General features: G+C 36.4%; 2 protein-coding genes across 3 annotated transcripts; both read right to left on the bottom strand.

Annotated features, from left to right (window-relative positions):
• Positions 1-15,866: 15,866 nt before the first annotated feature.
• On the bottom strand, positions 15,867-93,647 carry PRDM5 (PR/SET domain 5; the record flags this gene model as incomplete). Its single annotated transcript, XM_083367038.1, has 14 exons — positions 93,417-93,647; positions 90,749-90,832; positions 82,480-82,602; positions 79,897-80,092; positions 78,879-79,053; positions 76,216-76,337; positions 64,052-64,131; positions 60,696-60,780; positions 58,749-58,906; positions 50,571-50,664; positions 46,835-46,995; positions 42,789-42,882; positions 29,345-29,430; positions 15,867-16,031 (listed from the first exon to the last, which is right to left on the bottom strand). Exons 1-14 carry the CDS (start codon positions 93,507-93,509, stop codon positions 15,867-15,869), a joined length of 1,716 nt encoding a protein of 571 aa, XP_083223164.1. The 5' UTR covers positions 93,510-93,647.
• A 25,709-nt stretch (positions 93,648-119,356) lies between these two features.
• Positions 119,357-138,661, bottom strand: NDNF (neuron derived neurotrophic factor). 2 transcript variants are annotated; one of them, XM_083366892.1, is made up of 4 exons: positions 138,234-138,661; positions 126,540-126,734; positions 125,180-125,304; positions 119,357-121,381 (listed from the first exon to the last, which is right to left on the bottom strand). In XM_083366892.1, exons 2-4 carry the CDS (start codon positions 126,731-126,733, stop codon positions 119,988-119,990), a joined length of 1,713 nt encoding a protein of 570 aa, XP_083223018.1. In that variant the 5' UTR covers position 126,734; positions 138,234-138,661; the 3' UTR covers positions 119,357-119,987. The 2 variants fall into 2 exon arrangements, with proteins under 2 accessions (XP_083223018.1, XP_083223017.1); XM_083366891.1 differs by lacking the exon at positions 138,234-138,661 and adding an exon at positions 137,276-137,382.
• Positions 138,662-144,179: the final 5,518 nt, after the last annotated feature.

A 144,179-nucleotide genomic window follows, 5' to 3' on the forward strand; every position in this document is an offset into this window, starting at 1 on the left:
TATACAGAAATGCTATTTGCAGATAGCAAAAGGGCCCAGCCTCAGAATGATGAAGAAAAAGAAGTAGAAATAGAACTGGCCATCTTTGAGGAGGAGACCATATGGGCGACGAACCAACTGCCAAACAACAAGACTCCAGGTGTTGACACTGTCCCTGCAGAATTACTGAGACCTGCACCACCCAGAGTCATTAGAGATCTGTGCCATAAAATCTGGGAAATCAATATATGATCACATTATTGGAAATGCTCAGTATTCATTTCACTGTCAAAAAAGGGTGACTCTAAAGATTGCTCCAGTTATTACACAATTGCTTTCATCCCTAACATAAGCAGGATTCTGTTTAAAATTATACAACAACTTCTAGCACCATCAAAAGGGAATTACTAGATATCCAGGCTGGCTGGCTAAGGGGTCATGACATCTGAAACTATATTGCAGATCGGCGCTGGATCATGGAAAACCCTTGTGAATATAAAAACATAAAAAGATCACAAAATGTGGTTCATTGACTACAAGAAAGCCTTCAATTCTGTTGATCATGAGAAGCTATGGAGAGCCCTACAAGACCTGGGGGTACCAGCACATCTGGTCAAGCTGGTGCAATCACTGTACACAAATCAGGAAGCTACTGTGCTAAAACCATATATGACTATACCGAATGGTTTAAGATAGAGAAAGGAATGCAACAAGGTTGTATTCTCTCTTTTCTTATTCAACCTGTATGCGAAAATGATCACGACGAAGCTAGATCTTGAAGAATCAAAAATTGGTGGAAGAAACATCAACAGTCTTTGATATACTGACAATATAACACTCCTTTTAGAAACCAAAGAAGGCCAGGAACATTTAGTCAAGAAAATTAAAGAAGAAAGTGAGAATTTTGGTCTATTCCTATACAAAGACCAAGCTCATGAACACTGCAAGTTTCTGACACTGTTTATTCTCCCTCCATCTCTTCCTTTAGTAAACCTTTAGTAATTTGATCCTAATGTTTCACAATGATCTCCATAACAACACTATCTGTGTTTCTATATAGAAATATTGTCTGAATTTGCTTGGTATGATAACCAACGCAACACAGTAAGAAAACTATCTGCCATGATGAAACTACAACCTTATATTCAGGTTCTATGGAGTAAGCTATATTGAGCTCAAGGACCCAAATGCTAAGTGGGTATTTTTGAACTGTATTGTCATGCTTCATTAAAGGGCAGAAGCACAATGAGAATCGCCTGAGGCAGATAAGATGACCACTGTGCTGAATCATATGATGAGCCATCAGTCCAGCATCAAGTTACCACAACTGTTTCTGGAAAGTCTGCAAGCTTTGTTCTTATATCTAGAAACAATTTATATTGCCTATACAGTGGGTCCTGTCATTTGTTTACTACTTACACCATTAAGTAGTACTCAATAACTAATTAAATAGTTTGGGTAGCAATAAAGCAGGTAATAGCCAAATACATATAACTAATTCAGATACAGACTTGTCTCTATCATTCCTTAAAACAGTATAGTTGGGAATGAATTAAACAAGGAATTTATCCATTAATAACTCAGCAATGAATGTATCTCTTCTGGATTCAACACTTCCAGATTGCATCGCAAGAGGCCTATCAATTACTGTCATTTCTTTGTCAGCTGTTTCACATGATAAATTGACAAGATCCACATTTCTATACATCTTACATCATGCACAGTCTTCTCCCATCTGTTTTTATTGGTGCTACAGAACAAACTGTTCCACTTCAGGTATCTTGACAAGAGGGTTATATTAATATCTCACAAGAAAACTCTCTTCACATAATAGCAAAATCCATTAGATTATCTCAATGTGATGAAAATGAAAACATAAAAAGAAGTTGCTGTAGGAATGATTTAGTGGAAATGCAAAAAGAAACACACCACATGTGAAGAATGCTGCAGTTATGGAAGTCTTTTGGCATTGATGGTGCATGTACTGAAAATCTGCCACCCTGTCTTCATACATAGGGATCATAAATTTCTACCTCCATGGACTAGGGTGCATAAGGTGTGAAATGAGTCTAGAGAACTATTGGGAAAATCTGGTGTTTTGAACTTTTATAAAATAAAAAGGTAAAGGTTACCCCGCACATGCGTGCTAGTCGTTTCCAACTCTAGGGGCCGGTGCTCATCTCCGTTTCAAAGCCAAAGAGCCAGCGCTTGTCCGAGGACGTCTCCATGGTCATGTGGCCGGCATGACTAGATGCCAAAGGTGCACGGAACGCTGTTACCTTCCCACCGTAGTGGTCCCTATTTTTCTACTTGCATTTTTACTTGCTTTCGAACTGCTAGGTTGGCAGAAGCTGGGACGAGTAACAGGTGCTCACTCTGTTACACAGCACTCGGGATTCGACCCGCCAAACTGCCGACCTTCTGATTGACAAACTCAGCGTCCTAACCCACTGAGCCACCGCGTCCCTTTTTTTAATAAAATAGTTTGAAGTAAATTGAATTTTACTATAATTCAGTAGCCAAGAAATGTCCTCCTTGAAAAATCTTATAATATAGTTACTTCACTCTATGCACCCATTCTATATATCCTGGTTGTTTTTACTTTCACATCACTCAACTTCATTTCCACAAGTTATTTCTGTATCATATAGGTTATTTTTCTTATCTCATTCCTTTCTCAGTTGATAGACATATCCATCTTTCATGTTTTCCTCTTTTTTTTCCTCCTAACACACTGATTGTAACCACATTTTCATTGGGAATGAGTCCCTTTGAACTCAGTGGAAGTTACTTAAGTCTTTCAGCAGTCACACACTCTTTGACTGATATAAATGAATTAAGCTGTATGGATAACTGACTATAATAGGATTAATAAACAAAAGGCAGTAGAAATATAGTGATTTGCAGATTCTCGCTCTTCCATCCTTACTTTAATTGGATTATGTTAAGTTTTTGATAGTCTTACAGATTTGATAATATGTACAACAATAGAAAGTGGAATTTGTCTAGAAGACAAATTGTCTAGAAGCACTCTTTTTTTTTAAAAAAAGCACACCTTGATGATGGGTGCTATGAGCAAATCAGAATAAAGTTGAGAACCTTGAGAGACAAAAATGATTTTTTTTAATTTTGCAAGGTATAATGGTAATTAATTTCCAGACTATTTTTTTAATACTATGGATGAAATCCCTACATAGTTGGCCTAAATAGTTGGGAAATGCAAGAATATATTTCTGATAAAATAAGAACAATTTTGATGTCCTAGTTAAGGCACTGAGCTAAAAGCCAGGAAGCTGTGAGTTCTTCTTGTTGTTGTTAGTTGCGAAGTAGTGTCCAACCCATCGTGACCCCATGGACAACATTCCTCCATGCCTTCCTGTCCTCTACCGTCTTCTGGAGTCCATTTAGGCTCACACCTACTGCTTCAGTGACTACATCCAGCCACCTCATTCTCTGTCGTCCCCTTCTTCTCTTGCCTTCAACCTTTCCCAGGATTAGGCTCTTCTCCAGTGAGTCCTTCCTTCTCATTAGGTGGCCAAAGTATTTGAGTTTCAACTTCAGGATCTGGCCTTCTAAAGAGCAGTCAGGGTTGATCTCCTCTAGGACTGACCGGTTTGATCGCCTTGCAGTCCAAGGGACTTGCAGGAGTCTTCTCCAGCACCATAGTTCAAAGGCTTCAATTTGTTGTTGCTCAGCCTTTCTTATGGTCCAACTTTCACAGCCATACATTGCAACTGAGAAGACCATAGCCTTGACTATACACACTTTTGTTGGCAGGGTGATGTCTCTGCTTTTTAGTGTGCTGTCTAGATTTGCCATGGCTTTCCTCCCAAGGAGCAAGCGTCTTTTAATTTCTTGGCTACAGTCCCCATTTGCAGTAATCTTGGAGCCCAGGAAAATAAAATCTGTCACTACCTCAATTTCTTCCCCATCTATTTGCCAGGAATTGAGAGAGCCAGATGCCATGATCTTGGTTTTCTTAATGTTTAGTTTCAACCCAACTTTTGCACTCTCCTACTTCACTCGCAACAAGAGACTCTTTAGGTCCTTTTCACTTTCTGCCATTAGAGTGGTATCATCTGCATATCTTAGGTTGTTGATATTTCTCCCGGCAATCTTAATTCCAACTTTTGATTCATCTGGCCCTGCCTTTCTCAAGATGTGCTCTGCATATAAGTTAAATAGGCAGGGTGACAGTATACAGCCTTGCTGGACTCCTTTCCCAATTTTGAACTATTCAGTGGTTCCGTGTCCAGTCCTCACTGTTGATTCTTGACCAGCATATAGATTTCTCAGGAGACAAATAAGATGGTCTGGTACTCCCATCTCTTTAAGAACTTGCCACAGTTTGTTGTGATCCACACAATCAAATGCTTTAGCATAGTCAATGAAGCAGAAGTAGATGTTTTTCTGGAACTCCCTAGCTTTCTTCATGATCCAGCGTATGTTAGCAATTTGATCTCTAGTTCTTCTGCCTCTTCGAAATCCTGCCTGTACTTCTGGTAGTTCTCGATCCACATACTGCCGTAGTCTAGCTTGTAGGATTTTAAGCATAACTTTACTAGCATGTGAAATGAATGCAATGGTGTGATAGTTTGAACATTCTTTGGTGCTGCCTTTCTTTGGAATTGGAATATAAACTGATCTTTTCCAATCCTGTGGCCACTGTTGAGTTTTCCAAATTTGCTGGCAAATTGAGTGTAGCACTTTTACTGCATCGTCTTTTAAGATTTTGAATAGCTCAGCTGGAATACTGTCACCTCCACTGGCTTTGTTGTTGCTCAGCTTTCCTAAGGCCCACTTCACTTCACATTTTAGGATGTCTGGCTCGAGGTCAGTGACCACCTCATTGTGATTATCAGGGACCTTAAGCTCATTCTTGTATAGTTTTTCTGTGTAATTTTGCCACCTCTTCTTAATCTCTTCTGCCTCTGTTAGGTCCCTGCCATTTTAGTTCTTTATCATGCCCATTTTTTCATGAAACATTCCCTTCATCTCTCCAATTTTCTTGAAGAGATCTCTGGTCCTCCCTATTCTATTGTTTTCTTCTATTTCTTTGCACTGTTCATTTAAGAAGGCCTTCTTATCTCTTCTAGCTATTCTCTGGAATTCTGCATTCAATTTGGTGTATCTTTCTTCTTCTCCCTTGCCTTTCGCTTCCCTCCTTTCCTCAGCTATTTGCAAAGCTTCCTCAAACAGCCATTTGGCTTTCTTGCATTTCTTTTTCTTTGGGATGGTTTTAGTTGCTACCTCTTGTACAATGTTGCAAACCTCCGTCCATAGTTCTTCAGGCACTCTGTCTATCAGATCTAATTCCTTAAATCTATTTGTCACCTCTACTGTATATTTGTCAGGGATATAATTAGTTCATACCTGAGTGGCCTAGTGCTTTTCCCTGTGTGAGTGTGAGTTCTAGTCCCACTTTAAGCCCAATGATGACCTTGGGCCAGTCACTCTCCCTCAGTTCTAGGAAAGAAGCAATGGCAAATAATTATGAAAACTAACCAAGAAAACTGCAGACAGTCCATGCAGTCACTGTGAGTCAACAGTGACTCAAAGGCACAGAAAGACATGGTGAAAACAGCAAACAAAAACAAAAAGAGTTTGCATAAATTTAGCAAAGAAGTTTTGTATGGAGAGTCAATTTTCATGTTTTTATTTTCCACATTTGAAGATAAAGATTAGTTGCCTAAACTACATAGAAACTTAGTAGATGGATACAGAATGGAATGAAACAACTCCCTTCACAAATGGATTTATTGGAAGTTCAGTATTAGGTATTAACTTGGAGAAACAAGGGTATTTTCCTTTAAAAATAAAGTTTGTTAAAAAAAATAGTAAGACTATGTAGATATTTATATTCTGCTGTCTTTAATAGCACTGAAGCCATGCTTATCAATTTAGTTCCAAAATCAAGAGCAGCTGTGGATTTACCTACAACAAATCAGAAAGAGAATACAGAAATCGTAAGAGCCATCTGTAATCAATTTTTATTTGGCTTTAAGGGAAAAAATGTGTATATTTGTGACTCTGTTTCTCCTCAAATTGATACAAGGGAGGGCTTCTGAGTGGAGAAAGAATAGCCAAGGCCAGTCACACTAGCTAGGTAGAAATGTTCAGCTTTTGGCAGTAAACAAAGTCTGTTCTTGTAGGCCACTTGGAGCAAGCAAAAAACTCCAGGGCCTGTTCTGAATTTTTCTGGAAAGCATACCCAACTGAAGGGGCTGTTTACCCTTTTCCAATTATTTAACAGAAAGCTTTTGAAGCACTGACATTCTGATGACAACATGAATGACAGCCTTGAAGTCCTGACTGTTGCCCTCATCTTGTCTGGCTAGAATAAATGTCTAATTCAAAACAATGAAAAGGGTGAAAAAACACAGCAGGTCTTGGCCTTGTTGTTATTGAAAAGGACTCTTTTTCATACTTCTCTGGATCTTATTGCTGAAGGTATCACTGGGGATTGTGAGGAAAACAAAAATGTGAGCGTTCCTTTTTTTTTACCTGCAATCCAGATGAGATACTCATTCAAGTATGAATTGTATTAACCTTTCAGCTAGCTTTCACACACTTCAAATCATCAAGAGTAGTTTGTCTTGAACCTTTATTCTTGTTTCACTCCAATACATTGAACTGTTCTCTGCCCCTGGCAGCAATTCAAGTGGAGAAATAATAGGCAATTTCCATCTTGTTCTGTTACTTTAATCTTAGCAAAAAACCTGATGTGTTCAGGACAAATCTAATATAATAAAATATTACTTTAACGATAAATGCTTTATTTCTGAAACCATGTGGCTCCTTCATTATGGCAGAATCATTTAAAATCTGTGAGCTTTACCATTAAAATCCTTTTATAAAGAGTTAGCAGTTTGCATTAGTTTTATATGTATGACTGTTGTGGGAAATAAATAGAAGACAGATCTATGAGCAATAGAACTACATATTGAACTACAGTGGGCTAATGCCTCCTTAAGTAACACCAGCTGCCTGCAATTAGTGCAGGTTCGCATCCCACCAGGCTCAAGGTTGACTCAGCCTTCCATCCTTCCGAGGTAGGTAAAATGAGGACCCAGATTGTTGGGGGCAATAAGCTGACTTTGTAATAATGCCGCTTCGGGGTGTGTGTGAAAGCCCTAATAAGCAGGCATATACATAGAATGAAGGCTACTGCTAAGCTTGTAAGCCGCCCTGAGTCTTCGGAGAAGGGCGGGATATAAATGGAATTAAAATAAATAAAAAATAAATAAATCTTCCACTATTTTACTTTTTACTCTAAGTATTTTTCTCTCATTAAAAGAATGGGCTCACTTAGTTCAACTTTGACCCCATTCTCTACTCAGCCTTTAATTAGAAACCTTCCTGCTTAGAAGAGATAACTGTATCTTGAGCTCTTAAAAGTATCCAAGGTTATCTGCAACTTCTTCCTAGTTGTCAACTTTACTTTATGGCTCTCTGAAGCTTGACTTCAAGTTTCTATACCAACTGGAAGAATCAAATATTTCTGAAAAGAAATATTATGATTACGCTTACTGACTTCATTGGATTTGTGAAGACAAGAACACCATGTGTTGGAAATTGCCATATATTGAATAATTGGTCTGTTTTGTTCAGCAGTGGCTGCTGATTGTTTTTCAGGTTTTCTCAGCATTTTAGATAGGAACCTTCCACTTCTTTATACACTTATTTCATCTCCAGTCCCTCATATTTTGCATCTTCCTAAAAGACCAGGGAACTAGAAAAGTATGGAACTACTCTTTATGGTTGCCATTTTAAAACTTCACTTACAATTTCAATCCACCATTTTTATTAGCATTTACTAATTCATATATCAGTTCAGTATTTCAAAGTTTATCAGACTTGCTTTGTACAAGTTAACTATCATATCATATATGTTTCTTACTTGAAAGGCTGTTTTATTCCTTCCTCAGAAGAATGGTTAAACAAGTTACAGAAGTATACTTTAATACCCAGAATAACTTCATATTTTACAATTATATACAATTCATTTATAACTTTAACTTAATATATTGATTTGTACCTTATCTAGAATTTGAATTTTTCTATGTATAGTCTATATTTTATGGGATTGCCTAGTTGTAATAAATTCTTTTTTTAAAAAAAGAAAAGCTAGAAATTAAATAACTTCTTTTTTAAGAAAAGAAGAAAATCTAGACAGAGCAAAAAATTGTAGTATAATCCTGTGTAAACATAAACTTCCTTAAGACTAAAAATGTTTAGAATTTAATAGTAAACAGCAAAAGACCAAAAAAAAATCAAGTCCATAAAAGGGTTATAAAATAGGTCAGAACTCAACTAATCATAAATCAAGAGACTGTAAAGCTTCAAAAAGTGCAATTAAAACCCAGGTGTGTTTAAGAAAAATGAGCAGCTGAAGGGAAAAGTTGGCATAATTAGATCTCCCGACAACGCCTTATGAAGAATTGCAGGTATCCAGACCCCCTCTTCTCCCTCATCGGTGAAAGATTGTCTGAAGGTCATCCTAAAGATTGTCTGAAGGTCAGTCCCTTCCTAAACTACCCTTCAAAAAACAGGGAGCAAAGCCACCAAATAACCAGCTTTGGTAGCAAAAGCAGCTGTGCGTCAGCAGGATCATTCGTCCATTCAATACACCATCATGGGGAAGGATTTCAGTTCTGACATAGTTAGATTTCTTCTTGATGTCCATATTTTAAGATATTATCTATGATGATGTACCACCAGTTAACTCTTGAATAAATCTTTTCCAAAGTATATATGATTAAAGTAGTTTACTTGGTTTTTTTCATTTATGTTAGCCATTTCTTAAAAAATTCAGTAGCTAATCTATTTTATGCTACCTTAATAGAGAAACTCTAGGTAAAATTCTAGGATTAAAACATAAACCACAGAAGTAATAAAATTCAAAACAGATATAGCTGTCCATTGAGGAACAAAACAATTGGGGGGAAAACCCAGAAATAAATTATAAGGAAGTAAATCACTTCAGGGTGAGAGCCAAATTTTTACAGCTTTGTGAAAGCCCAACAGAATTTGGGCCATACAAACTTTTGTATTCTGCAGTCCTTTTCTCCAGCCTGGCTTGTTGGTCTAAACTAATTAATCTCCTGCCAGATTGAGATCAGGAAGTGTAAGAATGCTTTCTCATCTAGTTGAGAGAGAACTCATGGCAGAACAGGGAGCACCTGGCTGGCCTCTATCATTTTGGATTGCTGGGTTTTCTGCCCAATTTCTTTTGTCACTGGAGGGTGATGATAGAATGCATGTTATGCAAAGGCTGTAATCTTACTGTTGTAACCTAAGTAGTGGCCAGGGGTTAAGCATCACCTTAACTGCCTGAAAGATAGATGTCAAACAAGCAGAACTAACAAGACACAGAGAAAGTGACATTTTATGTCAATTATCATTCATTACCGCTTGACTTACTTGTTTCAGTTTTGCTTTTCTCTGCATGTGAATTCTGAAACATATAATAACTTAGTATTATTAACAGTAATCCTTAGTGTTCCTGGTACAAGACAGATTAAATGTTTTTTATGCCAAAGCATCCTTGGCTTCTCAGACAAATCTGACTGGGTGCAATATTATTAATATCCAGTATTATTTTAAAAAGACAGAGAATGATTAGTGGAATACGTAGTTCCTAACAGTTTACATAATGATAGACTCTGACATTATGAGATCAATCCAAAATGTATTCACTTAAGTTTGTGATTTGAGTTTTTAGTATTTTCAAATTCATAAATCTATGGGAAGATCAACTTTTAAAAAGGAGCAAAGTTCAAGTTGCATTAAAACATCACCTATTGTTTGGTACATGGCTGGCATCCAATTTCAGTTTTGGACTGCCAATCAGAACCAGATCTGCACTGGCTGTGTTGGCTGGGGTCCCGTTCATGGCCATGATGCCAACTCAGGCCCCACCTCCCAATACAGCCATGAGGGGCGATCCTGGAACCCAGCCTCTCCAAACTTCTCCCGCAAAATGTCCATCATATGCCGCCCTGGCACCGTAGAATAGCTCCACTCCCCTTCATCGTTGTCCATTAGGCGCCTCTCCCTCCACTTCATCAATGGGTGGCCTGAAGCACCCAGTGTGTGTATTTGGCCAGCTGCCAGGCCGGTGACAGCCGAACTATGCCACCACTCTCCTGAAGCTCCTGCCTCCTGTGCCATCCCCAGAACTGCCTGTGTGTCGCTCACTAGTTCTGCGGGTCGGACCTAGCCACACCACCAGCTAGGCATTGTCATCCCCGGCATCTGGAGTTGGCGCTGTCACCCCAGCCTCAGCTGGCTCTCTCCCTTCACCCACAGGCACTATCTGTGAGGGAGGTGAAGGAGATGTTGATTGGTGGTAGGCCTGGCTGCAACGGTAAGTGGGTGCAGGGTGCATGGGGAAACTCCACCCCCCACTCCCAAACTTGATTTTTAGGAGTATGCCTAGCTCCAAAACTGGAGTTTATTTTTGGGGTAGCTTATATTAGGCCCACCCTTAAAAATCAAGCTAGGTTTTACTTTTAGGAAAACATGGCACAACTATTTCCAAACCACATTATTTATATATATATATTTATAAGCAAGCTTTTGTATTTGCACAGAAAGTCTGCTTAAGAGGCAATCACAGTCCTTTATGCAGTTTAACACTGAGCCAAACCCTTAACTTCATCTAAAATACAAGTATGTCATCAGTAGATGCAAAGGTGGCAACAGAAAACTCTTGTATACTACAAATTATCTGTAATTTGCCTTCAAAATGCCATGAGCATTTCACCATTGACTTCAAAATGGGTTAATTCCTTGAGAGTGTTCCAAGCAATTCATTGAGGATCAAAGCCATGAACTGTAGCTGGAAAGAACAATTCATCCCAGAGTTTTACAAAGTTTTGAATAGTAAAAACAGGATTGAGAAAATTAATAGTTTGGAATAGGAAAGTAAATGTTAAGGTGGGGATGGGGCTTAAAAACATGAGGTTTTGGTTTATGTTTTTTTTTTATTCTCTAAACAAGATACCATATTGTCTCTGGAAATAGCATGACTTCATTGTCTGTTACTTTTCACTGGGTTATTTTAAAATATTTGCTGATGCTCACTCAAAACAACGTGAATTCACCCAGTGTTCTTTGGGGGGTATGTTTTTTGTTTTTGTTTTTTAAAAAAAATTTGTTACAGACTATAATTCCTTCCTTGCTGTTGCTTTATAATTTGAACAGTCCAATTGGCTTTGTTTATTTCAAAGCCAGAGTCAAGTAATTGACTTATTACTGACATAGTGACAGGTGAAATCTGCTAAATTCAAATGAATTATTCAATGAAGTCAGTTGCTATCAGTTTTTCAAAGTAGTAATCCCATGTGTGCTGGTAAAAGCAATTACCAATTAAATGTTCATTCCTGAATATCTCAAAGCTGGGCTGAAAAAGTAGGGAATCTCAAATTACTTCTATGTATAAACAGTAGCTTTAATATATCTTTGGTCCATTTTATATTGGTGTACTTCACTTACACAAAAAGCTCAAACATTCCATATAATTGGATGAATAATTACAACAATTCATTGATAAACTCCTCCATCATACACAGAGATGAATAAATAGTACACTTCAGTAAGAAGTTATTATGGATAACAGCATTAAGGTATATATTCTAGAGCCAGAAGCTTTACTGAAAGGGATTGTCCTGAAATAATGCCTTATAACATTTTATCAAGATTATGATGGAGTCAGGAAAGAGGAGACAATAGCAGGTCCTCTATTCAAGAACTAGTACTGTTCATACATATGTATCTATATGCATATGTAAAGCACACTTATTAATTACAGATTTCAGTATGAAGGTTCTGCACAGAGATTCTTCAATAAAAATATCAGCTAATAACATTAAATCTTTAGGACACACAATTGGTACAAGAAGAGATGAAAGACCCAAGCAGGAAAAGCAGTACAGAAAGTTTTGTCACACTTTTTCACTAATACAACATACTTCAGTTCACATCTTATACATTATTGTCTTGGGTTCTCCTGATAATTAAGATAAACTTAAAACTCTTGAAAATTCTGAGAAATTTAGAATATATGCAATATATATTCTCCCTTTATTCTTTGTTAGCAAGCCAAAAAAATTTACACAAATATGAGCTGCCACTACTGTGGCTACTGCCTGTAGATGGCCTTGGGTTAGGCTGAAACAGGAAATAAGATTTGTCCCATGTTTGGGACCTAAGCAAGTGCATTCTAAATACTTAACAAACATTTCACACACACACACACACACACATACACACACACACACACACATACAAGTCTATGTAAATTACTCATCTTAAAACAGCCCCATTTTCCTTTCTTTCTCCCTCCAGAAAAACCAAAGTCCAGTTCATTTTCCAAATCAAATATTTTCCCAAAACAGGCTAGATAACACATCAATGCACATTTATGTAAAGCAAATACCAATTACAACAATAACAGCAAAACAAGACTGAATGCTACAACAAATGCATCTATTGGTTATATTATTATGGAAAATTGTTCCATAATGGAGAATTGTTCAGTTTTGATTAGAGTCTGGTTCTGGAAAAGTTTATAGGTATTAGAAGATATGCATCAGAATTTGTGGGCAAATTGCCATATTTCACTGCTCTGGAATATTTCAGATTAGGTTTTGAAGTAAGCCTTCTAGAAATGAGTAAATATCTCTGTTGCAAAGAAAGCTTGGAGTATCAGCTCCATTCTGAAATAATTATTTCGAGTCAGGGACAGCTAAGTGTTTCAGAACAAGCATAGTAGAAATATTTATCCTGCATCAATTTAAATATGGATGTTAATAGAGATTTTTTTCTGTATCTATGGATACAGAAGATTTGCTATAGCCAAGCACTAATATCGTTAATATAGGTATGAAAGAAAACACATGGGTTATATTGTAAAGAATTTAATTTTCCAAAAACAGATTTGTTTTCTTTAGAGAATATAGGTTGGTATCTTTTATTTTCAATCATGAATCATCTTTTCATGCAAACTCTATATTCTTATCCACACATGAGAATTCAAGGAATTACTCTGCTAATTAAGAGGAACTAACGTTAAGAGGTAATAATGTTAACAAATTATTCTTAACTCACTTTTAGTCTTCATAATAGTAGGGGTTTTTTTTTTTACAGTTATGAGAAATTTATTTCACAAGTCTTATTCAAAATTGCACAAATTTATTTAGGCTAAAAATCCTAGCAATATAATTATATATTCCTTTGTTTAATCAAATGTTGGATAATATTCTGAGATTAAGTTTTCATTCCTGCTAAGACTGAGTGGCTGTGCATATCGGCATCTCGGGTTAACCAGACCATTCCACCTTTAACAATGGGGGGTGAGGTGTTACCCCCCCGTTGATAGGGCTCGCAACTTGGGCGTCCTCCTGGATTCACGGCTCAATTTTGAAGATCATATAGGAGCTGTGACCAGGGGGGCTTTTGCCCAGGTTTGCCTGGTGTGCCAGTTGCGACCCTATCTGGACCGAGATGCCCTACGCACAGTCACTCATGCGCTCGTGACCTCCCGTTTAGACTACTGCAACGCTCTCTACATGGGGCTGCCCTTGAGGACCACTCGGAGGCTTCAGCTGGTGCAGAATGCGGCCGCGCGAGTTGTGATGGGGGTTTCCCGATACTCCCATGTAATACCTCTACTCTGCGAGCTGCATTGGCTCCTGGTTGCCCTCCGGGTGAGATTCAAGGTGCTGGTGATGACCTATAAAGCCCTAAATGGCTTGGGTCCAGGATATCTGAGGGAACACCTGCTGCCAGCATCAAGTTCCCTTCGTCCAGTGTGCTCCCAAAGGGAGGGTCTTCTCAGGGTGCCGCTGGTAAAAGATTGCTGGCGGATAACACCCAGGGGGAGGGCCTTCTCAGTGGGTGCGCCTGCCCTCTGGAACCAGCTGCCCATGGAGCTTAGGACTGCCCCCGACCTCCGTTCATTTCGCCGGGACCTGAAGACCTGGCTCTTCGAGCTCTCTGGCCCAGGCTGAGAATTTTAATTTAATTTTAATTGGGGTTTTTAGTTTTTCAGGGATCGATGTAATTTTTTAAATTGCTTTTAACTTTTGTATTCCTTGTTTTAATTACCCTGTAAACTACCCTGAGTCCTTCGGGAAAGGGCGGTATATAAATCGAATAAAATAAATAAAATAAATTTAACATTTACAAATATTGTATTAGCACTAATGCTGCACGTTAAAACAGATCTTTCTTAGGACTGCTTTTGTTTTGCCTTGTTCAGTAACAACCAATATTATAATTCCAATCACATTCGAACAGTGAAGATTTTAAATCTCCCTTAGAATGCTATGATAAGAGAGTGCTGTTTGAAATATATTCTAATTTTGATATAAATTCTGAGTTCATTAACATATAATAGCAAGTGTTGCTTGAAAAATCATGCTGACTAATTGAATAAAAGTCAATTAATCCTAGTCACAATTTTATTAAGAATTTCTTGCATTGTGAAACCAACCTATCAGATGCAAACACAGAATACAATATATCCTCTGTCAGAACTATGCAGTGCTTCAGCATCAGTACCAAAAAACTGCTTCACAGTGTTTGGTGGTACAAATGTTGTCTTCAACTATTTAAACCAGCTGCATCTTTTTCCAGGATTGTATATCTGTCCTTTTCCTGAAACATATGTGTCTGCTCTTAAGAATTTCATACAGTTAGTACTTTTGCACCTAATGCCCAAAGTAAAAAATTTGAAATCAAATTTAAGTGCCTCACAGTTCCAGTTTTATATTTCTGAAATGTCTGCAGAGTCAATCAATCGAGCCCATTTAAAAAACCTTGCTAACAGGAATAGTTGTAATGGGAAAATGTTTAGACAAATCATTCTTAATCTGAATTTTCTGATGTATTAGGCTACAATTCCCAGAATTCATAGTTAACAACATTCCCTACTTTAATCCAACAAATTTGAGAGTGCCAAATTGAGAAAAGCTAGTTTAGGATTTTCCATTGAATTTATACCAGAATCAGGACAAAGAACTGTTATCTATGCCCCGGTTCCCTTAAGCAGACTAAAACAAGAGCAAATAAACAAGAACACTTTGTAGCAGCCAAGAGATACCCTGGAGATACTGCATCTCGGTCTGTTGATCATAATCATCGTGTGATTTTAATCTTTGGTATGGATACTATATGGCCAAAAAGAGAAGGGCTTGCAGAGGTTTCAAATGGGGCATCTGTAAACATAGGTTTGACTTTTGTCCATCACAGCCTTGCCCTTCAAAGAAAGCAGATGCCCAAACAGAGCAGTGCTAACAAATTTTCTAACAGGTATGCATTTGACCAGATCTGTCCTAACCTTAAGTTGTTTGTCTTTTTCCAAAACCATGTCATGCTGAAAATCCTGTGCTTTCAATAAAAGCCTGTTGCTTATTCTACAGAATGAATGTGGAATGGATGAAATAATGGGATATAAGCTTTGCTTTTCTCAAAATAAGAATCAAAGCTATTCCTTCCCTGATGTATAGCTAAAAAATACATTCTACTGAGAAATGTAGCTAAATGCTACATATTGAAAGTAATTGACCTTACCCTAAGCCGTGTGCCTATGACTGAATGAAAGTTTTACTATATTGAAATAAAAAAATTATGATAGAATTATAACATATTTTACTAATAATTTTCCCAATTAAAAATAAAGTTTTGATTCACCATGACATTAATTATTTTTATTCCCACCTCAGCTGAACATATAGTACTTTTACTTTGCATAGAAAGAAGTGTCTACATGAGCACTTTTTTAAATATACAGTCTATATAGTGTATTTACTGATCTGATTGAACTTTGGAGTTAGAAGCATCCAATGAAAACACTACACACTGTCTTGTTTAAGCCAGAATTAGCTGTCAGTTTCCCCATGGACATTTTCCATGTGGACTTTGAGGTAGTCATTTCTTGTAAACTTTTTGTGGCATAGCTGGCATTCAGCCATGGGCCGATTCGGATTGTGAGTCAACTTGTGCCGGATTAGCATTTTCTTGAGGCTGAATGACAAATCGCAAACCTAAAATGCAGAGGTAAAAAAAGGAGCAAAAATCAAAACAAAGTCATTAATTGCTAAAGACCTTTTTAAACAACTCATATATAGGTCTCCTAGTACCTAACATTATGAATAATGTTGAATAAACCAAATGACCATCTTCTATGTCATTTCTGAAATTGAGACATTTTAAATTGTTTTCTTTCCCATAATCATCTAAGGATTGCTAACTAGACTGATGTAAACTGCAACTTTTATATATGCATTTGATTTAATTTATTACATTATACAAGACAGTCCATTACCAAACAAATACACATAAAATAAAAATGAACAATTCACCATTCAAAAAAAAACGAAAAAAAAAACCTGGAACACAACAAATGAAAACACAGAAAAACAAAGAGTCTGTAATTACAAACATACTCCAAGTTCATTTGATTTTATAAATCTCTGAAAAAGAAAGCCTGTTTCACTAAAATCTTACAGCTAGTAATTCAAGTTCATTTACAGTATATTAACCAAAAATTTCATGCAAGGAACTGAAGATAGATGACTTCTCCCATTGCTAAAGAAGGAAGGAAATCTTTTTCCTTGAAAATATAGAAAATATAAACATCACTTGATTTTGGGGGTGCCATCAAAATCTTGTCCTTCTGTCTGAAGGCTTTCAGAGACTGGATGAAAAAAAAAACAAGCTTTGGTTTCACCCCTATGGATTGCCGGGGGGGGGGGGCTCCTGGTTAGGATTTTCTATTTTTTAGTTCTGGATGGGAGAGTACTTCTTAGGGGGGTCTTCTTGGACTCTCAGTTCCTGCTTAAATGAGCAGGCAGCAGCCGTGCCGAAGGACCTTCACACAAATCCATCCTGTGTGCCATTTGTGATCATTCTGGATGAGGAAGCCCCCATTCATGATCAAGAACTGATCTGGGAAACTTTCAAGCATGAAAATAATTAGTTCAGTTAATCGCAGTGATTCTATGATTTAATGTTTAATTCCATACTTTATCCTGCTATCTTTTGAGATTAAAAAGATTTTCACATGGTACTTCTGTAGTGAGGTAGAAGTACTATTAAACATATTGACTGAACCTAAAATTAAGAACTTGATTTTAAAAAAAATTAAAAAGTTGTACCTAACACTAGATGACAAAATATAGATTCTTAAAAATTGTTCCCCTAAAGCCATAAAAGAGAGGCACTTGTTTCCAGCACACAGGTATTCCTCAACACAACGACTGTTCAAAATTATGATGGTGCTGAATGAAAGAAGTTATGGCCTGCATCTAAAGTTAATAGTTGTTGCTGTACTCCCACAGTCACAAGATCACAATTCAAATGCTTGGCAATCAGCCTGTCCTTACGATTGACCAGAGACATGGTAACTGTCCTTCCTTGCCTATCTTTCCTGTCCAACCTGCCCCTCAGAGTCCCTAGGGCCTGATTTCTGCCTGGCTGGGTCCACAGGACTTGGTCCTTCTTCAGCCCAGCGAAGGCAGAGACCCTTGGGCCTCCTCTCTGCCCTGTCATGCCTTTCTTCACTTACCTCTTCCAAAGATTGTTTTTCTGAAAGAGAATCAGCCGAAGTGCTGCACAGCCTTCCTATATAAAATGGTGCCCACTTCCAGGAAGGAAAGGAACAACTTCTGTATAAAAAGGCTACATGGTGCATTAGCTGATTCTTGTTCAAAAAGGCAATTTTCAGAAATCGCCTTTCAAAAAGAAAATCAACCAATATGATGCTTGGCCTTTTATAGAGGCCACCTTGGGCCATTGTGGAGGTGGATATCATTTCCACAATCTCTCAGAATCTCTTTTTTAGGAGATGGTGAGAATGGTGCCCACTTCCTGGATAGCTCGAGGTGACTTCTGCAGAAAGGCTGCATGTTGCATTGGCTGGGTGTTCTTTTGAAAAGGGAATCTTCAAAAGAGGCAAGTAGAGCAAGACCTGATGTTGTGGGGAGGAGACCCAAAATGTGGGAACCAGCAAGGAATAAGCTATGCAAGGGATACCTCAGAGATGTTGCCTGAGCCTGCACCAGGCTTCCCAGGGCCTCCCTCAAGCTCTGAGGCATCCTATGCTCAGCTTAATGATGCACATGTTCATTTAACAATCACAACAAACAGAGCCAGGACTGTGGTCATTAAGTAAGGCAATCATGTGAATGCCTCGCTTAATGAGCACAATGACTTACAACCATAATTATGGGCCCAATTGTGGCTGTAAATAAAGGACTGCCTGTATAAACATAGATGTATGAACATTAAGGCAATTTTACATAATGTAATTTGCTGTTCTATATATGAAACATAAATACAAATACAGATCTGATTTCATTAGCCAAACCTCAAAAGCAATTATTGTGTTCTTTAATTCAATGAGATTCTTCTTGATGATTCTTTTTTTAAAATTGATGATTCTGTAGCACAGGGGTCCCCACGGCCCACTACCAGGCCTTGAGTCTTTCAGAACTGGGCAGCAGAAGTGTGCACGAGATCCATTTGTCCGAGTGGTGTGTGCATGTGCTTGCTGCTCATGCAAATGGAGCTGTGCACACATACACACATGCAGAACCATCCCCTCTTCCCCCCTGCCAGTCTGCAAAGCCAAAAGGTTGAGGAACTCTGCTGTAGTGCTTATAATTTTTAAAGGGACAGATTGTTAGCCCTGAATAAAATCTGATCCTCATCATCTATATCACTGAATCTTAAATTCCCATTTGCTTGCCTCTATAGTGATCCTGACAGCTATTTATGCCAGCAAAACGTGGAAGGCATAAGCAGTATTAACAAGAGACTTGACATCTTTCAACAAAGATACCTTTGCCGAATCCTAAATTTCACTATTTTGATCATATTGTGAACAAAAAGTGCTCCAAAAGAATGTCTGTTGTAAATTGTCACATGTAGAAGAGTCCAACTCACACATCATAATGTCTGCATGGAGAACAGTTGAATTCCCAAGATGGCAATGAATGGAACCCCCCCCCAGATGCCAAAGGACCAAGAAGTTGCCCTTGAAATACATGGCAAAGAAAATTAATGGAAGACTTAAAGACTCTAAACATCACATGTGAAGAGGCTGAAATACCCACTCAAAACCAAAATTGTTGGAGATCCCTTGCTGCCCGATATTCTACATGTGGTATGGGAGGATCTAATGCTAAAAAAATAATTCAGTGATGGATGGCTATTATATAAACAAATACAGACCAATATATATCATCTTCAGCCATGTATACGTTCAGAAACTGGGCATATATTAATCTGTCAAATATTAAGAATGTGTCATCTTCCCAATGTTGATATTCTCAATGTACCATGTACCAATGTACCATGTAGTCGAATGTACCATGTGAACGATTAGACCATACTGATTTCCATACCTAAATGGAAACTCTTAAATTTCCCTTTTATTAAAATCATGAAGCTATAACTCCTACAAATAAATATACAAAATTCAGTAAATATTATAGGCAATCATATTTGCATATTTGAATCAGAAAGTGATACTGATAGAAGAGAATATTTGTAGCTCAGTGTTGAACTGTAAGGTCTTTGGTGCTCTCTTAATTAATTAACTCCTTAATTTTTAACACATGGACAAAATCCACCATAGTGTCAACTGGAAACAGTGAGCATCCCAAATTAAGCCAACTCCAAAAACACCAAAGAATTCCTGGAGGCCTGGCATTCAGACAAAGCAGCCAGACACATAGAGGTAAACAACATCTACATACCATGGAAAAAAGACAATCAAAGGGTTCAAAAGGCCAAAACATCTCCTCACCAACAACACCCAAGTAAGCAGAGATTAACACTAGACCAACAATCAAGAAGCAAACAAAATCCTAATCAAGGAGATATAAACAAAGACAAAAAGCTAGCAATAAAAAAACCCTAATCAAGGAGCCACCAAGAACATTCCCATTAATACTGACAGGGAAGCTATTGGTATATAAAAATAAGAGCAAACCCTACCCACTTCTAGCACTGATCATGTTACCTGGTTTGGCAATGAAATGTCTGCAAGAAAACCACCAAACTCCGAGAACACCAAGGACTCTTCAGAAAATTGATATTGTCCTTGAAATTAGTGCATATATCCTTAAGATTATATTGCAAAAAAATGGTTTGCTTTCTATTTTGGCTTGAGGTGAACTTGAAACCTGAACATGAACAGTCTGTGATCTGTTCCACTGTCAGTCTGTATGGAGCTATTCAGAGAGGTCAGCGAAGATCTCAAAGAAGATATCCTTAAGCCAGTAGGAAAAAACAGATGCTGAATATGTATTAAAGTCAAAGTGAAAAAGGATGAGAAAAGGACTGCCTTCCCCCGACTCCATGTGATATAAGAGGGTGGAAGAGAAGCCATGGATAAGCTTGCAAGATTCTGCCACTATAGCCTCTTAATAAAATATAGTTCTTATCTTCCTGTGAAGCTAGTTTCCTGATTTGGTCTATTTTGCAGGGTTGACACAGCCTTTAGCCATGTCTTTGTTGTCATGACTGAGCTCTTCCACCTCATTGTACCAATATTAAGGTCAGTTTGATATCTATGTACTCGTCGGGTGGTGTATATGTATAGAGATATTGTTTTGGTCACTGAAAGACTGTTTAGCAATGAGGTAATCTTGGATTAGCAAAAAAAAATGATTACTTCATTTTGGTTCCCTAGACTAGGGGTCCCCAACCCCCAGTCCCTGGACCAGTACCGGCCACGGCATGCCAGCAACCAGTCTGCAAAGCCCCATCAGCAGGATGCAGGCAATACACAAAACCACGCATCCTCCGGTCCATGGAAAAACCTCTCTCCACAGAATTGGTCCCTGTGCCCAAAAGGTTGGGGACCCTTATCCTAGACCATCCAATCCAACTACGCTTTCCTCTTTAATATTTCCAACTTCAGCATTCTAGTCTCCAAAACTAAGTAGCTCGTCTTCTTTACATGTTGACTTTATTTGAACTTGATCATAAAAGTGCATCATTTTCAGTACATTTCAACTCATCAATAACTAAGATGTCGGTTCATTTACTCATTCACTGTATTGAGCTTTCCTACACTCATGCTTTGTATGTTCTATCATTATCATTCTGCCTTTGCAGCTATGTATTTTATTTTCATGCAAGGCCACAATCAGCAAATATATGCCCCTAAGGCTTTAATCTAGTCATGTCATTAGAACTCAAAAAAATTCCTCAGCTATTCCTAAGTAGAATGTTGAGTGTCAGCCAATAATTGAGCACCATTATCATCAGTTATTTAGTACTGTCTAGTCATGTGGTTTTCTTAATAAAATACAGGTGAGGGTTATTGTTGCCTTTTCCTGGACAATATGAAATATGCCTTTGCCAATGTCAATAAAGTGGTCATCCACTTGCAATATCTTCCTATATTGCTACTGGTATAACAAAGAATAGAGGCCACATACTTTCTTTCTTTCTTTCCTATTTTTATTCTACTTTTTGTTTTTCTGTGTGTTTCTTTTTGCTTTATTTTAGTTTGTATTAACTTTTACTCTCCTTTTTAAAATGTTCAGTAAAATTATATATTTTTAAAAGCTAAGGCATTTATAACCTGTCTCACGTGTAACTTGTATATGCATAATAAGCCTATCCACCCCCTTTTAAAAAAAATAGTTTTTCTTCACTTTGGGTTTCTGTGTGAGACAACAGTTACTTTGTCACTATTATTATGTTCGATACAAAGTGCAATCTGTTTCAAATAATCTAAAATATCCAAATTCCATTTACTGTGGTGCAAGCAACATTTTAGGGAAGATTGCCATAAAATAAATATATGTAGCAGATTGGCCATAGCGTAACAAAAACAAACAAACCTTGAGCTAACATAATTACCTCTTAATGCTGAATTAGTTGGTCTTAAAGGACTGCAAATCATGAAAGTTTATGGAACAATATCAAATGCTGTAGTTGCAGTGAAATATTTAGCAGAAGAAAATCCTAATGCTTTACAACTAAGAAGTCAATACGTTTGGGATCCCAATTTAAAGGGAAATCTCTCTGGGATTCATTTGTAAATTAAACATAAGTAGATCAAAAGGAAACTTAACCCACATCACATTGGAATGGCTTCTCTCCTGTGTGTGTCCTCATGTGTTCATCCAGGCCACGTTTCTGACTGAAAGCCTTGTTGCACTCAGAACACTGGTAAGGCTTTTCCTGTAACACAGGAAGAAGAGATGGAGTGGAGGTGAGCCAATGCAGAACACAAGCTGTTAACAGAGCAGAATTCCACACAGGATCATGTATCTTTATATCTCAGCTCCAAGAGACATATGTCAGAACAAAGCTAGTTAAAATAATTCCTGAAAGATGAACTAAAAGTGGGTGGGGAAATTGTGGGCTGGCACCTTCTGCTTTAACATAGAGGTATTATTTTTCCCAGCCTTTTAGAAGCAATGTTTTAGCAGTGTTTTGAGGGGAAGGATCTGTGTCTGTTTTTCACAACCCCTGCTACAAACAACTAAATAAAATGACATCTTTGGAAGCTTGATTTACAACATATTACATTTTGATCAAAGCCATATTTAATCTTCTTAGCCATAAGACTAAGTATCACAAATACAATACCTTCCCCAAATACATATTTAAAAGGCAAATATCAGTGCTTGCACAGTGAAAAAGGCATTGTCGAAAGTCTTTCAGATTGCAGATATCCTTATGCAAATAATAATTGAAATATCATGGAGAAAAATCACTCCAAGATGTCTAATGCTGGTTTTAAATTTATCAGGTACACTATAAAAAGGGCTATGGATACAAAGAGCATCAAAATTATACCTTGTGATCTCCAATGAATCTAGCGAGTGGAGCTCTTTCTCATGGTCAGTTTTCCTGTGAAATGTTTATCCCCTTTTGTGCATTTAAAATATTTATTTTATTTTAAGGAACAAACACAATAGAGCTTTTAATCAGAAAACGTGGGGCTCCTGCCTTTTAAATATTCACATCAGTGAGTTCTTTTGTGTATGACTTTGAATTGAAAAAAATATTCCATGTCAGCCCCCTGTAATTTTTACAGAAGTATAGATCTCAGCATATGAAAAACAGGAAATCATCCTTAATTTGTTTTGCATTGTTCTTTATGAAAACCACATTTTGTGAGCCCTCTGAAAATGCATTTTACTATGTGCATGTGATGTTCAGTGGAAAGTTGAAAATAAATCAAAATAGTTCCATATCGTAAATACTGTAAAGGAAATCACAGCTATGTAATTGCTGATCATTACAAATATTTAATTTAGGGATCTTGGGCTGGTAAATCATTAAACACTTAGCGTAAAATTTCTGTGCTGCACAAAATTATTTATTTATTATTTATTACTATTATTTATTGATCTTAGTAGCTCTCAATTTCTACCTTGTGTTTCAATAGAGCATTTGCTCCCAGTCGTAATGTTCTTTAAAATGTTTGATCAAAAACCTGCAACTGCTCTAGAGTCCAGATTGTCCATTTTCTTAAATATTCCTTGTTTTATTATTGGTAGTTACTGATCTGTGAATATACCAATTAGTCTCACAAAAATGACAAAGATTCATCTTAGGTAGCTAGCTGTGTCTAGTGCAGACATGTCAAACACAAGGCCCGGGGGCCGGATCCGGCCCGCAAAGTGGTTTCATGTGGCCCGCAAAACCATCCTGGAAACAGTGAGGGAACGGCCCCCGTTGCCTTGGCACTTGCCCCAGTCCCATCTCCTTCTGCCAGAGACCCTCAGATCTGTCCCACTCCTGCCCAGGCCCCCATAGGCACCCTTGATGCGAACGATGTAGAGCTGGCCATGCCCACCCAGTAGGCCATACGCACTCTAGCCACACCCACCCAGTAGGCCACACCCACCCAGGCCACACCCACCCGGCCCCCTGAGGGCAACCACAATGCTGATGCGGCCCTCAATGAAATTGAGTTTGACACCCCTGGTCTAGTGGTTAAGGCTCCAGGCTAAAAAGCAGGAGACCTTAAGATCAAGTCCTGCCTTAGTCACGAAAGCTGGCTGGGGATTTTGGGCCTGTCACTCTCTCTCAGCCCAACCCACTTCACAGGGTGGTTGTTGTGGGGAAAATAGGAGGAGGAAGTTGCATTGTTTGCCACCTTAAGATATTTTTATAAATAATAAAGATGGGATAAAAAACAAATAAATCTTAGTTTCTTGTGATCATACCTAGCACTGTGTTCAAATATGCAAACTAAATTTGGTAACCTTGAACCAATTATTGTCCCTTTGTGAGAAACAGAAACCATTTCATTATATAACCTATTGTGCAGAAACAATTTCATTAAAATAATCTTCTATTGTGCAAATAAAATAATTGGAAGATTTTTGACAAATAAAATATACAATCAAAATGTGCAATATCAGTAGGTTACAATCAATTCAAGATGTTTAAAGCCCTTCATGGCATGGGACTAGGTTACTGGAGGATCCAATGACATTGACCTGTCCCATTTGGTCAAGCAGTGAAGATAATTCAGCTGTCTAAGCACTAAGAAGAAAGCCTTTTTCATGGTCCACCATGCCCTATGGCAGGGCTTTTCAACCAGTGGTACGGGTACCACCTGTGGTACATTGGCACCTGGCAGGTGGTACATGACCATCCTAGAAAAGTGCTAGTGGGGGAGGGGAAATGAGCTAATCCGGTGGCAGCACCGCACAAGCCTGAGTGAGAGATGGCTGGAGCTGCAGGTCTGTCAGGGCTTAGCGGAAGCACCAGGATCAGTACTGCTTTCCAGCTGATCAGCGCTTCTTCGGGGCTGTCAGGGCTGAGTGGAAGCACTGGAGCTTGGCGCTGATCCTGGCACTTTTGCTAAGCCCAGAAGAAGCACCGATCAGCTGGAATGTTGCAACATCTTCAGGATCTTGTGATTTACATTCAGATGCTTGGCAACTTATTCATATTTATGACGGTCACATTGTCCCAGGGTCATATGAAGTGACCAAAACCTGCTGCAGCCACCTAGGGGGGGAAATAAAAACCAAATACACCCCCCACCCCACCCACACTGCCAATCCTCAACAAAAATGCTCACAACAATGAAAACCTCAGACAGGAAGAAGAGCAACACCGGGCAGGCAGGCAGGTGTCTTGCTTGGCTGTGGCTTGGGAGGCACTTTTTTCAGTGCTACTGTAACTTCAAACAGTCACTAAGCAAACTGTTGTAACTCGAGGACTATCTGTAGTTCATCCCCTTTTTCCCTTCTTTTTTTTGTCAAGTTTTTGGCACCTTCCTAGGCGACTGGTGGTACTCAGATGTTACCATATCCTAAAAGTGGTACAATGGGTGAAAAGGTTGAAAAGTCCTGCCCTATGGAACATCTTGCTCCCAAAGAGCATCAAGAAATGGGGTCTAAGAGTGATATGCAACCCTACAGGTGGTTCGTGACTTAAGAAGACTTCCTGTTCCTCTTTAAGTTTTTAATCTTTAAATTTCTCCCCTCTAATTTTAGGTTCTACCTCTGTTTTTAACTGTGTTTTGAATTTTTTTTACATTGCCATATTTTTTTATTTGCATACCTCCCAGAGTCACTAAGCTGAGATAGACAGTGTATAAATTTGATAAATATATTGACAAGGACAACTACCCATAACCCAACCTCTTTTATGTCTGCATTCAATAAATGTAATTATTATTTTACTTTGGAAGACTGCTACTTCTTTAATTTTATAGATATACCATAAACAAGTTGTCATTTACAAACCCAGGAGCCCTCCAATGCCTGTGAAATATTTTTCCTTAATTTTCCAAGTGACTGTTGATAATTAAACCATTTCCTCCCTTGAATTTATTTTTTCATATTTATTTTGATTCATTCAGTATATTTTCCATCAAAATGGCTTTAGTTGATTCTCAAACTGTTCCTACAGCTTATATGTATCTTTGGTGTATATTTACAATAGCAAGGAACATATAACAACATTTTTATATTATGAATGTTCATTTTCCTGACAGTATCTCCTATTAAACATAGAAGTAGCACTGCTTAATTTTTTTTATTTCCCTGCTTCTGTTTTTCTTCTGTGGAATGGTTTAAGAAAAACCAAACCTGTGCTTACTATGAGAAAGTTAATTTCTATTTTGCATAGTGTATAATCTTCTCAAGGAATCATTACAAATTTCAGTCTTCATGGGTTTACTTGTAAGTATCCCACATCAAAACTGTCCTGTATGGGGAAAATAAAGTTGACATGCTTATAATAAATGAACTGTTCCTGAAGGAAGAGGGAAAGCTGGATAAAGCAGTAGGCAGAACTGACTTTGAAGAATTAAGCTCTAGAATCAGAACATGATAGGATCATACCCTACTGCTCCTACTCATGCATTTGTAGGTTTTCTCTCTGAACTAGATCTTGACTGCTCATCCTCATAGAACATGTATGCTGTTGAGTTGAAAGCAAAAGGCAGAGAAGTGGTCAAGTACCAAGTTGTGTGATAAAGTGCTTCGCATAGCCAGTCAGCTTAGGTAATATTGGTTTGAAACAGGCTAGTATCTGCAAACAACGCTAAGGTGCTAACGCTATGAGCTTTCAGCTATGAAACTCCACCAGAATACTCTTAGCACTGAAACAATTACTCTAATGCCCAGCATACAGTTTCTATGACCTTGTACCACGTGCCAATTTGGGGATAAACCTCAATACAACATAATTTCAGAAAAATATCCCAGGTTTAATCCTAGAATTTCAAATTAGGATTGCAGGATATATACATACCTAGCTAGATTGATCATATATGATTTGCTGTAAAGGCTGCATTTTATTTCTATTTACCATCACAGGAAAGAAGTCACTACATATATCACATATGACTTTCTTTACAATATGAAGATTATATTATGAGGTCACTATTTTTCCCAATGTCAGTTAAAAACGAGCTATAAAAATGATCAAAATATACTGAAATTCTTCCTTGAACTTTAACATTTAGTGGCAATAAAAGATCCAGAAAAAATCCTGGTGAGAGACTGTTTTACTTTTAGTTGGAAAACTGGAAAGTTTAATGATTATTTTAGTAGATGGGAAAAAAAGACTGAACTTTTAATCTGTAAAATTAGACTTCAAAATATATATCTTACAAACCCACAGCATTTCTAAAAGCAGTCACCATAATCTTCCTTTCAGTCAGAAGATATTATAAAATGTTCTCTTTCTTGTCCATGGATTACTATTTAGCTATTAAACTAATGCATTCTGGATGACAAATTTAATCTAACATCATTTGTCTGGTGGTAGTGGGTGGTCTGATCATGTTGATTTCTTCTGTCCAGCAGGGAAAGCAACAGTTTGTTCATTAGAAAACAAAATTCATGCTCTACATAACTTTGGCAATGGCTGTTATGTGATAAATCACTGTGTGCTTCTTGACTCAATATTGGAGAAGCATCATATCATCAGAAGCTCAATTACATTCTGTGTTTTGACTTGGATAGTGTAAAAAAAGGGTTTTCTGGGGGATGCGGCCATAATTCCTTTTTTAAGCTGCTGCTCCAATTTTCAGTGAAGATCCAAATTCGATGTAGAAATGTAACCCACGGCAAATGGTGCTAACAGACACTATCCACCATAAAACATCCTGGTATTATTGGCACTATACATAGTAGAAAATACTATATGTTGTATCTAAGGGCAAAATAATGTACATTGCATGGTATATGAGAAAGGGGAGTATATGCACCTGTGAATGGCTGTATGAATATAAGAGTACATATGTAATTATATTGTGTAGGATACCAGGCCAAATTGTTACTCATTTACAGTTTGCATATTGATATGAATTTGATGACCTAAGTTGATACTTCTTGATGGTTTATTTAAATGTTCTCATTTTAAAAGAATGTAGCAGTAGTAATTTCTACAGACATCAGTTCTGAAGACTGTTACCATGACAGAAAAAGGCCTATATTTAATCTGGATAAAGGTAAAGGTTCCCCCGCACATGTGTGCTAGTTGTTTCCAACTCTAGGGGCTGGTCCTCATCTCCGTTTCAAAGCCAAAGAGCCAGCGCTTGTCCAAGGATGTCTCCGTGGTCATGTGGCCGGCATGACTAGATGCCAAAGGTGCACGGAACGCTGTTACCTTCCCACCATAGTGATCCCTATTTTTCTACTTGCATTTTTATGTGCTTTCGAACTGCTAGGTTGGCAGAAGCTGGGACGAGTAACAGGAGCTCACTCTGCTACGCGGCACTCGGGATTCAACCCGCCAAACTGCCGACCTTCTGATTGACAAGCTCAGCGTCCTAACCCACTGAGCCACCGCGTCCCTTCTTAATCTGGATAATATTAGTTATTATAGCAGTTCTTGTAACTGAAATCATCAGATGTTTTCCAGTCATTATTGTTTGCACAAGTTGTTTCAAGGAAAAAATGAATCTCCCATTAATGGGGATTGATGGCTAGCACAACAAGATATATAGCACAAGCAGACTGCGTTAAAGCCAGACATTTCAAAGCAATAATATTCAAACTTGAAATAGGTAAATTTAAAAGGATGACAACTCTTCAAAGGATTTATAAACAAATTATACTATCAGGAATTGGATTTATACAGCTATGTTGTTGTTGTTTTTTTAAAAAAAACTTGTTTCTTTTTTAAAAGGACTCCCATGAATCAACTGATTGACATTCCACAGGAAACTTCCCATCACCAATCAAGGCTACCACCATTGCCACTCCATTCAGATGTGATGCAGGCGACAGTAGCAGAAGGCAACTTCCCCTTCTGAACTGTTGCACTGAGGAAGCCTTGAGGAGGCAGATGGTGAAACAACTGCATAAGTTGTAGGTATTAGTGCTTAGGTATTAATCTCCCCAAACCTAGAGGACCCAATAGTAAGGTATTAGGGTTCTCTCTATTCCAAGAAATCCATAAAAACTATCTGCTTGTTCCTGCTTGGACAAAGGGAAAAAAAATCCTTTTGTTTTCCCAATGATTGGGAAATAGAAACAATAAACCAGTGAAAATATTGGGCAAAATAGATCACTTGTTCTGATGGAGAACCAAATTACACGTATACGTGAACAAAGTGAAACATCTAATTGGTACATTTCACTTACAATACAAGCTCAACAATACAATATTATAGTTATTCTACATCCAGGATAACAAAACTGAATTAAAATATACATGCTGGTATGCCAACAGTTTCATATTTACCTAAAAAAAGGATCTCACATTTGCTCAACTAGAGCAGCTTTATGAATTTATCCTCAGCTTAGATGTTTCAGTTCTGCCTAGAAACATTATTTTCTTTTTCTTTCCACCAGTTTTTTTTTTAATTTGGCAGATCATAGCAAAATCATTAAGTGATCCTACTTACTCTTGTATGGGTACGGATGTGCATTTTTAATCCATCATTCTTGCTGAAAGCTTTGTCACAGTAGGGACACTGATAAGGGCGTTCACCTGAAAACAAGACCAGTAAAATCACTCTGTTAATATCTTATGGCACACACAGGACTTTTCAAATGATTGCCCAAATAAGCAGTGATGAAGCCCAAAATTGCTTAGCTACAGCATTATTGTTATATGTTTTCAAATCCTTACTTGGGTCTAATGTTGCCTGAAGAAAAAGAACATCAAAGTAGAACAGCATGTGTATTTTCCAAGAGACAGATCTTTCTGTGGGCCACTATTCACACAAAGAAGGTCTTGTTACCGGCACACTGCCAAATGCATGGGAAAGATCCAGCTGACTGGCACTATTTACACATGCACCTTGCATTTCATAACTACATCATATTGAAATGATTTTCATGGGAGAGCTTTTGTATTGCGGGAGACCAGAGACCGAAGAATCACAAGCTTTAAAGAAACTATCCATGTAATCATAAGCAGCACTAAATGTGTTAAGTTGCCCAGAATTATGTTTGCTGCAATATTATTTATTATTTATTTATTAATTCGGTTTATATACCGCCCTACTCCCAAAGGACTCAGGGTGGTTTACAAGGCAAAATTTAAAAACAATACAATATAAAATTAAAATTAAATTAAATTAAGTCTAGCCGCAAAAAATTAAAATTACAATTTAAAAACATTAAACCCCTCAGTCCAGACCAGATAGCTCAAAGAGCCAGGTTTTTAGGTCCCGGCAAAATGAACGAAAGTCGGGGGCAGTCCGGAGTTCCGTTGGCAGTTGATTCCATAGGGCAGGCGCACCCACAGAGAATGCCCTCCCCCTGGGGATAGACTGATGCAATTACTTCCATGGAAAAATAAAACAAAATCAAAAGGACAACAATGCTGTCTTAACAAATTTTGAATAATATACTCCCTATTCTAGCAACAAATTCTCAATTTGTAGCTATTTTTTACACATGCTATTGCTTTTTGATATGCAATGTTTGCTGGGATGGTATATGGAGTACCATAAAAAATATATAAAAGGATACACAGATCTTAACTAAAAGCATGCTTATTTTTGGTGAATATTCAGTGCATTACTAATGATTCCTTTAATGAAAAATCATGCAAGAAACATAACTAATAAAAAGTCATACAACAATTAATAAGATGATATTCCTTCTCAGGCTAGCACTATTGTGTCAAAGATGGGAGTATAATGGTTGGAAGAATGTGACAAATAAGACACATATCACAGTAGCTAAACTACTGATATGTTAGATGATGGTATTATGGAAGGCCAGAATCTGACGATAATGTTCTTGTAAAAATAAAAAAATAACTAGTTCCAATATTTGTCTTCCCCAAAGTGTACAATATTTTAATAATGCTGATTTTAACCAACTTAAAAAGTCTGGTCTAAATATTTTGTTGTTGTTAGTTGCGAAGTCGTGTCCAACCCATCGCGACCCTATGGACAATGTTCCTCCAGGCCTTCCTGTCCTCTACCATCTTCTGGAGTCCATCTAAGCTCACGCCTACTGCTTCAATGACTCCATCCAGCCACCTCATTCTCTGTCTTCCCCTTCTTCTATTGCCCTCAATCTTTCCCAGCATTAGGCTCTTCTCCAGTGAGTCCTTCGCTCTGCTTAATATTACAAAACTTTTCTCCAAAACTGTACCCTAGCTCCCAACATCTTCCCAGCTACTTTCATTTTGAGAATACTGCTGGCCATCTACTGTGCATCTTATTCATTCAAGAAGGGATAAACTGGTAAAGGATCTTATAAATTCTATTTTAATTATTTTTAGTAGAAAGAATTAGGCAGCTTATAAATTTGATTTTTTCTTTATGTGTATAATAACTGAACAATTATTAAGCAAGTGAAAGTAACTACTATACGTTGGGTCCTGTGTATGTGGTGATGAGTGAGATGCATAAGTCAGAGACTGGAATGAGAGTGAATTACAGCCTACAAAGATGAATGAACTATATGAACAAACAAACAAACAAACACACCTCTAGATGGTGGGATCCAAAGAGTCATTTGTCTTAATAAATTAAGTTGGGCTGATGTGAAGATGTGTTTCATATCGCAACTTCTGTTCAGGTATCAGTAAGGGTTTGGTTGACTCTGCAGTATAATGATTCAAAGATAGGAATGGATATTTTGGCCATTTGTCCAGTGGCAAATTAAATGAACTCAAATATTCTGGGAGTAGCAAAATCTGTGAAGAGTTGTTGGCCACTATGCCACAAGCACAGGCTTTACCCAAGGGGGCTTATGTCAGTGTTTCTTCAACTGTGGTCTTAGGAACCCTGGAATCTCCCAAGGACTTCCCAGTGATCTGCAAAATCAAAACCATTTGATACTATATTGTAAAACAATATAGTATTAAAACCTATCAAACAATCATGAGGAGCAGTACGGTAGTGAATGTGTCAATTTTATTTTTTAATGTGGTAAATATCTATAAATATCCCATATAAGCAAATGTCTTTTGGTGCAAGTTAGTATACTCTAGTGTACTCTTGTCCAGCTCAAATGTAGCCCTGGACAGCTAGTAATGTGGCCCCACAATACAATAAAAATATAAAGAAAGAAAGAACATTTGCTATTTATTTATATGCATTAACTATATATATTTTATATGTGCTCCAACATAATTCCTCTTCATTCAGTTCTCCCCAGGCAAGCCAAAATGTTAGACAACCATAGTCTAGAGTCTAACATGATAGTCAGCATTCTGTTTTCCTATCTCAAACCAGCTCATAGCTACAGGTATTCAGGATATGCCATGCTTATGGACAGCCATTAAGTGTTCCCAAAATACATTGTGTACTTCTGGATGCACAGTTCAAGATAATTGCAATTGATGCCCTTATATAATTTAATTACTTCAATCAATTGTATCCAGGTATCTCACTTAACTAAAATAAATCAACTGAATTCTACCACTACTGAATGACATCTAAAAATTCTTTATTGGGCTCTCCCAGATAAATGGAGTCAATCTTACTATATCAAAGCCACAGAAATGTAGATGACCACAAGATGGGAACATCAGTTACAAAAGAAAAAAACTTGAAATGATGGAATATTTGCATTGTACTAAGCTAAGGAGTTTTATAAAGAGAAATAGAGTTAAGAATAGAAGAGAGAAATTGAGGAGGAAGGCCATAAAAAGAAACAAAGCCTACCCTTCTAAAGAGTAAATTATCACCTATAAATAAGCATAGACCTGTGTTGATGTATTTGTAACTTGTCATATTGTGCATGAGATGTGATTGTTAATAAATGTTCTAAATGATTAAAAACAACTGGTTCTCTAAGTAAATAAGTTAGAATTTAATACTCCTTCTCCTGCCAGCCACCTAAAATGCTATGCTGTAAAGCAGAGGTGTCAAACTGCCGGCCCGCGGTCCAGATACATCATAGCAAAACATCCCATTGCCAGCAATGGCAAAAAAAAAATCACGATACATTGCGACATGTCACGTGATGTTGTGAGTTTGATACCCCTGCTGTAAAGGAAAGAACTAGAGAGAAAACAATTACAAAATGGAAGCAGCAAGATTTTAAAATGTATCTGTTTATCTGTTTATCTCCAAAATAAATTTACAGTAGAAGAAATTATTTCATCTGTGGCCAAATAAAATAAGGTCTCTACCATAAAAAGAAGAAGAAAGTAAAAAAAATAACACTTCTCCAAAATTCACATTATACACAGGTAAAGAAGAGCTCAGGGCCTGAAATTCTTTGACCTCTAGAATTCCTCTGTAAGTTCTTACCCAAGAAAAAATATTAAATGTATGAGAGGATAATCATGCTAAATATTTTTTTAAAATTACTTTAATAACAGCAAATTTAGGGTTCTTTTTCTAGTGAGTTGAAGGCAAATAACTCCTAACACATACTCCATTTAGATTTTGAACTAAAAAGAGAGTTGCTCTCCTGATCCAATATGTTACAAAGCATTTAATTCACTCAGAAGTGACAGATGGGGCATAAGCTTCACAGAAAATGGAGGGCCATGGTGGCGCAGTACTGCTTTCTAACCAGTATTGAACTACAGCCAGTAGTTTGATCCTGACCAGGTAAAGGTTGACTCAGCCTTCCATCCTTCCAAGGTGGGTAAAATGAGGACCCATTATGAAGGCAATATGCTGACTCTGTAAACTGCTTACAGAGGGCTGTAAAGCACTATATAATTTAATTTAATTTAATAACATTTATATACCGCCCTTCTCCCTGAGAAGTGGTATTGCTATTGCTATTTTGTAAAATGACTTGAAGAACTCTGCCCTAAACCCATTCTTTCTTCTCAGATGTTTTGCTTTGTTTTTCTTCAAGATAGCTTGACACAAGTACAATCAAGTCAGGAATAGTAATGGCCACATATAGGGTAAGACAAAACCAGTGCTTTTTTGGTAAAAGAAAAAGGTGTCGGAACTCACACATGTCATACAACCCGCCATGCCTACCCTACAAGGTTCCATCCAAAAAAGGTGCCGGAACTCCGTTCTGAGCATTCTATGAGAAAAAAAAGCTCTGGACAAAACAATATAAAAAAACAATTAACCAATAAAGTAAGAGCCTACACTAAAGTTAGCAAAGGAAATATTTTCTATTAAGTCCCTAAATGAATTCAGTTACCAGTTTCATGTTGGTTCTATTCAGCACTTTGGTTTCAAGCGAGTTACTTTGGAGTTTACACTGCCTGTTGGTAACACCTTCACCAAAGACTCTTTATCCAGAATTCTAAGTCCAAGTTTCAGCACAGCTACTTTACAGAGCTACTGACTCTGAGCATGTTTCCCCTCGTTTTCTTCACATTCAAACTGCTACAGGGATCTGTTCTATCTCTCACTTGGAAAAAAAGGTGTCTTGTTATCTTGTTAAATCTTCTGACAATGGTATTCGTCTGGCTTATTTGACAATGTTTCAGCAGTTTATCAAATTTCCCCGCTTATGTTTTCATTCCTCCTTCTCCTTTTCCTCCTCCTTCTCTGTCAATAGACTTTGACCTGTCATCTTGGGCTTTATCATCTATAGATTGAAATACTGAAAGCGACAAGACTTCATGCTGACATGTTTATTTCGTTTTAATTATTCTTTTGCATACCCATTTTCTTTAGTACTTCTCTAGGGGTTCTTAAAACTCAATGTTCAGGTTGTGTGTCAAACATCTTTCTGAGGAAGATGGCATTAAAATCATTTTACTATATAATTTACATACAATATATTTGTTACATCAGTTACTTATTATGTACCTAGACATAAAATAAATAAATAAATAAATAAATATACTGTAAACATGCTATATGGAGCTTCTCAGAAACATTTTAATACTTTGGGAATAGAACAAACAGGATGGTGGAGGGAGGGCAAACTGCAGTATCCTTTGCCAAATGAATTGTTCCTTTCCTCTTACTGATTTAACTCATTAACTCTAAATGTAAAGGTTTAGGCAAGCATTTTAACAAGGTCTGCAAGTTGTTCCAAATGCTCTGATTTATTAATTCCACATCTGTTTGAAATGTGACACTATCTCTCATGACCCCCAATGTCACCAAACCATGCTGTCATCCTTTGGACACTGCAGGAACTATTTGGACTCAAACATTTAATTAATCCAGTTGACATTTTTATGTTGTTTGGTTTTTGCACTTCAAGAAAAATGTTTAGAAATGTTTGGAAACAATGGAGTGCTGACAGCCTAATTCTGAGACCTTCCCCATTCTTTTATTCTTTGTTGATAGATAAAAGCCTTGTTTTAAAGAACTCACTTAGGCTCTTTTTAGCTATTAAAGAATATGGTCTGGACCACAAGCTACTTCTCTGTTTATTTAAGGAAGGACACTTTATTACGTTCCCAACTCTACTTTTGTCTCTCTGAATCAGTCATATACAATTGGAAATAGCTTTTCCATTTCCCAGCAGTAAATTTCCATAGGCTTAAAGAAAAGCAAGAAAGTCCCATCCCCACTGATTTTGTTTTATTCACAGAAGGGAAGTTTATACCCACACCTATATAGCTCTGTAGTTAAGAGATGGTTTGGTAGCTAATTATAAAGTGAGACTTGCTTTAGATTATGAAACAGAAAGCTTCAACTATCACAGTAGGTGGATTTAATTAAATTTCAGTTCTTTTGTCTGAGCAAAAAACTAATTTTTAATTGATGTATGGCTTGCATTTCAAGATTGCTATCTGATATTCGTATACATTTTCCAGAATTGTGAGCCTAGGGCAATACAGAAATTATATTCTAAAGTTAATTAATTAATCATATGGTGGGTGCCATCTATGTTTGTGTTTATTTATATATTTGTTGAGTCATAATTGTTTATTTTTAATCAATGTTATTCTTATTTTTTAAAAAATATGAAATATAAAAAGGGAAAAATTGGTGGGGAAGAGATGAAAAAGGGAGAAAAACATATGCATAAAAATATGGTATACATGTTGTACTACTTGAGGACTATGTTTAAAAGGCCCAGAAAATAGCCACATGTGAAGCATTTTAATGAATTAGCATGATAAGACCAGGAGACTCCATAGGACTGGTTCACCTTTGACAATAAACAGAGCTGTTTCCATTTCATGAATATGTTTGCTACAATTCTGTGACAGTACATTCAAGCCATTGATCTTACAAATACTGCTTCTATATGGCAATGATTCTTCTATTAGTACAATGTTAATTAGCTATGAATTTGTTGATGGCCATTTGTACCCAAAAATATCCGTTTACCTACGGCAACACCTGCGGCCGGCGTCAACTTCCCTCCGTCCAGTGCGCTCCCACAGAGAGGGCCTCCTCAGGGTGCCTCCTATCAAAGAATGCCGATTGGTGGCCCCCAGGGGGAGAGCGTTCTCTGTGGGCATGCCAGACCTATGGAACCTCTTACTGGTTGAGCTCCGGATGGCCCCCGACCTTCTCTCCTTCCGGCGCGATCTCAAAACCTTCTTTTTTGAACAAGGTGGCCTGGTCTGACGGGATGGGGTTGGGTTTTTTATAATTAGTTTTAACTTTTAATATGTATTATTACTACGGGCATAGTTGTTTAATCACTTTTTAATTTTTGTATCCTGTTTTTATTATGTATTGCCCTGTTCACCGCCCTGAGTCCTTCGGGAGAAGGGCGGTATACAAATTAAATTATTAAATTAAATTAAATTTTGAGACAAAGAATAATCTATCATTCTGTTGACTTCTAGAATCAGGAACAGGGACTCAGTTCTTCACCTCATTACTTGGGCTAAACTTTATGGCTAGACCTTATATAGTTTATGAAGGTTACAGTAAAAAGCTTTTTCTAAGTTAAAATATGTAATATTTCAGTTGTTTCAAGCACATTGGATAAAAAGATAGAGCTGGTTTAAAAGATTGATTTACGTTATTTTAGTTTTAAAAAACTTTTAAAATTAATTCACAGCTGTTAAACATTTTTGCAGCTTAATTTATGGTTTTACAACCAGATTGTGTATTTAAATATTTGTCCACACTTTGAAAAACATACAAGTACACAGACATTAATTTAAATAGATTGTCTTTCCTAGTCAACATTTTGGATAATAACTTGAAGCTCATTGCCATCATTAGCACCATGGTGGACCAAAGTGCTTTGCAAGTCTTCTAAACTTTTAAAATTAATATGTGCTTAGCTGTTTCATTTCATCTGAGATGATCCATAGTATAATTTTGATATATAATTAAATAATAGAGACAGTTAAATATATTTTCTATAGGGATTGTTAAACATGGTCTGATATTGCTTCATTTCGTCACTCCCAACATATATTATTGCTGAGAGAAACCACATAATAAAAATCCTCAAATGTCCTAAATCAGATTAAGGCAAAAAGAAACTCTTCAGTACTCTAGTGCTACAAAAAGTCAACAATTCCAACTAGAGTTTGCAAAATCCACCTTATTTGCAAAATCAAGATAATTTTATTGGGCATGAGGTCAGGAGGGGTGAGGCTGTTAAGCCATCTGGATTGCACATTCAATGCTTCCTGCCAGATGATCAATGCAGCAGCTTACAAAAGAAGTTATAAGAGGATTTTTCTAAGCAGAGATAGTGTGATCAATTTACAACAGTGAGTAGCAATCACAACAGGCAGCATGATTACAGGAAAAGCAAATAACATTGTAAACTATGAAGATATATTCAAAGAGATTAGAAAAGTCAATTAAGCTAATGGAGCTTCTGTGACAATCATGAAGAAATTTGCTAAATAACATATGGTATATTTTTTAAAGAGAAAGATAGAAGAAAAATAACAAACAGCTATTGCCATAGTTAAGTTTTTTAAAAAGCATAAAATTGTAAGGTAACCAATGATTATAATCTACTACTGTAGTCTGTGTTATGTGCATTTTAATCATACTATTGCTTAGCCCAGCTATCTAATAATTTCCTTGTTTCCTTGTTTATCGTACAAATATCAAGAGTATAGGTGATGTGGAAATCAAAAGATGAGACATAAAATTTGCTATTATAAAACAGGTCAGTGGAATAACATTCAGATAAGGAATTTGTACCCATTATACAAACAGTGATTATAAAAAGATCAGTGGAAATTATAATAAAATTCAATTAAGACCATTTTTACGAGCCAAATATAAATAATCTAAATCAATTCCAGCTAACTAATGAGTCTTAAATGAATTTTTGCCTTAGAACAGGTTTAAGAAGTGCAGGTATTACAGCTCAAGAATTTGCAGAGTATTGGTATTTTAGATACATTAAAAATAGGCATGTAGTGTGTGGTGTAATTCTGAACACTGGGAATTCAGCAATAAATGATGTAATAAAATCATCTGTAAGGCAATCATGGCCCAATGCAAGACTCACTATTTACTATGGTATAAATCATACCACTTATTGAGAAAGATTTTAAAGAAATATAAAGAGTAACAAAACTTGAAGGAGCTAGGAATACACTTGGCACCTCAGTCAAATGCATATTTGTTTAGATTAAGAGCCAAAGTTGTATTTTGGGGTTTAATCTATACTCAAAACTATTAACTTTAATGGACATAAGCATATTTCTATGATGGTTTGTGCCCTTGTACGTATATTTAAAAGAAAGAAATCAGTTGCACACAGAAAGCTTTAGAATATTTGACCCATATGGAGTGCTAGTTGTTTTTATACTTCCTCCCAATCATCAACCTACTAGGTGTTGTTATTCACTGATCTAAAGAAATCACAGGTAATCAGGCAAGATATTCTTTGAGATTATGAATCTCTCCCATCCACTAGTTGCAAACTAACGGGAGGCTGACAGTTTCCTGAAACTTTACAGGTACTTTTGAAAATTTAACTGTCATGGAGAGAGAAGTTAGACAGTGATAAACAACCTGAATAGATTAGGAATGCAGAAGTCATAAAGTGGTCTGGTTTATTACAATGACAGCATTTTTATAGACAACAGATAAATTCTTCAAAAAATGGAGGAAATATTACCTTTGGGTTTCTTACTAAAGTAATAAGATCAGGAAAATCTATTTTACAGTATATAAAATTGCACTGTGACTAGCTGAACTCAGTAATCAGAATAAATCATGAAAAGAATTCAACATTTTAATATCAACTGATTTTTTTACAATTTTACAATATGAACATAGATTACTATCTGAAATTACCTTCAGAAAAATGCTACCCAGAATTGAAAGCATTAGCTGTAAGCTATATTGAATATATGACAATTGACAAAGTTTGGTTCTAATTAAGTTAAAGATTAACCAATAGATTTTTGCTTATTTTAATTTTTGTTGCTGAAGTTCATTACTTTCTGACAATATAACTGTGTCTATGTATAATTATTAATTAGACTATTCCACCTTTAAAAGGTAAAGGTTCCACCGCACATGCATGCTAGCGTTTCCAACTCTAGGGGCCAGTGCTCATCTTCGTTTCAAAGCTGAAGAGCCAGCGCTTGTCCGAGGACGTCTCCGTGGTCATGTGGCTGGCATGACTAGATGCCAAGGGTGCACGGAACGCTGTTACCTTCCCACCGTAGTGATCCCTATTTTTCTACTTGCATTTTTACATGCTTTCTAACTGCTAGGTTGGCAGAAGCTGGGACGAGTAACAGGCGCTCACTCTGTTACGCGGCACTCAGGATTCGATCCACCAAACTGCCGACCTTCTGATCGACAAGCTCAGCATCTTAACCCACTGAGCCACCGCGTCCCTTTATTCCACCTTTATTACTTTATAATTAACTCAAGGCAGCGAACATACATAATACTTCCCTTCCTATTTTCCTGTGTGGTAGTTGGTCTCAGAATGACTGGCCTAAGGTCATCCAGCCTGATTTTCATACCTAAGATGGGACTAATTTGTTCTACTTTCTGACTGTTTCATCTGTTAATTCATCAATAAGATTGTTGAGTCCCTTTATTGAATCAGATATCATATATAGCTGATATTGTAGCTAATATTTTCTAATTCCATTTTTCAGAAGTTAAGACAATGGAAGTCATTTCTCAGAGTTTCTTTTTAGTGGAGATATTCAAGGAGATGCTAGCTAATCATTTGGGAAGCTTTAATTTTGAGTCTAATGCTAAGCTTTAAACAAGAGATTGAACTCAATGGCTTCTCCAAAATATATGATTCTATAATTCTTTGATTTTATGAAAACTTCAAAGGGAGAGGGAGTGCTGAGAAAGTGAAGAAATGGACCAAAGTTTTGATTGATTGGAGAAGAATTGCTTTTAATTACAATGTTATGTTAGCTTACTTACAATGAGCCTTGGTGATGCAGTGGTTACAATGCTGTTGCTAAGTTAGCATAGTGAACTATCTATTTTAGAAGGATAGTAGTAAAATAAAGGCTATTGCAATAGAGTGTTATAAGCATGGTAGATTGTACCAGCATACAGGGTATACAAATATTTCAGATTTACTTCTCAATAATGTAGATCTAGACAGAATTACAAAAAGGATGAATAAATAAACAGCTTTAATCTTAACAGGTGGTCATGTGAGATGAAACTGATTAAGACTTATCAAACAAATGATTAACTGCACATGTGCTGTCATTTTCCCACAAGCCAAATTTATTTATGAACAGAATGTCATAGAAAGGCTATTTGTTAACAAACACTTTATATGTCATATGCCAATTCTTCCTCTTTTAAGTTGGGAACCAGCACCACTAAAACATTCAGCAGCTTGCCAATTATTAGAATATTTAATTTGTGGTGAATAGAATGCTTTAGAATATGTATTTCACTCTGGAAATATTTCTGTGCTATGTACAGTGACAGCTATGAAGTATTAGTTGTAGGTAGTTATTCCTATTAGGCAACATAGACAAGTATAGTTAGTGGTCTGGGAAGATAATGGTACCAACAACAAGTACTAACAGAAGAAAATCTTTGAGGAACTAGAAAAAATTGGATTGAAACTAGTGACATATTACAAAACATCTTGCAACAACCCTTGATATATTGTACAGGCAGTTCTCAAATTATGACCAAAATTGAACCCAAAATTTATGTTGCTAAGTGAGACATTTGTTAAGTAGGTTTTGCCCCATTTTATGACCTTTCCTGCTACAGTTGTTAAATGAATCACTGAAATTAAGTTAATAATACGGTTGTTAAGTGCCTCTGGCTTCCCCATTGACTTAGCTTGTCAAAAAGTCTGAAAAGGTGATCACATGATCCTGGGACATGTTAGCCATCATAAATATGAGTCAGTTACTAGGTGTCTGAACTTTGATCATGTGACCATGGAGATGCTGCAACAGTCATAAGTGTGAAAAATGGTCATTTTCAGTGCTGTTGTAACTTGGAATGGTCAGTAAACAAATAGTTGTAAGTCAAGGATTATATGTACTTCAATACCCAATAAACCAAACCAAAACTCACATTCTTCCTTTTCCCCCTTATATCAAATTATGTATTGGACCCACTGAATATTTTTATTTTTTTAATCCCATTTATATCCCGCCCTTCTCCGAAGACTCAGGGCGGCTTACAATTTAAGCACAAACCAATGTGCTTAGCAATAGCCTTCATTCTATGTATATGCCTGCTTATTAGGGCTTTCGCCCCTCCCCAAAGCGGCATTATTACAAAGTCAGCTTATTGCCCCCAACAATCTGGGTCCTCATTTTACCTACCTCGGAAGGATGGAAGGCTGAGTCAACCTTGAGCCTGGTGGGATGCGAACCTGCACTAATTGCAGGCAGCTGGTGTTACTTAAGGAGGCATTATATGCTGTATATGCTGTACCCACACTCTGCCTTAAAAACCTGGTTTTTTTTTAGTTTTCTGCATTGAATCTTATTCCCCTGATAATTTCTACCTCCCCCATTAGTATTATTTTCAACTAACTACTCTCCATTTGGTATTTCATGAATGTTTTTCAGTTTTATATTGATATTCCCTCAATGCTCTTTATTAAAATGCTAATTGCCTGACAAATGCTATTTCTCCAACAATGGTATTTTTCCTTCATTACATCTTCCAACCAATATACTTCCATTGTATTATTATAATGTAAAATTCAAGCCCTTTCTGTAAAGCATATATGGACACTATTTTTGAATTTCATATTTGTTCTGGGATGTGACTTTTTTTAAAAATACTTTTAGTTAATAGATCTCTGAGACACAGTTTGGAGAAAAAGTGAAAGAAAAGTACTGCCATCTGAACAAAATGTATAATGAATTAAAATCTTAAACATTTCCTATTTTAATACCTTTATAAAGAATTTTACCTAGTGATTAGTAACTGAACCATCTAGGATATGAAAACAAATTCTTTTTTAAAATCTAATATAATTTTCTAAACTGGCAAATTATTCTTAAAATAGTTTTTGGCATGTGTCCAATAGAAGAATCTTGGTTTTTAGATCACTTTCAGTTCTACTTCTATCAATGGAAGAAACTTCTAATATTGTGTGTGTGTGTGTGTGTGTGTGTGTGTGTGTGTGTGTGTTTATACTTATATTACTATTTAAGTCATTAGGATACAAAGATCTACTACCCAGAACTCTAAAAGAAATTACAATTACCTTGGAATGAGTTTAGTGACTTTATGTATGCCATTTACTTGGCAGGCATACAGAAATGGTCTACCACTGCTTTTTTCTAGCTTGCTGTCTGAGTTTCCAGTCTGGCCAATTGCCCTGACATTTATGGGGTTTCCCATCTGATTCTGCTTGATTTCTAAGTCCAATAAAAGTTGTTTGGGAAAAAGAGTGCTGTGTATTCAAATAATTTTATCTTAAACATCAGCAAAACCTCATATTTGTGCATGAAAGACAGATATGAAGTAAATGCATCATTAACACAAAAGTACAAACCTGGAGTATGGTCTCGTACAAAATAAGGAATAGTTGCAGTTCACACTAGGAAAAGGGTACTAATTTTTGAGCAGCCTGTACCTGTGTGACTTCGAATATGTACTCTCAGAGTTCCATTACTTGCAAACTTCTGCCCACAGTATGGACAAATCTTCTCTTTTTCACCTGTGTGAGTCTATAAAGGAGAAATATAAATAGTTAATTTGCTTGCAAATTTTATTCTTCCAAGTTTTTTTAATCATTCATCTATGTCACATGGTACACTGTGATATTAAATTTAGGTTTTCAAAGCTTTAAAAGTTTTAATAATGTTTCACCTTGCAACAGTAATATAAAAAAATTCTAAACCAACATTCAAACAGCCAGGAAATATGCCTTTTCCAGGGTCCTCTAGTCAAGCTGCTACAACTCCATAACAAAGTCCCAGTGGACACATATATACATTATCTCCACATGACTTGGCCATATTAAAAGGTCAAAGTGCCAACTCACACCATCAGCAAAAGGAGTTGATGTGTAATATGCAAACCCAAGATAAAATCTTTTTAAAACTATTTGATAAATTAATAAAGGTTGCAAAATATGTCAAAATGCAAGTAACTGGAGTTAAATCAGATTCACAAAAGGAATTTGATTTAAAGTAAAAGATTCAGTGAAGGAGACTGAAAGAGATATGAATGTTACAGATTTAGAACTGACTGAGAAAATTAAAATGCCTTCCTGAAGTTCAGGCTTGCATTCCTTTAACAGCAACAGAAAACTGACTGAATGGATAAGTAATACATTGGTTTTCCCTAACAAGATTGAAAAAGATTGGGGAATGGATTTATCATACTGAACTCGAAAACAACTTAAGTGGACTTTTGGGGGAATACAGATCAACTTTGGAGAATGGAGCTATTATATTTAACCCGACAACAATTCATAAGATATGGTATTAAGAAACAATTGTGGATATTTGATCCAAGACGAATCAGAGCTAACTGGTGGGATGATTTGGGATACATAAGCCATGGTAAGCTTTCTATGAATTGAGTATAATAATAGTTTGTTAACAGAAGGTTTAGTTTGTTAACAGAAGGTTTAGGGACCTAACAGAGGCAGAAGAGATTAAGAAGAGGTGGCAAAATTACACAGAAGAACTATACAAGAATGAGCTTAACGTCCCAGATAATCACAATGAGGTGGTCACTAACCTCGAGCCAGACATCCTAGAATGTGAAGTGAAGTGGGCCTTAGAAAAGCTGAGCAACAACAAAGCTAGTGGAGGTGACAGTATTCCAGCTGAGCTATTCAAAATCTTAAAAGACAGTGCAGTAAAAGTGCTACACTCAATTTGCCAGCAAATTTGGAAAACTCAACAGTGGCCACAGGATTGGAAAAGATCAGTTTACATCCCAATTCCAAAGAAAGGCAGTGCCAAAGAATGTTCAAACTATCGCACCATTGCACTCATTTCTCATGCTAGTAAAGTCATGCTCAAAATCCTACAAGCTAGACTTCAGCAGTATGTGGATCGAGAACTACCAGAAGTACAGGCAGGATTTCGAAGAGGCAGAGGAACTAGAGATCAAATTGCCAACATACGCTGGATCATGGAGAAAGCTAGGGAGTTCCAGAAAAACATCTACTTTTGCTTCATTGACTATGCTAAAGCCTTTTATTGTGTGGATCATAACAAACTGTGGCAAGTTCTTAAAGAGATGGGAGTACCAGACCATCTTATTTGTCTCTTGAGAAACCTATATGCGGGTCAAGAAGCAACAGTGAGAACTGGACATGGAACCACTGATTGGTTCAAAATTGGGAAAGGAGTCCGGCAAGGCTGTATACTGTCGCCCTGCCTATTTAACTTATATGCAGAGCACATCATGAGAAAGGCAGGGCTAGATGAATCAAAAGTTGGAATTAAGATTGCCGGAAGAAATATCAACAACCTAAGATACGCAGATGATACCACTCTAATGGCAGAAAGTGAAGAAGAACTAAAGAGCCTCTTGTTGCGGGTGAAGAAGGAGAGTGCAAAACTTGGGTTGAAACTTAACATTAAGAAAACCAAGATCATGGCATCTGGCCCTCTCAATTCCTGGCAAATAGATGGGGAAGAAATGGAGGTAGTGACAGATTTTATTTTCCTGGGCTCCAAGATCACTGCAGATGGGGACTGTAGCCAAGAAATTAAAAGATGCTTGCTCCTGGGGAGGAAAGCCATGGCAAATCTAGACAGCACACTAAAAAGCAGAGACATCACCCTGTCAACAAAAGTGCGTATAGTCAAGGCTATGGTCTTCCCAGTTGCAATGTATGGCAGTGAAAGTTGGACCATAAGAAAGGCTGAGCGCCAAAGAATTGAATCCTTTGAACTTTGGTGCTGGAGAAGACTCCTGCGAGTCCCTTGGACTGCAAGGCAATCAAACCGGTCAGTCCTAGAGGAGATCAATCCTGACTGCTCTTTAGAAGGCCAGATCCTGAAGCTAAAACTCAAATACTTTGGCCACCTAATGAGAAGGAAGGACTCACTGGAGAAGAGCCTAATGCTGGGAAAGATCGAGGGCAATAGAAGAAGGGGACGACAGAGAATGAGGTGGCTGGATGGAGTCACTGAAGCAGCAGGCGTGAGCTTAAATGGACTCCAGAAGATGGTAGAGGACAGGAAGGCCTGGAGGAATGTTGTCCATAGGGTCACGATGGGTCGGACACGACTTTGCAGCTAACAACAACAACAACAATAGTTTGTTAACAGAAGGTTTTGATACTCTACTCTTGCCTTTTGTTTGTTTGATTGATTGTTGTTCTCTTTTGTTTGTTTGATTGATTGTTGTTCTACCTGTTAACTATTTTGCCATTAATATAATAGATGACAGGTTAATAATTTGTAGGCAAATTAGAAATTTGAAACAATTTTCAGGCCTGTTTCGCAAAGAGTGAGAATAATGTTTTTGTAATATGTTTATCAGTATTCAACTAGGTGTATAATATAGGTATATGTGTTTGTGTCTTTTTTTTTTCAATGTACTTTTTCAATGGTTTGGTTTTGTTTCTTGTTTGTTTCTGTGAACTTTTTCTTTATCAGATTTTTGTATTTTATCTTTTTTTGAATAAAAAAAATCATTAGAAAAAAAAGGAGTTGGTGTATGGCCAGCATACATGTGGTGCAGGAAAATTTCCAATTTTATGTAAAACCTTTTAGGGATTAAGCTGTAGTTGATGGTGAAAGAGAACATCAACTAACAAAGCTTTCCAATTTCTACCACCTTTGACTAGAAGCCAGTCAAAATGGAATATATGTTATAGAAATGTTATGAACCTTTTTATTCATTTGAATGAGTATACTCTTTATAGCTGCCCCTAATTCTTTTTATTTATAATTATTGGTTGAAATAAAACGTGAAAGCATTGTCTTCTAATACAGGGGTCCCCAACCCCCAGTCCATGGACCAGTACTGGGCCACGGCATGCCAGCAACCGGTCTGCACAAACAAACAAAGTCCCATCTGTGGGATACAGGCAGCACACAAAATCATGTACCCTCCAGGCCATGGAAAAACCTCTCTCCACAGAACCGGTCCCTGATGCCCAAAAGGTTGGGGACCTCTGTTCTCTGCCGGCATCAACTTCCCTTCGCCCTGTACGTTCCCACAGAGAGGGCCTCCTCAGGGTGCCACCGATCAGAGAATGTCGATTGGTGGCCCCCAGGGGGAGATCCTTCTCTGTGGGCGCCCCGGAGCTATGGAATCAGCTACCGGTTGAGCTCCGGATGGCGCCCGATCTTCGCTCCTTTCGTCGCGATCTAAAGACATTCTTATTCGAACAAGCCGGCCTGGCCTGATGGGGGATTGGTGGGGCTTTTTATTGTGTTTTAATATTTGCATTTACTGTTTTTAGTGGGCATATATTTAATTCCTTTTTTAACTTTTGTAACTTTGTATTTTTTATTCTTGCCCTGTTCACCGCCCTGAGTCCTTCGGGAGAAGGGCGGTATATAAATGTTATTAAATAAATAAATAAATAAATAAATAAATAAATAATTTATACATTACATATGAATTATGTAAAGTAAACTTTGTGCAATAAATAATTATTTTCCTTTTTTAAATTTTTATAAACTTATTTTTTATTATGCTCACTTTTTTATGGCTCTTTAAAACAGATGGTGTTACAAAGGCTTTGTCACAAAGATCACATTTATATTTCTTATGGCCATCATGAACAACTTGTATGTGAACATTCAAAGTATCCTTCCGTTTGAATGTAGCATCACAATGATCACACTTAAATGTTCTTTCACCTAAGAGAAAAAAATACGTTAATATTATCTATTGAACATTATAAATAAATCAATAAATTCTGCTCACTAGGCTGAAAGAAGCCAATCTCTTCTATCTTGGGTAAATAGAAATTTGAATGTACTGTATTTATTGAAAGATATTTTTCCCCCAATCACATTAGGCCACAGAGTAATGGTAGACTTAAGAGACAAAAGTGCTGGTGATTATTATGCAATATGGGTTCTTGTCTTCCATTGCAGCTTCCATTGCTAAAAATTATCACTGCAGAGCTATTACTCTATGAACCAATGTTTGAATGCCTTGTGTTGTTGAGGGATATTTTTTTATTGCCACAAGCTGATCTTTGAACTTGGGCTTATGCATTTGAAATGACTTATGACTGTAACTCTAGGCTCAGTTATGGTCGTAAGTTAAGGACTATCTGTATAATGTCTTGGAACTAGAGAAACAACTACCAAGTAACTATCAATAGAACCTTACTGCCTGTAATGAATTTTATAGTGGAGAAATATAATCAGATATTTGTCAATAAAAATATACTTAAATGTGCTATATTATGCAATATTATGCAATATTTTCATCATAAACATTATTTTCTTTGCAACAAAATTTGTGTCTATGTATGTGTGTGTGTGCATCACCATTCATTATATTAATTCCAGGTTTTTTTTTTTTTTTTTTTTTTTTTTTTTTTTTTATTGAAAAGTTTTATAAAATACAATTTTCCTTTAAAAAAACCCACCTTCCCCCTCCCTCCTCCCCTCCCTACCTCCCCCCTATCTCCCCCCCTCCCCCTCCCCCTCCTCCCTCCCCTACCTCCCCCCCTCCACTTCCCCTCCTCCCCCCTCCCCCCCCCCCCCGACTTCCCAGAGCAAAATACAAGGTATATATCTAAAAGGCAATCATAAACAATCATATACTAACAATTATAAACTCTAAAATCCATCACTCTCTAGCTTGTATATAGTAAACCAATCCTTAATAATACTAAATATATATAAAAAACTAAAATAAAAGAAAACTAGCATCATTCCCATCTATATTCTTCCACAATTCACTATTACCTTAACATATTCTCATTTGCACATTAATAAATAGTTCTTACACAAATTAACCCACATTAACCCACAAAACTTTCTTCCTCTTCCTCTGTAGTAAGTTGTCCATTAATTCCAAATTAAAAAAAAAAATCTATTACCATACATAGCATCCCAAAACTTTTTTTTTTTAAAAAAAAAACACAACTACCACTTAACTATAAATATTTTGTGGAAGTTCCATAGATTTCTACTGATCTTATTTTTTTTCCTTTTTTGAGCGTTTTAAGGCAGCACGCGTCACCCTCTGTTCTCTAAGATCATCCAAAAGAGTTGCAGCTTGAACTCCTCCTGTACCCTTCTCGTCTATCTGTGCATCTTCATCCTCTTGATGTTCTCCTTCTCCAGATCCCTCTGCAGCTTCCAGAAGTGTTGATGGGGTTACTTTCAAGACATTATTATAAAAATCATGCGCTTGCTTCACATTACTCAAACAGTACCTTTTGCCATCATACATGAAGCTCAACCCAGCTGGGATCTCCCATCTGAACCTTATATCTCTTTGCTTGAGCTCTTGCACAAGAAATATAAAATCCTTCCTTCTCTTTAAAATCTTTGGAGGAATTTCTTTTAGAACCAAAACTTGTTGACCAGCAATCACAACTTTGGTATCGTAGGCAGCTTGTATAACTTCATCTCTAATTTCCCTTTTTACAAAATAAACCACCACATCTCTAGGCAACTTTCTCTGTTTAGCAATCCACGAATTCACACGAAACACTTTGTCCATACCTTGTTTTAATTCAGATGCTGGATGGTTCAATACTCCCTCAAAAGCCTCAGAAACCAGCTGCTTTAAATCTTCCTTAATATTCTCTTTTAGGCCTCTAATTCTCACAGCAAACTGCATCTGGTAAAATTGAGCCAAGCTCTGTTCACTGTCGATTTTGTCTTTTAAATCTTCAATTTCCAATACTTTTGCTTCTAATAAAGCATTCTTTTGAATCAAATCTTGCACTTGATCATCCAGCACCTCCACACATTTAGCAACTTTTTGCACTGAGGACAAAATGTCTACCTTCATTTCTCTAAGTTTCTGTTCCATCCTTTCTTCCATTCTCTGCTCCAATTTCTCCAATTTCTCCTCCATCTGTAGAAATTTAACACCCATTGACTCCAAAATTAACTGGGTATGTTTTTCAAGATCCTTCGATGTCAATACATCAGGAGAATGCAACGCCTGCAGCAATGATTGTTGTTGCACCGGAGAATTTCCAGCACTCCGAAAAGTTCTAGGGGGAGGTTTAGCCGCCATCTTTTACTTACAATTGTGACGCACTTTCACTTTAAGTTTTAAGCAAAGTCCATCAAGCTTGAGAGTAAAATAAAATCTTCTTCATCTCTTCATCTTTCCCTCTTGTACTGCTCTGCCTGCTCTTTCCCTTTCATAGTCTCTCCTTCAAGCAGGGATGGTCGCAGACGCCTGGCTCTGCTCCATGAAGTCCGGAGCAGAGACGCTAGCCAGCTGGGAGCAGCCCAGGCTACGGGGGAGTTCAATCCTTCAGCCGCCCAAGCTCCAAGCTCAGGCGGCCCCGGAGAACTCAACCCCCACCTGGGGGCTCACCTCCTCCTCTTCTCCCGAGGAGGGGGCTTCAGATTCGCCCGAACAGCTGATCGGCGCTGTTTCGGGCGAAAAAACACCAGCTGAGCCGCGGGCAGCCCGGGAAGGCTCCCTCCGTCGCCGCGGAGCCACCGGAAGTCTCAATTCCAGGTTTTTAAAAACCTATGCAAGCAACTACAAATAATTTATAGTAAAGGAAGACCACAATTCATCTGTTGAAAGGTTCTACATAATTTGGTCAGAACAGGTATTATTTTACATGGACAACTTATTTTCAGTTGTACAACCTATCAATGTGTTTAGTGATAGAAACTTTAAAGGAACAAACCTTATCATTCTAGTTAAACAGCCAAGAAGCTGACTATTCAGGCTAGATAATTTTGAGCACTAAAAAAATTATTAATAATCTCTGAAGCTTGTCCTATTTTATTTGTTTAATTAATTAAATTTATATGTCACTAAGCTCACTGTTAGGTGACTCTGGACACTTTATAGCATCATTAAAAATCAATATAAAATAATTAGAACATTAAACATTAAAAACCTTGAACATTACATGTGTTGCACAACCTCCTGAACATAATTATATCCATTGTCCATATTATATTCATTATTAAAGACCATTTTTCTATTCAACCAAACAGATGAAATGAATCCTTAACTTACAAACAAAATGCAGATTTCATATTAATTGAATTTTACTATTTAAATTTTGTTTAGCCTGTCCATGGGTGCAAATCTGCGTGGATGTATGTGAATATATACGTATAAAATGTGTACACATTTTATATAAAATATAAAATTCTAATCTGATAAGGATGTTTTGTTAGATCAGAAAATTAAGAATGCATTATTCTCGCAAGTACTGAGATTTTGATGATCTATGAACCGCTTTATCATCTATATTTCTACTTACTATTATGAATCAGAAGATGTCTTTGTAGAGAGAACGGTGTTCGGAATAGAGCTTTACATTCCTCACACTGAAATGGTCTTTCTTCAGAATGTGTCTGTAGATAAAGAACATATATAACTATGGCTAAGCTTGCTGACTGCAGTCAAAAAAAGATAGTGTTTCATTTGATCAAACAAAAACAAAAGATTTAATTCCTCATGCTTAAAAATGAAAAGTTAATAATTTGAACAGATAAATCTAATAAATACATATAAATAAAATATGCACAGGAATGCATTAAAAGGCCATAAACTTCACTATAGGCTTTGTTTGGTGTTTCATAAGATGCCAAGCCTCAAAGGTCCTCTAAATATTATAGATATTCACATAAAACAATCCCTTATTAATTTTTAGTTAATAGTTTAACCTGCTTTCTAAAATATAGAATAATTTAGGATGAAATTCTAATCTCACAAATCCAAAGTTATTTGGAACTAAAATGGGAATGTTTGGCTGAATGGATTCCCATCTGCTACTTTTAAAGTGTATGATAAATGTGAATGTCACAAAAGCCCCTTTCCTTTTTTTTTAAACATTCAATGTATTAACAGAATACTTTAACATTAAAGAATTTAAAAGTTATGGGAACCATGTTATCACAAGGCTATGTGCAGTTAGTATATACTGAATTCTTATATTGAAAAGTAAAGTTAAAGATGAAAAAAGAAAGAAAAAGAAAAAGAAAGAAAGAACTGTGAGATGTTATTAAAAGCTGTTCCCTATTTGATTCATTCTTATAGATGTATCTACAAGATCCTATTTATGTATAGCTAAAATAAGAAAAATAAGTCCCACTTGTCTGGCCCGGGTAAATAAAAGAAAACAGAGTTTAATAATACCAAGCTGCTAAAGCTTAATTACATTAAAATAGCAATAGCCAATAGCAATAGCACTTAGACTTATATACTACTCCATAATGCCTTATATACTACTCCATAGTGCTTTACTTCTCAGCGGTTTACAAATGTTAACATCTTGCCACCAACAATCTGGGTCTCATTTTACCAACCTCAGAAGGATGGAAGGCTGAATCAACTATGAGCCAATCAGGATTGAACTCCTGGATGTGGGCAGAGTTAGCCTGCAATGTTGGATTCTAACCACCCCACCACCATGGCTCCTCTTCCTTAAGTTTATGAAATCATAAGTAGAAGAAATTCCAAAGGATTTTATCTACTATGACACCTGGTAATAAATAACAGAAATAAACAAAAGTTTTCTATTTTTCTACTGGATTCTTCAATCCTATGTAGCAGATTTCAGAGACAAGTTGACTAGATGGAAACTGGGCAAATATGGTCTCTATTATTAGTGAATAAGTTTATAGGCAACACCCTTTCAAAAAAATTCTTTAAAACGTGATGATGCAATAATGCTTACCAGCTCAGCTGAAGCTTAAGAGGGATGGAACCAAATAAAACCTCTCTAGAGACAGATTTTTGTAACATAAAGACTGAAACTGCCATGTCTTGAATCTCAATGAGTCATATTCATACAAATATTGAGAAGATTGCAAGAGTCTCCAAATATGACTACAGGATTCCTAATACATTACAGAAGGATCAACACTTGAACTGCATCAAGAAATGAATCACAATTGCTCTCTTCATACTTAAGTAAAAGTCTAATGTTGCTTTTAGTGTTCCAGAATTGGAATGGCCATGTCATTCTTAATGAATAGATTGGAAGGTCTTTTAAATGCAGCTCTGGCAGATCATTTCACCCCTCATACCTTCCTATTGTCATTTAAGATTCATCCAGACTAGTTTCAGGAACACAGATTGTAAATATATACTGAACAAACATTTAGATTTGAGTGAATGTGGAAGCTCCACAATAGAAGAGCAGGTTGCTGAGAAAATTTCAGGCACTTGTGCCCTCTTATTTGAGACTTCTCCATGTTAACATAAGACAATTGCTTATAAAGATCAACCATGAAACACCTGGGGGAGAAGATGTGTGGGTTTTGGAAGCTCTGCAATAACAGCAACAGACAAGAAAACAGACAAATAAAAGGAGTTTTTCTCTTCATAGACATTGAGGTGAAGACGAAAAAGAAGAGGCATAACAAAGCAAAGCCAATATTGGGAAGGTGCCAGTGAATAAATATTATGAACATCTTCCAGGCTCTTGTCCCACCCTGCACCTTTTAAATACCAATGCTGCTTTTTTACGCTTCAGTGTCAATATTATTTCCAAGAACATTTATGAATTCTTCATAGGCTTATGGAAATTTTTAGAGAATAAAAAATAGGTGCAATCCAGGGCTTTGAAAATTACCAGCACTGGAAAAAGAAAAAGATCCACCAATAGCAGTAAGGTGGGAGTTGATTTGGTTATTATAAGAGGACTGGCAATGTGGCGGGAAAACACTCTTATTTACCTTTAGATAGGATATATATAATTAGCTCACCCTTCTTCATAATCATTTTGAGAATGAACAACTTCCCTCCAATAATTAATGTGCCATTAAAATGTCAGTTGTGCCTCTTATCTAAAATAGCTTGAGGACCCTGTTTTAGAAGCAGACAAGACCTTGCCACCTGCCCTCAACTGCAAATAATACTCTCTGTTTAGGCTGAAAAAAACTCTAGGAAACATACACATGGATGCACTTTCTCAAGTATCTTTGTTACTGTGTTTTCCTTCTATGTCCACAACTCCACTTCTATATTCAAAACTCTAGTACTTTTGCGTTCTTTCTACTCTATTCCCCAACAAGCATGGCCATTGATAAGGATTCTGAGAAACTGTATTAACATATGTGGAGACTGCACGGACCAGAAGATATTGTTTTAATTTTTAAAACTTCCCCAGTTTCTCCAGAAGGGGGGGAAAAAGGAGGAAAGTGCAGATCTTCTGCTCATTTTTTTTAAAGAAAGCATGTAATTCTTAATTTACAACCAGTCAGGAATCAGCCCTAATTCTAATAGCCCATTTGCAATGTAAGTATCATAATTTCTGAGAAGAACCATGAGATTTATAGTTTTTCTCAGCTTTCTGGACTGAATCAGGAGACCAGCAAAAGCAGGTACCCCATTCCTTTCAGCTGATATTTTCTGCTAATGTTTGGAAAGTGACTTGGAAACTTCTGATGCAGAACGTGCATTGTGCTATGTTTCCAAGCTGTCCCTCAATTACATAAGCAAACATTATGTCAATAGTGCTGTTAGACTTCTTCTGGAAGCAGTTTGTAAAGAAGCTCCGAATGCTTTTACACAAAGTCTGATTCAATCATAGGGTTGCTACTAAGAAAAGCCAAATAATTTCTCAACAGAAAGAGACTGAGCTACCTTCTCACCTCAACTGGTGTATCCTCCAGAACAGGGCTGAGACATTTGGATGAGACTTTGCTGTGGGGAAGCTTGCACTGCTGCTGATTGTGCTGTACCTGTTCTGTGGATAAATATAAGGGTTCAGTCTCTAGGGCTGTACAAATGGCACATGCATGAGTGAAATTTCCCCCCCCCCCCATTTAATAAAACACTTAGGATTTTACTTAGGTGAGTGGCTATCCTAGGTTTGGAACTCCTTAAACAGCTTCTGAATTTTTTAAAAAAATATTGCTTATTTAGCATAACGCTAAGTACAGAACATTCATCCAGCTGATTAGGAATCTCTGATTTGACTCTCATGTCAAGAAATGATTGAAATAGTAACACAAATATTACCTAGGATATAGTTTGGTGAAATATGCGCAAGAAAACATAAATTTCAAAACTGAATATAAAGGTTTGGATATCTTCTTTGCCTACAAACCTGTTAATTTAGCTGTATCAACCTTCAAACAAACCATCTCTTTTCTGATTAGGTAAACAAAGCCTTAGTTTATTCTGTTTATTTATGTATTTATTTAGTCTGCTTAGTTGCCAATATTCCCTTTTCTTTACCATTTAACAGATTTTGCCTGCATTTTTACTGATCTAAGCAGTATAAAAATAACAGAAAGACTGAGGCAATTTAGATGCAACAGCCTCTATATTGCAAGCCAGTAAAAAAATTGAATAATGTTTAAAAAGGTTCTCATTCTATGTGACTGCCAAAATATATATAGGTCTTTCACAGCAGCAACACACAACCTGGACAATTACTATTCCCATAAAGTTGAGTTGTTATGTAAGTTTCAAATCAATAAAATAAGAACTATAGCCCCTTGGCAATAATGATGGGGTCTGCATATCTACGTTGCGGCTAGAATCAAAAGTTTGTGGGCCAACCATTCTCTATCTTTCTAACATTCTGTGTTATTTTAAAATTTTTCTAATACAGTACTCCTTTGTTTCACTGTATGTTTCTGGATCAATGTAGTAAACAAGGGCATACTGTACCACAATTCCTTCCATAGGACATATTATAACAGACCAACTTTGGTATAAAATGTGCAAGAAAATTACTCTGAGAAGCTTTCAAGATTCTGTTACATTCTCTAGAGAGCTACATTTGGTAGGCCCTAGGCAGCAAGCCTTTTCTGGAGCACTGTGGAATCATCTCCCCTCCAGGGGTGAAGTCAGTCTCATCGCTCCTGAACTTTTGAACATCCCTCAACAACTGTTTATGTCAGCAGGCCTGGGGACTTCAGGAGCTGGGTAAACTCGTGGTGGCTCCATTATTATTTACATCTCTGTGTCCATTATTCTCTTTTCCTGTTTTGGATCTACTTTTATAGTTTTAGATGACCCTTAATGATTATATAATGGCTTTAAGTAATAATTATTTTATTTATTTTATTGTTTTATCAGATTGTTGTATGACATCTAGAGTCATGTTCTATGAAATGGACATCCATATATATATATTGGAATAATCAATTGATCAATCAATCAATCAATCAATCAATCTACTAGCAATAAACATTTTTCCAAAATTCTAAATGGTTCTTGTTTTCTCAGCTTGCCAGCATTTCATGCTTAAGAAAGATCAATCATATTTAGTATTTATAAACTTATTTTAGTCTGGATTCAGATTTGGGTTTAAGACCATCAAAACACTGATTCCTCAGAGAATTTTTGTTGGAAAAGTGGAATAGAACACCCTCTACAAGTCCCCTACTAGATTCTAGGTACCCTTATTTAATATTGAACATTAAATATCTTTGAATTAAATTCATGAGTTATTTTTTTAAAAAATAGAGTCATGCTAAGGTATTGAAAAATTAAGCAGAGAATGATCCATAGCCTTATCTAGTAACAAGGTATTTTTCTTCTTATCTAAATGATATACACCTCAATTCACAGCTTGACTTTTCACACCAGAAATAAACTGAGTTTGCTTGTCAACGCTTTTGCTACAAGAATAGGCAATCTAAGGCCTCAGGAACACATGCAGTGCAAGTTCCTTTTTGTGTCTGTGGCCTCACTTTGTGTTAATTAAGTACAGTGACATGATTGCTACAAATCAGTGGTGCTGTTTCCCACTGTTATAAGGCAGGGGACACACTAAATGTAGTGTTAACCCCCAAATAGTATTATTAACAAAACAGGGCAGAAGAGGGAAGGAATTTCACACACACATACCCCAAAAAACTGGGAACTCTCTCATAAACATTCCTATGTGCTACAGTCTATCCATTATTCATCACCAAATCAGTTTTCATTACTTAGCACAAAAAGGAAAAACAAATGTTAAGACTGCCCATCCCTGGTTTAATTGAAACTTAAACCAGATCTATTTCAACCTGTGATGCCTGAAGTAGAACGTTGAATAGAAAGTTCCACCGCTGAAGTACTTTGAATTCTTTCTCAACTCTGTTTATAAATTCCATCATTTGGAACATCTAGGTAGGATGCCTTAGTTAAAATCGGCAACTGGCTGTCCTTTTGAATTTTCCTACAGTATTGGGATAGACTGCTTCAGGCTCATAATCCATATATTCACTGAGATTGACTACCTAGCATGCAAAACCTATTGCTTCCAAGGCCTGACATAGCTATTCCTTTCATCTCAGAAAGACATTTTTCCTGCCATCTGCCTAATATGTTGTATAGGTTGATCTGTCTAAGAAAGAAGAGGTTTATGATGCTGCTTAGGATAACCTTCTTTTCCCATTAATCCTATAACTGTGCTGAGTTAGATAGTTTCTATCTTGTTCATGTGAAACACAAACCATCTATGACACAGTTTAAAGTTTAAATACCTAATCATGTTCTATAGTTTTTTGAATATGTCATTAGTCCTCATGAGATGTTTACATCAAATCTGTCATGTATTTTGGACAATCATCTGAACTGGTGAGAACCAATGTATGATAAGATGGAGAAATGGACCTTTGACCTGCCTGTCTGATTATTTGAGCTACTCTATTGCTTCTAAAGATATCTAGATGCAACCATTCATGGTGGATACAATTATAGTTTGGTATCTTCATCCACCCAAACTACCAAATATATGGAAAACTTTCTGGAATTTCCACATTTCTGATACCACTTCTCTCCTGAATTTATAGCACATACAGAGTCCCTTACTTATTTTCTGAAAAAGGGATCCTATTCAAGTAGGATTTCAATACTAAACATATTTTTTATCTTCCTTTACCTATTCTGCCACCCAGATTCCATATATGCATCATATCACTAACATCCATGCCTGTTGTCTAATGTTTTATTGTACTTTCCATTCCAGAGATCTTTCATTTTATCAAGAAACTCCAAATAGCATTTCCTCTATGTGATTGTTTAAAAAGCTGAAGGGAAGATTATTGAATCAACTCAAAGGAGATCAGTCCTGTCACCTTTGGCCTGCAGATTCAAGCTATAATGAAGATGCATGTGATTTTCTCCCATTTCCTACCTTTCCCTTATCACCTGCCTCCTTTACTGATATATAAATGGAAAGCTGTTCATCTATAATCTATAAGATATAGTAATGTTACAAACTTCAATCTCAGGTGATCAGAATCTCAACAGAGGTCAACAGCTCTGTTGTCAACAGCTGACAATTCAAACCTGAAAATACATTTCCACAAATTATTGCAAATCTCTCAAAATTATCTATAAACCTTATCTGTAAACCTTATATTCAATTCTCTTCCTATTCCATCTCATTTTAATCAATATTTTTTATCTATGTCCCCAATTTAGGATATAACAGTTGAATTTTTTGAAAAACAAAATAAAAGCGAGTATATTTTGGATGCTTTTCCCTACAAACAATCACTTTCAAGTTATTTTTTAAAGGTTTTATATATTTAAGTTAGATTGTGATAGGCATGTATGCTAGTTGTCTTTCACCCAAACTTGTGTATTTTGTTTGCCTTAGAAAGAACAGTTACAATTGTTTCACCATGCAAAAAATATTTTGATTATTATTTTCATATGATTTATGGCTGAAAACACAAAAGATGGTGCAAAGATTCAGTGCCAAATTCCCAGATGACATATAATATGAGCCAAACTGTGAAAAGTATGCCTAGGTTTTGGTATATCTGTTTCATCAAAGTGTTGGCGGCATGGGGAGAGGGGAGAGAAAGAGCAAAGGATCCCAAATGCTAAGCAGGAAATTCTTTCTCTCTTTCTCAACAGTCTTACCATTCTGTAGAAGCAACAGCAGTCAAGGGTGCAGCCATCCCATTAAAACTGTGACCCAGGGTCAAAAGTAATGACAGGCATTATCTAAATTAGGGTAGGCAGATTGTCACTTAAATCACACAGCTGGGGGTCTCTATGTAGACTAAAAAGTGAAATTCCTCTGTATTTTTACAGCACAGTTCCTTCTTTTAACTGGAACACAGTACAAATTGTAATATTTCTCCCAGTAGTCATAATGATATAAAATGACTACAATTTTTATCCTTCCTTCCTTCCTTCCTTCCTTCCTTCCTTCCTTCCTTCCTTCCTTCCTTCCTCCCTCCCTCCCTTCCTTTCTTCCTTCTTCCCTTCCTCCCTCTTTCTTTCTTTCTTTCTTTTTCTTTCTTTTTCTTTCTTTCCTTCTATAAAATTTCCTAGTCAATTAAAGAAACACCAAACAATAACCAGGAAACTGCTCGATCTGTAAGTTAATGTACGTAACAATATTTTGCAAGATTTAAAGCTTTCTAAGCATGCCAAAGCGTACTGATCCATCAATGTTAATGAGCGATAGCTGCAAATCTAAGCCTAGCAGAGCTGTAAACAACAACAGCAGAATGTTTGGGGTTGTTTTTACCTTCTTATGATTCTTGTAAACATTTCTGTGGGCAAATCCCTTTCCACAAAGCTTGCATTTATAGGGTTTATCTTCATTGTGTATTATTTTGTGTGCAGTCACTTGATCAAGTCGTTTGAAGGACTTATTGCAAACCTCGCAGGTGTAAGGGCGTTTTTCTGTAGAAAATGAGCGGGGGACATTTAAGCTCTTGTTTATACTGGGCTAGAAGATGAAAGGCAGAAACATTCATCTCCTCAGAGATGTCTGCAATGAAGTCAACCCAATTAAGATTAAACCAATTAGAAAGACATCTTATGCTCTTTACGTTATACAGTTAAGTCGCTTCCCAAAATATAAGCCACAGCGCATCTTGAGAAATTGGCACGTTCTTTGCAACAATCACAGCAAAAACTAAACTCTGATTAATTAGCTTAAATCAAAAGAGAATGACTTCAAAGAGGCAAAGCTTGTTGCCAGACTAACAATGAGAAAGAGGGCATAATAATTTAAACATTTTAAAACTTAATTAGTAATACACATATGGTAGCATATTCATTTCTATTAAAATTCAGTTGATATGTTTAAGTCTTCAGCTTTTAGTTGTTAGCTGAACTCTTACTGCTATCCCATTCTAATCCATAACCTCAATAAACATCTAAAAGTCTCTGAAATTCATTTTGCTTCTTTGTTTAAACCAATCAACCAGAAGCTGTGAGATGAAGATAGCAGATAACAATAAAACTATTTTGCAATGCTGGAAATTGTTTTAAAAGAATTGGGGGTAAAGGAAACAACATAATTGAATTTCTACTGCCTATGGAAGATATGGTTTGATTTAAGGAAAACAGAAGCATTTTGCCTTCTGTGCCCTGTGTTAGTCCAAAAAAATAGCTGTCGTTAAAGGTTCATCTCTGCATCACTTGTATGCAATGATACTAATAGGGTAATAACATTTTAAGAAAAGTGATCATGTTGGCAAAAATGTCCAAGCTGTAGTTGGGATAGAATTGCTTTCCAGGAGGTTATGCACAACCAATTAATGGTAAAGCATTAGAATTATATTTGTTGTTGTTAGTTGTGAAGTCATGTCCGACCCATCGCGAACTCATGGACAACATTCCTCCAGGTCTTCCTGTCCTCTATCATCTTCTGGAGTCCATTTAAGCTCATGCCTACTGCTTCAGTGACTCCATCCAGCCACCTCATTCTCTGTCGTCCCCTTCTTCTATTGCCCTCAATCTTTCCCAGCATTAGGCTCTTCTCCAGTGAGTTCTTCCTTCTCATTAGGTGGCCCAAGTATTTATGTTTCAACTTCAGTATCTGGCCTTCTAAAGAGCAGTCAGGGTTAATCTCCTCTAGGACTGATCGGTGTGAATGCCAGCACCATAGTTCAAAGGCCTCAATTCTTTGGCACTTAGTCTTTCTTATGGTCCAACTTTCACAGCCATATATTGCAACTGGGAAGACCATAGCCTTGACTATACTTTTATTGGCAGAGTGATGTCTCTGCTTTTTAGTGTGCTATCTAGATTTGCCATGGCTTTTCTCCCCAGGAGCAAGTGTCTTTTAATTTCTTGGCTGCAGTACCCATCTGCGGTGATCTATGTAGCCTTAAACTCATAAAGCCATTAAAACCTGTCTCTGGATATCAATCATTTTAGGTAGCTATCTGCTCAAAGTATACTCTTTCAAAAGAAGTGTGAAAATGTACTGTTTAGAAATACAAGGCATTCTTATCAAAAAAGAAGTTATTTGATGACATTTCAAGAATTTTTCAATAGTGTGGCCAAAGGAATTCTGACAGCTATAGTGTATATGTTGTAGTGTATATCTGAAATCTGTTATGCCAGGAAAGACTGTAATGGCACTATGATGTATTTGTTCATTAGCATTTTAAAAACGCTAATGTAAAAACTATTTTTAATAATCTGAGGTATTTTATTTGACAGAGAAGAAGTCTTTTACCTGAGTGAGTTATCATATGACGTTTTAGCTGATTAGCTGAAATAAATTTCTTGTCACATTCTTGACACTCCACTATTTCATGAACCTGCAATATGAATATTTAATATTAATTTAGTACGTTGCACATATATAATCTTCATCATTTATATTATAAGTAATCTGCTTTTCAAAATTATAAAAACAAATCCTAATGTAAATAACAAATAAATGCAATTTACAATAAATTAACTGGAGAGCCTGATCAACTGGAAAAATGTTGCAGAAAATAATTATTTTCTCCTTTCGCTGAGTCTGAGGACTATTCACTTTAACACTCTAATAATGAAATGATTATGAGTTTATGAGTTTCTATGCCTTGTGTGAACATTCTACCAAATTACCACTGTCACAAAACTGAATGTGATCCTGATATCCTGTATCATAACTGATTATTTAGAAGAAGCAAAACAGATAGACCTATAGTTCCTATTTATACTCTATTTACATATACAATACTGTAGAAATAGTGGTTTTACTTTTAAAGGAAGCTTAATTAAGTGGCTTTCTTTCTTTCTTTCTTTCTTTCTTTCTTTCTTTCTTTCTTTCTTCCTTCCTTCCTTTCTTTTTTTCTTTCTTTGTTTCGCTATACCTGACTTTCTTCCCAACTTTAGTCTTGAAAATTAGTCCTGAATGAAGAAAGCTGCCTGAAATAATCAGACCCCAAAGAGGATCGGATGTCTCTTTCCTTATGCTTTTTCAATAAGATCACTTGTTTTCAACACGGTGTAAGCTTATATTTGTCACATCTGGTTTTGTCCTATCCAACTAATTTGATAAACACAAAGGGATTCCTTATCTGTATAAAGTCAAGAAGTGATCTTGAGTCCTGCTGTCCTCTTGAATATATATATCACCCTGCTACCTTTTGGGGATTTTTTTTTCTCCACATATAAGTACTACCAAGTATAAACCTGCTCAGCTTCAGTCAACTGCCAACTATTGAGGCACATACGTAGCATACACACAAGCATGATATGAGACTTAACCAAAAAACATTTTCTGATTTGGAAATAAAACAATAGAAAATAATATTTTAAAGGGAAGTAAAGGAGTAAATGAACCATAGAAATGTTATTTCTCAGTCAGGCTCCTTTGTGGTGAATGTTGACATATAGTCCATAAACTTGCTGATAAGTTTTTTCTAATACTATAAGCCTCTAAAAAGATTATCGAATTCAAGCACTGTGATCTGATCTTTAAAGACAGTTCTAAATACTTGGCTAGACTTGGAGTTTATGATAGAATTAGCTTTGTACTTCAACATCTGTGAAAAAAATGCTTCTTATTGTTATGGAATGTGGCACAATATTTTGTCTTGAAATGAAGTTGCTTAGATTTCATGAAGGAGAAAGCTTTTTATAAAAGATTACATTCATGCCTATGGACACTGTGGACATAGCCTACAGTAAACTTCTATTTGCACTGGAAATAAACATATTTCTTTATATAATGCCGTATTTTTCCATGTATGACGCTATTTTTTCCTGCAAACACACTGTTCAAAAATCAGGTGCGTCTTATACAAGTGCAGCATCTTACACACGAAAAAATAATGGTAACCTCCGCAGCCCAGGGCATGCCTGTGTGGGTTCTTTACATGCCGCTGCCATGCTGCCTGGTGCAGGTTTCAAGCCCCTGTGGGCTTGCCACTAACGGGAGGGGGGAGGCGGCAAGATCATCGGATGGCAGCATCCGGAGGCAGCGGATGGGACCAGCAGCATGGATGGCAGCGACAGCACTTTCCTTCCCTCATATCTGTATGCTAGTCGGGAACCCTGTAGAATGCAGCTATGAGGTTGTCCTGCTCAATAATAGCGGCCAGCCAAACTTCCAGCTGTTCGGCACTCCATCAAACAGCTGATTGGCGCCGAGAAACAGCATGGAATTTAAAACCTGCCTTCACTTCCCTTGCCTTGTTGTCATGCCAGGTGCTCATGCCGGTTTGTTTACTAGGGTCAGAAGGCTGCTGCTGTGAACTGACTATGCATGCTCATTGTGCCGGATGCTGGTGTTATGATTCTTCGCCAGCCCGTGGATCCGGCAGCTGAGTCTGAGGAATCAGAGGAGGAGGAGGGGCCCGGAGTGACATCAGAGTCAGAGGAAGGCTCTGAGGAGCTCCAAGACTAACAGTCTGATGAGGAGCTTGGCCCCTCTACTCACACTCAGCTGTGCTGAGAGTCTGAGTTGGACAGTGATGACTCACAGCTGGGAAATATCCAGGATGCGCAACAATGCCGGCAAGAAAAGAGAGCAGGACAGAGGAATGCAATGGGGCAGCTTCAAGGGCAAAGGAGAAGGCATTAGGAAAGCCACGCCTTGGCTGCATAATAAAAGGGAAGGTATGGGAGATGCTGGTTGCCAAAGGCAACCGTTCATGTTGAGGATCAAGTTTCTGTGAACTGTGTTTGTTTGCCTTGGACATTGACTCAGGTCTGTGAATAATGAAAGGGGTTTTGGTTTTTCCTGAGGTTCCTGCCTGCTTGATTGGAAGAGGGGTTTCTCCTTATGAGCATAACAAGGACTCACGTGGGACAGAACAGCTGGTTTTGAGCTAGAACATGGGTTTACATATCTGAGATGACAGATCTAGTCTATGATATATCCAGTTTAAAAGTTCATGGGTAACAAAACTGACACAAGTGTGTGAAATCATGAAGAAAGGACTGCCAGTACTCTTAAGAGCTGTAGTTTGGTGTGGATAACATCTAATGAAATGTCAGCCACTATAACAGATATTTTATCCTGCATGCTTTATGTCTCTCTATCATTGACAGTGATGAAACAGATACTTCTTTTCGTTAAGATCTATAATTTGTCTTCTTCTTTCAAATATTGTTAATATATAATTGATTCTTTCAAATCATGTTCATAAAAAAATAAATATAAATATTTTAGTGCAGGATAAATGCACTAAAGTGTATAACTAACAATGCTGATAATATTTAGTAAAACAAATAGTACAAGAGACGCTTTTGTTAAAAGAAAAATCATTTGATTTAAGCGGCTATTAAATTATTCTCATGGATTTAGAATCTATTCATAATTTTAAGCATTCTGACTATACAGTAAAATGTAATATATACCTAAGGCTAACTTGCTATCTCTAGGACAGGAAAGAAATACACAATAGTGTTTTGCTTTAACTTTGATTTAACATGGCAATGAAAATAAATACTTTGGTTTCAGACTACTGTGTTTGTCAGATGGAAAAAAAAACCTGGACAATTTGTGTTTTAGCAGCTCTCAAGGGACTGATCTCTCTGGCCTCTACCCTAGAAAAGTTGAAACTACTGGGGGTCAACCCTCATTCAACTGACCTTTCGATGCTCTTGAAGATTTGCTGCTGAAGAGCACCTCTTATTACACACTGAGCACATCAGCCTCTTCCTAGAGTTTCCTAAAACAGAAACAAAAATACCACCAACAGATTTAATAAAGAAGTACAAAGGACAGGGCTAAATGTTTTCAATGCCTGCACCATTTTTCACAGGTCATTTAATGGGTACAAGAATTTTACACTCTTACTCCATCTCTAACATATTAAGTTACAAGACAGACTCTGTAGGTGTCCTCCAAAGATTTTGCCTATGAAATGTAGACCAAGAAGAGTTTCATTTCTCTGAACAAAGCAACCCAATATAGTATCTGTGTAGAACAAGAAATATTTCCATGAATGCAAAAGTATGCGTACATAAAATTACACATAGGAATTGTTGTTTTCAAGGAATATCATAAAACATTTGCATAAAGGAACGAATAAAGTGCAAGTTCAAAAGTTATTCTATTTAGTCTTATGGGTTTCAGCATTAAGGCATGCTAATAAGACAGTGATTATATTATTATTATTATTATTATTATTATTATTATTATTATTATTATTATTATTATTATTATTATTTATCATCATCATCATCATCATCATCATCATTCAATTGTGTTCCAATTCTCAGAGTCTCTGTAGTTTTCTTGGAAAGTTTTCAGAACTGATTTACCATTTCCTTTCTTGGGCTGACAGAAAGTGACTGTCACCAGCAGGATAAACATCAATATATTGTAACAAATTCCAGATAATATCTGACTCAGAAAGTGTGTTCAGCTGTATTATAAACATAGTTACAATCTCACTAACTAAACACACTGAGAACTTGAAAACATTACAGTATAATCATTTCTTTAATAATCTAAATAATTTGTGTGGCATAAAGCAACTGGTATTACAGGTAAAGATGGTGAAAATGCTAAAACCAAGTAAGTTAGAATGAACAAAACATCTCTTCTCAAAGTGTTAAAGCAGCTGTGTCCTTTGAAAAGGTTATGTTGCCACTTAGAGTATCCCCAGCTGCCTTCATATCTCTGTATTCATCAACAGAAGCTTGGGTTAAATGGTGATCCCTGCAGAAGTACTGTCTGTGGAGCCCCATGCATGCATATAAAATCCAGGCAAGTCTTCAGAAAAAATCCCATTTATATCCCGCCCTTCTCCGAAGACTCAGGGCGGCTTACAATCTAAAGCACAAATCAACTTTAATGGTAGAGTGAAGGATGCATCCTTCCTATTAACATATGTTATGAAGTCCTTGTGTGTTTTAATTAGAATTTTAAGAGAACTAACTATTACTAATTAAATGAAGAGTCATATTCTACATCTTGCACAACCACTCATTTTCTTTGTGACAACCTTTTGCTGGTAGTTGAGGCATCCATGTAACTGGATGTGATTTTACAATATTTTTTGTGGAAGTTATTAAGCAAACACAGTGGTCATAAATGGAAATCATTCAGGCTTCCGGTTCCGGATTTTCGGTGCAGCCAGACACGCGAAGGAATCGCTCCTCATGTCGCCTGGATTTCTTCATCGGAGGGCCCCTGTAAAGGGGTCGAAAGTCACCCTGGAGACTACTCTCCAAACCAAAGAAGAAAGGATCGGCCACTCCCATGGCCCATCATTTAGACATTTCCTGCCAAAGCCAAAAGCACAACAAAGCACTTGAAAGCACTTGAAAACTGGGTGAGAATTGCCTTCTTGTTTTCCTAATTGTCTACTTTCCCTGCCAAAAGCTTCTCGAATTGGCTTCCCCCTGCGAGGAGAGAGGAAAGGGTTTTTTCCCCCACCCACCTTAAGAGCGGCCTTTGTCTACATTGGGAGAGAAAAGAAAAAGCCTTCTACTAAATTATATTGATTTATTGGACTTACTGCCTTTCTACTTTTGGCCCAAAGTTCCCATATTTACAGAAATTGACTATTCTACCTATTAAGTCTAAAAAAGGGGACAAAAAAAGAAATAAATAAAAAGATACTGTCTGAAAAGGATTTGAAGTACTCTGGGGATATTTAGTGAATACAATTGGCAAACACGCTTGCTTACATTTTGAACTGACCTTGGCATTAAGATAAAAACCTGAAACAGCTGGAGATGAATTTGGCTTAGACTTGTGGAGGTGGACTCTTTCTGAATTTTGTTTGAAAAATAGCCTCCACCAAGGACTATTTATAATTATTACAAAATGGAGACGGATCAGCCACAAACCTCGCTTGACTATAACCTTATACTTGAAACAATCTATAGAGTCACTGAGATGTCTATCTCCAGATTTAATAATTTACATGCCAACCTTAAGTCACAAATTGAAACCCAGACTACAACTAAAGAATTTACACTTCAGAATATAACAAAATTGGAAGATATTACTATTGAGACAGAGGAATATGAGCAACAACTATCCAAACAATCGACAACTCTAAAAGTACAAGGAACTATCACTATGGCAAATAACCTTAAGGACCAACAACAAACTATGGGAAAACTTAATACTCAACTTTTGACTCCATCAAAAGAGCCTATAACTTTAGAAGTATACTATGTGCAAGATACTGATGCTAACATAGAGGATGTGGAAAATCAACAAAGACAGTTTCCTGAAAGCCTGGATAGCCAAGCATTCATTACAAAATTGGATAAGACTCTCTACTTAAAGCAGATGAACCCAGACGGAAGAGGAATCCAGACCGAACTGAAGATAAAGTTTTTAGAGCAAATACAGAGACTAGAACTAACAGGGCAACAACATAATGATTTAAATGGTTTGGTTTTTGTGGATCACTGATGGCTGGATGACCTCCTTCGATTCAAATAATATGTATTGGAGTGAAGGGAGACCTATCTGGCAATTCAAAGGCCTTGGTCTGGAAACCTGATTGGCAAAAAAGAAAGCCAGAGTTAGATTTTAAAAGTGAGTTCTTAGAGAACCATTAAAGGTTATCCTTTTAGTAATCAGTGATCTATCAAGATCTAAAATAGAAAATGTTTATGAGATAGAACTAGAATATGTTTATTTATCTATTAGGCTTATTTTAGACATTATAATTTGTGCAATGACATAATGGAAATTTGGTTTATAGATCCCACGTTTGATGTTAAAAGACATTTGATTATTCTATTTAAGAATTAAGAATTAGCTAAAATTGAAAACAGAATCTAGTTGTGTATAAATAGTTGTAGATTGATAAACATAGGCTGTGGTCCTGTCAGTAATGTGTGATGTATGAGGATGTGAAACAGACAATGTTTATTAGGTAGAACATAGCTACTCAGCCACTGTGTACATGTTAGATGCTATAGTTTTTGCTGTAATGAAATAAGGGAAATTTGGGTTGTGAATATTATTTGGGATGTTAAAGGCTAAATTTGAATAATATAATTAAAATTAGGTAAACTTTAATAACAGGACATATATATATTTCAATGAAATTGAATTGACAAATTTTTAAACTGACCATGCTATTTCTAGAAATTTATTAGTTTAAACTGGTTGTATGAAATGTTAAGGGAAATTGAGAAGGAAGTTTTGATAATGTAACCTGAATTATGTATTGAAAACTCTGTTACTGAATCTCTGATTACCCAGTCATCATGATGCTTTCTAAATATGTAGATTTTAACTGAAAAACCAATAAAACTTGTTATAAAAAAAGTGGAAATCATTCAATTGGGCGTTTCTGCCAGAAACCAGCAAAACATGGTAGAAACAGGCAAATAATATTTCAAATTATGGTCATGTGACCACAGACCACTTTGACCAGTCATAAAGGTGACCAGTTGCCAAGCATCCAATGTATAGCCATATGACCATGAAGGGTTATAGCATGAACATTTACGACAGCCAGGGGGTGTTTTACAGACCATAAAGTACCTGTTCCATGGCTATCAGAAATACAAACAGTCCTTAAGCAATTGATCGTAAGTTGAGGACTATCTGTAATTTTTCTCAAGGCTTAGTATATCCAATTCTTTAAGCTTTTTTTATACATTCTAATCTTTCAATTGTCTTTATTATCCTTTTTTGGATCTCAGATAATTTTGTTGAACTATTCTTTTTTTTTATTGAAAAGTTTTAAGATACAATTTTCCTTTAAAAAAAACCCCCTACCCCCTCCCTCCTCCCCCACCTCCCCCCTCCCCCCCCCGACTTCCCAGAGCTAAATACAAGGTATATATATAAAAAAAGCAAACATAAACAACCATATACTAACAACTATAAATTCTAAAATCCATCACTCTCTAGCTTATATAGGATAAAACAAACCTTAGCAATATTAAATGTATATAAAAAACTAAAATAGAAAAAGAAACACTCTCTAGCTTATATAGGATAAAACAAACCTTAATAATATTAAATATATATTAAAAACAAAAAAAAATGGAAAAAAACCCCAAGATAGAAAGAAAAAAAGAAAAAGAAAAAAAGGAAAAAAGAGTTATTCAAATACTACATAATACTTCTTAACCCTATACTTATCCTAAATAGACTCCATCCATTTTGTCCATTCCATGATATAACATTCTTACAAATAATCTTCCAAATTAACCAAAATCTTCGCCACCTCGACCAAATCAGAAAACTTTAAAGTCAACTCTTCTGTAATCGGCAGTTCCTCTTCCAGTGCCACATCTATAATTATTCCAAACCAAAAAAAAAGATTGCGAACAAAACTTTAACCTCCATTTAAAAATCTTCTGTATATTCCACCAAACTTTAATCCAAAAAACCTCACCCTTTCCACAAAACCACCACATATAAAAATATATTGCGTCTACACCCAAATCTTTTCCCACCTCCCATTACTTGACTATAAATACGTTGTAGAAATTCCATAGGCTTCTGCAAATCCTGCTATTTTCTCTTTTTGGATCGTTTTACAGCAGCACGCGTCACCCTCTGTTCTATAGGATCATCCGACGAAGTTGTATCTTGATCTCCTCCAACACCGTTATCTTCTATCTGACCATCTTCGGCCTCTTGATGCACTCCTTCTCCAGATCCCTTTTCAGCTTCCAGAAGTGTTAATGGCGTTGCTTTTAAAACATTATTGTAGAAATCACGCGCTTGCATCACAGTAACCAGACGGTACCTTTTACCTTCGTGCGTCACCATCAACCCAACTGGGATCTCCCATCTGAACCTTATATCTCGTTGCTTGAGCTCTTGCACAAGAAATGTAAAATCCTTCCTTCTCCTTAAAATCTTTGGAGGAATTTCTTTTAGGACCAAAACTTCTTGATTAGCAATCACAACTTTAGTATCATAAGCAGCTCGTATAACTTCATCTCTAATTTACCTTTTTGCAAAATATACCACCACATCTCTAGGCAACTTTCTCTGTCTAGCAATCCATGAATTCACACGAAACACTTTATCCATGCCTCCTTTTATTTCAGATGCTGGCTGTTTCAATACTACTTCGAAAGCCTCAGAAATCAGCTGCTTTAGATCTTCCTTAATATTCTCCTTTAAGCCTCTAATTCTAATGGCAAACTGCATCTGGTAACATTGAGCAAGACTCAGTTCCTTATCCATTTTGTCTTCATTCTCCAATACTTTTGCTTCTAATATAGCATTCTTTTGAGTCAAATCTTCTAGCTTTTCCTCCAATTCTTCCACACATCCAGCCACTTTATACACTGAAGACAAGATGTCTACCTTCATCACTCTGAACTTCTGTTCCATCCTCTCCTCCATTCTCTCCTCCAATTTCTCCAATTTCTCCTCCATCTGTGCAAATCTATCATTGATTGATTCCAAAATTACCTGAGTGTGTTTTTCAAGAGCATCTTGTAAGTCCTTTGATGTCAATACATCAGAAGGATGCAGCGCCTGCAGTAATGATTGTTGCACCGGAGAAGTTCCAGCACTCCGAAGAGTTTTAGGGGGTGGTTTAGCCGCCATCTTTTCCCAATTGTGACGCACTTTCACTTCAGATTTAAAATCCAAAAAAGTCCATCAAGCTGGAGAGTAAAATATAATAATCCTCTTCATCTTTTCCTCTTGTACCGCTCTGCCTGCTCCTTTAATCCATAGTCATTCCTTCAGGCAGGGGTGGTCGCAGACGCCTGGCTCTGCTCCGAGAAGTCAGGAGCAGAGGCGCTGGCCAGCTGGGAGCAGCCCAGGCTACGGGGGAGTTCAATCCTTCAGCCGCCCAAGCTGCAAGCTCAGGCGGCTCCGGAGAACTCGATCCCTACCTGGGGGCTCACCCCCTCCTCTTCTCCCGAGGAGGGGGCTTCAAATTCACCCGAACAGCTGATCGGCGCTGTTTCGGGCGAAAAAAACAACAGCTGAGCCGCGGGCAGCCCGGGAAGGCTGTCTTCGGCGCCGCGCCGCCACCGGAAGTCTTTTGTTGAACTATTCTTAAAATCTTTAAAATTTGAGATAGGGTCTGACCAAAGTAGAACAGATGGAACTACTATAGCCAAAAAAGTTTTTTTAAAAGAAAACTGTATATAAATATAATAATAATGCCTTTAATGCATAATTTTAATTCAGTCTAAAGTTGTATTTACCCTTTTAACAACATCACACTGCTGACTCATAATCAATTTGTAAGTAAGTATCGTCATCTTATACGTGTGTATTTTATTTTTATTTTTAAAGTGGTTTCGTACTTATCTTTGTTTGTACTTAAATTTCATATTGTTATTTTTAATTGTTTCTCTTATCAAAATAATTTTGAATTTTACTTCTATGTTCTGCAGATCTGTATCATTTGCACACTTGACAAGCTCTCCTTCTACCTCTTCATTCAAATGTTAATGAAAATACATAACTTTTGCACGTAACTTGTCTCACTCCAATTTAATGAACTATCAGTAAATAATCTGAGCGTTAGTGCTCCAAGTTGTTTAATTTAGTTTAGATTAGGTTTAGTACAGTATAGTATAGTATTAGTATAAGTATTAATATAGTATTAGTATAGTACAGTGCTATTATCAACTGCAATGAATTTTCAGATTTAAAGTGAATTTACAGATCAATCTTTTTTTAATTCACACTAGAATATTCCTATGTATCAATATCAGACAATCAGTTTGTACATTGTTCAATCTTCCCTTACCCATTTTTGGAGATAGATGGGAAGAACATTTTCTCTCTTCTAGCTATTTGGCATTTATCAAATCCTCTAGTTCTAGAAGATTTCTCAAACATAAGAGATAAGGGACTGACCAGCCCAGTGTTTCCCAACCACAGTATTGTGTGCCAACCTCGTCACCTTTATATGCGGATTTCCACTCTGCTGCCTAAGGAATTCTGGGAACTGAACTCCATCCAGTTAAAACTGCTGAGGCTGAGAAACCCTGTGCTATATCAACAGGTTCAGTACCCTTTGAGATAACGTGTATCGGCAACCCGCGGCTCTGGAGCCGCTTGCGGCTCTTTCAGCCTTCTCCTGTGGCTCCCAGTTTGCAGAGACAGAGAGGCACTTGCGCTTCCCTTCTCTCTCTCTCTCTCTCTCTCTGTGTGTAACTCACACTGTTCTCCGAGAAGCTGACAAGCTTATTGGGCGGGGCTCCTGCCTTTGTTGTGTCTCCACAGGAAGCAGGAAGCAGCAGAAAACAGGGCAGGAGAGCCAGCCCAATAAGAATGTGTGTCAGCTTGTCCGAGAACAGCGTGAAGCCAGCTTGCCAGGTGAGAGATCGGAGAGAGGGGGAGAGAGGGGGGAGGGAGAGAGGGAGAAAGAGGGAGAGGGAGAGAGAGAACTCATGCACAGCAGCCTCTATTTCTTTTTAATTAACTCTTCAATCAAGTCCCCCCCCCCTTGCATGTGCGTGCATTTTGCGGCTCCCAGTGTTTTTTTTCTCTGGGAAACAGGTCCAAGTGGCTCTTTGAGTGTTTAAGGTTGCTGACCCCTGATTTGGACCATGTTTCTGTCAGTCTGAAATTGTAATCTTGTTTCTTCATTGTACCTCTCAACATTTGCTGATGGAACAGATTTTTTTTGTGTTATAGAAGACTGAATAAAGTAGGAGTTGAGTATCAACATTATTCAGCTTTTTATGAACTTAACTGCAACTTTTTTTCACCACAATCTGCTTTCCTGAACAAATTCTAAACTTTCACTTTCTGGACATGAGTCTTTCAGTTCTAGACTACATAGACATACTCTTTTTTGACATAATCTTCTTTTCATTTTCTATATATGTTCCCTTTTGTTTTCAGATCTTACTATGCTTTCTAAATAAGCATAGAGACTTCTCTTGTGGGACTCTGTATTTTTGTCCTTACTAAAATTGTTGCAATTTGTGATTTTAGTATCTATTTCTCTACAAACTTCCATCAAACTGAAGCTTCTTTTCCCATTAGCTTCTTATGTCATTTGTTGAATTTATTTTACTACATTTATATATTACCAGACTGAAAACAACAGGTGACATTATTAACGAGTGGAGTACATCACAGAATTGGCCCAATCAGTTAGAAATTGTGGAGAACAGCTGCTGGATATTTATGCCTTTCTGAGACGCAAAAATGCTATCTTGTGTCGAGTCAACCCTTTGAAGAGAAGACTCAGCCCCTCTGTTGGTTTTGAGAAAATTACTAAAAACTAAACTATTTCAGAGGGCATTCTCTTGATTTAATGATTGCACCATTTCTATTGTTGTTATTTTATGTTAGGGTTTTAGGAAGATATTTTATGAGCTTTTAACTGTGTTACATTGTCTACCTGTGAGCTGCTTGAGACGGGGTACATGTTTAATAAATAAATAACACCAGGGCCAAGTTTTTTATATCCAATTTTCTGAAGTCTGTGATGTTTGACTATGCTTAGTTTTAGTCTCCCTTAAAATGAGTAACTCCAGCATTACACAATTTGATACCCTGATATTCCTATTACCCCTGGTTACTCAACTAAGGATTTAATCAGTTATCTATTATTGTCATTCACTCTTCTAATCTCACAAGAATAAAGCTTTTGGAAAGACAAGCCAGATCTTAGAAGGATGAAGGTTGGCAGTCTGTCACGTAAACATGATGGGGTAATTAAAGTATCCGTCACTACTGCTTTATGCCTCTTTACAATATATGCAGTTTGCTTTTGGAAAATATCATTCACAACTCCTAGTAAGGGGGATAATATTAAAAAGCAAGAACAGTACTCATCATATTTATTCTTCTGTTATTTAATCCAAATATTATATATTGCCATCAAGTTTATTCATATGGGTTTCTGAGCAAGAATCGATACTCTTAGTATACATTGCAACTTTTTCATAAATTTATAGTTACTTCTGTTCCATTTGAGCAAGTGATAATCCTCAGTTGCTATCTTCCAGCAATGGGAATCATCCCACAATGTCTTGATAATCCTACGAAATCTTATCTGACCTCAGGTTCATCTCGTTTCTTTCCTATAATGTAGTATGCATACTACATTATTTAATATTTAATATTCTTTCTAACTTTTTATTTGGGTTGTTTCAAAAGCTTACTCTTTCTACAGGATTCAAGTCTTTGAATTTACAAATTCAACAGAGCTCAAATTAAAATCCTAATCAACCTTACCATGTGTTGGCAAAATAATTTTACAAATATTTTTGGCCATTTTACTAGTCCTTGTACAACATGTAGGATCATCAAGGAAGATGATGTTGATGGAAATATGTATGAACCATTACATAGGTAAAAGGGGCTAAAACATTTTTAAGTCTAGAACAATGACATATCATTGGAAAGCAGTTCAAACATCTCCCTAATTCATTAACGTATAAGAAGGAAGAGAAAGTACAGCAAAATCAGGCTTGCAAGGTTCTTTTTTAATGGTAATTTTATTAAAAATGACAGTGATAAAAATACAAACTAAAAAAAAAGGAAAAAAATAGGTACAGAAAAATATAGTAAATAGAAACACTTCCCCCTTCTTCACAATGTACACAATTTTAGTAACTTGTCACATTTTCTTAAAATACAACAAGCAAAAAGAAGTATGTGAACCCAATGTCCTTTTGAAGCTGCCAACTATGGTTTGAGTCAGATGGCTATTCTCTCATCTCCCACTGCTTTAAACTCATCAGTCTGTCTTGTGGCCTCCTTGCAAATTGCAATTGTATGGAAAACTTGTAGGCAATCTCATGTCCTCTCCTTTTTCAGAGAGGAATTATGAGTAGCCAGTTCTTCATTCTGCCGTTGTCTAAAGGTGGAGTCATCTTCAGTTTTATCATTTTTTGCCTGGAAGACTTGCAAGATTCTGGTATCACAGCCAATCTCCATAAAAGCAATGTTATCCTTCTTCTAGAATTGATTCCTTGGTCTGTTCTATTTAGTAGGACTGACATATTTTGCACCAGCAGACTATCATTTAGATACCTCTGATCTAACAAATTTCTCAATTTTCTAGAGTCCGAAAAAATAGAGGTTTGAAAAATATTGTAAGATCACAACATTTGCATATTTTTTTCCTCTAGAAAATGGGGGGGGGGCGGCAACTCTCCACTGCACCAACAGGCAGTTAACAGGATTGGGAAATCTCCATTTTAACAAAATTAACAGATATATAAAATGCTGTACCCAAAATGACTTCTTTTCCCTTTCCAAAAAACTGCTTAAAAAGGTTCCAAGAAACTAGTTTTTTTGGTTGTATTTGTTGACAAAATTATGGTCCCTGAAACCAAATATCTCAAAATATCAACACCATTTGTGTAATTAGTTACCAACTTCCAATATTAATTCCATTCTGATCCTCTTCTTTTGATTGTAGGAACAGATAATGCTACCATCTTAGCCCCCATGGTGCTATACACAGGAAAGGACATTTGTCATTGGACTTGATAAATTACAGACATTCTTCTTTCATGTTCTTGATCCTTGCTTTCACAGATAGCACATTTCGCATGCAGTTTTTAATTCAATTCCTCATAGTAGAAAACTACAAACTACCATGATTTATCTGTCTTCTGCATCCTTTAATCTTCTGCATCCTTCAATCATGCTGTCTTTTCCTTCTCCCAAGTACACAAAGCCTATTTCACCCATGTAATCACCTTCTAGCTATTACTTTATTCATTGGGCTTGCTCCGGTATTTCTGTGTCTTCTTGTGTGTGGATAAATGATTTCACTGTCCGTTTTGTTGCAGAACCCTTTGTTTAGGTTGATGGACATTTATCCTTTCTCATGAACTGAAATTTTGCCACTTGCTCCTACCCTTGAAGTTTGTTCAAGCACTGCTACACATTTACATATTTTCTGCATTGTTTGTAGCAAAAACACAAATCTGCCTATCACAGGCAAACTTCTGCTAACTCTCCCTGTCTATTCATTCCATGAGCTTTTCCCCTGAAGTAAAGCTATCTTACACTCCTTACAATTTCCATTTATTCAGCAGGAGGCTGACACCCAATCTTTTCTAAAGCATTATAAGAACTCTCCATCTGTATGTTTTTGCTACTTTAATCAACCTAATGAATGCAGTTTCATGTTGCAAGCTTTCCTCCTTTGAGGTATGCATACAATATTGCAATATGTTTAGAAAAGAAGTAGGTTTTGCACTGTGACATTACGCTCACAAATGAAACATATGAATTGGGGAAAAAATATCCCCATCTGAAACTTGCACATGACTAATTGATAAAGGCACTGTATATGTTTTTGCCAGGTTCTTTAAAAACAATTTCTAAAATGTGAACAGAAACACTAAAATCATCTGATTTGAATATTCAGTAATCAAGTAGCTGTACATCTTTGGGATGTAAAAACAACACATAGTAATCATAAACAGACCCATATTAAAGTGGGAAAGGTGAGCAACTATACACCTATTATTCTGAGCAGAAACCTTGTCACAGGTTTATCCTTGCCCAGAAACAGATCTTGGGAAATTGCCCTCCATTTTTCATTTTCTAGACCATACTGTTCATTTGGCCACATGTAGAAGGATGAACAGGCCTTGATATAAATGCTGGTGAGTCTGCGATGCTGCTTCAGTATTAGCAACTGCTCAATCATCACAAGTGCACCCTTGAAGTTGATGTTGATGATGATAATGGACTCTCATGCCTTCTTACAAAAACTAGCATGCAGAATTCTCTTCCTCGGAATTTGAACCTTGAATTGCAGCTCCCACAATTGTAAAAAAAAATCCACAATCTTTCCTTAACTATATATTAATACATTCTAAAACTGATGAAATAATGACAATTCCAATATGTTATTTACCAGTGTGAACATTTTCCTTGTGCTTTTTCAAGGCATCCTTACTCTTGAACCTCTTCCCACAGCTGTCAGCCTTGCATACGAACCTAGCATCACCTCGGCAGGCTTCTTTGTGTTGTTCAGAACTGATGTCAGGTGATTGAAGAAGAGAAAAATAAGGCATCAAAAAATCTACTCCTTGAAATGGAACCTTGACAGGTATTTGAATGCACATGCTGGGCAGCAGACCTGTAGTCCACTTCATGCATAACTTACTGCATTTTCCATCTCACATAATTGTTCACAAGGCAACTACAAAATCTTAAAGCAAGCAAACATGCAAAGAGGAGTCAGCAGCAAGATGAGAGTAGTCCAGTAATTAAGACAGGGAACCTCAATTCTGAGCTGAAGGATATGTTGCAAACAGAACACTGAAAACTTCTTGAATGATTTCCTGGATTCACATTTTCTGTGCACTGAAGGACACTGTTAGGAAAGAGAAAAGAAATCTCAAGTCAAACATGTCAATCTTCAAATGTTTTTGCAATCTGCCTGATTTTGCTCCTATATAAAGAAACACAATGACTGATGAAAATTTGATAAAGCAAATTAGAAATCAGGGACCAGCACATATTAAACGGATATATCTTGCGTTGATAGAGATTGATTCAGAAACAGAACTTGTTAAGGATTGTATGATAAAATGGGCCCAAAACATCCAGGAAGTTATCACAATGGACACGTGGGAAAAGATTTGGGTGAGGAACGTAAAATTTACACAAGCTCAAAATCTAAGAGAGAATTTTTACAAAATGTTTTATAGATGGCATCTAGATCCTAAAAAGCTTGCAAGTATGTATCCGAATTATCAGCCTAAATGTTGGAGGTGCGGTGATGAAGATGCAACATATTTTCACATATGGTGGACATGTAAAAAGGTTAAGGCTTTTTGGATAAAAGTTTGGTGGAACATGCAGAAAATTTTTAAACAGAGGATAAAGTTTTGTCCGCAACTTTTTTTGTTGGGAATAATTACAGATGCTACAGTTGTAGACACTAAGTTGATGTTGAATTTAATTACGGCAGCAAGACTCTTGATAGGTCAGTACTGGAAGAAAGAGGAATTGCCGTCTATAGAAGAGTGGACTTTAAAGGTTTCCGACCTGGCAGAGATGGCGAAGATTTCGGCCTATTTGAAAGATCACTCGCAAGAACGCTATATTATGGAATGGAGAAAATGGATTGAGTTTATCCAGAATAAGTATAGGGTTAAGAAGTTTTATGTAGCATTTGAATAAGTCTTCTTTCTTTTTTCTTCTTTTTTTCTTTTAGTTTTTTTTATATATATATTTAATATTACTAAGGTTTGTTTTATCCTATATAAGCTAGAGAGTGATGGATTTTAGAGTTTATAGTTGTTAGTATATGATTGTTTATGATTGGTTTTTTTTATATATACCTTGTATTTAGCTCTGGGAAGTCGGGGGGGAGGGGGGAGGGGGGAGAGGTAGGGGGGGATGGAGAAGGGAGGGGGAGGGGGGGGTTTAAAGAAAAATTGTATGTTAAAACTTTTCAATTAAAAAAAAAAAAGAAACACATATCTATTATGCATTTTACTTATACAAAAATGCATACAGTATTTATATATATACAAAACTGAGTCACTGACATGGGTGACCTGATTTATAACCATCACAATTTACAACCATGGTGGAAAGGCCCCATTACCATCCTAACTTGAGGACCACCTGTCATATATTCGAAAATGGGCATGGTCTCGATTTGTTTACTTATGCAAAATACAACTGGTTTTTCATAATTAACAGCAAATCCAGATACCATGTTTAAAATAATTTATTAATAATTTTTTAAAAAGTAGTTCAATTAAAAGAAAGTAGTTTGAGTAAAAACTGTTAAAAATAAAATGCTAGAACTATAAATACTTTAGCTCGTATGATATACAAAAAACTTGTATTTACACCTCAGACTGTAAACAAAAGGATATTTTCCCCAAAAAGTAAGGGATCCTGCTGTACGACTTGCATAATTTCCTGGAATTAATGCACAACACTTATGTTAGATTATTTAATTTTTAAATAATAATAATAATAATAATAATAATAATAATAATAATAATAATAATAATAATAATAATAATAATATATTCCCAAGCCCAACTTTTAAAATAACTTGAATGCTTGCAAAATGTCACTATCAATTCAAAGCACACTGAAGATGTCCCCCTGAATGGAGATGAAACATCTGCAGCCAAATCACCAAGCTTGGAGATCAAATTGACAGCCCAATGTCACTAACAATTTTTTATGCTTATTGTTTATAATATATACACAGGTGCATTTCACTTATGAAAATATCTTGCTTACTCTGTTTATGGCTGTGCACATTTAACATCACATCATCCACAATAATGGATAATATTACATTGGCTTTGATACAGGAGCCATAAGCTTACAATGAAGCGATGGTGATTAAGCTTGTTACATGCCTTCCTAATGTTCTGTGTATCCATAGTTTTTGTCCCACTCACATTACATGTTTATACATGTGCACGAAACACCTAGTAAAGTAAAAAACTAAATTTGCTCTAGTTTGCAAACCATTCACTGGCAAAAAAATACTTCTGCATGGTCTTATTGACTTTATGGTTTCAAATGCCACAGACTTACTGCCTCTGTAAAGCTTGCTTTACTGGGAATTTCTTTCCACAGTTCCTGCATTTGAATTCTTTTTCTTCACTGGGTTTTTGATGCAGTGTCTGAAGGTGTTCAGCTAATATTTCCTGGCTTGCAAAACTGGATTCACAGCTTGGACAAGCATGGTCCTCTTTACAGGTAGAAGAATCTACATGGTAGAGAAAAGACAGAAATTCCAGAAAGAAAATATTTCTTTGTGAAAACATTGGAATAGGTTCTGTTCTAAGAGAAAGCTGGCCATCTTTTGTCATGCAGAGATCAACCCAGTGTCAGAGGCAAGACTGCAAAACTAATGTGAAAACAGGACAAAGCTAAATGTCATTAAATTCAACTTAATATTATTGCTTCCTATATCTTTCATAATTTTCCATTATGTTTATTAAGAATTACAACTGGATGACAATATTTTGTATGCAAATAGCTTAAGGTTCTAGAAGTATCATTTTTGGATGGAGGAAGATAATATTTATAATAACCTTTTTTGTACAGAAACATGTACGTTCATATCCATTATGTGCTATGCAAAGGGCAATAAAGAAGAAACATTTATCAAAAGTTAAGTCACATTAAAAAAAAAGAACAAAAATGGAGTAAGCAGAGTTTGTATCCGCCCTATACACTATACCTTTTTACATATTTCTGACTTTACAAATCATTCTTGATCCCACCATATTCATATATCGATTCATATGTTAAGGTTTGTTCTTTAAACTTTTGAACTCTATCTTTTTTTAGATTGCATCAACTCCATTCTAACACAATTCTCTTGCTCTTCCCTTTTCTTTTGACCCATTCACTCTTCCCTGAAATTTTGCTTTCTGATTTCGATCTTGCTCATTTTGCCTGTAGCCCAACCGGTTCAACATACATCTTTTGTACTGGTCACTCATTTTTGCATTCAGTTCGCATTCATTCAGTACCCATGCATTCTTCTTCTTATCAAGATATATATTTTAAATAGGAATGGATTTTTTTAATTATTCATCCATACCTTTTTCACTAGTTTGTTGCAAATCCTTATGAGTGCCGTTATTGTTGTTGTTGCTATCCTCTTCTTCCTGGTTAATAATGGCTTCCTCTTCATCGTCTTCCTCCACTTCTTCCATATCACTATCAAGGTAACCAATCAAAAGTTCGGTATCTGTTTCAATATCCTCAACAGCTAGATAGAAAATGTTTTCTCCTTCCTGTTAAAGAAAAAAATATTTTAGAAATTCATTATTAACTCTATTTCTAAAGCAAACAAGTTTTTTGAATCACCAAGAAACAATTAAAACATTGAAATTATTACAACTTTTATTTTTGCCTTTGTCTTATAATTATTTTACAGAATTCAATATAAACCAACATAGTAATATAACTTTAGAAAACAATCATATTACATTAAGCAAAACAAAAAATAAGCAAGACAAAACTAAAGGTGGCTGAATGCTTAAAAATGGTAATAGCAATTCAATAAACATCCAATGATAAATGCAATTTGTTTACGGGTAAACACACTAGAAAACTTTGATTTTGGGGGAGCAAACTGTATGACAGAATGAATAACCGAATAACATAATTGGAAGGGACCTTGGAGATCTGCTAGTCCAACCCACTGCTCAAGAAGGAAACCCTATACCATTTCAGGCAAATGAATGTCTGAATGATAATTTTCCCTGGAAGTTAATTTCTGGAAATGGGTGGTTCTCAGAATCTGAGAACATCCTGACCTACTGAATTCATCATTCTATCACTTTGAACACTTAGGTCCAGAGGCTCAGGCACCTAACCAGATCTTCAAGACCTTTTGAAAGGCAAATGAGTCAAGGCCATTCTAATCTTAGTAGGGAGGATGTTCCAGAGGGCAGGGCTATGGCAGACAATGCTCATCTCTTTCTCCCTGCCAGCTGATGGGACCTGGATTATGTCTATTCTGCTGACTGGATTTATTAAAAACAGAAGTTTGAATTGCACCCGGAAACACATTGGCAACCATGAAGCAATGATGTTACATGTACCAAATAGTCACCCTCATTTACAACACGTGCAGCAGCACTCAGTATCAGCTGAAGCTTCCAAATGCTCTTCAAGGGCAACCCCATGTAGAGCATGTTGCAGTAGTCCAAACAAGATGTCCAAGGGCATGAATGATAATGAGAAGAACCTCTTGGCTCAGGAATGGGCACAACCGGCCCCCAACCAAAAGTGGGTAAAGGCCCTTTAAGTCACAGCTACCATCTGTTATTTTCTTTCAATGGGGTAGCACAGTAGATTTAGTAGATTTAAAAGGAGTGCTTTGCAGTCTCTCACAGAAGAACACACATGGAAATAGCCAGAAGAAAAAGCCTACATAGTCACTTAACCCTTTCAAATTGTTGAACTGCATTTAACGATTCCAAAATGGGATGCTTTTTTTACACTTCTCTGAATTGCAAAACACCTCTTTTGAATACCTCATACCATCTATTGGGTTTTTTGTTAATTTGTTAATTTAAGATCTGATATTAAGGACATCTTCTGAAACTTCTCTTATATTTCCCAGAGATGGTACAAGGATTCTTATCTTTAACTAAAATTATAAAGAAAGTTGTTAGTTATTCTTAGAAAAGTTACAGCAAAAATATTGTTTCAAATTTACTCAACTGCCAGAAAAAAGTAAGGTAAGTTGGAGGAATTGTTTGATAAATTATTGTCTTGTGAGTGGACACTCTGTATAATTATCATTTTGTAAATATGTAAATTGCAGCCAGGACAGCCATCTTCATGAACTCATGACATTCTCAAATTTAAATTTGCTCCTGGTCCAACATACTTTAAGCATTACAAAAACATTTTAGAATAAAATCTCCCTCACTCCTAATACAGTATTATTGAGCCTTGTTTGTAAAATAATTGTCCAAATTATTTATTTGAGGTCTTATATCTCTGTTCCAGTGGCTCTATTTATACCTGGAATAACGGAATAGCATTTACAATAACAAAAAGACACCAAAAGGAAATCACAGTGAGAAATGCAAGGAATGTCTCCTATATTGGTTCTGGAAGTAAGAGGAGCACAAATTAAAATCTGTTTAGCATATGATATCCTGCATGTTGAATATTTGTGACATGTACTTACTCAAAAATAAAAATATTGTCCTATCATGGCTTCTGATTTTTTTCCCTGTAAGGAGTCTTTGTTCAGGAACCTTAGAGGACATACTGTATAATATTTCTGTATTTAATTAATCCCTATTTGCTTATATAAAACAGGAGTCTAGTAACATCCTTCTGTTATAGGTTTCTGTCCCAGCAACATAGAATTATGTTGCTGGGACAGAAACCTATAACAGAAGGATGTTACTAGACTCCAATTCACAAAATTTGTGGTCCCTAAAAATATTCAATTCTAAGCACTGTTATTCTCAAGTAGCATTCAGGAATCACCAGGAATGATGTGAGCTAATGGTATACAGATACCATTAGTTGCTTACCAGTTTGCTAAGTTTATGGCCGCCATCCTACAGTCACTTATTAGATAATAAGCTATACCATATAATGAGTAGACATGGAAGACTGAACTGGAAATATAATAAGAGTTGGATAAATTTACCTGGATAGCTGCCAGATTCTTTTGTTCTTGAGATGGTGCTTCATGTACAAAACGCAACCAGTTAGAATGTCTTGGATTGCTAGCATCCAGAACATAAAGCACTTCACCTTTATTTCCACGAACCTAAAAAGGCAATAAAATTTGAGCAAAGCTAAAGCTTTGAAAAACTTAAAAGATATAAACATAACGCTAAAGATCCTCAAGTTCTCATTTTATTATTTTATTATTCTCTAATAGAAGTAAATCTTTGGCTGGATTCATGTATCATATGAAAAAATGATTTATTAAATAAGTCAAAATAATTGAGTTCACACTAAACCATAAACAATGTTTAACAAACCACAAAGCTGAATGTACACAACAGGCTGGCCCAAAATCCAAAGTAGCGATTAAAGACTGTCAGAGCTAGATTTACTACAGAGAATGACAGCGGGCTGCTCTGTTCCTATGAAAATGAGTAAAATTTGCAGGAGTGGCAATTTGCCCAACTTCAAATATAAGTTGAGAAAAGATAAACACATCTGGGCTCCTATTAGCACTTACAGCTCCTCATATTCCCCTTCATTTGCCTTTCAAAACCAACATCTTATTGTTCTTCACAGCATGTGGCTACCTAATTTTTCCAGCTGCTGCTTGAAAATGTATACCTTTTATGATTTTATATTGCAAAGTAAAACATTGAGCCTCTTTTAAGGGCCTCTAAAGAGGAAAAAATATGTTTTAATAATATTAAATGGCATGGTTTATTAATATATTAGATTTTATATAGTTTCATTTGGCTCTTCTACCTTACATTTTCTTCGGAAGGTTAAGAATCAGGTATGATATGGCAATGAAATATATTGCAAATGAACTTAAATTCCAAAATATCATTCCTCCTTAGCATGATATTCAAATTACTCAGGAAAAAGGTGAATTTAATCCATTAAAGATACATTTTCAAATGTATTGCATTCTTACAAATGGGAGTGAGCAAACGTTAGGAAAATGTTAGTATTTTGCATCTGTAGGATTAAATACATCCTATAAACTCATGTGCAAAGGGTTACGCGAAAAGTGTAACATTCAAGAAATAGTTGTGTAATGTAAGAGGGGAACATTGAGGAAAGCATTGGCTGAATAGACATAACCTGCTAAGCCATGATTTGCTTAATCACTCTTAAGTTCTATTTTATTAATATTTTTAACTGAAACTCTTAAAAGTCTGGTGGGACCCAAATTATCAATAATTGTCATCGTGGGTAGATATTTAATTCTCAGGTGATACGTAAATACATTAACTTTCTGATTGCCATCTTTAGGTTATTAGATAGGTGCTCAAAAAAATCCAGGTGAATTCTAAATGGCAGCAAAGTGGTACAGCATATGCTAACTCCTTCCTGCCATTCTAGTAGTCATGCAGATTTTTGTACTCCAGATCCAGTTGCCCTACCCAACTTGGAATTTAGTACACTTCAAATGTTTTCAACTTTAATACTATCAGCGAAAATGGTCTTAATGTTGGGATTGTGGAATAGTAAACACTATAGATGTGATAATGCTATTTCAATAATGTCCAAACTAAATAGCCTAAAATAATCCTTTTTTAAGGGTGGGGGAAGAAAAAGAGCCAACTCTTGAAGTTTAGCAAGAGTTAAACTTACTAATCTTTTTATAAAGAAGAATTTGTTCACTAAAGCGCTAACTACAGAAATGCAACTCACTGGAACAATATAGAACTTTATTTTAGATACATTTGACTTTGGACAGACAAGTAAAGCCAGTGTTAATTCCGACATGAATATGGATGAAATTAAAACTATCACATTTCAAAAAGACTGACATTTCCAAAATAGCCTAGGTTATCCTGTGTTTTCAACATGAAGGATCTGAAAGCCTAAAGGGACTGCTTGAGTATACAGAACTGAACATTATGCTAAGCAGACAAGTAAGGAAATCATTGACATTGGAACCTTGTTTTGGAAAACATTATGACCACAATCCAGTTGCTTAAGACACCATGAATGTAGAAGAAATTAGGATATCTTTTTTAGTTTTCTTGATAGCTCATTAATACTCTATTTATGAAGATGTACTATGAAGCAAAAACTATACAAAATCATTACCATTTTTGTTTACAATCTCATAAAACCAGGACTCATATGCATTTTACGTTATTACTGTTATTTATCAATTCCATGACTATCGCTTTTTAAATGCAAATCAATCTGATTAATTCTTTGACTTATAAGTTCTCCTATATATAGTCTTTTCACTTCTCAAACGTTAGCAGCCAAATGTAATATTACTCTTGTTTGCATAATATTCTCATTAGCATACTTTTTCCATATGTTTGTTATTCAGTTTTTTGGATGAAAACAAAAGAAAAATCTTGCTGTTGCTATAAAATCAAAGTCACTTTCAATATACTAAGTGCTGAAACTCAAGTTCAGCTGTGTTAATAGGAAGTAATGATAATATACCGTAATACAAAAATAACTTTAAAAGTATTAAGTTGGACTTCTGCTACTTTGTTCCACATGTAATTTCAATCTCTGCTTTTCAATCAGGCTATTTTTTTTAAAAAAAAAGCTCTTCTACTTGATTTGTCGCAGTTTCTAATTTCAAATATTTGGATTGTTTCCCTCAAGACTGCCTTCAGTATGTCAACTATTAAATTTTTAAAGCCCACTGGCATACATAAAGACATTAATGGCCAGGTTTAAAATTCTTCTGAAGAAGTTACATTTATCAAACAATATAAACATGATCTTTGAAATTATTTGTTTCAAAATAACAAGGGTCAAAATAACATATGGTCTCCTGCATGAGCAGGGGGTTGGATTAGATGAGCTACAAGGTTCCTTCCATCTCTGCTATTCTGTATGAACTGCAGTGGTAGAAAAGAACTGTAAAGATCTTTAAGAGCACGTTTCCCAACATGGTTCAGGTAACTTGCTTGATGATTCTCCCCCTTCTTGTGACTGTAAAATGAAATCACATTTTAATTTGACTAAAGATATTACACAGTGGAATGTATTTTGCTGTACTACTTGACACAGGAATATGAACTGAAGTCAAATACTTTGCAGCCAGTCAGGAAAAATGTTAGCACAACAATGAAGCTAAACAGATGGCTTCCTCTCCTGCACTCAGTAAACACATTGCTTTCAATTTTGAAGACCATTTGTTGGATTCTTATTAAATAAGAACTGCAAGAAACCATATAAACAGCAAGGAAAAAATGTTCCGTGACTAGACTACAATTTAATTTTGAAGCATAACATACGAAGCCTTGTACTGCTCAACATTAGTTTTGTGTAGCTCTTGAAACCAATGGGATAGAAAATTGTATTCACTTAAACAAACTTTAGACAGAAGAAATGATTTAAGGATCAGGAACCCACAAGAAGATAAACTATTAAAAGGTCTTTATTTTGCTGACATCCTAGTAATAAAATTCACTCCAGGTTCCATATATTTATGAAAGAGCTTTTCCATGAACCATGACCAAACTTAACACTATAAGAGGAATGCAAGTTACTTACTGTGATTACTGTTATTATTATTTCCCAAACAAATAATCAACATTAAATACTAAGAGTCTTATCTTGGATTAATCTATCTGGGAGTAAATTTTTCCATAAAAACACAATTCTTATACAGTATTGAACTTCAGTTCTGATATCTGAAAGGTGGTGGTGGTGGGGAGTATGAACATAGCACCTAAGAACAGCTGCACCTAAAACTAGTTGTCACTCCAAAGAATCCTAAATAGGCATGTTTAAATTCAGCATAAATCATCCTATTCTAGTTGTATATAGTTGTATAAAGTAATAGGAAGCTAACCTGAATCTTCTGCTAGAACAAAAAAACTGTCTTGAAAGTTCACACATTCATGTCAAAGAAATTTGCCAGTGAACAGTTTCCATGTGTAATGGTCAAAACCCCAAATTAATGCTTCTTTCTATGAGCTGAATCTCACTGTTGTACTTCTGACTATTATTGGATGCTTTGGGTCCCACTGATATTCAATCAGAAAATGCAAATTAGGTCATATGAATCTGCTAAAGACATTAATTGGAATGATAAAGAAACAGAAGTCTTATAATTCACAAATAGTAAACATGATTAAATATGTCTATTACAAAACAACATGCGTACAAGAAATTCATACATTTGAATACCAACATTTAAAAGAGCCTGAAAATTTAGGATGTTGAATTTGAACAAGATTTTTGTTTTAACCATAGTTACCTACATATAAAAGTTCTTGACACAGAATAACATAAACATAAAAATATTAAAAGACTGTTATTAAAGTAAAATCTATTGCCAGAAGACTAACCCACGGAGTTGCACAAATTATCCATTACTATGCTGATGAATACCTTTACTGATATTACAAGAATATTTTCCATTATGGCTTTTCGAAGATTACAACCATAACCTCTTTGTCAAAGAAAAAATAACAAGAAAAGACAAAGATCCCCCTACTTTTTAAAAGAGGCAATAATTGTTAGGCTGGCACTTGGAAAAAAATTGTACTATATTTATATAGTTATTTTACAAATATAAAATGCCATGGCAAATATGAAAACCTCAGAATACTTTCTCCAAAGGTTCAACTTAAGTTTTTAAAAATATGGAGCTCATAATTTTGTGAAAAATACCACGGGGGCATCCCATTCTATTAGTGTTATTAAGGCCCAATTCATGCATCATAAGCTGACAAAGTGTTCTTATACTAAAGCTGGTTTCCACAAAAGCTATTAAAAATGATAATAATAGTTGGCTATCTAATTCCTAATTGATATGACATAAATCAAACCTTAAGTGCTTACAATCAAGTAGCAACTTTAAGAAATACGGCAAATATTGGCAAATCATCATGATGTAATAACCTTTTCAGAAACTGAAAATCAGGCACCAGGCTAGAAAGCATGAGACCATGAGTTCAAATCTCACCTTAGCCATGAAAACCAGTTGGGTGACTTTGAGCCAGTCACTCTCTCTCAACCCAATTCACTTCACAGAGTAGTTGTTGTGGGGTAAATAGGAAGAGGAAGGTATTTTGGATATGTTCACTGCCTTGAGTTATTTGTAAAAATAATAAAGGTGGGATAAAAATAAATAAGTTTGCAGTGTTCTGATGGGACACTGGTAGAAATTCATTTTCAACAGCTTCCTAGCTAATGTAAAAAATGAAAGAAGACAAGGACTGAAAACATGGCTTCACCAACAGACCTGCGAATCCCAGCCTGATTCAGAACCCATCAAGTAGTTTGTCTGAATGTTGTCACCAAGGAGGTAGGAACATAGTGGATCTATGTATTTGGGATCTTACTTTGTAAGCCACTCACCATGAGTGAGATTTTTTTTTTAATCCCATTTATATCCCGCCCTTCTCCGAAGACTCAGGGCGGCTTACAATTTAAGCACAAACCAATGTGCTCAGCAATAGAGATGGAGAGCCATATAAATTTCTTAAACAAACAAACAAGTTCTCCGTACTTCCGTGTGGAAGTTATCTTTCTTTTCAAGTGAATATGATAAAATCATTAAAACTGTTATGTCTATATAATGATAATACTATTTCTTCATCGCACAGTGACAGAACTAGTGTGATGATCAGTCTTTAGAGCATCTGTACTGTAGATCAACATATCCCTAGTATCAGACATGCTATTCAAATCTATTTTGGAAAAATTAAGTTTAAGTTTACTTACCTAAATGCTTACCTAGCAAGGTAAGATTTCAATAACCTATACTTTCATTTCTTTATTTGCATATATCTAACCAAATATAGAAACATGTTTTCAATGTGGCTAAATTAATAATAAATATTGTAGAAACAAATGCCAACTTGGCAAACAGAATTTGTCTTCATAATTTCTGGAGAGATTATCTGTATAAACTGGACAGCTGCTTTCTACTTTACATACTCCTAGCAATAAACTTGGAACTCACAACATGACTTATAATGTCTTACAACTTTTCTATTCAGATCATCATATTTAAATATAAGCTGCTTAAGATTCAAGCATTCAAAAATCCGGCATGCAGAAATCTCTGCATGATCCCAAAACTAGGTCAGGGAAAAGAAAAGTTAAGATATTGCACCCAAAGTCTTATAAAATCCGACTTCATGGTTTGTTGAATAATAAATGCACTACACATCATCAGATCGTAACCAATTTATAGCATGTAAAAAATATTAAGCTTCTAGTTCTCAAGACCCCCCATGGTTTTTAGCAAAATAAAAGTATTTAAATAACAAAGAGCAGTGAAATATGAGGAGCACTATACTTATGAGAGTATTAATCAAAATGATTAATTAACAATTCTTATCAGCTTATGTGCTTGATTTTATTTCAAGAACACGTTACAAGGATCTAATGATGCTGGAACACACCACGTCCTCTAAGTGCTGGAAGACTGCATTATTCTTTTCCAGCTTTTGAAATGTTACTAATAAAACACCAGGGTATTTCAAGTTGTTCAAAAATGAGAGCTGAAGTTTTCAAGATGCATTTCGTGTATCCTCTAAGGCAATCTATGCAAATTAAAACAGAAAGTATCTAGAATTTCAGAATTACAACAGTTCCATACTATTCATTATATGGAAGGAAGAATATAAAAGCAAAGGTTTCCCCCCGTCTGCCTCTAGGGACGGTGCTCATCTCTGTTTCTTGACTGGCAGAGCCAGCATCGTCCAAGACATTTCTGTGGTCATGTGGCCAGCAGGACTATATGCCAAGGCGCACAGAAAGTTCTTACCTTCCCACCAGTGGTACCTATTTATCTTGCATGCTTTCAAACTGCTAGGTAGGCAGGAGCTGGGGTAAGGAACGGCAGCTCATCCCATCGCACAATGCTTAGGTATTGAACCCAGGCTGACAGCTTTAAGTGCTGTGCCATCGTACCCCTGGACAGTATATGAAACTTTTCAATTATTCTTTTTTTAATAAATAAATTACAGCCAATGACAAAGATGCCAAATTGTTACTTGTCAGCTACTTAGATATTATAAATTTTGGTAACCTGTTTTCAACATTCAAGAAATGTTCATACTGATTCATGATATATGATAGCATATAATAAGAAAGAAAGTAGTTAGTAGCTAAAATATGTGATTTAAAATATGTTGAAATATATTTAATGTATGAATGCTAGGTAACTGTCAATATTACGTTAATGCAAGCATTTTTTTAGCTATTGCTAGCTGGTTCAAGTCTATTTATTACAGACAACAAATAATTTGGCAACAACCCTCCCCCCCCCCAAAAGCCACTCCCCCTTTATTCCTTTATGTTTAATACACAAGGTTGTTTGGTAAATTGTTCTATCTTTCTATAATCTCATCTCTCCTTTACAACTTAATGCAAATTTTTAATAGGTATTGTTGAATTCCTTTCTTAGTCCTCAACAGGGCTACGTTTTCTCTGAATCTATTTCTACTAGTTCAAGAATACAATGGTGTGGGCATTTGTTCTTTCCAGTGATTGGTATGTGGTAGTATGCCAAGCCATGCCTTATCCTTTATGGAACTGACGACTGCATTTGTATAGGAAATTGGGAAGATGTGTCGATTATATCTTGATGACATTTAATTCTACTTCTTTTCAATTTTTTACGTAAAATTATGGTTAAAAGTATTGATGAAGGTTTAACACTATGATTAACACTGGAACATGTGGATGGAATTTATTTGCTATGACTTTGAGAATTTCTCAAGCACTTCAGCAAATCACAGCCTTAATCTTAAAATAACTACTTGCATAAGCACCTCCTTATGCTTAATTATCATAGCACTATATTTTTATGGATGTTCATCTCTTTCAATGAATGAATGAATGAATACTAGACAAGCACATAAATTGTATTATATTTACAAGTTGTTAGTGATTACAGTAGTATCTTTATAGTTGCTCAGCTATCTCTTCAGCATAGACATTTGAGAACTAAACATCTACCACAACTCTACGTCCTTCTACATCGTAAAATTTGGTTTAGCACTATAAACATTAAATGGATAAATAAGTCATGCTAAGGCATGGTTTAATTATAGCATAAATATTGTTTGTTAAATTATAGCTTGCATTAAAATAAGTCAAGTTTATGTATAACCATCTGTCCTTACTGGTGTAATATGTACTCAATCAACACAATATTGGGGGAAAAATAAAGCAGCAGAAATCCCATGCCTCATAATTGCCCCAACTGCTGCTCTAGTTTTTAATAAATAATGCTTAAGAAAATTTCTTAGACAAAGTGCTAGAATTTTTACCTCCCACATTAGCCTGCAGTCTGTGTTTTCATCCAGTTCTTGTGGCATTCGCTTTTCTCCTGCAAATGGTCCAAACTTTTCACCCTAGCAACAGTAACAAAATTGGCATCTTTTGCTTATGAAAAGGTACTGTTAATTGCTGAAATCAAACTATATGTTAAAATTTACAATACAAGCAAAAAGAACAAAAATATTTTTATGTCCATCTTCTGCTGCTCAATTAACAGCTATAAAAGTAAGGGTGAATTCATATAATTCATAAAGTCACTTTAATATAATGGTTAAAGTACCAGACTAGAAACCAGAAGATTGGGAGACCTAGTCATACCTTAGATATGAAAGCTGCCTGGGTGACTTTGGGCCAGTCACTCTCTCTCAGCCCAATTCACCTCACAGAGTTGTTGTAGTGGCAAAATAGGAGGAGGAAGGAGTATTAAGTATGTACACCACCTTGAGCTATTTGTCATAAAGAGAGGATAAAAATCAAACAATCCCAAGTTCTTGGGAAGTACTTAATAAGTGGTGGAGAGAAATTCTGGATCTAGTCTAAACATCTAGTTTAACTGTGTAACAAACCAGCATTGCACAGAAACATTGCACAAACTGACTACAAACAAATGTCATGACAAAGTAGCCACAATGGTGCATTGGAAGAGCTGCAAAAAATATCATTTGCCTGGAAGCAAGAATTGGTGGGACAATAAAATAAGGAAAGCAATGGAAAAGGAAGAAACTAAAGCAGGGGTGTCAAACTGGCAGCCCCATGGGCCGGATGCATCACATGGAGGCCATGCCCACCCTGGCTCCACAAAGGCAAAAAATGTCATGATACTTCACAATACATCACGTGACGTGATCAAGTTTGACACCTGTGAGCTAAAGTGCTCCGGAACTTTAAAATTCAAACAAAGCAGCTGCGAAATACTCCAAATGTATTGATAAGAAAGATAAAAAAAGCTGGATAGTGGACATGGCAGGCCTTGGAGGCAGCAGGATAGAAGAGAAAGAACTGAAGAAGGTAACAAAATTACAAAGACTTAGAAACAGAAACAGAACAACTGTGAAAAAACAAAGCAGAGGTAGTACCAATAGCAATAGGCACCTTGGGTGCAAACAACTGGAGCACCACTTGAACACCATCAATAATGACAAATTCACTATCAGTCAGTTGCAATGAGACCATTGGATCCGCTTTACTTTGAACAGCTTACATCCTGAGACAATATCTGTGACAACATCAAACATCCACATCTGCCTATCCCAGGTCCCTGGATAGGATTTGACAGGCAGACAAAAATGCCATCAATTTGACTGTGCAAATAAGCATAAGTAATAATATCAGAAACACAATGCAAGGAAAGAGGGAATAACCCATTCTCTAAAAATCCATAGCAAATGATCTCACTCTCCACAAAACCTCCATTTGAGCTAATATTAAGAGATATGTTGCATAGTATCTGATGTTGTGTTTCAGGTTTGATGAATCTCTTAAATTTTTGTTTTCCCAATTAGGCTAAATAGCACATCTGGGGTGTAGCAGAAGCCTAGAGAAACAGAATTACTAAGGCCTCTCTGTCAATATTGTACATCTCAGTTGACAAGGCCTTTTTATCAATTACTGCATGATTTTAATGATAAAGTGAATAGCCCAGGGTCATATTGGATCATGATTGATTGCCCCCAACTGACTCTGGTCTTGGCATATGACAATCTTCCACAGCTTCACAGCTTCCAAATATACCAAATGTAACTTCCGAAATTCCCACCTGAAAGCTATGCCATCTAGGAATTCTGGAAACTAAAATTCCAAAACATCTGGACTGCCAGAACCACCAATATAGCTACTGGTGCCATCAATATATAGAGTCCTGTATTATTCCGAATAAACTGTCTATGTATAATTAGATTAACCTAACCTAATCAGACTAATGTAACCTAATGTAAATACCATTACAAAAAAAGGAGGAGGTCAGGAGATGCAGGAACAATAGTTTTCTCTTAAACTGGCATCTATTGTTCTTCATATATGCATGGATTGTGAATTAAAAATTAGTTTGATCAAGGAATGCAAGATAGCGCAGTAAGGGAAACAAGAATCAGAAAGCAAAATTCTGAATATTTTCCATGAAGTTCACTTGATTCCAAATTTCCATTGGTTCCGAGCAGAACAAGGATCACTTTGCAACGAAAGTGAACAACTGAAGGTCCCAATTCATCTTAAAAAAAAATTCGGAACATTCCTGCTCCAGGCTAAATCTGGAAATTGATCCAAAGTTATAGAATTATTCTGTTGCTATATTCTGCTATCTTGCTTCTCCCTGACCCTCTTAACTTTTGGTCCATCAAAAATATTCCTTTAAAAAAAATATTTAGGAATGCGAAACATCAGCACGTACTGATGAGAAGCAGACGGAAGTGGGATGAGAAAAGGCGAAGGGGTTGGGACTACAAGAACTTAAAGCTGCAGGCAGAAAAAGGGAAGCAGTCTGTAATACGTGGCAGGCGTTCCCAGAATACAGGGAACTAACCGGGGCTGGGCGGGGGTGGGGCGCTTGAAAAAGGTTTTAAAAACTAAAGGTTGCCCGTTCCCCACCTCGCTAGCCTCGCTTGCGCCTTACCTCCTCTACGTGTCCCTGGCCTGAATGGGACAATAACAAAGATCACCCACCTTTTTCACTCTCCGGGCCGTAAAGAGCCCCATCCCGTCTTGAATTTTAGATGACTTCAGGGCGAACCTGTCCGGCACGTACATGCCCAGCATTCTGCCCTACCTGAAGGGAAGAAAGGAGTCTAACCACCTCCTTCTGTGGGCTAATCGAGAGGCATTGCAATGGCCAAGGCAAGGGGGACAGAGGAGAACCCATGAAGGAGCTCTTGCTGGCAGAATCCCCCCCCCCACACACACTTCAGCTGCCCCCGCCTCCTGGAAAGTAAGGGCGGCGCCGTTCTTCTGCCACAGTTCGGGTAAAGCTCCGCTCTGATTGGCCGAAAGTTGGTTGAGATCTAAGACGGTGGGGGGGGGGGCTGAGATTCCATTAAGCAGCAAGGCAGAGGATTCCCGGTCACTAGTGAGAAACCGAGTGGGCGAATTAGGGACGGTTCTTTGTTTCTACCTAGTCCTAGGGCGACGGGCTCTACGGTGCTGGTTAAACGTTGCAAGACTCAAGTATAAAGGAAGGATTAATACATTTCTACCTCTGTACTTTTAATTCGACTGCTGGTTGCCTTTCGCACTTAGGCTGTTATTTAGAGAGCTAGTTCAACTTTTTTGATCCCTCAGAGGCAGAAGTAAATTTACTAAAATTATGAAATGCAAAAGAAACTTGAATGAATGAATGAACGAACCTTTATTGTCAAAGTACAACCATGTATACATTGAGATTGGCTGAGCCTCCCTTCGTGTCCCCGCCACCACCACAACTCACAATGACAACAAACCCACCATCTTGTTACACCATGTGAGCTAATTGCACAACACATCGGCCTCGCAAGTCAGTCATACATAAAGTTATAAAATTATTTCCCGTTCAAGAGCCTAACAGCCCATGGATAAAAGCTGTTCTTTAGCCTGTTGGTACGGCTGGCTATGTTCCTATATCTCCTACCCCATGGTAGGAGAGTAAAGATACTGACTGTATAGTGCGCCGTATACAGTAAAAACAGTCCTAAGTATAGTGATTAAATGAACTAAATATGCTTTCCAAACAATCCAGTTAACAAAAAGATTCGGTATAAATGCCTAAATGAATCATTTAACTTAATAATTAAACTTTAATACTAAGTCTAGACCAGGCGTAGGCAACCTTGGCTCTTTTATGGCTCGTGGACGTCAACTCCCAGGATTCATCTGGCTCAGGAATTCTGGGAGTTGAAGTTCACGAGTCATAAAAAGCCAAGGTTACCTACCCCTGGTATAGACCATATGGTAACATTCTATGGTACTGTTTCATTTTTAGCACGTGAAGACTTCCATATTTTACAAATATGATTCAATATCACACTGATCCTAAAATCTAATGTTTCTTCCACAAATTATATTAACATATGTATTTATCTGAAATTTTTAAAAAAAGTTACAACAGAACAAGACCAAAGGATGTAAATTTGGTCTTACATTACCAGCATAAGAAAGTGAAGCTAGTTCCGTTTTTAAATATCCTTTGAGGAATCTAATAGACCCAAAATAATATCTTCTGAAGATTTCATTTTAAAATCCTAGGAAAGACATTGCACATTTTATAATACCTGGTCCCAATGATTTCCCACAATTGGATATTTCAGTTCTTCCTTCCACAGATCAAATATATATCTGATGCCAACCTTCATTTCATCTTTTCATCCTGCACATAAATGAATAGTTGGTTTCCATTCATGCACAGCATTTCTTAAAGAAGTAACAATTGGAGATATCTCAGGCTCGTAAAACTTATAATACATAATGTTTAGCTAATACATGTTTTGATTATATATGTTGCAACTTTTTCAATTGTATATTGGAAGTAAGACGATTTGGAAATGCAGTCTCCCAAAAGCTTTAAAACAAAACAATACAACCTCAAGCCTGACATATTTCTTCATCATATTACCAGCGACACTAATATACAATATAGACAAAGGATTTCCAAAAAAGCTTGGACATCTCACAGAAGAGAGTGAATATTCTATCAACTCCCAACTACAGTGCATCCAGAAAATCAAACCTCTAAAAATAGAACAAGATGCTATTATGGTCTCAATCCATATCACAGCACTCTTATATCCATAGATCTAGAACTAACAAAAGAATCCACAGGAGCAGTAACACACCCAACCTAGACGAATACACTAAATACATTATAATACCCAGATTTATGGACCTCATCAGGTTCAGCCTCTCTATGTTGATAGACAACCAAGAAACACCAAGAAATCATCACCCATTGGATCACCAATCTCAAGACTCATAGCATCTGAAAACTATAGCACTCCCTCACATACAATCTGGTATGTAGACAACACTTTTATCATAATAAAAAGGAATATCTGGAGAAGACAAATGAAACAATGAATAACATCTTCAAAGCAATACATGTCACAAAGAAAGAAGAAAACAACACACTACCCTTCCTGGATCCTGATTCTAAACAACTCACACTAAGTGCTCCATTACCAAAGCAGCAACCCAACCTTCCACAAGAAGAGCTGTGTAGAACATTATTCAGATAGGTAAAAATGTTCTGCAGTCTACCTAAACAGACTGCCCATACATTTTTCAAAAAAGCGTTGAGTTTTGTTATCTTTCAACCCATTGCCTAAGCCAAACCAAGTGCCTGATCACTGAACCAATTACAGCACAAGTATCATAAATTATGAAAACAATAACACAATAATATATCAAAAACATCTCAGAAACAACAACACACTATTACAAATATATGTCATCACTGTAGCACACAAATCTTCCAAAACATCTTAAATAACCCAAAAGATGCAATAGCCCAAGAAGAAAAAATAGGAGTCATATATAACATACAATGTAAGGACAGTAATAGCTACTATATAGGACAGACTGGCAGAAGACTAGCAGAGCACATCCATGAACCACCAAGTAGCAGTCAAAAGGCATAATAAAAAAACTCCTTAATCACAATACATGACAAACTCAGCCATAGTTTCAACTTAGAAAATGTGAACATCCTAAACTACGCTAAATAAAAAAATGCAATGGAATTCCAGGAATTTAGCAAACAGATAAACCTACAGGTGTTCTCCTTCTTTGAATAATGGAAAACATCTCTATTGTGTTGTCTGTAGAAAGTAAAAGTCCCATTTGTGAAATTTTAAACCCTTTACACAAAGACATAGGTGCCATTTTGGAGCAATTCTGGGTGGTCAGGATCCTTCCAGAGGTGCTTTTGTAACTAAAGAAATGTACAAACAAAAGAAATATTATCTTCAAGTATCAAATATGGCACCTTATCTTACCACACTTAACCAGGCAGTGATCTATCCATCACTAAGGAAACTTTCATTTTCTCTCCATCTCATATTATATTCCTAATAAATAAAGGAGGTCAAGCACATGAATATATATTTTATGTTATTATCATCATCTATACAGTTGTATGCATGTGTGGTTGTATATGTGTATGTATCACACACACTTGACTAATTATTCATTGGTTGTTAAGATATTTTTTATCATTTCAATTTTCATGTTATTTTAGAATTCAATAACTTCTAATAATGTGCAAAAGCTTTCTGCCCAGTATTTACTTCTATATAGTAACAGACAAAGTGCACCCAGTTGGAACATTTCATTTTAAATAGTATTATATTTAGTACCATTCTGAACACAAAGCTTTAAATCACTTTTGATTATTTTGCTAATATTATGTATTATACATTAGTCTGTTTCTGAAACACAGGAGGACCTGAAAGTGAACTCTCCTTTATTAAACAGATCCATTTAAGTAGGAATTCAATCCACGATATGGTGGATTTAGACTCCATACAGTTTATCAGAGTTCAGATTGGAGCTAGCCAAACTGATTTTTTTTCTCCTCCATGGAGAGAGGTTTTTGTTTAAATCTGATTATAATGCTGGGGAAAAAATGCATTTGCAAATGTTAAAAAGCTGGGGGAAGAGAAATGACAATAAAAAGCAAATGAGAATTTGACAAACCAACCAGTATTTAAACTTCTATATTTAAATCTGTATACTTACTGCTTATAATTTTAATTACTAGCTGCAGTGAATTTGTTCTTTCAGGTTATTCTATGTTTAAAAAGGCCCTTATTAATATTGCTCCCTTTCTGGAAAGCCAAAGATATAATTATGTTATTCTTTGCATTGTCATTCTGAGAAAGCACTGCTTAAGTTACAGCAATTAGTAACTGGGATCCTTGAGAGTTCTCAAGTCAAAGGCAAAAACAGGAGCACACAATTTAGTCTTTGAAAGACAAGCCTCTTGAGATTTAACCAACTGTACAAACCATCCACGTATATGAAGTAGTAATCCAAGTAGGAGTGGAAAGAGTGCTCGATTGTTGCCATTATATTAAAATAAATTGTGACATATTCATACTGAAATACTTCCACTTTTTCAGTGGCTTAAGTATTACATAAAAAACCACCTATCTGATTTATTATGCTTTATTGCTAGGCTTTTTAAATGGACCTTTTTCATTTATTGAAATATTTTTCAACTAACTGGATGATTCATTTATGCTCTTTAATGTGGAGCACATAAAAACAATTGGTCTGTCTGTAATTGACAGGGTCACTATAATAATTTAATTTAACATTGCAAGATGACATTTGGAAATCCCCAACTCATTTTTTCTGGGACCTAGAAGAAAAGGATTAATTTAGTATGAATTTGTCATTGGAACACATTGCTTCTTCCTCTTCTAGCTACAGATCTAAATTCTTTTACAGCCAGCCAGACTAAGATCACAACTGTTAGTCTTTGATTTGTTTCCTGTTTTTATTTAAATCTTCATTTTTTAAATGTTCCTGAGTTTGAATAGTATCATTTGCTGAGAAGATATTTCATAGCTTATTCCTAGACAGATAAGTGAAAATCGTATTGAATTCAGTAGGGTTTACACCCAAGTTTGGTGTTTAAAACTGCAAGCTTTTATGTTAAAAGCAGAGGTTAGGATAACTGAGAAATTATGCTGTTCAACTTCAGGACTGAAAGCTCTTGTATCCTCTTTGAAAGATAAGACAGCTAGAATACTAAAAAAAACTTGGTACACTTAGGACTTTTCTCCTGTGAATCACTCACTATACCAGCTGTGAATTAATGTCTGCACTTCCTCATCCTGGTGTATGTAAGGTTTCATCTTCCATACTTACCTCTCAGAAGACTATTGTAAGTCTGGGGGTAGACATGAATAGCCTTTTCCAGTTTATTAAAAAAAAGTGACAGAAAAGGTACTTCCAAGGCATTATTCCTTCCTTATAGACAAAATTTCTGCCACTATTTCATATTACTGATGTCTTAAAATACATAAAATTAGATTTTTAATGCAATGGTGTGACATAAGAGAAGGAAAGAATAAATTCAGACAGGTGCCTGGCTGTTTGTATCTAACATTGTTTAGACAAAAGTCATATGAAACCTTAATTGGGAATATAATATTCACAAGTTTCTGCTGTTCTTTTTTGGAGGAAGGGAGGGAGGAATTTGAACCTACCACATAGCCATAGCCATTTCATGCATGCTTCATCAATATATCAGGATAACTGTTCAGTTTAAACCCCTTTGAAGATTTTAATTAAAATAATACAGCATCATATAACTGAAAGTGTTGTTCTTCTTGTTCTGTGCTTCCTTTTACACAGAACAAGAGAAGGATGGTGATGAAACATCTACTGATAAAGCATGAACATATTTGTTTTTTTCTCTTTCCATTTATTTCTCTAACTACTAACCTAAATGTTTGTACTTTACATGGAACAATATACACTGAAGATTATTGCAAGTATCTGTTTCAATCATTTCATCTGTTATTTTTGATTGGTCTCATATACAGTATCTTGTATAGAAAACTTTTTCCAAAATTTTAAATTTACCTTGCTATGTGTTATGTATAAGAAAATCATTTTTGCTTAAATTTGGTTAAACCTCTCTTTAACTGGCTGCATACTGTCAATTTTGTGATTGCTTCGTACTCTGCAAAAAAAAAAGTTGGCTATTTCAAAAAGATCAAAGTGTCCTATTGTATATAGAAATGATGTGGATGATCTAGTACTAGAGGCACCATGTTGCTGAAGACAGCATCAGAGCAAATAGCGTAATCACATAAAATATATAAGAATTAAATATTTCAAAAAGTCATTGGATTTCCCAAAAGAACAAAGCAAGTTACAAGATTTTATACATTATATCATACTAGCACTCTTTATTCACTATGTCTTCTCTTTCTCTGAGGCCAATGCTACTATAGGGCTCAGGAAAGTTGGAAACAGGGACCCAGAACAAACTGCATTCAGATCAATTAAATATGAAACATGATTCTAAATTTAAGTTCTTTACAAGAAATCAAAGGCATGTTCAACTTGCCTGAACAATTACTGTAAGTAGCTGTTGTGACATATTAAACTATTCTTTGCTCTTCTTCTTTCTTCCATTTGCTCTGTCTAGATTTATAATGATTTAGAAATATTTCCTGCTCATTCTTCAATATGAGTAAAATCATAATTCTTACGTTTATTTTGATAAGAATCATGTTTGTTAAATTAAGGTGACTCTTTGAAAACCTTTTGCTGTTAACTGACATTTTCATCACACTCTAAAATATTTCCTTTATCAGTCAATAAGTAATCCAGTTGCATTATTAACAAGGTGAATGTGTGATTATTTATTCCAGAATACAGGTACAAGGCTTGAAAATATGTGAAATTCTATAAAACAAGGCAAAATCATAAGAAGGTGATCTGAAGATGGCACTGAGTGGATCAATCTTACCATAGTGACCAGATGTAACAAAGTAAATTTTGCAAAACAAACATACATTACTATAAGTTCATTTCTTCTTTAGGGAAAAAAATAAAAAGTAGTTGCCGACTGCCTAATTAAAGCTTAGGGTTGCCAAGAAAATATGCAATTCTAACAGCTGGATCTTTCATATTACTCTACGTATTGATTAACACAGTGATGGTGAACCTTTTAGAGACCGAGTGCCCAAACTGCAACCCAAAACCCACTTATGTATCATCAGGTGACGGGTGGGCATGGCCCATTGAGTGGGTGTGGCCCATTGGGTGGGCATGGCCCATTGGGTGGGCATGGCTGTGGTGGTAACGGCAGACCGGGTGGGACTAAAAAGTTTAATCAATCAATGCCAACTTTGCGAGATCTTTTTTTTCCTGTGAAAAGTTGAAATTGATTGATTGAATCTTTTCTCTTTTTTTTTTTTGCACACAGCAGCGGAGGCCTGAAGCAAAAATGTTTTATAAAACCCAGCTAAAGGCCTAAGACTGGGGCGATGGTGTGCATGCCCACAAAGAGGGTTCTGCATGCCACCTGTGGCACGCGTGCCATAGGTTCGCCACCACGGGATTAACATAATGTATGGATATTTCTGTGAAAGTATAGATGGCACTTAGCAATAGTACTAAGACTTATATACACCCCATAATGCTTTACATCACTCTCTGGATGGTTTAAAATGTCGGCATATTGCCCGCAACAATCTGGGTCTTCATTTTACTGACCTCCTTAATAATAGTAGAAATTAAGAAGGAGATGGTCCTATAAGGAACTGTATTTAAATATTCTTTCTTGCTGTAATATAACATATTTATTTTTCTGCCAGACAAATTAATATAGTGTTTATGGTTCACTAACACCAATCTCCCTGGAACTTTTATTAATGCTAACCAGAAAACAAATCTAAAATAATTTGGATTTTTTAAAAAAAACTTGCTATCTTTTCCCTATCAGATGATGGAGACATAATGACATAATGGCATTCATAATTTATTCATAAGCTATAGTTTGCATGCCTTCCATCCATTCAAATGTAAATTATGCTTGAAATAAAAAATGCCTTTATTGTGCTCCATAAAGAAAACCATAAGAGTGGTTTTCAGGCCTGTCTTTTCTTGTCTTTCATCTTTTCTATAGTAGCAATTTTCCCAAAAGATTCAGAATATAGTACAGTACCATAAAGATTCAGTCCTTGCAGAAAAGTCAAAAATTCTCAAGCATTAGAAATACTGCCAGGATCATCAAGTCTGAGGGATGCTTAAGTTAAATATTATTGTACTTATTTTAGCCATTTAAAATATTTTCAATCCATTATTTACAGTCAGATGTAAAGGCAGGATGTAGGAATCACAAAAAATAAACTAGGACATACACTAATCCAGAAAAATCATAATGCTGTATCACAGAGTGAATGTTAAAAGCTTAAAAAATACAGAGCAAATTAAATGAACAGAGATGATACAAAGTAAGCAAATTGATTTTCCAGTTTAAATCTAAACAAAGAAAGAAATATGAGAGAAGTTTTGTCATCAACTAAGAAGAGCATTTTAGTGGTAGGGCACCACCACAGAGAAAATTGTGGTGAAGTTTCTCCAAAATGCTGTGTTGAACTATCATTGAGCTTATTTTTATCCCAGAAAGGACCTAGGATTTTTTTTAATTATTAATTTTCCAGTTTTACATTTAAATATTTGAAAAGCAATGTGGAGGTTGGGTTGGTTCATAATTTAATAACACACAAATTTCATTAGTACAAATCACAAACTATTACATTCAATATTTCCTCTCTTTTCCCCTTAATATTTACTGTCTCACATTTAAATTAGTACAATTCTTATTATATCAATTTAATACAAATAACTTTCTTACATTTATCAATAATTTTTAGTTTATACATATCTTAGTCATTCTAACATTCAATCTTTTTAGACAATCAATTTCCTGATAAGTTTTTCCCAATTTATAGTTTCTCATTAATATTTAATTTTAACATTTAATATTTATAATTTCCAAGTTTAAAATAACCCCAATGTCCTTTATCACAATTCATCCCAAGATCTTAGATCAGCTGATTAATAATACATTATAATATTCTTATTTTCTAGTAATTTCCAAGTATCTTAAATTTACTACCAAAATTTCTCTTATTTCAACATTTAATATTTCCTCTTTTTCTCCCGATATCTACTGTTACATATTTAAGCTAGTAATTTTTGTTATTACCACTAAATCAAAACATATTTGTTACATTGGTCTATAATTTTTTACTTATTTTTATATATATATATTAATTGCCTTTATGTTCAATATTCAAATTTAATTATTAATGTTATATATTTCCAAGTCTTAAATGACCAGAGTATCCTTTAACTCAACTCATAACAATTTCTAATGTTCAAGGTACACATCTTATCTATTTGAGAATATTCTATTTTAATTCTCACTAGTAAGTCAAAACCCCAATTTTCTTCAATCTTATTCTAGCTTTCTCTCTTTGCCAAATCATCTTTTGAGTCATCAAATAGATCTCCCTGTGTTGTTGTATATGTTGTTTGACGTAGAAAAAACCATCCTATCACCATTTTTAAAGAGGACTAACAAATTGTCTCTCTATTTTTCCATCTTGATATAGTTGTCTTAAGCTGTTTATCTTCTCTTCAGTCTGTTGGTTTTCTTGATCCTCAGGTTTCTTCTGATTTATGTAGAAAATCTTTTCGCTTTTCCATACTGTCAGTCCCTTTTCTGGGTTTTCCATTGATTGTATTTATTGATCAGTTGAATCCTCTGTCATAGTATTTAATTGGTCCACTTTTTCTGTTATATTCTGTGTAGTTGATTTTTCAGTTGTAATCAAAATTTGAGTTTGTGTATCTGGGCTGACATCCCATTCTTTTCTGCAACCTCTTATTTCATCAGTAGCTTTAAGAATAGTTTGGTGAATTGCTTTCAACATAAAGAAAATTTGTTCCTGATCTTCCTCCATATTCTCTTAGTAATGTATTAAGTTAAAAGCTTTACACTCAGAGAATATAAAAAAATCAGTAAGTATGGAACAGCTGGGCTTCACAGCTGATATCTCAAGGTTGCAAGTCTTATCTATTGGCTAGGCAGCCAGCTAAGTCTCTTTTAAGCAATAACAGGTTGTAATATCAGGTTTAGCCACAAGATGTCCCCCTGTATTTAATTTTTTCCTTTAGGTCTGAGGTTTTTATAATCTTTTCAGTTTTATTTCTTTTTTATAAGTAAAAAAACCCAGATTTTCAGTAAAAGTAGAAAGTCTTTTAGTCCACAAACTTTAAGAAGTAAAATTCCAATTAGGATCAAGTAATTCTTACAAAGTTTTTAAACTCCCCTGGATAGTCAGTCACAGCTGTTTTTAGAGGGAGGGGTAAAATCTCCCTTCCTTCTCCACAGGAGGAAAAGTACTTAAGCAGCTTATGCAGGTAAAAAAGATAGTTAGGATTTAAGAGAGGTAGATCTCACCCAGTCTCTTCCGTGCTGCTTTAAAGTTGCCTGATGGTGAGTTTCACTTTGGCTGTCTGCAGCCTAGTGATGAGCCATATTTCTATGGCCAGTCTTTCGTCTGCCAGTTTGGAGGGCTGCACTGGATCAAACGGAAGGGCTACTGCCCTTCTGTAATCAAGCGGGGATCCCCTCCTTGCTGGTCACCCCTACAAGGCAACTTTCGGCCCTTTCCAGGGTCCCCCAGCAATGCAAAACTGGACACGGAAGATGGACCTCATCTTCCAGATGTCCATGGCAGCTGGGTCGGCAAACCGGAAGTCTAGCTAGCCTTATTTTCACTTCCAAGGAACCACGCCTTAGACAGGAAGCAAGGAAAGTCACACTTTCTTACTAACTGAAACTCCCCCATCACTATCAACATCCTACTCTTTTTGCCCTGCAATGGTACTTTGAGGAGGCCAGCTGCTTATACAGTTTTCTTTCTTGACACTGATTGGCTTCCTTTTCTGCTTGTCCTTCCAGCCAATTTGCTTGGAATCTTTGTCAGTCCATTGCCAATATCTTCCAATTCTCCTCTATTCTATAAGTATGGATCTTCTGCTCATCAGAATCCTGCTATTTCTCAAACTATTGTTCACTGACAACATCTCCTAATGATCCTTCTCAAAAGAACACTCTTCTCTCCTGCTTATTCATTCTGGATTTTGTATAGTTTTTCTAAAATAAAAAGCATATGAGCCAGATTATAGGTGTTCTAATGACTTAGGATTTTTCCTAATTACCTATGTTCCTTGAACCTTGTACATGATACCACACAACAACGAATAGAAAACAGAACAAAAAACCCCTCTTTTTTTCTCATATCAGTTCATCCTGACTGGGTAATCAAAATCAGATTGAAAGACTTTGGGTAAATCAGATAAATTTCTGACTGGTAAGCTAACCTGACAGCAGAGCTTTCTGTCTTGCTCTAATAATTTCCTTTTGAATATTCTTTTTTTTTAAAGGCAGAAAAAAAATCAATTCAAAATTCAATTACTGTATATAAATTCAAAAATACAAAGCATGTAAGCTATTTTTTTCTTTCGATGAGTTTAAGCAGTTCAGTAGTAGAGTAGTACAGGTAGTCCTCAACTTACGACCACAATGGAGCTCAAAAGTTATGTTGTTAAGTGAGAAATTTGTTAAATGAGTTTTGCCCTATTTTACAACTTTTCTTGTCACATTTGTTAAGTGAGTCACAGCAGTTGTTAAATTAGGAACATAGTTCTTAAGTGGTTTCCCCATTGACTTTGCTTGTCAGAAGGTTGCAAAAGGTAATCACAAGACCCCAGGTCTGCAACCATCATAAATGTGACTCAGTTGTCAAACATCCAAATATAAATCACATGGGGATGCTGCAATGGTCATAATTGTGAAAAATGGTCATAAGTCACTTTTTTCAGTACCCTTATAACAGAATAGTCACTAAGCGAACTGTTGTAAGGCGATTACCTGTAGTTCAGATAACCTGGCAAATTTTACTTTTTTGAAATAGTGTTCTGTTAAAGTGTGTCACTTTTCCTTGTTCAATCAAAGCATATCATCAGAGTTTACATTAACCACAAACAAGCAAGGGGAGAAAAGAAGGAGAAGAGGAAAACTAACCATATAAAGAGATACAGTACCTATATTAAGAAGTACTTTTATGTATGGCATAAAGGAGTATAGATATTAGATTTGGCTTGCTTGGGTTTTGCATCCTGTATACTGCACAAGCCAGAAAGAGAACTGAAAAAATATGTACAGTCCCCTCATATCCCAGATATAAACTTTTTTAACTCCTCCTCTCATTAGAAATCTAATCATACCCTTACCATTGTCCAGCCTATTGCATTACTCTTTAAGGAATCATAAGGCAAAAACTATACCACTAATTATAACACTGCTCAAAATGCAGTGGCACTTTGGAAGAAGTAATGTTCCCAACCACTTGCAACTCTTTGTATCCAGTTCAACCATAATGGAAGATGTTACATTAAGTAGACATGGTTTCCCCCCCCCCTTCTGTTAATTTTAGTTCTCGAAATCTTGAATAGGAATAGAAGACAAGAGGATTGTGTCTCATTTTAATATTTGAAAGATTTAAAAAAAAGTTATATAAGTTAAGAACTTTTGTGGATGATTTAGTTCTGGTTTTGGCGGATTATTTAAAAGGCATTGAATGAATAAATTAACAGCCACTTTGGCCTAGTGGTTAAGGCAGGGGTCTTCAAACCTGGCCCTTTTATGACTTGTGGACTTCAACTCCCAGAATTCCTCAGCCAGCAAGTCATAAAAGAGCCAAGTTTGAAGACCCCTGGGTTAAGGTATCAGGCTAGAAACTAGAAGACTAGTCCCATCCTAGCCATGAAAGTTGGCTCAGTGAATTTGGGCCATTTGAAATATAATTATGTATAGATGATGAACATGTTATTGTCAAAATGTATAAACCTTTGCTGTAATATGAGACAGAAGAGGAATAAGTGAAAGAATGTATGATAAAACCTTTTGTAAACCTTTTGGTTACAATATACAAATAGACCCATAGGGAAATTTCTAGTTGAAAAGATTGATATTTTTATTCTATTTCTAGCCTTAAAAATAATTTTCATAAAATGATATATCATTCATATTTGTCAGCAGAGCATTGTCTAGAATGTATAACAGTCCTTTATTTTTTGGCTAGAAATGTCACCAACAGGCAGGGACATTTTATCATGTATGGTGGATATGTAAAAAGGTTTTGAAAAAAGTTGGATACAAATAAATACACAATTCAGAAGATTTTAAAGATTAATGTATAATTGAAACCAGAAACTTTCTTTTTGAAGTAATAGACTGTTAGAAAAAAGCTATGGAACTTTGTTTTTACATAGTTTTTATCCTCTCTCGATAGATAGATAGATAGATATTGATATTGATATTGATAGATATTGATACTGTTAAATTGTTCAACAATGAACAAAAGTTAGATCTAAATTGAAATTTGTGTGATTTCTGGTAGATTTCCAAGAGCTGCTCAGTTCCTGCTAATAAAACAGAAATTAAAAGAAGTAGGTTTTGAAACAAAGCAGAAATTGATATTTCACTTAAAGAGATCACTTAAAGAGAGTTTAGTTCAAGTTTAGTTCACTAAAAAACATTCTGTGTCATGGCCATTTAAGTCACTTTTGGTGATTACATAGATAAGCCCATGCAGTTTTAATAATAATAATAATAATAATAATAATAATAATAATAATAATAATAATAATAATAAAAGTTGGAAGGGACCTTTGAGGTCATCCAGTCCAACCCCCTGCTCAAGCAGGAAACCCTATACCATTTCAGACAAATGGCTGTCCAGTCTCTTCTTAAAAACTTCCAGTGTTGGAGCATTCACAGCTTCTGGAGGAAGGTTGTTCCACTGATTAATTGTTCTGTCAAGAAATTTCTCTAGGTTGCTTCTCTCTTTGGTTAGTTTCCATCCGTCACTTCTTGTCTTGCCTTCAGGAGCTTTGGAGAATAGCTTGATTCCCTCTTCTATGTGGCAGCCCATGAGATATTGGATATTTCTTTGCAATCATTTCTAGCACAATTTCTATCCACTTTTTAGGGTTGAGACAGAGTAATTTGCCTAAACTTATCCAGCTAGCTTTCTACCTAATAAAAGATGATAAGTCAGGTTTTTCCTGATCCTAGTGTAGCACCTTTAATCATTACATCAACTGCCTCTTTGCCTGGCATGCATACATCTTAAAGTATTGGTTTTAGAAATAAATATATTGCATGCCAATGCATTGCACTTAGCTATTTTAAATACGAGAGAGCAAGGGAGGGAGGGAGGGAGGGAGGGAGGGAGGGAGGGAGGGAGGGAGAGGAAGGAAGGAAGGAAGGAAGGAAGGAAAGACCTTTGCATTTGAAGTTCAGTCCCTGACGTTCACATTTCAAGCATCATGGAGAAAGTGATAGAGACAATGTTTGTGAAACTGAGTTCTTGCCATATTGGGCAAGCTGATGCAGTTACCTGCTTCATGGAAGGCAGAAATGTCTGTTTATTGGGGGAAGTGTTGACTATAGTCCCTTACAATGGAGACTGCTAGACTTATAGTTATACAAATACTATTAAATGGAATTACAAGATATCCCTGGTAATATTTTAAGTAAGTCTTGATCTGGGTGTAGAATGTGGATTTATATCCTGGAAAGGTGTATGAAACCTCTATTTACAAAGGTTGCATCAAACACAACTGGTTGCTAGAATTATTAACATTTAATTTTGTCTATTAGCATGAATTTTACATCCAGTAAATGCCATGAATAAACATTAACTCTTGAACCTCTTTTCTTCATCTTTATTCTAAATAGCTCATGCAGACATATGGCTTATAGCTTTAGTAAAATTCTTAAGGCATGGTGTGCAAAATGTATTCCAAAATAAATGTCTGCTTTGGCAACTTACACAGCACTATATCACATTTGCTGAAATCTTTATGGAAACTGCTACCCACATTTTAATGAAAATTGGCCATTTTCCTTCGCCAATGCCAAATAAAGCATTTGTTCTTTGCTTTATAGATTTCATAAGAGATAACTCTATAAATTCTTTTCCAGTTTGTTTCTCAGTCATAGAGCAGAAGGAGGAAAGGATGTAACTAATGAAAATTAAAATAGAGGTTTGAAAAAAGACAGTCTTCTGTAGTATAGATAAGAAAAAAATCTTGCTTCATCAAATAAAGTCTTCAGGGTGCAGTTAAAAAAGAAATCATGATGGCAGCCAGGATGGTGTGATAAAATATATGTTTGTTATGTCCATTTCTTCTTTTATTTGTTTGACCGCAATCTGGGTGGTTACTCAGGGTCCAACCCTTCTGAGCTCAAACAAGGTCAAACAACGTTGCCAGCTGCTGAAACCGTCTAGTAGTTGACATCAGTTAAGAACATTTACATTCACAAGATGCAAGTAAAATTTTACAGGATTAAATATTGTCGGACATCTGTTTGTTTCAAATGCAGAGACTATTAAAGATTTTGTCCTAGACATTTGTATTCTAAAAGTTATTTAACATTTATAGAAAGTATAGTAAGTATAATAGCAACTGATAAAACAATGAGCATATTTCTTAAGAATGATGGGACACCAAGAAATAATTGCATTGATGTTCAGGTTGCTCTCTTTCCCATAACAGCTTACAAAAAAGTAGTTACAAAATGCTTGTTTGCTTTTGTATAGAAAATTTGAAAAAAGCACATTTGAAAATCCTAAGGATTCAGAAAAAAGAAAATATCATGAACTGAAATCCTTGACAGAACTTGATAAACTGTATTGTGAGACATGTATCTCCATAAGATTCTGTATTTTTTTTTCAAATAAGCAATCTTTTACATAATGCTTTCAGGCATTGAGGAAGCATTGAGAGTCCTAGCCCTGAAAATTTACAGTTCTCAGGGAAACAGGAAGGATTGGCAAATCCTTCAAAGTTCACCCAGAGGGCAAGAATAAGTTAGCTATCTGTTAGTTTTTATATTCGGCTTGGAGAGGCTTGTGCTGGCTGCTGTGTGAGAAGAGAATTTTGGAGATCTTACCTCCTTTTTCTTACAGAACAGTTCAAAGAAAGCCAAAACAAGTAGCACTGAGAGGAAATGAACTTTTCATAACTTAATGGTAGCGCATTGCATTAATAAGGCACTAGAGGGAAGTAATTTCTTGCACTTCTTTAAAGATAATTATACAGTACATATTTATTTTAATGGTGTATAGAATTATATTTCATTTCACTGACCACACAAGTGACTTGGTATTAGCTGGCAAGTTGGCCAAATATCAGCAATTTCTTCATAGTTTTTAAGATATTATTTTAAGCTTCATATCAGTTATTAACTTTGATAACTATAATTAGGCTATTGAAGGCTATGAAGGCTATTGCTAAGCACATTTGATTTGTGCTTAGATTGTAAGCCGCCCTGAGTCTTCGGAGAAGGACGGGATATAAATGGGATTAAAAAAAAAATAAAAAAAAATATTTGCACCAGAACAATAATAATCTTTTTGTAGCATTGTTTAGCCTTATTTACTAAACATGGTTACATAAAAGTTTCTTCTTTCCTCTCAAATGTAGAATACCACGGGATGTTGACATACTGTAAGTTGCTTTTCTAGATGTAGAGCAAGATGTACAAAAAGCATGACAGTTGACAACTGAAACGAGAAGAGACAATTGGTGTTCAAATAGTTAGTTATTTGGTGGAGCAGTGGGCTAATGCCTCCTTAAGTAACACCAGCTGCAATTAGTGCAGGTTCGCATCCCACCAGGCTCAAGGTTGACTCAGCCTTCCATCCTTCCGAGGTAGGTAAAATGAGGACCCAGATTGTTGGGGGCAATTAAGCTGACTTTGTAATAATGCCGCTTGGGGTGGGGAAAGCCCTAATAAGCAGGCATATACATAGAATGAAAGCTATTGCCAAGCACATTGGTTTGTGCTTAAATTGTAAGCCGCCCTGAGTCTTCGGAGAAGGGTAGGATATAAATGGGATTAAAAAAAAATTCATGCAATGCAAGAATTTGCATTGTGAACTAGACTTATATTAAGTATTTTTAAACACTTCAAAGATTAATTTGAGGTATGGGCTGGACTATTTTCAAGTTGTGCCACTTGCTAACCAAAACAGACATTTGGGCTTTTCCCCCTAAGATTTCAAATAGCCTGTAAAATCTGTATTGCTGCCAAAGAAGAAAATAAAAGTTTTCCTTCGATAGCAACTATAAACATAAAACTACTGGAAAAAAATAGCAAAGCCTAGAGCCAAAATAAAGAACTAAAATGTATTGCTGAAAATGCCTGCCTGCAGTGTTCATCCTGCAGAACTAGATGAAAACAACCACTTGAGAGCATATGTAAAAAGAAATTAACTACTCTAGAAATAAATTTTATCAAGTTACATTTAAATGAATACACCATATTTTCCTATGCGCAAATGTTGTAAACTTTGCTCAGCATTTACTTCTCAGCAATTTAGCTTGTTTATTGCTTGCTGCTGCTGTATACTGTATGTTGTGTACTGGGTTTGTTGCTTGAGAGAAGAGACGAGGCGAATGAGTTCAGTCAGGAACATTCTTTATTTGCTTGTGGAACAGGGCTGCGAATGCAGCTATTTATACCCTGGCCTCTAGATGGCGGCCAATAGGTTTGAAGCAACCTATTGCCACCCTAGAGGCAGCCAGTGGTAGCACTGGAGATGGGTTGTCTGAGGAGCTGGGGAGCATTCAACCCCCACGTGGTATACTCAGTAAAAAAAGGCCCAATACATTACACCCCTCCCCCCTAGAATGTACACACATTATAGCAACAAAAGAAATAAGTGCAGCAATTACAAGGTTTACAAAAGTATAAAATAGTAGTATGCACAATTACAGCATTGTTCCAACTGTATTAACTAATACAGAGACTTTCCTGAGCAGGCAGCAATTTCAGTAACATACATACAACATTACAGCACAATTATTTTACAACAAAATCCGGTAAATAAACTGGAGGTTTACAAACCCACGTAGATCACCTGGGGGATCCTGGCAACTCCTGGTCTACCAGCTTGCCTGCCGGGCTGGGTAGACCAGGATTATTGAGTCCATGAGAGTCTGGCTGATTCGAATTCCTCTGGCTGGACATTCCAGGTCAGCCCACCCCAGAGTCCATTGTTTGAGTAGAGTTAGCACAGCAACTGTATTGTTCGGGTTGACTTTCCCCATCAGGGGACCCATGTTGCACTCCTGGGCTTTGCCCCTCTATGACCACCTCCCCGTTGCTCTGGCTGCTAGGGTCCTCAGAGCATGTTTGGCTGCCAGTTTGAGGTTCTAGAATTGGACCTGTGACGAGGTCCTCACTTTGTGGCCATTCTGGGAACCGCTTCCTCAGCTGATCAATATGGCGGCGAATGACTCATCCGCCATCTAAAGTCACTTCATATGAGAGAGGGCCCGAGATTTTAGCGATTTTGCCTGGTACCCACAAGTTCCCATGCCCATAGTTCCGGGCCCACACCCCATCACCCACTTGCAACCCCCTCGGAGGCCTTGGGCAAGAGGCATCCACTGCCACCCAGTCTGGGTGCAGCCTGTCTAGTTTTGTGATTAGTCGCCTTCCCCAGCAAAGCTCTGCTGGGCTCTTGCCTGTTGCTGTGCAAGGTGTAGTATGCTGGCAAAGCAAAAATCAGCCAGCCTGTGGTGCCAATCCCCAGTCACCATGTGCTTCAGTGACCCCTTTGTAGTATGCACCATCCGTTCGGCTTGCCCATTACTGGAAGGGTGAAATGGAGCTGATGTAGCATACCTAATGAGGTTAGTTTTATTTTATTTATTTTATTTTAATTCCATTTATATCCCGCCCTTCTCCGAAGACTCAGGGCGGCTTACAAGCTTAGTTCTCAAGAAGGCTTGAAATTCTGCCGCTGTGAACTGGGCCCCGTTATCGGATACTATGATGTCCGGCAACCTGTGAGTTGCAAAAAGTTTCCTAAGCACCTGGATGGTCCTAGCAGTAGTCATATTTGCAATTGGAATAACTTCCAGCCATTTAGAGTGGCTGTCGATCACTATAAAAAATAGCTGTCCCTGAAAGAGCCCAGCGAAGTCGATATGAATCCTCGACCAAGGAGAGTGTGTCTCCTCCCATTTATTGGCAGGTGCATGTGGCATTTCAGGCCTGGACTGCTGACATGTGTAACATCCGTGTACTTGAGCCTCGATAGCCTTATCTAACCCAGGCCACCATAAGTAGCTTCATGCCAATGCCTTCATCTGGACAATGCCCGGATGTCCCTCATGAAGTGATTGCAGTACCCTGTCTCTCAATGAAGTGGGGACAATGACCCTGCTCCCCCATAGAATACAACCCTTGTGAGCTGAAAGCTCGTGTCTACATGTGAAGTAGCTCTGGAACCTGGGTCCAGGTCTGTTTTCCAGCCACCCTGTGTGAATCCAGGATAGTACTCTGCTTAAAACCTTGTCTGCAGCAATTTCTGCAGCCACATCCCCTGCGTGGAGGGGGAACTCAGGAAAATTATCTGATTATCTGGACCCATACCAATCGGGTTTCAGGCCCGAGTACAGCACGGAGACGGCATTGGTTGCGCTGGTGAATGATCTCTGGCGGGCTTGGGACAGGGGTTGCTCGCCTGTCCTAGTTCTATTAGATCTCTCAGCGGCTTTTGATACCATCAACCATGGTATCCTATTGCGGCGTCTCAGGGGGTTGGGAGTGGGAGGCACTGTTTTGCAGTAGTTCTCCTCCTATCTCCTGGGCCGCTCACAGTCGGTGTTGACGGGAGGGCAGAGGTCCACCCCGAGGCCTCTCGTTTGTGGAGTTCCTCAGGGGTCGGTTCTCTCTCCCCTCCTGTTCAGCATCTATATGAAGCCGCTGGGCGAGAACATTCGTGGTTTTGGGGTGAGGTATCATCAGTACGCTGATGATACCCAACTTTTTTTCTCCACCCCGAACCAACCCAGTGATGCCCTCTCCATGATGTCCCATTGCCTGGAGGCTGTGAGGGTCTGGATGGGGAGGAACAGGCTTTGTCTAAATCCTTACAAGACCAAGTACCTGTGCATACCGGCATCTTGGGTTGTCCATTCTATTCCATCTTTATCTATAGGGGGTGAGGTGTTACCCACCATAGATAGGGCTCGCAACTTGGGTGTCCTCCTTGATTCACAGCTCAGTTTTGAAGATCATATAGGAGCTGTGACTAGGGGGGCTTTTGCCCAGGTTCGCCTGGTGCGCCAGTTGCGGCCCTACTTGGACCGAGATGCCCTACGCACAGTCACTCATGCGCTCGTGACCTCTCGGATAGACTACTGCAACGCTCTCTACATGGGGCTGCCCTTGAATACCTCTCGGAGGCTCCAGCTGGTGCAGAATGCGGCCGCGCAAGTTGTGATGGGGGTCTCCCGAAACTCCCATGTAACACCTCTGCTCCGCGAGCTGCATTGGCTTCCAGTTGTCTTCTGGGTGAGATTCAAGGTGCTGGTGATGACCTATAAAGCCCTAAATGGCATGGGTCCGAGTTATTTACGGGAGTACCTTTTGCCGGCGTTAACTTTCCATCGTCCTGTGCGCTCCCACAGAGAGGGCCTCCTCAGGGTGCCGTTGGTCAGGGAATGTCAACTGGCGGCCCCCAGGGGGAGAGCATTCTCTGTGGGTGCGCCTGCCCTCTGGAATCAGCTCCCTGTTGAGCTCCAGATGGCTCCCGACCTTCGCTCTTTCCGCCGCAACCTGAAGACTTGGCTATTCAAACTTGCCGGCCTGGACTGAGGGACTGGGATTTTAGATTTAAAATTTAAAATTTTAGAATGTGTTTTATTGTTCAGGGCTACTTGTTTAATTTATTTTAATTTTTATATATTATGTGTTGTATATAGTGTTTTAATTGCCCTGTACACCGCCACGAGTCCTTCGGGAGAGGGGCGGTATACAAATCCAAATAAATAAATAAATAAACATAACTGAAAATATAGAATAAAGCTAAAATCATACTTTTTTTAAAAAAAAATCCCATTTATATCCCGCCCTTCTCCGAAGACTCAGGGCGGCTTACAATCTAAAGCACAAATCAATGTGCTTAGCAATAGCCTTCATTCTATGTATATGCCTGCTTATTAGGGCTTTTGCCCCCCCCAAGCGGCATTATTACAAAGTCAGCTTATTGCCCCCAACAATCTGGGTCCTCATTTTACCTAGCTCGGAAGGATGGAAGGCTGAGTCAACCTTGAGCCTGGTGGGACTCAAACCTGCACTAATTGCAGGCAGCTGGTGTTACTTAAGGAGGCATTAGCCCACTGCTCCACCAAGGCTCATACTTCCCATTCATTCAGTACCAAATAGCAATTAATAATTGTGTAAAACCTATACATTTAGATATATTTGCACATAAGTACATTATAAATTAAATATCCAAACATAGGCCATGTAATGTATTGGCCTTTTGTATATGTTGTAAATGTTTGCTCTTGTTGCACTGCTTGCTAATTTCTAGCATTCAATTGCTAAGTGCTAGTTCAGTGCTATGTTGTAACGGTTGCTAGCCGGCCCAGACTGATTGTCTACAGCCGGCTAAGTAGGTCTTTGGGCAGGAAACCTATGCTTCAAACCTCTTGGTCACCGCCTATCGGCCAACGGTATAAATAGCTGCACAGCAGTCTCTTGTTGCTTCTGTTCTGTTGACCTTCAATAAAGTATGTTGCTGTTTTGAACCTTCCATCTCGCTCAATGTCTGCAAAGAACCGGCTACACAACAGGTTGTATATCCAAGGCTTACCCGGTTTAATTCTCAGAAAATGAGTTAGTTCAGTATCCAGGTTGACTATAATATGTGAAAATTATATCTCTTTTAAAAATACTCAATAATGCATTCAACCCTTGGAAAACATGAAGAGGCTACTATCCGTCCCCTCTCCCCCCATATAGTTTGCAAGAATATAAGAGCCTGCATTCCTGGAATATTTAAGCCAGGATATTGATTGAAATTACAAGCAAAGTTGTCCCAAGAGAATAACACTGCACCAGCCATTATAAGACTGATCCTTTTAAAGAGTATGTTCCCTTTCATAACACATGCTGAAGAGTTTCCAAGAGCTTCTACCAATTCTTTTTTTGAAATGATCTATGATGGATCAGATTATTACAGTACCTGTCAGTTTGGAAAATATTTTTTAATAGTAACTAAGGGTAATAGTAAATAGCAATCTGAAATTCCTACATTAGCAACAAATTCTTAACCTATGTCTCTGCTCTCCCTTTCCTATCTCACATCTTGCCACTGCTCTGCTTGCCTCTCTGACTTCTGATTTCTACTTAGCTTGTGTTTCTGTCCTTAACATACTCAAGACAGGTGATAATCTACCATAAAAATATTACTAATTGCAAAGGAAAACTAAACAAAAACATCAAAACTTTCTTGCAGTTGAAGATCCAAGTTCGCAATAATAGTAACAATTGTTGATTGATGAATTTTCCCAGTTAGCCCCAACATCTTATACCAAAAAAATCTTTAAGGGTTATTTAATAAAAGAGTAATTATTCTATATTTCATATCTTTATCATAATCATACATTGGAATATGAAATTTTATGTAATGAAAAAAATGTCTTATTTATTCAACATTTTTCTCCATTGAAGATTCAGTAGAACAATTTTAGAGCAAATTAAAATATCTGGTTGAGGTCTTAACACAACTCTTAAAAGGAGAACAATGTGTTTGGGGTGGTCATTAAATACAACTTCGGAGGAAGTACATTATATAGTTTGGGAATAAAGCAGAAAGTCTTCTTTGAGTTTCATGGATTATTTACAAAGGTCTGAGTACCCTTCATCTGAATATGCCATAATTCCTTAGACATTTGGAATGTCATCTTTTAACCACATCTATGTTAAGGAAAAGTTTCAGAATAAATAATCAATTGTAATTGATATAAACTGTAATCAAATCATTAGAATAGCATGCTAACCACAAGGATATTTCACATTTACCATACAAAAACACTGAATGAAAATGAATGACAGAATGAAAATGATTGTGTATGAGAGTGGTTTTGCCCACTTTGTTGTTTCTTTGTTTATATGGAAATAATATTTCAGTATGTAGGGAGAAAATTTAAAGTAAATTTAATTTATTAGGAATAGATATTTAAGAACTGTGTAGTAGAATAAAAATACAATCAAGAAATTATGCATACTAAATGAAAGAGGATTCAACAAAGCGAGCTACAGTAGAAAAGAAGTATATTGAGGTAGAACTCAGTCATGCAGACTGAAGATCAATTCACAAAAAGTAAAAAAATAGGAATATACAGATTGAAGCGAAGGTTCAAATGAATAATAATTGACCATCTAAGGAAGGCATGGTTCTATGGAATTAATGATCCTTAAAACAAAAGAGGCAAATATTTAAAGAAAAAGAATGAATAAATTGTAATTTATAAAAGTAATGAATACATTGATATGTTTAAAGTCACAATGGTGTGCAAGGATAGAAGGATATGGAGGAGTTTAATGAGTAGTATTGCTGTAGACTAAATTTAGCTATATTTCTTTTTCTTCAATTTTTCACTTCACTATTTTTTTTACTTGCTTTACTTTACTTGCTTATCCCAAATAAGAACAGCATGAACATATTAAATTAACTAAAGAATAAGAGAACTTAATTCCTAAGAAATATTTCTGTCCTTACTAAATTTCCCTATCGGTAGATGGACCTTCTGTTAATATTAGCATGCTAAGGTTTATATTTTCTTTGAAAACCCTATGAAATTCTTTTTGCATTTTAATGAAAAACTGTTAAGAATGCTGCCACTGTATAGGAGGTGGAGCAGGGAGGAAATAGAGAGAACAGTGTTCAGATAAGTAGATAGCTAATGCAAGTTTAAAATGTACTTTTTAAATCACAGTTACCATTTTGAGTATTACAGCCTCCAAACAAAAATGTGAATATTTGGGGGGGGGGGAATTCAAGGTCAAAACAAAACACTGAAGCTATTTTGAGGACTGGTCCATCAGAACACAGCCAATTCAATCCTTTTTGATGAAAAGTTTCAAATAAATCTATTTTTTTCCAAACTTGAAACAAAATACATTCCCATTTTGTACATTTGTAAACAAAACATTTTGTAATGCTAAAGAGGCAAAAGCATACACTTTAATAAGTAGTTTAGAATTGGCATTCTGGCTAAAGCTACCATTGTGTGAACATGTAAAATCTAAATTCCTTTAATTTAATAAATGTTCACGGTACTATCAAATATCTAAGTAACCCACTGGTTCACAAATGTTGCTTGTCTACCTAAGAGGTCAAGTTATATATTACAGTGAATGTGTAATATCAAGTCATTTTTTTTGTCTCTAGTCAAAAGAGTTGAGATGCTTGACACAGAGCTGTAAATTTTTAGAAACATGAGAAATGTCACTCCATCCATAAATATTCAGTCCCTGGACATCAGATGGCATATGCATTTAATTTGTTGTTAATGTTCTGTTCTAGTCTTAGATCCAGTCCAAAGAACAATGAAAGTAACTGAAGGCATTGTTGCGTATTCTCATTTCCTTCCATTTATCTTTTAATCTGCATTTAGAGCTGATCAAATCCTTATTATATTAAATTTGAAGTTACAATAACATTCCAACCTTTCCCCCCTTTATATTTTCTTGCATATACCTACCAAGCCTATGTCACAAAGACTCTGAACATGTGATTTTGTTATATATGATAAAAGGCTGTAATCTTTAATTTGAATATTACTGAATAATATGCACTATTCTCAGTCATCTGGAAGTATAAAATGAATCAAGCACAGTGATAACCATACAGCTATCTACAGAAATATTTCAGAAATGAGTTTAATTGTATTAAAATGAGAATTTGTATATTTGGAAAAAATGATCCAGCTGCAAAATTACAGATTATGGTTTCACAACCAGACAGGAAGCTGTTGGAAATGTCACCTGTTTTTGTTTACATGCTTCACAAATTGCTTCTCTAGCATAGCTTCCCATGATATCAACATCTTGATCACCAGAAAAATAGGGAGTCTGAAAACCATGGAGTAGGGGGGTGAATGGATATTGTTAAACAGATTTTTTATACAGTGAACTGTCAAAGTGCCATGAAATAGTCAGTATAGTTGCAATCTGCTAAACCCAAACTTTGCTTTTCCCAATTCTAGTCCTGCCTGGAGTAAAGAGGACATGTTACAAAGAAAACATATTTTTTCTTGCCATTTCTTGCTAATTCTTTCTCTGCCCATTTTGCTTCTGCTCATCTCCAAAAAAATGACTACATAATTAAAGTACCATAATGAGTTGGACTTTCTGCTCTGAAACTATAAGCAGGTACTCAAACTCTGTGAAAAAAGGAAACTAGATCTTTAGAGTTACAAGTGTGTGTGTGTGTGTGCGCGCACACACACACATATTCATTATATATATATATATATATATATATATATATATATATATATATATATATATATATATATATATATATATATATATACATAAAGTATATGCTCACATATATTCATTTTCGTATTATTACAAAGGCAGTCCGGCCCATTAGCCAGCATTTGATAGAAAAGTGTTTTCACACCTTATGTCCACATTATTCTTTATCCTGATCAGCTTTGCATCTTTTTCAGACTTTTATCTCCACTAAAAAATATTACCTTTGCTATATACAGTATTTCATTCAATTCTGCCTTCAAAAGCTAGAGGTGTATGGGTAAATTCTGATATTATTCTGTTTTAAAAATACTATGAAAACAATTGCTAGAATTGCTTTGTTTTCAGGAAAACAAATGAAAACATAAAAGGAATTGCTTGATGAAGATCTAACTTTTAATCTGGTTTCTATGAAAATGCAGAAAATAACCATTATTAATAATCCATGTTTACCTTTCTTTCATTTGTTATGAAAGTATTGACCTGACAAATTGAAAAAGCTTCCACTTGTGTATTACCAACTGTGCTAAAATATTTGAAATATACTTAACAATTAAAGATGTTCAGATAATTACTAATTAAAGATGCCCTAAATACATCCACAATTATACAAATTTATGTATATGTATATGGCTATGTTGATATATGAAACATTAATATGAACTGGAATGTATAATATAATATTTTAATTTTATGTACAAGAATATAATGACAGACAATTTTGTACATGAAATACATAAACTTTTTAAGCATTTAAAATTAATCAGATAGGAATTTATATTAACAATAAAACTGGAAATCTCAGTTAATATTTAATTTAGATCTATGCTTTTAACAGGAAAAGATTTTTCATAGTTTACAACATAGAAACATATATATATTAAACAAGACAATAAAAATAATTTACATAAACCGTAATCTATGAAAAGAGATTGGATGGAAGTTTTGGTTCTTGTCTTTGCCTATGACTAATATCCTACTGAATGATCTGTGTTAGCCTTTGATATGATAAAATAATTTAGAAGCACTTCATGCAATATGGAAGCCAAAAAGGGCAGGTTCTTCAATATTCCGCTATCTTCATTATTTACTGATCAACAAACATACACCACCAGATGCATAATGCAATCGTCAGATACCAACGAAGAGCACTAATCTCAGTCTTTTTTAATTACTTCTGTAAACATAAATATAGATGTTAATATTTCCTATACATAATACCAATACAGTTTATAACTTCTATTCTGTTTAAGTAGTTACCGGTAGTTAATCCAATAATGTTCTGCGGATTTTTATGTAAAAGATTCCTAACAGAATTTTCTTGTTTTCACCAATTTGCTTTGATATTTGACAGAGTACCCACCATGTCCTATGACATAAACATCCAGAAGGTAGGATGTGCCAGGCTTTAGACCTTTAATTGTGTCTGTTGTAACTGCTTTTTGTAGGTTTTGACTGTGAAAATACTTACAGAGGACTTTTTCTGATTTTTTTCTCAAGTCTGGTCCCAGACACTGATTTCGTTCTCTTTTCTTTTGTTCCTCATTATAATCATCATCTACTTCTTTCTTGTAGATGCAAAATTTGTTTCTTTCTTCTGTACCTAACCATGCCACTGTGACTGAGGAACATGTGCGAAGTTTATCAAAGGCTTTAATTCTTGTATCTTCAGGAACAGATGGAAATGACTGCTTATTGGGCTTTGTTGTGGCCAAAAACTTCAGTATGGAAGCTCCCTTCTTATTTCCTTTCAGTCGAATGAGGTATTTGGCTTTTGGCTTTCCCCGAAGTTGAAACTGATGGACGCCCTCAACATTTGGAGACAGCAGAAGTTTTCCATCTCTTTTGATTTGCATTTGTATGGCATTAAGACATGAGTGAACAAAAAATGTAACTTTTTGATGTGATGAAACAGGAGCAAACCGCAAAAACTTGGTGCCTTTTCTCTTAACAAACACATCTGTAACCTTCCCATCTTTTAAATCAACTGTCTTCTGTTTGGCCTCTTCTTTAGTTCTTGCAAAAGTACCAACATAGGCAGTACTCATATTTGTATTGACATTTACAGCAAATATATCAAAATAGTACTGTGTACCAGGTTTCAGTTCAGATACAGTAAATATATTTTTGTTTCCAATGCATATCTTTTCCAGATCAAATTTAGGCTTTGAATAAAGTTTTGAATAAAGCTTTGGTGTTGGTTTTAAGAAGCTGCGTACTTTCCCAGAATTACTGTTGGAAGAAAATCCAAAATGGGCAAAATCAAAAGGACTAAAATCCAGACCAGGTTTAGGAGCCTTCATAAATGTATCATCAGCAATCTGTTTGGTCTCAACAGCACATAAACTTTTGAAATTGTGTTCTTTATTAATAACTACACAATATTGTATTGGCTGTTTCAATACTGAAGCTGTTGGGCTAGGTTTCCATGCCAAACTGACAGTTGTACGACCAAGAGAAGTGACATCAACTCTTGGATCATAAGGTAGTTCAGGATATGGTTGATCCGACTCTGGAGTTGTACTAGCATAGACTTTAAAGTCTGTATCCTTTTCTGTTGACCAGAGTTCTAACTGGTATAACCCAGAAGGTGAAGTAGAGGATACAAAATACTCAACATCGTTTCCTCTATATGAAAATAGCTCTGTGCCTTTTTCACTAATAATCTGCTGATTCTGTTGTTCAAGTGGCTCTGGGTCACCTAGAAGAGACAAAATGAGGGATTTTGAAACAAAGCAAACACAAAACACAGTATGTTTTTTAAAGGGTCTAAAAGTATTGGCCTCCTAGGAAAACCAGTCAAGAAATATTAGATGAACTAATTTGACTTTACTGTAAGGCTACATTAATAGGAGGTCTGAAGTTACATATTTCCTGCTGTTGCTTTTAATTTCCTGATCTATTAAGGTAGGTCCTTCCTAAGCTTTTTCTGACAGTTAAGCCACATTAGGCTCTCTCCTCCCGTGTGCATGTGTGTGTATGCATATGTGCATATGTATGTGTATGTATATATGTGTATATATGTGTCTATGTATACGTGTGTGTGTATGTATGTGTGTATGTATATATATAAAACAATACTACGCAGATCTCAATATTAAGTATAAAACTAAAAGTAGGTATCTTATTATATTACAAAATTAAAAAAATATTTAGGTGTACAATTTGTGCCACTTATGTTCATTAACATTCAAAATTATAGTTAACATTGTTAACAACCTTGTTCCTGAAAAATGATTTAAGTAATCTAAATTAATAGTTAGCAATTTATAGTTTACACAAATACTGTTGTACCCACTAATATATGTATGTTATAATGTATGATTTGCATCTCACAACACAACACAATAAATCAATTAACTACAAAATATTTTGGAAAAAGATGTTTTTATATGAAAACCTAAACTGTTAAAATCAACTTGTAGACACAAATTTATAAAATGACAAATGGACATATTTTTAAAGCATTTAGTTATTGTATAAATAATATTGGATTCATATTACAGCATTCAGGACAGCCAAAAACATTACGAAAAAGAACAAATAGTACCAGCAGTCCCAAGTGAAGGACAATTTTATGGAGTTATTTATGCACTTGAGGAAGAAAGTCTTATAAATTACAAAACTATACTACTATTATTACTACTATTAATAATAATATTAATATTAAGATGCACAATAAAACATTTAATTTCTATGTTGCCCAGAGTCTTTGCAATAGGTGACCATATTAATTTTATAAATAAATAAATATTTCCAAACATTGCACAGGTAAATGATGCCATTATATACAATACTGCTTATATATAATAAAGCCTTTCAAGTTACCATGAAAGGGCAGGTTGAGGTCATTGCTCTACCTTGCTAGGATAGCATTTTTCTGTGTTCTACTGTATTAATTTTACTGTTTATTATAGGCATTGTAGTGAAATACCTCTCCTTTCCTATTTTCATTGTCGAGCAGTTACATTCCCACAAAATTAACTATTCAGACTCTGAAATGTTGGGCTGCTCCCAGGGCTCCAACAACAAATTCAAGCTATAATAGGATCTTTCAGGATCAAGTTCCACAGCCCTGGAATCGCATTATTCTTATGTTAATTATTGGATACGCTGATGATACCCAACTTTTTCTTTCCACCCCGAACCAACCCAGTGATGCCCTCTCCGTGATGTCCCGGTGCCTGGAGGCGGTTCAGGTCTGGATGGGGAGAAACAGGCTTCGTCTCAATCCCGCCAAGACTGAGTGGCTGTGCATATCGGCGTCTCGGGTTAACCAAGTTATTCCACCTCTAATGATGGGGGGTGAGGTGTTACCCCCCGTTGATAGGGCTCGCAACTTGGGTGTCCTCCTGGATTCACGGCTCAATTTTGAAGATCACATAGGAGCCGTGACCAGGGGGGCTTTTGCACAGGTTCGCCTGGTGCGCCAGTTGCGTCCCTATCTGGACCGAGACGCCCTACGCACAGTCACTCATGCGCTTGTGACCTCCCGTTTGGACTACTGTAACGCTCTCTACATGGGGCTGCCCTTGAAGACCACTCGGAGGCTTCAACTGGTGCAGAATGCGGCTGCGCGAGTTGTAATGGGGGTTTCCCGATACTCCCATGTAACACCTCTACTCCGCGAGCTGCATTGGCTTCCGGTTGCCCTCCGGGTGAAATTCAAGGTGCTGGTTATTACCTATAAAGCCCTACATGGCCTGGGTCCGGGTTATTTGAGGGAACACCTGCTGCCGGCATCAAACGCCCTTCGCCCAGTGCGCTCCCACAGGGAGGGTCTGCTCAGGGTTCCGCCGGTGAGAGATTGCCGGCGGGTGACACCCAGGGATAGGGCCTTCTCAGTGGGAGCGCCTGCCCTCTGGAACCAGCTGCCGGTGGAGCTGAGAACTGCCCCCGACCTCCGATCATTCCGCCGGGGCCTGAAGACCTGGCTCTTTGAGCTCTCGGGCCCAGGCTGAGGAGAAATTTTTTAATTGGGTTTTAAATTGTGTACAGGGTTAATTTAATATTTTTTAATATGGTTTTAACTTTTGTATGTTGGTTTTTTTTAATTCCCTGTAAACCGCCCTGAGTCCTCAGGGAAAGGGCGGTATACAAATGCAATTAAATAAATAAATAAATAAATAAATGACAGATGACTTTTTAATCTTTAAATCTAAGTTTAAAATTATTGGGGGGATTCTGAGAAATAGTGGTATTCATGAGATCGAGGATTTAAGCTTCTGGACTGCCTTGGTTTTCCTGACTTTTTTGTATATTGCTTACTCATATTTTATTAATTATAATAAAAGTAGTTTTTATATGATCTAATTTAATTCCTTTAGAATTAGAGATGTCTCAGTTTGTAACGTAAGTATTTTGTCATTTTGTATATTTTAGTTGATACTGTTTCATTTCTTGTTTTATGTTTAGCTTTTAAGGGTGATATAAATATTCTATTTTTATTAGAAAAAGAGAAATCCAAATAAGGACGTTCATATATTGAAAATATTAATTTTAAGATATCTAATCATACAAGTTTTTTTATTTATAAAAAAATGTATGTTTCTTTTACAAAAGAAAAATCGGCAATGATGACCCGGTTGACCATACCCCCTCATTATGACTTTTTTCCTCCAATCTGTAAAGGAAAACTCTATCTAATGGAAATCCTCCCATCTCAAAAATTAGAGTTCTAAATTAGACACGCAGCTCTGTTGTAGAATATAATCCACATGAAAAGCATGGTGGAATGCTCTGTTGTAGAGGTTCTCGACTTACAACAGTTCATTTAGTGACTGTTCGAAGTTATGACACTGAAAAAACAGTTTTATACACTTATGACTGTTGCAGCATCCCCATGGTCAGGTGAACAAAATTCAGATGCTTGGCAACTGACTCATATTTATGATGGCTGCAGAGTGATTTCATGTCATGTGATTTCCTTTTGCAACCTTCTCACAAGCAAAGTCAATGGGGATCCAGATTCACTTAACACTGTGTTGTTAACAATTGTAGTGATTCACTTAACAACTGTGGCAAGAAAGATAAAAAATGGGACAAAACTCACTTAACAACTGTCTCACTTAGCAACAGAAACTTGGGACTCAATTGTTATTGAAAGTCAAGGACTACCTATAATTTTTCTGCTCAATTTATGTAAAAGCTTGCTTGTTTTATTAGTACATATTAGTACATACGTATAGTACATATAAATAATTATGGCTACACTTAAGATTAGTGAAAGAGAGGAATAGGTGAAACAAGATATCCTTCTCTATTGGTTATCTCCAGTTTTTTGCCTGTTTAACGGAAAATTTTCAGAAGTTTCAACTAGCACAACAACTTTGTGATGAGCCAGGGGAACATGTAATCTATCATTCAATTATTAAAAATTAATTCTTATTCACTATTTTTTTAACCAGCAATTACTGATGGACTTTAGTATATTTGCTACATCAGCTTATGCATATTTAACAAAATTAACAATCTTTGTTTGGTTTTTACTGTAATTTACCTGAGCCCTCTCCACTTGACTCTTCAGGGAGGTCTTGCAAACTCAGTTTCCATTCCAAAGGCGTGTCACAAGGAGTCACTGTAACTGCAAATGGTGTATTATCTTCCTCTACCACAAAAAAAAACCTATGGAAAGATGAATAAAAGCATGACCTTCTTCACAATATAACATTAAGGACACAGAGAGAACAGAATATATGTAGCTCATATATTGAATTGTGGACTCCTTAGGGCTCTCTGAGCTTGGTTGTTTGCTTCCAATTTCATTTCCTCCCAACTAGGGAACATCATCAGTGCTAGTTATTGTGGCATTTGTTCCTTATTTATATATTAACAGAATAACAGAGTTGGAAGTGACCTTGTAGGTCATCTAGCCCAACCCAGCCCAAGCAGGGGACCCTATACCATTTCTGACATATGGCAGTCCTTATAGTAGCTTGTCCTGCCATTACTGGTGGGATGTGGTTTTGTCCTTGGTAGATGCTTGATAAGGATATAGTTTTCTGCTTGATTTGGTTTGTTTGATTTGGTTTGTCTGCTGTTAATTCCTGCTTATATGACTATAGGCTGCTGGAGAAGATGGGAAAGATATATTCTGATCTTGTTTCCTGTTCTAAGCTTCTTTATTGTCTCCTTTGAATGGTATATGAATGTGGTTTATTTCTATGTGCCAATTGATAGCTGATTGTCTGAATGCCAAGCTTCCTGGAAATTCCTAGAATTTTTTTGGATTTTACTTGGTCTAGGATGCTTACAGTTTCCCAGTTAAAATTATGGTTCAGTCTGTCCACGTGTTATGAGATTAAGGAGTTTTCTGTCTTCTGATTGCTATTTAGTGTTCATAAATGAGCTCTGCTAGCTATCACTAAAGGAGATTTGTGGCAGATGAATAGCAGTGGGCTTATCCTGCCTTAGTCACAAAGTATAATACTATGTGGAGGTGACCCTGGGAGTTAGGGCAAAGAGATGTAGCCAAGGAACAGTCAGATAAAGGGCAATTTAGCCTGCAGCAGGAATGTAGTCAGGGAAAGAGACTCAGAAGAGACCCTCCCTAATATCTTGTACTGTATGGGGATGGGGGGAGGGAATATACTTTCAGATTTGAAGAGTCTGTTAATGTAATCTTACAATGAAGTAGAATTAGCTTGTCTGGCCATGTTTCCTGCCTGATCTATCTCACAAAGTTGACACTGGGCGACCTTGAGCCAGTTCCTTTCTCTCAGTTCTAAGAAGAAGGCAATGGCAAACAACTTCTGAAAAAAGGTGTTGCTGAGAAAATTGAATGGAGTTACAGGAATCAAGACTGACTGAAAGAACAGAGACATAAATATCTTAACTTTACGTTGCATGAATCAATATACCGTTTGGGTGTTCCTCTGAACAGATAACTACTGATCTCTGCTCCATCAGGGAGTACTGAAGAATCATGGAAAAAAGTTTTGTCCTGGATCTGCATCTGAAAAAGTTCTTCATCTCTAGTAGGTAGTTTCTGCATCCAGGAGCTAAATGGTAGCAGAAGGAAAATGTAGAATATGGAGCATCTCATCAAGAGCATCCTAGAGAAATAAAAATGATGCACTGTAAATCATATTGTAAATATATTAGGACTATTAACCCCATAGAAAAACTAACTAAAGTGGTTGTATTGATAAATTGATTTTCCTGTCTTATCCAAACAGCCCACCAATCTCTACTGCTTTTTTCTTATCCCTGTATCTTTCCATAGTTTCAAATTGGAATCTTTTAAGTTGGCTGCCCTGTGTATAAGAGGCACTGAGCAGATGATCATTAATAAATAGAAAGCTCCTCTAACACTCAAGATAGGCTTTTCAAAACAGAAAGGGAGAATATAGGGAAAGATTTTTTAAAAAAACTTTCCTTTAAAATTGCACCATGTTTCCTTTAAAATTCCACAAATACAGGTAGTTCTTGATTTACAACTATCACTTAGCAATTGTTCAAAGTTATGATGGACCCTCCCCCAAGTTATAATAGCTGCATGCAACACCCTGTGGTCATGTGATCGTACTGTGGGCACTTGGCAACCAGCTTACCTTTACAGCTGTTTGCAATGTCCGTGGTCACTTTACTACAATTTTCAATGTTTTTTGCTGGTTTTGGCATTTACTTCTGATTTCCAGTAAAAAAAAAGTTCAATGGGTACAACTGGTTTGCTTAATAATCACAGTTCTCATTTAACACTTAACAAGTGCTGTGTTTGCTTAATGCAAAAAGGTCATAAAATCAGTCACAGTCATGTGGTTTCTCCATTTTGGCTTTCTTTTTGTAAAATAAACGATGACATGGTGTAACATGTCCTGTGTTGTTGTTCATCTCAGGATGTATTTACCTACTTTTAAGAACTGCTAAGGACCAGATGATTTTACTATGTCCTGATGCATACCAGTATAACCAAGGAACTCAAAGACAGTGTACTTTCTTTTTCACATGACTATATGATGATGATGATAACTTTATTGTCACTTTGAATATACACCAATCGGCATACATCAAAATGAAATTTCGTTGCATACAGCTCTCAAAGGGTCACCACCTCCGATATATACTCCTTGTTCGGGGCCCGCTCAAATTTCACATTGTCCATTTTAGTCTCTAGGGAGTGAACGATAGCAAACAGGACAGATGGAAATGGGGCTCCATGTGGATTAGCCCTCAAATTCGCTTGTATTCTGACAACCTTGCCTTCTTTCCTTTTTCTGATGCTGACTCTTCCACCCTTTCCTTAAAGAGGCCTTGCTTCTTTTCACCCCTGGAGCACACTGCCGCCGCCACCAACTCTCCAAAAGCCTCTCTCTCTTCCTCTGGGCCTGCCGACAGCCTCATCCAGTTCCTTCACTCCATAAGCTCCAGGTCCTCTCCTCCTCTGCCTCCCCTGCAAACAGCCCTGATTTGAAATAGAATCCATCACTGGGCCAGCAGTCAGATCTTGCTGCTGGTAGAACAAATTCAAACAGTGCCAACGACTTTTAACGGTCTCACCAACAGTTCCAAAACAACTAGAAACTTGCCATGCCAGCAAAGATTGTTGGTCGTATGTCGTATGTTACCTTAGTTCCACCATGTTGCTCAAACACATTAAAATCTTCCTGATCATGTGGCCTATAGCCCTTACTATCCCTCCCAAAACTATTTGCCTTCAAGAGCCAATGCAGCCGCAGCCATTCCAGGCGCCGCCATCTTAGATCTCTATAATGTCAAAAGGATCATCTAAAACTTTACAATAGAACTTTTAACTGAAGGTTCAGACATAATGAAACATCCAGACTTACTGTAAATACAATTACAGTATAGTATTTACAAAAATATCAAAACAATGTAATGTATATAGTTTTGTATGTCATAAATTAGAATATATTACTTAAAGAATTAACCCAATCCTTCTTATGAAGAATTTTAAGAACTGTTTTTTAGGTTTCCTCCATATTTTTTAAAAGGGATAATTTGCAGAGCCTGCAAATGTTTCCTCAAAACCAGAAAATAAAATATGGATCATTTTTAATAATATGGCTTGTCTGTAGTTCTCTTTCAGATTCACTAGGTTGCTTTAAAAGAAACCAGTAGTTTCTAAAATGCCCTAAAAACATGTTCCGTATCCTTTCCAAAATAGCATAAAATGCAGTTGTCAATGGACATACTGCAAACAAAATCAAAGACAATTCACTTCATTTTTTGACAATTTGTAAATGGTTGAGACTTGTAAAAGGTCTAGTACTACAACAAAAGTTCTGGATTTATTTGAGGCAAATACATCTGGAATAAATAAATCTAAATGTTTAATTACAGAGAGTTGAAAGTGCATGATTATAATTTAGTGATGATAATTTCAAAGAACAGCTTGCCACAGGCATTTATGTGCTATATTTCTTTAACCATAGCAGGGAATGTTTTGTAACCCTCAAATCCTATTTTTAAATGTAAGTGCATTTAATTTTGCCTGAATTACCCATCTGATAATAAATCTGCAGGATAAAATTTAACTGTAACCTTTAAGAATCAAAGAAGAGTATGTAACATAGCTAAAATTGGATTTTGGGGATTATGCATTATTTCATTAAAAAACCTCATACTTGAGGATATTAAACTTAGCAGCAGAAATTAGCTTCATACTTCCTCCAAAAAATTACTGTTAAGTGACAGATCACTTAAAATAGAATGATTTCTAACTCTATAAAAATATTGCATTTATATGCATATATATTAAACCTGGTGTTCATTTCAATTTTAACATTTTCCCTCCCCCTGCCTGTCCCGCCCGCCGGCCGCACTCCTCCTGCCATGCGTGGCTGCTCAGCATTGTTGCCAGATCTTCCCCCCCCCCACAGTGTCTCATCCGGCATTCTCGTTAGGTTGATGTATAGTCACGGCCGGTAGCGATCCTCCCACTGGGCATCCCATCTCGATCGTACTGGTTCACAGTCTTTCCCTCGATCCTGCAAAGGGCTGTGCTGGTATCCCCCTTTCTCTATTTATTGTGACCTCCTGCCTTTCCATGGGTAAACATCCTGAATCTTCAGTGTCTCAATTCCTGCGGTGCAGAGGTGGTAAAAAGTTTGCCCACTATGCCACCCTGCACAGCTGTTCGTGCCTTCTCAACGCTTGATAGGCTGGCAGCAGTCATCTGTGGTATATAAGATCAACTGCAATGATTGTCACTGTAATTATATTGGAGAAACTACGAAACGTCTCCAGACTAGAGTTCATGAACATGAACTGGCAGTTAAACGACATGAACAGCGTTCTCAGGTATGTATGCACATAGCCGAGAGTGACCATACATTTAATTTTGCAGGCGCTGAGGTCATCACCCAGGACTTCACAAAAGGTGGCCACCTATTGAAAGAGGCTTGGCTATCAGATCAACATTCAATCAACCGGCATGTAGAGCTGCTGCCAGCCTATCAAAAGTTGAGAAGGCACAAACAACTGATAAAGATACTTTCATTACTATATTCATATAACCTTATTAAGAATGTGGTTTATTCAATTTATGTACGCTTGATATTTGAATCCACATTTTATAGTCATTATAGCCTTTGGATCCCTAATAATCATCTTGCCATGTACTTCTTGTTCTGCTCCACATATTCTTTTATTGGAAACAATACTGAATTAAATTGTCTTCTAGGATGTTCCAGTTTAGCTTACTGCCCTTGGATGTTCTTGTTGCCTATCAAATGCTAGCCCAGAATAGATCCTGATTAGCTTTTTAGAAATTTTAGGTATTGTGATCAAGTCAATGAAAACTGTCATCAAATCAGTGAAAATGGCAATATTATTTTATAGCAAGCTTTTGTCACCTGGACAAAATATGGAGATTTTAAGACCAAAGTCATACTGTTACATAAATGTCAATAGGGCTGGACACTAAGATGAACTTTTGCAAAACAGGTAATTTTATGTATGCATAACTTCTAACAAAGAGCTTGTACAGTATCATACTAAGTGTTTCATACCAATACTTTTAGTTGTATTCGTTATAGTAAATCATTCTTCTGCTTCTCTTTCTTGTTGAAATATTATGCCCTAATTATTTTTCAATAAAATATCATTAAATATAAATATGCAATAAGCAGTGATTTTTGTTGCATATATCAATTCATTATTGATTTCATCATCATCGTTCTAGCCATTGTCTATCCACTGCAGGATGAAGGCCTCTTCTGAATGTTTCCAACCAATGAAGTCTTAAGCTTTCCTTTGACAGTTGGACCTGCAATACTTGCTGATGTCGTTGCTCCATCTTGTTTTAGGTCTCTTTTGTGGATAGTTTTTATCAATTGGAATCCATTCTATGACTGCCTAAATCCACCTGCCATCAGTTCTTCTTGCTATGCGATCAGCCCCTTTCCATTTTAATTCTTTAATCTTTTGATGGCATTATATATTTTGTTTGTTCTCTAATCCAAGTCTTTCTATCTTGTCCTTTAATGCCGAGCATGTGTCTTTCCAGGGCTATTTGCACCACTCATAGTTTTTGTATTAATTGTGAGGTTAGTGTCCATATTTTTCTGGCATATGTTAGAAAAGGTAGCACACATTGATTGAAAAGTTTTCAGGCATGGGGGGCAGGTTGTACTTGAAAATTATGCTTAATTTACCAAATGCCTGCCAACCACATTTAACACACTGTTCAATTTCCTTTATTGTATCACCTTCATTATTTATTTAATCATATAAATATAGCTGTACCTACAGTGGCTAAGATTTATGGCAAACTCATCTTACTAATTTCAGTGGCAACTAATTATAGCTACTTTATAACATTTCTTAGGGAGAGTAATTTTTTAAAATTGCAATAATAATTACAGTATTCTGAAAATAAAAAATGGATCCTTTAAGTAATATATATTAGGTTTTTCTCACCCTTGATTTTTTTTCATACATACATCTGGCTTTATCCAGTTCTGAAGCATTCATATTCAGTAGTTCAGATTTTTTTCCCCTGGAACCTGGGTTATTAAGAGCAAATCTTGTAGTAACAGTCTACTGCAGTCTTTTAAAATAATAAATCATCTTCTTGTGTTTTTATTACTATTTAGTTTGAGTCTTTCCTAGTATTTGAACAGAGAGTTTAGAATTCATTAAATATGCTATCTGTGCCTAGAAAGGAAATTTGATTGAAAGAATGGTGACAGCAATACACTCATTTATAATCATAAATAAAACCCCACTGATGAAAGAAGATTAAAAATGTTTTCTTTACTTGTCAAGGCAAAGGAATTGTTTATATGTTCTCTTCAGTATCAATTGCTATTCAGGCAGCTGTTCCTCATAAATACACATTTTTCTTAAAATTTATATTTACAATCTTAGGCTTATATGCAGCCTGATCATATATAGGTTTATTCAAACATTTCTTTCATAAAATTATGCATGAAGTTACATCTTTTAAAGTCATACTATACATAACATTATTTCCGCATTTAAACAAGCATGCTTTATTTAGCTGTTTTTATTTGGAGAAAAAAACCATACAAAATTGATCTTGATGTTTCCATTCTCATTGTTTTGCTGCTGAAAAACACTTCTTCCTAAATGTCTTTGTCATTAAAACTCTTCTAATTACAAAATACCTTTGGAGACAATTATCATTCAAGTAGGAAGTAGTCATAATAGAAACCACTAAAAATTTCCATTCTGGAATTTATATGGGTGTGGGGGGGATGGCTTCTTGTATGTAGACACATACATGGGCACATGTGTACATATGCATGCATACACAAATTTAAAGCATCCAAATTTATATACTGTGCATATGCAGATAAAACAAGCAACTAAAACCAAAAGTCTTTCTTATTCTTCTCTTATGAATGCTTTTTAGCATAACATTAGTTACTGAAGATAATGGCTACAAACCTGGCTTTAAAAACACAAATTTGCTAACAGCACATAGGTTAGTTTGGTTAATTTGTGAGTTAACCCTTATACCTGAAATGACTGAAAAAAATAAACTTTTTAAAGTAACACCAGCTGCCTGCAATTAGTGCAGGTTCGCATCCCACCAGGCTCAAGGTTGACTCAGCCTTCCATCCTTCCGAGGTAGGTAAAATGAGGACCCAGATTGTTGGGGGCAATAAGCTGACTTTGTATTAATGCCGCTTGGGTGGGGTGGTGAAAGCCCTAATAATAATAATAAGCAGGCATATGCATAGAATGAAGGCTATTGCTAAGCACATTGATTTGTGCTTTAAATTGTAAGCCGCCCTGAGTCTTCGGAGAAGGGCGGGATATAAATGGGCTTAAAATAAATAAATAAATAAATAAATAAATAAATAAATAAATAAATAAATAAATAAATAAAATAAAAAGTATAAGGAAAAGTGGAACGTCCATGCAATAAAAACAGTAACTTGTTTAAAAAAAGGCTAAAATGCTTCTGCTGACTTTCAAATCAGCAGCCTTCCATTTAGTTAAGTATTATAATCATTTAGCTCTTTGTAAATTTATGATAAAGTATAACTTTAAAAAATAGCAAAGCTATTGACTCATTTCATCCTTTGCAAATTAACTGCTGGATTTAATCTGCAGTCATCTGAAGCACACTAAATGAAGTGAATATGTGCCCTTAAGGAGAAAAACACTACATTAGTAGTGGAGCAGAAGAACATGCCCTATGCTTTGAAGAGTAAATAGGAAATTAATAAAAAAAAGTCACTGTTGCTTTTTGTCCTATAGAATCAGTAGATCTAGTGTGTCTTGTCTACCTGTTCTGTTCTATAGGAAAACTAGGCAAGGCAGGTAAGTCCATGGTTAACTACTTCCAATTATAAAACTTGGATAATGTTGAGGTTAGTATTCTTCTTTGGATTAAATTTAAGTTGACTGATAAAATACATCAAGATCAGACATTATTTCCTATATTTAATTATAACATTTACAATTTTTTAATTAGACAATGTCTGATAAATAGGGGCAGGTATGATAAAACTCCAATAACTGAGTGAATGTGTACACATGGCAATGAGGAAGCTGAAGATATCTCACATATCCTATTGTGCTGCAAGTTCTACAGGGACATCAGATCAACTATATTCTCTCTCTATTAGAGAGATTTCTAGGGAGATCAGATAATTTCTACATGAACCATCTCCTTCCAGCCACCATTATGCAGTAGCAAAATTTTGTACTGCTGAAGGAAAAAACATGTAAAGAAGTAAAGATTCTTATTCATATTACTACTTTGCTTAGTTATTTTCCAATATTTTTTAGAGAACATATTTATTTTGATGTTTAACTTTTGTGCTGGTCTGTGATCATAATAAATTGGGGACTGCCGTGTATACTGCCTTAAGTTCCCAAGGAAAAGATGGATATATATCTAACATGCTGATCAATATATATAAATATAAATAAATACCCTTCATTTATATATTGTTCTAGTTCATCAGGTTATAAAAATATTGTATTTGCTTAAAAAATCTCCACAAAAATATACTGAAATGTAGAATTTCAACAGATCTTACAATCACTGTTACGTGGTACTAATTGTACAACTTCCAAATATTAAATTAAAGGCAATGTATTACACATTATTTTAAAACTCCACCATTTCTTATTTTTAAACCAAAAGGTAAATCAAATATTCCTCAAGAAATACATTTTCTTAAAATGTATTGCATTTGAAAAAAGAACTATTTTAATCATATTACCCTATGGACTTATAATCCATAGTATGATTATCACATGAAAAGTAACAAACAAAATTTACTTTATTTTCCAAAAAGACAATCCAAAATAGCTTCATATTGACAGTATTTTTGAGTATATCATTAGTTAGATTACAATACGATCTTCTGTAAAAGTAACCAGAGTTACAAAAATACAATAATAGAATATGTTACATTTCTATTTATAAGTTAAATTTAAATAATTAAATCAAGCTTTTTAATGGCACAATTAAAAGAGACTAAAAGCAGTTCTTTCAAAAAAATCATGCAATTTTTAAAAATGAAAAATTTAATGCATTTAAATGAATGCATAAATAAGGCATATTTTCCTCTAAAAAAGCTCTGTTGTAACTGAAGCTAGAATTCAGATGTTCTTAGGTTAAAGCTGTCACTTCATTCCAAGAAAGCATCAGACTGGATGTGGCATTACTTCACCTCAATTTAAATTAGATTTTTGGACTGTTTTCCCTAGCATGTCTTTTAAGACTAATAGCCAAGTCTAAAACATTTTTTATCTGATCTTGAATATAATTACAAAATGAAATTGTTGATTATGTTTATTGACTAATATACACTTTTAAAAAGGGCAGAATAGATTTGTAAATACAACAGCATCATTCATTTTGAAGATACTTTTGTGTTTAAGATACACATTTACATGGAATTTATAGCATTAAACCAATAATCAAATCTCTTTTTTTAAAGACAAGAACTATATCTAAATCATGGATTTCCAGATTTGCACTAATTTATTAAAGATTTAAAGACTGCCTTCAAAGCTGCCTAACACTTAAATCAATTTTAAGGGCTATAGTTTTCTAACAAAAAGCAAGTTTAATATTATAGAATTATCCCATATTTCAATTATCTTTTACTTCTAAATACATTTCTGGATACTTCTTTAATGTCATATAATATTAGACATGCAACTTACACAAGTTACTCAGAAATAAAACTGCTGTGTTCATAGGACTGCAGTCTAAGACCTGTTTTGAAATAATTCCATCAGTGGCACTCATTTCTGAGCAGACATTCACACAAATGCACTAGTCAAACAGAGATGTATGTGGAAAAATATTTGAGATAAAATCTGAATCTATAAATTTTGATTCAGGTATCAAAATTTAAAAAGGGGAAATCTAAGCCACTCAAATGACTCTGAAATCATTTTTACAGAGTTGAGCACAGAGTAACTAACCAAATCCTTGAAAAAGATGTTATGATTGGAATTTGATCCCATATTAACATTATAATTCCCCTACACTACTACTGATTCCAAAATAAACAGATTATCTTTTCAAAATCTTTTTATTGTGAACATCTATATTATTTTTCAATGAAAAATAATCTTGTTGGTGCATTGTTTGTTTTTAAAAAGTGGTCAAGAATAACAACAGAGCTGAAAAGCTATAAACAGAATCTTCTGTTCCCTATCTTAGCCTATGTTTCCACTTGTTTCAAAGACAGTATTGTCTCTCCACCCCTTCCCCATTTCTCAGTAGTATTGGCAAAATATTGCATTGATCTGTATCACTAAGTTATCTAATTTGAACAAAGTTACAATACTTTATCACGGAAGTATTAAAGAGATCCAGTACAAAGAATACAGATATTCACCAATTATATATTACTTGAGAGATTAAAAAGTTCCATTTACAAATGATGAAGAGATGTTTCATAATCGTTTTCAATTCTGTGAACTAAAATGTCTAATACAAGCCATAAGTAATTAATTTTCACTTCTTCTACTAGCTCATGTTCTATTACTTTGCTTTGTGACAATTTAAAGCAGGGTTATTGCCAAAATCAACTGCAAAGCTATTCCACTAGAATTTCCAGAAATGCAGCAGTGAAACCCATTTTAAAATCATCTAAAATGCATATTTATTTCTGCAGAATGTATGCTTAATAATAATCATATGCAGTAGGTCTGTTCAAAACAGGATATATTTTTAAAGAAAATATTTTCTTTTCTTGTTTATTTGCATGTATTTTGTATAATGTATGTATATGTAAATGTATATGTATATATTTATTCTTTGTTAGCAATCCAAATTTAACATAAAAATGATTGTCACAGTAGCGACTGCTGCCAGTGGATGGCTCTAGATTAGGCTGATACAGGCAAAAGATTCCTTCTTCCCATATTTGGGCCAACAGGGTGCATCGAAAAAACACTCAAGGTATATGTATATGTATACACATGCCTGTGTGTGTACACACACACACACATATCAAGCACTTTAAACATAATAGAAGATAAAACTGAAAATAATCCTCAGGACCAACTATTACTGAAATTTGGAAAAGACATCAAAGATTGAAAAAAAAATTCTGAAAATATTCTGTTTTTAAACAACTGACTACACTTGACAGTTTAGATTTTGCTTGGATGGGCTGTGATGATGATGATATAGATGGAGACATTAACGTTTAAGCAGTTAGGCTGCACAAAACATTGGAAGAAAGTAACTACATTCATAGTAAGAACTTAAATTAGATATAAAGGTCCCTCTGCCTCTTATCTATCCCTTCATTAGTTACTCTGCATTTCTTGCTTTCCCTTTTGCAACAACTTTCTGAATGCAAACCTGCCACACAGGTCTGGTCTGTACTTTGTGAAATACTTTGCAGTAGAAATATTACATGGTCCACGTTAGAAAAGGATATGTTACTGTTGGATTGAAAGAGAACATCCCAACATAAGCAAAGATTCCATGCACCAAAATTGAAAAGCTTTTAGACAGGAACCTTCCACAAACTCATTGCAGTTAGTTAACTTCTACTGGTTCTGATTCGTCCGGTAGGGAGCCTTTGCTCAGTTCCTCAGGTGTTAATCAAATAAACCACAGGGAATGGGAAGGAACAGGGACAGAAAGTAACTTTGGAGCGAAGGGAAATAATGAAACCTTTTGAGCAACTCCACGAAGTTGAATCTCATTGAAATGGTCCCACACCACCAAGTGGCAGAGGAAAAGATGAACTCTGGTTGTTCCTTCTCTTTCCTTTCCAGTGACAGGCACACTGTTGTTAGGGTAAGGATACACACGCCAAGCGAAGACAATCAGGATTGAAACTGGCAGGCAGGTTTGTCTCATCAAAAGATTAGAATGTCCTTTTTTTAAAAAAAAAGCTCAAGCTCTATTGCATGCCATCTTTTTTTCAGAGTTTTGTGTCGGGCAGTCCACTGTGGCAAACAACCTAACCAAACGGTTGCGATTATAAAAACCGAAGAAGGTGGAGAAAAACAAAAGAGATGAGAGAGAATACCCACGTTATTATGACACGTTTCCAAGGATGCTAAAATAAAAACCACGTCTCAGCCGCGCGTAGCCTCTCGGCAAACTTGCAAGGCTCCTAACGACTTCTCGGAGCGGCTCCCGGGCCAGTCTGGGCACAGAGTTCGAAGCAGAAGCCCAGATTTCCACTCGGCAGACTCGGGAGAGAGAATCAGGTGCGGAGCAGACCTGGCTCTCCTTACGCCGAAGCAAATCAATAGTAACTTCAACTATTCTTAAAGCATCAGTTAAGGTCCCGTCCAGAGGCTCAGAATTCCCTAGCCCAGGGGTCGGCAACCTCGGCTCTTTTATGACTCGTGGACTTCAACTCCCAGAATTCCTGAGCCAGCATAGCTGGCTCAGGAATTCTGGGAGTTGAAGTCCACGAGTCATAAAAGAGCCGAGGTTGCCGACCCCTGCCCTAACCGCACAAGCCGGGCGAGCTTAGGACGGCCCGAAGCTTCTCTGCTAACTCCCGGAGCGCCCCCCAAGTCGGCGAGCGAGCTCAGTGGCCAGCGAGCCTCCTCCAGCCGACGCTCCCTCACCCGCCTTGGCCGCGCGGAAAAAGCTCGCCTGGCGCCCCGCTTACCTGACGGACCAGCCTCGATTGGCCCGCGCCGACCTCTCCCCAAGTTCGTCAGGCGCCGAGACTTGGCTCCGAAGGAGGACCGAGCTCGCCCGGAGCAACTCGCCTGCCACGAATAGCGGGACAAGGGAACGAAAGATTATTTTTTTTTTCCTCCCCTCCAAGTCGTAGCCCTCGGCCGCTCGTTTTCTTTGATTTTGTTCTCTCTCTCTCTCTCTCTTTTTTTTAGCGGGCAGAAAGAAGGCAGGCGAAGGCTGGTTGTATTCTGTCCATTCTTCAAGCGAGGAAAACTCTCCAAAGGTAAAAAGAGACTGAGGCGAAATTGGCGCTGCTCGGGAGTGGAGAGGATCTTTGGGGGGGGGGGGCTGAGAGCGACGGCCGGCAATGAGTTTATTTGAACGTTTAGTTAGGCCAGTCGAGGGAAAGGCGTTCGTCCGGGCGCCTTTCTAATTTGCTGCCCGCCCGGCTGGGTGAGTGAAACATGTGGTGTTCGCCCTGAATGTCACTTGAGCGCAGCGTGGAAGAGTCTCTCCTCCCAGCCCAGGCCTGCTGCTGCCCCACCCACGCACCCACCCTGCTTTTTCTCTCTCCCCGGCCCGTTGCCACCACACGCGCTCCCTCCCGCGCGCGCGCGCGCCGAGCACCAACCAGGCGCCTGTGCAACGCCCGGCTAAGTCCTGTCGCGGGCGCCTTTTCTCTCCCGCGGGGGAGGGGGGGGGTGCACCCCGCACAGGTTTTGTAGGCGGGCTTTACCTCAGGCGGGGAGGAAGAATTCCTGGAAGCCTTTCTTAGGCTGTGGCGAAGAAATATTAGTTTTGCCTCTTAGTAAAAAAGGTTCTTGTAGTACCTGTGCTAACTTGTTCCAATGCCAGTGTTCTGGCCCAGGCAACCGGTTGCAAGCAGGTGTTTTTAAGATATATAACCAACAGAGGGACATGCCTGCCCAGGACCTGAAGAGGAGTTATTATGGCTACAGGACTGAAGCACAGTACAAGCCAGTTTTTTTTTCTAATTACACTTGCATCTGATCAGCTTCGATGTTTTCTCTTGTTCCCTTCGTTAGCAACATCATCTTGATTTTAATGGTGAAGGAAAATCCTGTCATCTTCCTCTTCAGCGCTGATCTATGATGTTTTTTTTTTTACAAGGAGACGCCTGGAAAGGAACCTGGACTTTGGCATTGCAAACAGGCCAAATAACTGAATCTTTATGCTAAACCACCTGAAACCTACTGTCTTAATCACTTTCCATTTTAAAATTAAAGTGTTCAGCAAATCTCAGACTAACCACAAACACACACACAAAAACCGAAATATGTTCAAAATATGCTCAAAATAAAATATAAAGCCCAGAATATGACTTTGCATAACCTCAAACAGTAGTATAGTTGACAAGCACTAAACACAAACAAGATGTTTATGCTTGTGTCATCCAGAAAACCAAGCACTTTTCAATCCAAACAGAAAGGAAGTCATTATTAGTGTCACTCTACTAACAGTTTTATGATTTCAAATATTCACACTCGTGCAGTGTCAGAGAAAAAGAAATAACTATGACTCCAATACCTGGTGTTCCAAATTTGCAAGGTAACACAATGCTGTCATACCAAAATAGACCATATATTGGAAAACCTTTGCTTTGTGACACTTTCTGAATTAGTGCTTCTTTATCCATATTAGTTACCTACTTTGTGAAATGGTCTGTTTATCACTTGGTAAAAACTTCTGGGGCAGAGTTTTGATATTGTACCATCTTCATTAAAAAATAGTCATTATACCAGGTATGTGTATTGCTAATATCAGAAAAATGAAAGAAAAAAATGAAATAATACTCAGGGCGATATCCATTAAGCCTCTTATGATTTCTTTGTTGTTGTTCAGTTGCTAAGTTGTGTCTGACTCTTCGCAACCCCATGGACCATAGCATGCCAGCCCTCCCCACCATCTTCTATGTCTCTTAGAGTCTGCCCAAACTCATGCCGATTGTGCCAATCTCATCCTCTGCAGTCCCCTTTCCCTTTTGCCTTCAGTATTTCCCTAATCAGGATCTCTTCACACCTAGTAGCCAAATTATTTGAGCTTTAGCTTCAGAATCTGATTTCTAGTTGCATGACTATATAATTTGCATGTTTCAGCCTCAAAACAGATAGGAGTTTGTTCTATTTATATGGGTAATTTATGATTAGTTTCATATTCAGTCTACCTCTAGTTACCAGCTTCAAAATACTTTCCAAAGATGTTAATTTCTGCAGATTTTTCCAGTTTTATTATATTTTTCTAACTTAATTAGATTTGATCTTTTGGCAAAATGACTGGAAAATTATTACAAATGGACATATTTTTAATGAAGGAATAGTAAGGTGAGGTATATTCATATAGTATATCCATAGAGTAAATATTCCAGAGTCTATATGTATTATTCATGCATCTCAGTTTATAGGATTATTTGCAGTTCTGTCAAACCTCTTCCTTTTCTTCATGCCTTTCCCGGTCACTCTCCAAATATCTAAGCTTTGCCATTTATTTCTCACTTATCTGGTTAGGTAGGCGATAGAGGCAACAGCAGCTGAGATAGCAGAAATCTTTGATTCAGGAGTTTTTCATCTTCCCTGGTTCCTGCTAGAATATCAAAAACATCTAACATTCATGGGTAGATGATCAGGCTTCCTGATACAAACAAAGCAAAGCAATACTGTGAGAAAAATTCTCAATTTCTGAAATGCTGCCCGAAGTAAAACTGCCAAAGGAGAAGATGAAAGCAAGGACAAAAGTTCTCTACCTTGTGTTGCCTAGTACAGCTGCAATCATCAAATTCACATACAATCCATGCTGACAAAAAATATGGTGCTAATGCTTGCCTAGGATCCCACAGCTAGCCTTAAAATTGCAGGCAAAATCATGAATGATCAAATTATATATTTTCATGAAGTTCTGAGCAAAAAAATTCCTAGCATGCCTCCATAAAAGTATAATTGATCATGGAAAAGTTAATTATGTTATTTTCCAACTATAGCTTAATAACAGGTATTAAGCGGCTTATGAGAGCATTTATTCATAATCACACTCCATATTATATTATTAGTCCACTTTTATCACACTTCTTGCAAAAAGAATGTTTACCTGTTAATCGATTACTATTCAGTATGTCTCTCTTAAAGCTGCCTACATCTTTGGACAAAATACATGATTACTTACTAACAATGCTGATAATTCATATTGATTATTGAATTATACATGAATATATTGATAATTTAAATATCTTTCTAATATCCATGTGTATTTGTAATGTAGCCAAAATATTTTAAAGTATGTCTTTATTGTTTATATCATTATATTCAGCATACCTTTCTTAATTATAGGTTGTATTATCACTGAAAATATTTCTTGATACTGATTAAAATGTTGTGCTATTTTGCAAAAATTACATTTTATAACAAATACATTTACGTCTTTCTCTGTATAACATACTAAATGCCAAATTACATGTGTTTCTGTGGGAGTGTGATGGGATTTCCCGATGTTTGTTTTTATCTGAAAAGCAGCTGGGATGGAGAAAAACTCAAGTTAATATCTTCCTAATTAAAATTGTTGTTAAAATTATTGCTGCTAGTGAGAAATGATTCCTCCAATGAAGATTAGCTTTTGGCTTGGTAGGAAAGATTTCAATTATAAAAACAGCTGGAAAAGAAGGCTAAGCACCATTTCTTCCTGGACTGTTACCTAATCCAAATTAGGACCAAATTTAATTTAATTAAATCTACACACATACATATGTTAAAAGGCCATCATAGAATTACTTGATTTTAGATATTTGCTTTTCTAATTGGTAAGAATATGGCAAACCTTTCTAAGTTTGTCTTGGATACAATTACTAAATTGCAATATGTAAGGGGATGTATATGTATCATTGCTGTTGACTCTTAACAACCACATAGATTTTCTTTGGGATTATCTGGTTTTTCATGCCTTCCACTGCACTGTGATCTAGTCCATCTAGGGCTATTATGTGATACTGTGATGGTACAATCTTATGTTCACTTAAAATTACCGTAGATAAACGTGTATATCATAAGAAATGAATCTGAAAACTTCTGAAAAATTCTAACCCTTACTCTCAATATTATGCCCAACTGTTGTGATTGCTGTGGATAGTTGTTTAATAATGTTTGAAACATCATGACTCTGTGTGTAGGAACTGACTAAATTAAAAAAAAATCCAGTACACCTGTATTAGAAAAAATCAAAAAGACTGAAATTTTTAAAATCTTTAACCAAACTTTTTTCTTTAACCAAAAGAAGATTCAGCTTCTATGAAAAGAAATAAAATAAGCTACCAAAGTTAGTAAAACTTGGAATAATTTGAAAACATTTTAATTAGAGTATAATTCTGTGAAACCTACTTTGTGAAACACTGCTAATTGAAAATATTCATAATATTAACACTGCCAAAAACTTCATGCATAAAATCCATCCACAAAATTTATTTTTGCTACACTTGGTTTTTGCTAAGTTTGCCTTATAGCTATGGCAAATCTACACAGCATACTAAAAAAAGCAGAGACATCACACTGCCAACAAAAGTGTGTACAGTCAGTTGCAATGTAGGGCTGTGAAAGTTGGACCATAAGAAAGGCTGAGCGCCAAAGAATTGAGGCCTTTGAACTATGGTGCTGGAGAAGACTCCTGCGAGTCCCTTGAACTGCAAGGCAATCAAACCGATCAGTCCTAGAGGAGATCAACCTGGCTGCTCTTTAGAAGGCCAGATCCTGAAGTTGAAACTCAAATACTTTGGCCACCTAGTGAGAAGGAAGGACTCCCTGGAGAAGAGCCAAATGCTGGGAAAGATTGAGGGTAATAGAAGAATGGGACAACAGAGAATGAGGTGGCTGGATGGAATCACTGAAGCAGTAGGCGTGAGCTTAAATGGACTCCAGAAGATGGTAGAGGACAGGAAGGCCTGGAGGAACATTGTCCATGGGGCCGCAATAGGTCAGACATGACTTCGCAACTAACAACAACAACTGTTTATTCCTTTGACCTGATATTTGCATATGACTTAACCATTTCTATAGTCAGTGATTATGCCTCACAGATTTTCATAATTTCTCCCACTTGTCCTCCTCCATACGTCCAGAGCCTTCTCGCATGTTTAGGATTAACGTTACTAACCAATTTATTCATACCTCACATCGGCAGGCATATTCATAATTCATGTTTTTCATTTCTAATAAATGGCAAGTATCGTGATTCAGTTAAGCTTAAGTCTGACATTTTTTAGTTCTGTGGTAATATTAAGTCTGACATTTTTAGGTTCTGGAGATACTAGTTAATGCACATGATGTTTCAATGAAGATTTTCAATCGACCAGGTAGAGTTGTATGAAAATTGAGTCATGGCAGCTGGACTTATTTTTTATTTGAGACATTTCGCTGCGCATCCAAGCAACTTCTTCAGTCTGAGCAAGTAGGTTAGGAAGAGTCATTCAAATGTACCAACTAAGTTGAAGCATAGGTGATTCCTGCAGTCTGCCACTTTTCTTGCTGTGATTTGAATGTCTTGCAATTTGTTGATGAAGATTCTCAAAATCATGTACATGATATTTTTAATTCTAACCTCAATTAATCAGAAGGGATCTTGGAGGTCTTCTAGCCAAGCCCCTGCTCAAGATGGAAACCCTTCTTGAGACAAGTTTTCAAGTTACCTCGCCTCTTTTTTCCTCTTTTCAAATTGCCTCTCCTCTCTTATAATAGGGAGAGTGGTTAAATCTCTCTTTTAACCTTCATTCAGTTTATCTGACTTTATAACTAGCAAGCAAACAATCCCACTACATTTCTGGAAGGCATTTGCACAAGTCTAGCAAGAACCAGTTTTAGCCTTAGCTTCCACATCCACCAATATTTTCCAGACCTAATCTCTTACCCGATAATTAATGTTATGAAGGAAGCAATAG

The sequence above is a fragment of the Vipera ursinii genome, assembly GCF_947247035.1.
Source record: "Vipera ursinii genome assembly, chromosome: 7".
Lineage (NCBI taxonomy): Eukaryota > Metazoa > Chordata > Lepidosauria > Squamata > Viperidae > Vipera > Vipera ursinii.

Excerpts from the sequence above, each read along its gene's own strand:
- NDNF (XM_083366891.1), bottom strand. The coding sequence starts at position 137,307 with ATGAGATTCAACTTCGTGGAGTTGCTCAAAAG. Across the intron at positions 125,305-126,539 it reads TTCAGAGGAACACCCAAACG|GTTTTTTTTTGTGGTAGAGG; the intron begins GTATATTGATTC and ends ATCTTTCCATAG. Across the intron at positions 121,382-125,179 it reads GTCAAGTGGAGAGGGCTCAG|GTGACCCAGAGCCACTTGAA; the intron begins GTAAATTACAGT and ends TGTCTCTTCTAG.